This window comes from Monodon monoceros, unplaced genomic scaffold, assembly GCF_005190385.1.
Source record: "Monodon monoceros isolate NGI ecotype Baffin Bay Population unplaced genomic scaffold, NGI_Narwhal_1 Super_Scaffold_11, whole genome shotgun sequence".
Taxonomy (NCBI): Eukaryota; Metazoa; Chordata; class Mammalia; order Artiodactyla; family Monodontidae; genus Monodon; species Monodon monoceros.
In genome coordinates, this window is record NW_021703767.1 from 97,563,589 (window position 1) to 97,707,767 (window position 144,179).

Sequence of the window (144,179 nt, forward strand, 5' to 3'; positions counted from 1 at the left end):
CCCTGAATGATGATGTTCATTGGCCTAGTTGCAAATGAAAAGGCTCAAATTCTAGTGCCTTTGGTTAATACCTATTAATCTTTCAAGACTCAGCTCCAATACTATGTCTGTAATAATGTCTTTCCTGATTCCCAACCCAACCTCTTTGTTCCTCTGTGCTCTATTATACACAGTATATATATATAGATAGATAGATATAGATATAGATATAGATATATGGTTCTATCATAGCACCTATAAATCTCATGCACTTTATTTGTCTCTTCCATTTGGCTCCCAGGGGATATGATTTATGTGCCTTTGTATCCCCAGCCCACTTGGCATATAGTCTAGAACGTGACAGACCCTCAAAAAATCTTTATTGAATTCTTAAGAATTTATTTATTCTTAAATACATATTTAACCGCCATGTAACTTATTTTCAACAATTATAAAAGGAAGAGATTGAACTGCATTGTCTCTAAATCTTTATCCCTTTGAGATCTAAAAATCCTGATTGTTTTCCTCCCTATATCACACAAAAAGTATATATATGATCCCAGAAATAATGCTTGAGGCTTGTGTTTCCCAAACTTTACATGCTACTTACCTGGGGATCTTCTTAAAATGCAAATTAAAATTTGGTAGGTCTGGGGTGAGGTTGAGATGCTGCATTTTTCATAAGCTCCCAGGTGATGTCAGTGCATCTGGTGAGTGGCACAATTTTAGGAGATGGAGACTGATCGTAGCCCTTACTGGTGTGTTCACATCATACATTAGAAGGCAGATAAAGTTCTCCTCAGTACCAGACTCCCTGGGTTCAGATCCTGGCCCTGAGACTTCTGTGAGACAAGGAATCATCTTAGCATATTTGCACCTCAACTTCCTCATCTCTAACACAGGGACAATGATAGTTTTTGTGAAAATAATGACATGATTCATGCAATCCTTATAACGGTGCTTCACGTATAGTAAACACAACACATGTGAACTCTACACTTTCACTTCTTTTCAGTCTGCTTGTTTCAGCAGTGATCAGTTCTATAGGCTCAGGAGCCCTGATATTTTTTAATCTTGAAAACAGTAGAGAGAAAATATTTTCCCTTCCTTACATTGAGAAAGTAAATACATCCACACACCCAGAAAGGATCAGAAGAGAGAAGAAAATTTAACTTGTCATTCTCCAGTAACATCATTCTCTGTCTTTTTACTCCATCGCTGCCCAGTTGCAGCATTGAAAACCTTGTGACATTTTACCATTTCAGAAAAGATAAAATGCAGGGATTAAGATCCATGATAAAAAGAAATTTTGGCCAGAATATATGAACTGACAGTCAGTACAGCATAAATATCAGCACACACGCGCGCGTGCGCACACACACACACACACACACTTTTTTTTTTTTTGCGGTACGCGGGCCTCTCACTGTTGTGGCCTCTCCCGTTGCAGAGCACAGGCTCCGGACGCACAGGCTCAGCGGCCATGGCTCACAGGCCTAGCCGCTCTGCGGCATGTGGGATCTTCCCGGACCGGGGCACGAACCCGTGTCCCCTGCATCGGCAGGTGGACTCTCAACCACCGTACCACCAGGGAAGCCCACAAAGACACTTTTAATAGCAAGAGGCAAGGCTCATTTCCTGACACTAAGGTATAATTTAATAGCAAGCATAGGGCTCAGTTTCAGAGATGGAGGAAAGAAGAATCAGAGAGAGAAAAGTAAAGGACAACAAAAACAGAAAATCTGACATTATTAGTAGCCCTCTGTCACCTTAAAAGGGAGAAAGAGAAAAGGAAGAAAGAGGTTCAGAGCAATCATTATTGAGTCCTTACTATGTGCCAAGTGCTTCAGTATATGAGTTTTAAAAAACCAGTAACACTCTCTGTGGAAGATGTTAGGAACCTCATTTTAGAGATGAGGGACTTGGTGTAGGAGGGTTACACCTGCCAGACCTAGATTTGGCAGAGCTGAGATTTGAAACTGCTGCTGGTGGATACTCTACGACTCTAGTTAGTCCCATCTCCTGAAACAAACTTTGAAAGAATCTCCAGATCTGGGCTTTCTCAAGTTTAAATCAAGTTTAAGGTCACATAATAAATCACAAGCTAGGACAAAATGAAGTAGGAATGAATATATAAAACAGCTGAAATTATGCCAAAGATACATTCCACCTTTTAATAGCTTTCACCAAGAGTAAATACTGGGACCCAAAAAAGTTAGTCAAACTTGTTACCTACCAGTCGGGTCAGCTTAGTTTACATTTCCCCTGGATTCCAGCCAGGTGCAGAATGGTATGCACTGTCCCTTCTTTTGCTTTAAGGTATATTTGGAGAAGAACGTCTGCCCTGCTGAGTGGTCCAAAGTACAAGACTCACCAGTAACTTGTATTCTGCCCCTGGCTTCTTCTTGTATTGAAGCAGAGGCTGTTTGGTTGCCGGCACTGCTTTGATTGGTGTAAATTCCATGGGGCCTCTGAGCCCTTGTTAAGTGAAGGAGGTTAACTCAGTGGCATTAAGAGAAATGCCAGGTTAATTCAGGGTCTTGAAAGGTGGCTGATTTACACCCAGAGTTTAGTTAACCTAAAGTTCAGCCTATTTACTTATTTCTAAGCAAAACAGAATAGAGAGCCTGCCCTATTGGTTTGATCTCTATCTCACTATGAGTCAAGGTCCTTTTTATATCCTGATTTATATACATTCACTGATTATATTACCTGCTTTTAATGCTGAACCTAACATGTTGCTTTTGGTTTTCACTACATTGAAAAAAAAAAAAAACTTAGCCCTAGTTAAGACTTTCAGAGAGTCTATTTTTCATGCTTAGAAAAGTCCAATTATTTCTTATTCAATTATAAGCTCCTGGATTAGAAGAAAGTCACTAATACTGATACTGTTAGGGGGATCTAATAACTTGAACAATATTTCATCACTTGGGGTTCTCCTAAATAGCAAACTATTCAAGTCTTTTCACTTTAACTTTTTTTTCCCACAGAATATCTGAATAAAAGGAAAATAAGTTAGTCATATTCTATAATAATTAGTATGTCAGGAATTTCAACAGGCTGTAAAGAAGTACTTGAAATGGAAAATGACTGCAAATTCCAGGGTTTCTTTTTTTAACATATCCTAGGAATAAGGTATTCTAATATAGAGAGGATTATTGTCTATATTATATAGAGAGTAAATATTGTCAAAGAATTACAATTTTCTAGATACTGAAGTACCTTGGAAAATATAAATAATTTAATCTTTCTTTGATAAGTCAGAGGGTATTTAAAAATCTTACACATTTTTGGGGTCACAATAATAAATACCAATTATCACATTCTAACCTATTACTGCCAAAACACAAATGTCATTATTAAGAGAAATGCCAGGTTAATAGAGTGGCCAATAAACCATATTTTACTGTAACACACAATATTTTTTTTTTAACACACAATATTTTGGAAGATGTGTCCACTCTTTGTATTTTCATTTAAACTGTATTATTAAGAAATAACTATTTTAGTGGTCATGAACCTCCACACTTTAGAACTAATCAAATGCAATTGCATATGATTTCTTGCCTCCTGCATGTTGTCATTACAAAAGGGGGATTTGGGGACTTTCCTGGCGGTCCTGTGGTTAAGATTCCATGCTTCCACTTCAGGGGGCATGGTTCGATCCCTGGTCAGGGAACTAAGATCCCACATGCTGTGTAGTGCAGCCAAAACAAAAACAGCAGGGTAGGGGGATGATTTGGCATGACAAATATATTCCTTATTCCTTACTAAAACCCATGTGACATGAAGAGCCAAACCAGTTAAGAGCCACGTTTCAAATACACAAATGCAAATCTTAGAGATTCAACGATTTCTCATAAATCAATTCTCAACCTAAGGAGAGGAAACTTCCCATTCAACTTATAATTTGTAAGAAATCAACCAATTTTTCTATAGAAACTGGAAACAAACAGGTATACTTTTAAAATTATTCTAAGTCATTATGACTCCTGAGAGAAATGTGCTTTTGCAATATTACAAAAAGAACCTCAACTTTCTCATTTGGAGGATTTGGAGGATTTATCTGGTAACTAATATTGATATATTGACTATAAAGTGCAGCTATTTTGTAAATGGACTGCATTAATGCAACCGGTAGCATTCATTGAATGCATTAAACATCCACCAAACTTTAAAACAGAAATATTGACTGGAACATGCTCATCCATTATTTTCACAATAAAAACATAGTCTTAACATTTCAGTCATAGAGATATTTCTAAAATGTTAAATGCCTTTGTAATAAAAAAATAATTGGGTGGGGGCTTCCCTGGTGGCGCAGTGGTTGAGAGTCCGCCTGCCGATGCAGAGGACACGGGTTCGTGCCCCGGTCCGGGAAGATCCCACATGCCGCGGAGCGGCTGGGTCCGTGAGCCATGGCCGCTGAGCCTGCGCGTCCGGAGCCTGTGCTCCGCAACAGGAGAGGCCACGACAGTGAGAGGCCCGCATACCGCAACAAAAATAAATAAATAATAATTGGGTGGGAAGCTGTTTTGAGGGTGGAGAATAATAAAAACATTCTGCACATCAAATGGATCAAAGGGAAAAACTCTTGAAAACCACAGCCTCTTAATTATGGAACAATGATAACAAAAACCAGAATTGCTACATAATCATGGAAGAACTTCATGAAACCAGTTATCCGGGAAGTAGTTCTATAACTGTGCTCTCAGCAAGGTCTTCACAATTTATACAAATGTACTGGTTATGGTTCCACATCCCCATTGTCATCTACACTACTTATTTCTATCTTAGCTTCCTGAAGCCAATCTTCAAAATATATATATTTAAAAGTATGTTTATAATTTCAAACATCATCTTCTAAGGATATAATAATATTTATATAACCAACTTAAAAAGATGTATTAGTTAACCAAAAGTTAAAAATAAAGCATATTAATATTACAATTTTTTCCCTATTCTTAGTTTTATTTTTGAATAAGCAATTCATTCACATAGTATAAGATTTAGAAGTTAATAATATTTTACAAACTTCTATATATTGTTGAGAGACATGACTATGCCCCAAGCAAGTCCTAAAAATAGTAACTTTCCACTAATATCATGTCTTGCTTTTCTTCCACATCCTGTTATAATATTTTATCCCTCTAGTTTTAATTCTGTATCTTCAGTATTTTGAGGCACTGCTTTAGCCAATATGCAGAATTTCATTATGACATGCTTTATAAACTGTGTAGCATTTAAATTTATATTTACAGACTTTATGCCACCTCTAGGAACTAAAATGGCTGTCAAAATAAATTGCTTCTCCATCTCATTTGTGGCTAGAGGCCAACAGAATAGATAATACAGCTCTACCACATTTGCTGATTTGTTTGGTATTTGGTGTACGATAGCTTGAAAAGTTAATTACTTTTCATGAGTAGATGACTAAACTCTAGATTGTCAGCTCCTATGTTATGGGAATACTTGCATAGGAGAACAAGTATTCAGTACTGGGGCACAAAAGATTTGATAGAAAAAAGCATCATGTACAGAGGTTATTATAATACATTGTTACTAGGGTTAAAATAGAAATGCGAGCCCAATGCTGGGTCAGCTCCACAGTGCTCTATTCCTCTCATATATCTCAGACCTGCTTCTATTACATTGCACCCAAGGAGGAAGGTAAGATACTACCCAAATAATTGAGAAATTATTAATAATTATAAATATGCTAAGTAAAGTAGAAGTGTATTTGGGAGTTCATAACTGAGAAAAACTCACCTGGTATGCCAGTGAAATTTAAAACAAGACCTGAAGGGAATGTAGGACAAAAGGAAATAGGGGAGAGAGGAATGTTCTAGGCAAAAAAAAAAAACAGCCTGTGCAAAGGCCCTCAGGCAGGAAGAAAGGGCCCTGAGAAGCTACCTAGGAGCCTACGGCCTAGCATGTCCTCAGCACAATACACAGGGCTTCATTTAGAACCTAAAGAAGTGAAATGCAATGAAAACGTACCATGTGCCTATCAGGGAATTTGACCACAGAGTCCGGGGCTGAGGTTTGACTAAACCTCTGGGTCTGGTCTTAATGAGTTTCGGTGGCAGTGGGGGGTTATACTCTCTTCAATCCCATAAACTTTGGGAGATGTGACAGAGCTAAAATCTTCTGCATTCTTTCCCTAAAAATAGGGTTTTATGAGCGGACATCTGAGGGAGAGTGAGGTCAGTCCCACTTGCTTCATGTTTGAGAAGTCAGAGGTGCTAAAACATCATGTTTAATGATGCAATCATTGATGATCAATTCCTTGATTAACTGTCTTGATATTAAGATTAAAACAAACTGAAGGAGAGCTGCCTTCCAAATAGGAACAGAAAGCCTAAGAATAGAATGAAAGACAAATAAAGCAGCTATTCAAAGTCCTAAGTTGTCCAAACTTCCAATTAATTAAATGTGACAGAAAAAGTCATGGCAATGCTGCTACAGTTATTTATTTTTAATTTGTGTCTCCTACACTCCCAAAATCAATGGAAAAATCTCTAACGGCTGCACTGGTGTGATTACAGCAGAAAGCAGTTTCTAATTTTGAGTTCCTGCTTCCTATTATTCAGACATGCTTTGGAATTTTTCTCCACAACTTCAATCTTGGTTGCTGCCCTGTTACTTAGCCAACATTGCATGATTTTAATTGAGTATGGCTGTATCTAAGAGGGAAAGGGCACCAACTTTGAAAAGCAAACATACCAGCATGGCTCAAGATTGCTAGCTGTTCTGCTGGCTGATATAAAATTTCTACAGATGTTGGAAACTGAATCACTATGGAATCAAAGTCCCCATTAAAATGCTCTATTTATCATGCTGAATCAATAGGATGCAATAAGTTAATACTGGTTTCCCAATGCAATGAATCATGAAATATTTTGAGGTTATATATTTAATTTCTTGTTCAGTTGAATTGTGAGTTTATCCAATGACTACATAAGCACTCAATTAGCCTACTATTCTGCGTCCAGAATTCCTGGGACACTCTCCAACACATTTTTCTCTCCCATCAAAATAGTTTATTACTAGAAGGTTATATAACCTAACAGCTTAAGTGATTATTGAAACAAATTTCTTCTTTATGGAATTTAAAATATAAAAATATTTAAATTTAAAAAACCTTTTCTTTTCTATAAATAGGTCAGCACCAGTCACAGCTCCAGTACTGTTAACAATAACAACAGTGACAAACAAACCTATATTGCACGGGATTCAAGACCTTGCTACTGAAAAGCCCTTCTCTCATTCTTCTTTGCCAATGGGATCCCATTTTGGGGGGCTTGCCCAAAAATTTGTTAAAAGAACAAAAAGGGAAAGAGAGGGGTGGGGGAGGAAGGAGGGAGATGGAGGAAGAGCAAGAAAGAAGGAAGGAAGGAAGGAAGGAAGGAAGGAAGGAAGGGAGGGAGGGAGGGAGGGAGGGAGGAAGGGAGGGAGAGAGGGAGGAAGGTAGGAGAGAGAGAAGGAAAACAGACTTTTCCTTCCTGCCTGGCGCCCAGAAGTGGATGCTGGCTATGAAGCAGGCATCCTGCAACATTGAGAGGAAAACTCTTATTACAGAAGACTGAAACAAGATGATCTGTGTCTTTGATGATTCTTTTTGAGCAGCTGTACATCAGTTCTGGACTGCCTCCTCCCAAATTTCTTATTATCTGAGAAAAAAGTAACCCTTTTATGGTCAGGGAAGAGTGGCCAGGATTTGTGACATAGCTAAAAGAAATCCTCACTGGTAAAATACCACTCTACGTGTCCAGTGTGGTTGGGTTACACAAGTCCAGTAAGCATCATTTATTTGTATCCTACACCAGGGGTCCCCAACCCCCAGGCCACAGACCGGTGCCGGGTCCGTGGCCTGTTAGGAACCAGGCCGCACAGCAGGAGGTGAGTGGCAGGTGAGTGAGCAAAGCTTCATCTGTATTTACAGCCACTCCCCTTCGCTCGCATTACTGCCTGAGCTTAGCCTCCTGTCAGATCAGTGGCGGCATCACATTCTCACAGGAGCACGAACCCTACTGTGAACTGAGCATGTGAGGAATCTAGGTTGTGTGCTTCTCATGGGAATCTAATGCCTGATGATCTGAGGTAGAGATGAGGCGGCGATGCTAGCGCTGGGGAGCAGCTGCAAATACAGATCATCATTAGCAAAGAGGTTTGACTGCACAGAGACCATAATAAATCAATTGCTTGCAGACTCATATCAAAACCCTATCAGTGAGTGGCAAGTGAAAACAAGCTCAGGGCTCCCATTGATTCTGCATTATGGTGAGTTGTATAATTATTTCATTACATATTACAATGTAATAATAATAGAAATAAAGTGCACAATAAATGTCATGTGCTTGAATCATCCAGAAACCATCCCCCTCACCCCCAGGTCCATGGAAAAACTGTTTTCCACGAAACCGGTCCCTGGTGCCAAAACGGTTGGGGACCGCTGTCCTATACAACCGCATGGCCCTATAGCTGTCAGATGCTAAGCACGTGCTGAGGATTCAAAACTAGTGAAATATGGATTCTGCCTTTCAGAAGCTTACAACCTACTGAGACAAATTTGTAAACAGATAGTTACAAAATAATGTTACCTGTGAAGTCAGGGTCTCATAAAGGTGTTCCCTGGGACAGCACTCAAGTTAAAGAATGGTCTGTCATTATATCAGCTTGGGAAATGTACATCTTCCCAATGTACTCTGGCATATTAAAGCCTCTGAGGAGTACTGTAAATAGCCTGTAAAGCCATTTAACTTTCTTTGACCTACTGTTTCTTAAAACTATTTAATAATAAGACCCTTTTTCCCCCCTAAGCAGTACCTCCTATTATCCCACAGACTAGTTTAAAAAACACACTTGAGGAAATGTTGTACTAAGTGATTTAATAAAGTTATAACCTTAGTCCTATGGCAAGTGTTACTTGTGGAAATAATTCAACCATATTTAAATTATTCACATATTAGTCCCTTTTTAAAAAATCATCTGTTGTGGTTTGAATTGTGTTCTCCCGAAAGACATGCTGACATCCTAACCCCTGGTACCTGTGTATGTGATCTAACTGGGAAATAGGGTCTGTGGAGATGTAATTAAGATACAAGTTAAGATGAGGTCATACTGGATTAGAGTGGGCTCTAAATCCAACCACTGGTGTCCTTATAAGAAGAACAAAGGATACCAGACGCATAGAATAGAAAGCCGTGTAAAGACAAAGGTAGAAATTGGAGAGATACAGCTGCAAACCAAGGAACGCCAAGGATTGCTGTCAACCACCAGAAGCCAGGAGACAGCCCTAGAACAGATCCTCCCTCTGAGCTCCCAAGAAAGACCCAAGCCGTCTGACACCTTGATTTGTACTTACGGCCTCCAGAACTGTGAGAAACTAAATTTCTATTGTTATAAGCCACCTAGTTTGTGGTACTTTGTTTCCTCAGCGCTAGGAAACTAACATACAATCATACTTCCTATTTGGCTTCTATCAATTCTATTTGTTTGATAAATTTGTCTTTGTATTTTCTCCACAGTCTAGCAGCTGGATTGGGAAAAAGGAAGGGCTTGAAGTCCAAAAGAGTTTGAGCCCTGACTCAACCTATTTTGAACTCTGAATTTAGGCAAGTCACTCAGATGTTCCGATTCTCGGTTTTCTCAACTATGAAATAGGGATAGAAACTTTCATTCATTCATCAAGTCATCCATTCCTTTGGCAAGTACTGATTCAACAGATACTGTCTGCTAAGCACTGTGTAAAGCACACAGATAGATATTAAATAGGCAATTACTAAATTCTGCAAAGGTAAATCAGGTGCTAAGGGAGGGCATAATTTGACCACATAAGCTAACCTTGAGGTGGTTATGAGGATTCGATGAGAAGTATGTGAATGTGCTTTATAATCTGTACTTTAAATATAAACAAAGGTATTATTATAAGTATATAATAATATAAGTAGGATCAGATGGATTAAAGAGAATGGGTATCTCTGTTCCCTCTGGTCAAACTGGTAAATATTAAGTAAAAAAAAAATGTGTTGGTGGGATTTTAGAGGACTGGCAGGAGAAACTGTTGGAGATCATAAGAGGGAATCAAAATATATGAGAGATTTGTGAATTTATTCATCACTCATTCAGCAAAACAGACCTGGTCATGCTCCTCATGGAGTTTAGCCAAAGCCCACCAATCATGTATTGCAATTAAGTGAGATGGTTGATAATTGATCCTTTTTTCTTCCAAAAGGAGATAAAATGGATGTTCATGTTGACTCATTAAGTGGTATACATATAGGAAATAATATCAGTATATCAATAACAGGAAGGTAAAGTAGCTATTGGTGTTACATTGGGAAAATGTGTAATAGAACAGAACAGAATAAATTGTCTTATATCAAACATCTCTGAAGTCAGGCAGCTAAATATTTGAAAGTTCAAGCCACTGGTACCTGCATGATGATGGTGCAAAAATCTCCTCAGTAAACATGGCAGGGGTCGTCGTCTGATTTCTTTTGGAATCAGCCAGGCACTGGAAAGACTCCCCCCTTGGCATCCAGAACACGTGACTCTCCCACTCTCATAAAGTAAGTAGCCAAGAGTTTTCCATGCAAGCACAAGTACTGTCCTATTAAAACTTTATGAAGTGACATACAGTCGTCTTTCAGAAACCAGTCATGCAGCTACTCTATATGAAAATTCCCAACACAAAGGTTCATCCTCTAAATAAAGATGATACTGGAGTACAGAAAGAGTCACAGAGCCGGGGCTCTGCATACATACACTGACCACCTCAATCCACTGGCCCAACTCTCGGACTTCCCAGCTCACGGGTCAATAATTTATCTTTCACTTTTTCCCCGCAAAGTTAACAAAAGAACACACGAACAAATACTAAAACAATGATAATATGTGTTGGTGTAAATAAATACACAAAAGTTTATATTCCTACCTATTTCAAAAAAGGCTTTGGAGCTGTTTTTCTTTAATAGTTTTGATAATAAAATACTTAATTCTGCTATCACAGGACTTATATTAAGTCCTATAATATATTATAGGTTTTATTAAGAATATTAAGTTTTTAATATCACATATAAAAGTTTTAATATTATAACTAACATTTTTTCATGTTAGTTCATGGTATAAATTTCATTTTAAAAAACTCGTATTGGATCTCTTTCGTCTATTCAAGATTCAAAGAAGAGTAACCATAGCTCCAAGCCTTGCCAGCAATAATTCAAAATAAACTACCTAATCAGCAAGAAGAGATTTGTTTCATGGACTCTGAGGGAATTCTAGTTAACAAGGCTCATACGCCTAATGGGCATCAAAAAATTGTGAGGAAAATATAGCAGCATGAATAGCATTTTAGTTATAATTATATCTACCTTAAAATATCTCAATTATATTTATTAATTACCCTAAGATCATCCATACTTCTGAAGCTTTTCTGCTATCATATATTCTGGCCTCTAGATCCTTTTCTTTAACACTTCCATGGCACTTCTCATAGGGTTGACTGGTCCAGCTGAAATTGAAGTGTGTGGTTTGAATATGGGAAAGATATGATTGCACAACAAGAGACAATTTGAGAGCCTGAACATTCTATTCAGAGGTGGCAAGTGTGTGTAAGAGAATATGGACATTTAGAGAAATCGCAAGGAATCACAACAGGATCTAGAAGGATCTAGAGACATATGTATATACATATACACACACATATATACATTCAGCTAAGAGGCAAAATATGATATCTAATTACTGTTTCAAACCTCTAACTTCAGTTATAAAATGTTAGTGTTGAAAAGGTATAAGAGGTGATCTATATACCTCATTTTTCTCAGTTTACAGTCGTCTTAGTCATTTCAGGCTGCTATAACAAACTACCATAAACTGGTCGCTTAAACAACAAACATTTCTCATAGTCCTGGAGACTGGGAAGTCCAAGATCAAGGCACCTACAGATCCAGTTCTGGTGAGAGCCCACATCGCGTTTGCAAAAGGCTGCCTTCTCACTGTCCTTGCAGGGCAGAGAGAGAAGGCTCTGTTGTCTCTTCCTCTTCTTACAAGGGCACCAACACTATCAGATTAGGACCTCACCCTGATGACCTTAATGAGCCTCCTCACAGTCCCTATCTCCAAATACAGTCACGAGGGGGGTTATGGGCACAACTTATGAATTTGAGGGGATACACACATTCAGTCCATAGCAACAGGTGTGTAACCAAGAGCAGGAAAGGTGAAATTGCTTGTTCAAGGTCACAGAGTACGCATTTGGTTGGAGGTGGGCAAGCGAAAACCTGAATAGCCCATGGTTAGGACAGGAGCCTAGACGTCACTGAGCTTGGAGAAGAGGGACTGACCTGGAAAGATTATGCTCCTGGAGAAAATCCTCCCCTTCTCTTTCCTTTTCTCCCTTCCATGGTCTACATGCTCCTCTAAAACTACATCACCAGCCACTTAGTTTCACTCCACATTGTACTTACTGACAGTGCAAGGGTTCATATTTGTTTTTTTTTTTTTTACTGGAAACTATCACATCAACTAACAGTAAATCTCAGCAATTTTTTACTCATCTGTGTATGTCCAACAATTATGAAGACACGCTCTTTTATTTATTTGATTGCGTGATGAGAATCTAAAGGTTTTTCATTTGCTTTTTTTTCCTCCTGTGCATTAAAATTGTGCACTCTTCAAAGAAGAAACATAACTGAGAATGTATATGAACAAACTAAAGTTTGATTTAAACACTACCATTAGTTTTCTTCTATCGACTACTCATAGCTGTTTTTTTTTTTAAAGTAAGTAATTTTTGAACTCAGTATCATCAATATAATAAAATAAAGGCACAGGGCTGGCGTGTTTTGTGGCCCTTCAGCCTGGAAGGTGTCTTGTCTTCTTACTTTTTCTCCTGAGGCTCAGTCTTTGAAGAGAACAAAGTAGTTCTGGAGTTTCTCTTCCTTCCCCAGAGTCATTATCTGAAGAGCAAAGAAAATAAAGCAGAATGTTGCTTCACCAAGGCACTCCTCAATCTTTCATGCTTGTTTCATCTTGTGATAGTGGTGGCGTTGCTCCACTCCAGGCTACGGGGAAAATAGGCTCTTACATTAAGTGCTTAAGCAAAGAGTAATTTATTAATACTAACACAGATGAGTACATAGGCGCTAAAAGAAATAAACAAAAGGAAGAAGCCCTTTAGGCATGCTTGCAACAGTAAAGCACTATTCCCTCAAGGGCCACCCTAAGAAACAGTATTTTCTATCAGGCCCTTGTCTCTAAAATTTCACACCTTCTACTGCTTTTTCTCAGTGCCCCAGTTTATTCCTAGGTGAACTAGGCAGTCTCTGGTCAGTCACAACAGAAGATTAGAATTAGAAGTATGTAAAATAGGTTATTTACTGCCTCACCTCAAAATGACATAATTGCTCCCTGAAGATTACCAAATTTAAAACTGGTTTAGTTTTTCAGCTTGCAATACAAATTCAATATAGAAATGCCTATCTGGTGATTTGTATCTCATCAATCACCAAGGAGAGAAAATTAGCCCAGCTATTTTTTTCTCAGATGTTGGACAACTATAATTTCCACACAAAATTTTCTATTTCAACACATTTTAAGTGGAAATCTTTCTAAAATGCGTAAGAAGTTTTCACAACTCTACCAATAGAGTAAATACAACGTAATTTAAGTTGTTAATAATCTCAGGATTATCCAAGTGGGTCCTAGTCTTCCAGATTAAGACACTGCTTTGTCAAAGAGCAACATGGCCTCTCTTAAGTGAACTGCAGCAAGCCAGGCAGCTGCTAGGTAGAAAGGACTCCTATGAGTCTAGGCCAGTGGTTATCAGATACTTGGCACCAGGACCTTCAACTGACATGACTATTCTCAGAAGTTCTGGGAAAGATTCCTATTTAACTCCTCCAGAGCAAAGACTTGGCATGAGACCACAGCTACCCCAGAGTTACAGATGGGGCTGTCTCGTGATTCTGTGGGAAATTTGCTTCTTTACTTGGCACGTGCTGCACAGTATGTCATTTTCTGCCCACAGTTTGGTGAAAAGAGAACTCCTCGAAGCTCCTCTTTAAGCATGTACATGCAATGCAAAAGCTAGGCTTCTGAGTGCCAAGTATAACTGAATAAAGGACAAAGGAATAAGATCGTCTATTCTCTAAAAATACCTTGCATAATACAACCCAAAGAATGCACTCTACCTTCAAGGCTATGGCTAGTTCAAATAAACGTAGTCATCACTACCCTTGAATTAAATGGATAATAAAAGGTTATAAACATGTTGTAAAATAATTCAAACTCAGTCATAGCAATGATTTTTCTATGTTTTGGGCAAAGGGTTAATCTCTGAAGAATACCAATAGTATAAATGGTTAAAATATCTATAAGAAAGATACTAATTCAAACCCCTTCGCCTACTTGGATATAGTTTGCTAGAAGTAAGTTTTGTTGACAGATGTTGATAGAGATACTTAAGAAAACATTATGAACAAAAAGATGTATAAATGTTATAGTTCAAGTATAATTCATACACTTCCTTTCCCAAGTTTCTCCATTATACACTAGCTTCAATTTTTTTTTAATAGTAGGTGTATTTTACAATACTTTGATCCTCTTCAATATTCTGGCATGACTCCCTTTTTCCTAATGAAGCCCATATTTTAGCATTCTTAAGTTTATATATTACAAATGTAAGAGTCAGGTCTCTCAGTTGCAAAATAACAGAAACCCTCCTAATTCAAAGTGGCTTAGTTCCTAAATGGGGAATTTATTGACTCATATAAACGGCCAATCCAGGGATGCAGCAGACCTCAAATATAAAAGGATTTATGGGCTCAAAGAATTTCATTACAGTTCTCTCTCTCCATCTCTCTACTCTTTCTATATTTTTTTGTCTTCATTATTTAAGGAGATATTTTCCCCTTGGCAGTCAAAAAAGGCACCAGCAGCCTCAGGTCACAAACTCCAGGAAAGAAAACCATTGGCTCTTCTTGGGTTTCATAAAGTCATACCAGATACAGAAATAAAAGCATAGTTTCCTAATGGAACTCAAAGACAAAAGAAGCATGCTGGACAGTAAAATAAAAAACCCTACGAAATTACACTGCAAATTACAAATTAACTTTTTAAGAATCTTACAGACAAACATAAGGGTTAGCTTCATCATTTTTAAATTTTAGTGAAAATATCAAATCAACAAGCAAATATTATATGACTGTGTATTATGCTCAAGGGATATAAATGTTATAAAAGCCAAAGTTTCAACGACTGAATAATCATAGTCTAGTTGGTGGTTGACAAAATTTGATGCATGACAAATGAATGAATGGAAGATGGGATTTTAACCAAGTGCTAAATATTACAGCACATATTATAACCTTAATATTAATTCAGGAAAGAAAGGATGATTGTGGAGTAGAACAATCATTGAAGGTTTATAGAGATGGTGAAAACTATTTTATTTCATGAAAGATGGATTGTCATTGTTGGAAGAGGGTGGGAAAGAGTGAGGGTTGAAGGGAAAAGAATGAAATGGCTCCGAGGTGGGCATTCTATATGTAGAGACCTGATGGTAGACAACAGCCCACTCATAATGGAGAATTCATGTTGAGGATAAGGTAAGATGGTTACAGAGAAGTTAGCTGACGGAAGATTTTAAATACTGGGTTTGAATTTGAACTAGTTATAATTTCTCGATATGTAGGTTTGCAGAAGAATAGAGAGGGAAATCCAGCTGCAGGTCATGATATAATTGGAGTTCAGAGGTTGGAATAATATTTCTGCTCTGAGACAGGGGCCGTCGCTTCCATTTATGCAGGTTGTAATCTGTACAACGCTAGTGGGCACCAACCACGTTGCAGTGTGAACGGTGCTTCTGAAAGTTGGGAAATACACTACCCTTATAAAAATATACGGTCCATCTAGATGACTTCAAGAAACAAAACATATCAATTTGAAGGGGGTAGAAGATAGGTAGGTACTAGGTAGAAGTTAGAGAGAAGGTTGAAGAGAAAAGTGGAGACCAGATTATGGAGTGCCTTGAATTCCAGGCTAAGAAATACAGACTTTATTCTGCGTTTAATGGGAAATACATACAAGGGAAATTGGGGAGCGATTGCAGGATTTTGACTAGAATAGTGAAGTAGCAATCAGTGTTTGAGGAAAATTAAATTTAGGCTACAGGTCCAGGATTGATTCAAGGGGGCAGAAATTAGCAAAATAGAGAACTATGAAAAGATCATTAGAGCAGCGCAGGAAAAAACTGGACCATAAGATAGAAAGCAAAGGAGATCTTTGGGAGGTACTTTAAAAAGAAAAAAAGATAAAAAGAAAGAAAGGCAAGAAAGTGGAATTTTGTGAACCGCTTACAAAAGAAACATATGTCCTGGGACATATTATTATTATTTAGGTAGAGAATAAAGAACAGAAATTACGTTTCTTTCAAATCGCTCCCAGTGACTTTACTGTTGGCAGTTATATAATTCTTTAGAGTTTACACAGTAATTTCAAATATATTATTCCATTTGGATAAAGATATTTTTTGAAATCATGAAACTAAGCACTGTCCTAAGCTTATATATAAAGGTAACATCTAAACTACAGAAATTTTTATCCATCACCTATGATAGAATGCAATTTAATATTGCAATGACAAACTTCCATGTGTTTATTTGGACCAGAAAAGAATGGGCAGTAATACCAGCATGTCTGAAACCAAACTTTCTATGTACTCTGGATCTTATTTCTTTCTGATCTCATTCTTCTTCAGGGACCTTGTTCCCTGTCTTTCCTCTTCCCATCCCTGATCTTCCCTTCAGCATTTTAGAAAAATATTCTTTAACCTATTTCCATTCTGAGTCATCTCTTCACTTTCCATCAATCTACACTGCTGACAGCGTAAGTGTATGTTTCATGTCTCTACCTCCTCTGCATTGGCAATTCTCAATCCATCCCACCTCTGTAAGGTTTTCTCCCTGGAGATAACACAAATCTCCTATTTGCTATTTTTGTTGGACGTTTTTCAGTATTTACCATATTTGACCTCTTGGCAGTGGATGATAGTTTTCCTCTTCTTCATTCTTGAAACTCCTGCCTTGGGTTCCTGGTCTCATTCTGTAATCTTGCCTCTGTGACTTTGACTTTCTCCTGTCCTTTCATATTTATAATCCTCCAGGGTTCCATCCTTCACCCTCTACCCTTTCTTTTTATACACACTTTCTCTGGGGAATTTCATCCTCTCCTTCTAAAGCTTATATACTGACCACTGTCAATTCTGTATCTCCAATCCAAATCCAAAGCAGTATATTTACAATTGGATGCCCCATATATGCTCCACAAAACATGTCCAGCACTAAACTTCTCACCGGTACCTCAAGTCTGTCCTTCTTTCCATACTCTCTTCAGAAATTATGGACCCACTGTTCACACAAGGATCTAAGGTAGAACACAGAGAACTGTCTTTGATTCCTTTCTTCTTCATCCTCCATGTGATGGTTAATTATATGTGTTAACAAAATTGGACCACAGGGTGCACAGATTTTGATTAAATATTATTTCTGGGTGTGTCTGTGAGGGTGTTTCTGGATGACGTTAAAATTTAAATTGGTAGTCTGAATAAAGCAGATTGAGCAAAACTACTTTCTATGGGGCTGCATGTTTGCCATCCTTCCTGAAATTATATTGATTTTTCATAGGAATTCTTCCTAATGACACTCTTGCACACAAATCCTTTTTTCAAGGTCCCTTTCTGAGGATTCCAAGTTAGAACAACAAGTTTTAATGGCTGGTTAATATTTTTATATACCATTTATACCAGAATTTAACTATTTCCCAATAGTTCAGTGTTTAGAGTGTTTCTATTTTTCTCTACAATAACTAGCTTTGTAATGATTATCTTTGTATGCAAAAATGTTCTCATGTGTTCTAGATTGCTTTCCATGGCTATATTCCTAGAAGGGAAATTACTAAATCAAAAGGCGTGAAGCCATATTTTACAGTGCTTGATCGATCTGTATTGCTGTCAAAAATATTTTTACCACAATACGCCAATCTTAATGTAAACATTTTTAAAAACTTATTTTATTAGTTATGAGATTATTAGCATTGTTTTCATTTCTTTGATTGCTGAGATTAAATATTTTCTTACATATTTACTGGTTGTTTACCTTCTGTTTATAAACTTTGCAATTTTAAATTATCCTAGTGTTTTTTAACAATATTCATATAATTATATAACTTAAAGTTGTTAAATCTATGTCATTTATGCAATCTATTTAATCTATGCAAATATTCTGTTTGCTTTTAAGTTTTTAAAAATTGTTTAAAATACAACAGTTTTGATTTTTGAGTAATCCAATCTATTTGTTTTCCTTTGTGATTTCTTCTAATGCTTCCCTACTCAGAAAGTTGTCCTGCAATTAAAATCAGATAAATTTTGTCTTACATTTTTTTCTCGAAATTTTTCTCTCTTTCCTATGTCTCTCTTTAACATTTATCTTGTGCATCCCTCTGTTATTTACTTTGACACATGGCAGAGATCGAAAATAGATTCCATCTTGTGTGCCAAGTTTATTCACTCACTCAATAAAAATATATTCAATGTTTACTATGTACCAGGCACAGTGTTAGGCATCATTGTTAGAGGCAAATGTTGAGAGGGATACTGAAGTCACATTTGAAGTCACTCAGTGGGAGAGTGCACTTAACTGATTGCCAACGGGAGAGAGAAGAGGGAGGGGAAATGTGTGGCCCCATAGCCTAGTGCCAGGGATTTTGCCCTCTTTTTGCATGTTGTGCTATCAACTCACTCCTTGTAGAGAAACAGATCTTATGATCAGGGGATATGCTCAATAATGTTAAAAACTGCAAATGAGTCAAAAGCATAATTATCCTGAAAAGAATAAATAGGTTTTCAGGAGTAAGTAAAAATATCTGCTCTCCCCCACTCCACTGCTTCATTTAATCACTCAAAAGTAGTAAGATATAACAAATTACCTTTTCTATAAGTATTTTAACATGGTTATAATCATATTGTTTGTACAATTTTATATTCTACCTTTTCCATTTAACATTATAAAATATTTGCATATGCCATAAGCTTCTAAGTAAACATAATATCTGATAGTGATACCTAACAGGTTTCAATGGACAAATTACTCTTTTCAAAGCAGAGTTAGTTTCTTTTCTTAAATAAGTAGACATTTTTACAGGTTCTCTACTTGAGATATTATCAGAAAACCATGCCCATTTTTTCAGGTGTACACATTTAATCCAAGTGGATTAATATAAGCACACACTACCTTACGTCCTCAAGCAAGTTTCTTTTTCTATTAGCCAGGCAGTGTTTTCAATTTTCTTCTTTTTGGTAACTCTGAAGACCATTCATTCCATAATTTATTGAGCCTCTAAAATGCAAAATGATCTATAATAGGGCACTGCCTTAAGAAATCATGTTCCATATATTCTAATATATTTAAATGTAGCCCTTTACATTCTTAACCTACTCCTCTCTACTAGCTCCTTTCTAAAATTTTTAAGTGTATGGTAATCCAAAAACAAAACCCCAAACTCCAAAACCAAACTTCTTCTCAACCTAGTTTCTTCCTCAAACTCCACCCAATCTATCTTCCTTCTCAGCCAAACATAACCAAAGCAGAGTCCACTCTTACTACTTCTCTCCCCTTAATTATCTATCACCCATTTATTCCCCAAGTACTGCAATCTTCCACCTCACCCCTAATCAGTTAACTTTACTTGACCTCTCTGTAACTCAATCAGAAAGACTCCCCTCTCTCTTCAAAGTACTCTCTTCCCAACACCTTTGCTTTCACTGTTACTTATCTCACATAACCTTGTTCTTAATCACCAATTCCTCCTTTTATCTCACTAGCCTTTGAATGTACAGTAGAAGCCCTTAACTCCAGGTAACTAATTCACAGGATTAGAGGAGGCTCTTCCCCTCTCTGTAAATGGGTTCCTTCCCCACCACACTTCAGGGCTGAAGGCTCCTGGCACAAAAAAGTGAACCTCCAATCCATCTGTGTATACTTACTGACCTATATGCTCAGTCAGTAGAGACAAATAGTTTATTCTAAAAACTGTTTATGCAATTACACTTGCTGTTTTTATTATGTAATTTAATCAAATGGTATATAAACTAATGAGATATGAGAGTAAAAAAAGAGTTGTTTCTATGAAAATTAATGAGTGGTTTAGAAAAGCTTCATAATGGTTGGTAGCTTAAAGAAAAATTGCAGTCAAATTAGGTGAAAAACAAGGCCAAGAAAAATATTTTTCAACTCTAGACATATTTTACATTGAGTGACCTTACCATGCACATGTCTTTAAGTTCTCTCACCACTCAACAAAGCTAAACCTGGAATCTGAATGATGCTCTATGGCTTAACAGACGAAGGTGAGCTCCAACCAACAATAGATCCACATACAAAGCAAAAACCTTGACCCTGCATCAAGAGAGAATTAAAGGAAAGTAGATTTATGTGTTTTAAGATGTTTATGCATCACTTATTTTTCCCAGCTGTAACTGACTCTACTGATTAACCTGTCCCAGTTGCCTTGTCTAAGAGGCGTTCGTTAGAAATATCTTGATTACATCATGAGGCCTCTTCTTTCCTTGCTTTGCTGTCTCCTTGAGAAATTTAATTTCCAACCAGAGCTTCAGCTGAGCCTTTAAACAAATAACCACCACATCTGCAAGCTCTTCACAGAAGGGTCCAAGATTCATTCATCATCACCTTCTGCTGCCCTCACTGCATTGTGTCTTGCACACAGTAACTACTTCAAAACTTACTGAGATTTAAAGCATAATGAAAATGTTAGTCCATAAGTTACAACCCAAGAATTAGAAATCTGGTTGAATTTGGTGTATTACAAGAAAACTCCTCTATTTTGAAGTCATAATTTACCCCCTCTCAACAATTAAAGGAAAGAAACTCAATCGATAATTATAATCGGAAAACTATCAGTTTTAATTGGGTAGCTGAAGCTAATTTTAAAAATCAACTATAGTTTTCCAGCAATGTACAAACAAATTTGGTAGACAATGACAAGTACCACTACAGCTTTCAATTTTATCTAAATGAAGGCTAAAGTTTTGCTAATCTCTTGAATCCTGTGGGTTTATTCTCTCTGAAGCAATTTCCTCTAAGCTAGATAGGACAGATATGATTATCTCTTCCATTTGACAAATGAGAGAATTAATGGTTCCTGACTTACCCTTGACCTTATAGATAGTTTGTGACTTAAATGGGATTTGTACCCAGGCATTAGCCATCTTGAGTCACCTTTAATTTTTCCTAAGCTCCTTCATAATTGGGCAGGAGAATCAGGAAGTAAATAGTGAAAAGCCAAACTCTTCTATCCACAATTATCACTCCTCTTTTTACCAGGTTGTCTAGGATTATGCCTTTAGAGTTCAGTCCTTTAACACATTTTCCCACAAAATTCTTGGGAGGAATAATAAGTTAATAATTCATTCTTTAACATCTTTCTATTAATTAATATATCCAATTTGCTGTCCTTTGATTAAGTAATTACCTGAGGAAAAGGAAAGGAAAGTAATGGGCATTTTGAGAAAGAATTTGTTACTTTTTTTTGCATTTTTAAAAATTGAGGTTTCTTGTCCCATTTCTTTTCAAACCCTCATCCTGATCTCCTGTTGAAGATGGCGCCATCTTTGGCTTCCAGGCATCATTCTCCATCTAAGATCGACAATGTGCTTACTAAAAAGAAAACTAATGTTAATTGAAACTGTTTTTTGTTTCATTTTTTTTCTTGCTATTTACATTTTGCCTATACCTGTTTGTGACTATCGTTCTGTCCCTAGTCCATGAATGTTTTTCTCATGCTTTCAACAGGGAACTCTCATCATCATAATACAATTCCTAGTCACATATCGCCTTTTTTCTGGCATTCCTTTAATCCAACACTTCCCCATCTCATAAGCCTAAATTTACTTATCACTTGTGCTAGAATAACAAATACATCACACAAGCCAAAACTTAATTAGCATATTTTCTGAAATTATGTGATGTTGAATGAAAAATTCTGCTAACGCACATAAAAATTAGTATAACTATTCAGACTACGAAGTTGTTTATACACTTTGTCTCAGAAATAGCATTCCTGGGAATTTATCCTTAAGAAGTATAATTAGCAGATGTGAAAACAAGCAAAAAACCAAATACAGCATTTATAAAATATTCACTGTTAATTATTTTTAAAAAAAGCTATCCAAATGTCCAAATATAGGAGACCAGCTAAGTACATGTTACATCATTGAATAGGATAGATAGGTAGACATTTAAAAGTATAATGATTAAGACTATATAGGAAACCAAAATATTATAAATGGGGTGGTAATTAAAAAGCATTATTATAAAACAATATGCTGTTTTATAATTTTAATTAAATAAAATATAACTATGCAGATCAGAAATAGATGGTAACATGCAAAAGTGGAAATAGTTGCTGTGCTAAATGAAGGAGTTGTTAGTGAAAATTTTTTTCAGAAATTATTATTGTCGCTACTTTGTTTTCTGTTTGCTTGACTTTTAGCTTTATTGATATTTTATATTAATAAACAATGTTAATTTCATGTAAAAATTTGAGGTTTAATTGACATATAATATTATATTAGGTTCACGTGTACAACATAATGATGTTATATTTATACATACTGTGAAATGATCACTGCAATAAGTCTAATTATCATCCATCACCATACAAAGTTACAAACTTTTTTTTCTTCGTTTGATGAGAACGTTTAAGATTTATTCCCTTTGTGATTTTCAAATAAATAATACAATATTGACTACAGTCATCATACTGTACATTATATCCCCATGACTTATTTATTTTATAACTGCAAGTTTGTACCTCTTTATCCTGTTTACTCATTTGCCCCACCTGCCACCCACTTCTGCTCTGGCAGCTACCAATCTGTTCTCTGTATTATGAGTTTAGGTTTTTTTTTCTGTTTTGTTTGTTCATTTGTTTTATTTCTTAGAGTCCATGTGTAAGTGAAATCACGTGGTATTTGTCTTTCTCTGTCTGGTTTATTTCACTTAGCCTAATACCCTCAAGGTCCATCAATGTTGTCACAAATGGCAAGTTTTCATTCTTTGTTAGGGCTTAGTAGTATTCCATTGCATATGATACCACATCTTCTTTATCCATTCATCTATCAATGCACACTTAGATTATTTCCATATCTTGGCTATTATAAATAATACTGCAATTATAGTGGGGTTACAGAGATATTTTGAGTTAATGTTTTTATTTCCTTTGGACAAATACCCATGAGTAGAATTGCTGGATCATATGGTAATTCTATTTTTAACTTTTTGAGGAACCTCCAAACTGTTTTCCATAGTGGCTGCACCAATTTATATTCAGCCAACAGTACACAAGCGTCCCTTTTCTCCACATCCTCACCAATACTTGTTATTTCTTGTCTTTTTGATAAAGCCATTGTAACAGGTGTAGGATGGTATCTTATTGTGATTTTGATGTGCATTTCCCTGATGATTAGTGATGTTCAGCATCTTTTCATGTGCCTGTTGCCCATCTGTATGTCTTCTTTGGAAAAGTGTCTGTTCTGGTCCTCTGCCCATTTTTTAATTGGATTTTCTTCAGCTCTTGATTTGTATGAGTTCCTTATATATTTTCAATATTAACCTCTTATCATATATATGATTGGCAAATACTTTCTCCCATTCCATAGGTTGCCTTTTTCTTTTGTTGATGGTGTCCTTTACTGGGCAGAAACTTTTTAGTTTGATGTAGTTCCACTTGTTTATTTTTGCTTGTGTTGCCTTTGCTTTTGGAGTCATACCCAAAAAATCACCACCAAGACCAATGTCACTTATGTTTTCTTCTAGAAGGTTTATGGTTTCAGGTCTTACATTCGAATCTTTAATCCATTTTGACCTAATTCCTGTATATGGTGTAAGATAGTGATCTAGTTTCATACTTTTGTGTGTTGCTGTCCAATTTTCCCAACACCATTACTTAAGAAACTGTTTTTCCCCATTGTGTATCCTTAGTCCTTTGTCACAAATTAATTTATCATATATGCATGGGTTTATGTCTGAGGTCTCTATTCTGTTCCATTGATCTATGTATCTGTTTATATGCCAATACCATACTGCTTTGATTACTATAGATTTGAAATAGTTTGAAATCAGGGAGCATGGTGCCTCCAGCTTTGTTCTTGTTTCTCAAGATTGCTTTGGCTATCTCGGATCTTTTGTAGTCCATACAAATTTTACAATTGCTCTATTTCTGTAAGAAGTGCCATGGGGGCTTCCCTGGTGGCGCAGTGGTTGAGAGTCTGCCTGCCAATGCAGGGGACACGGGTTCGTGCCCTGGTCCGGGAAGATCCCACATGCCGCAGAGCAGATGGGCCTGTGAGCCATGGCCGCTGAGCCTGCGAGTCCAGAGCCTGTGCTCCGCAACAGGAGAGGCCACAACAGTGAGAGGCCCGTGTACCGCAAAAAAAAAAAAAAAAAAAAAAAAAGTGCCATGGAATTTTGATAGAGATTGCAATGAATCTGTAGATAGCTTTGGGTAATACGGACATTTTAACAATGCTAAATGTTAACATCGTTAACATTTTTATCTTTTATCTTTATTTTTATCTATTCTTATCTTTTTGGTTAACTTTATTTGTAGGTATTCAGTGCAATCGTAAATGGTACTATTTTCTTAATTTCTCTTTCTGATAACTCATTTTACAGTATAGAAATGCAACCAATATTTGTATACTGATTTTGTTCTCTATAACTTAGCTGGATTTGCTTATTAGTTCTCACAGTTTTTTTGGTAGAGTCTTCAGGGTTTTCTACATATAAAATCATGTCATCCACAAATAGTGACAGTTTTACCTCTTCCTTTCCAGTATGGATGCCTTTTATTTCCTTTTCTAACCTAATTGCTGTGACTAGGACTTCCAATATTATGTTGAATAAAAGTGGCAAGAGTGGGCACACTTCTCTTGTTCTGGATTTTAGAGCTGAAAGCTTTTCACCTTTCAGTATGATGTTAGCTGTGGGCTTGCCATGTGTATGTTTAGGAACGTTCCCTCTATACCTACTTTATTGAGACTGATTTTTTTAACCATAAATGGGTTTTGAATTTTGTCAAATGCTTTTTCTGCATCTATTGAGATGATCATACGATTTTTATCCTCCATTTTGTATCATGTTGATTGATTTGCAGATGTTGAATCATCCTTGCATCCCTGGAATAAATCCCACTTGATCATGATGTATGATCCTTTTTATGTATTGTTGAATTCAGTTTGCTAGTATTTTGTTGAAGATGTTTACATCTATGTTCATCAGGCATATTGGCCTATAATTTTCTTCCTTTGTGGTGTCCTTGTCCATTTTAGATATCAGAGTAATGCTGGCCTTGTAAAATGAGTTTGGAAACATTCCCTCCTATTCAATTTTTTCAAAGAATTTGAGAAGGATAGGTATTAAATCTTTTTTGAATGTTTGGTAGAATTCATCAGTGAAACTGCCTAGTCCTGGACTTTGTTTTTTGAAAGGTTTTTGATTACTGTTTCATTCTCCTTACTAGTAGTCAATTTATTCAGATCTTCTATTTCTTCATGATTCAGTCTTAGAAGATTGTATGTTTCTAGGAATTTATCCATTTCTTCTAGGTTGTCCATTTTAATGGCATATAGTTGCTTGTAGTAGTTTCTTATGATCCTTTGTTTATTGTGGTATCATTTGTAATTTCTCCTCTTTCATTTCTGATTTTATTTATTTTGGCTCTATTTTTTTTCTTAGTGAGTCTAGCTAAAGGTTTGTCAATTTTCTTTATCTTTTCGAAGAACCAGCTTTTAGTTTTACTGATTTTTTTAAATTGTCTTTTTAGTTTCCGTTTAATTTATTTCTGCTCTAATCTTTATTATTTCCTTCCTTCTACTAACTTTGGGCTTCATTTGTTTTTCTTTTTCTAGTTCCTTTAGGTATAAAGTTGTTCATTTATTTGAGATTTTTGTTAGCTGAGGTAGGTCTGTATCACTATGAACTTCCCTCTTAGAACTGCTTTTGCTGCATTACATAGATTTTAGTATGTTGTATTTCCATATTCATTTGTCTTAAGGTATTTTTTAAAATTTCTCCTTTGATTTCTTCATTGACCTATTGGTTGTCCAGTAGCATGTTGTTTAATCTCCACATATTTGTGATTTTTTGCAGTTTTCTCCTTGTAATTGGTTTCTGCTTTCATATTATTATGGTTGGAAAAAATGCTTGAAATGATCTTCTTAAATCTATTGAGACTTGTTTTGTGGCCTAAAATATAATCTATCCTAAAGAGTGTTCCATGTACATTTGAGAAGAATATGCACTTTGCTGCTTTTGGATGAAATGTTCTCTATACATCTATTAAATTCATCTGGTCTAATGTGTCATTTAAGGCAAATGTTTCCTTATAGATTTTCAGCCTGGATGATCTATCCATCGATATAAGGGGGTATTAAAGTCCTCTATTCTTATTGTATTGCTGTCAATTTTGCCCTTTAGGTTTGTTAATATTTACTTTATATATTTAGGCGCTCTGATTTTATGTGCATAAATATTTACATACGTTATATCTTCTTATTCAATTGACCACTTTATCATTATGCAATGCCCATCTTTGTCTTTCAGTACAGCCTTTCTTTTAAACTCTATTTTGTCTGATGTAATTATAGCTACCCCAGCTTTCTTTTAGTTTCCATTTGCATAAAACATCTTTTTCCATCTGTTAACTTTGAGTCTGTGTGTCCTTACATCTGAAATGAGTCTCTTGTAGGCAGCAGTTAGATGGATCTTTTTTTGTTTTTTAATAATTCAGCCACTTTGTGCTTTGATTGGAGCATTTGGTCCATTTATATTTAAAGTAATTATTGATAGTTATGTACTTATTGCCATTTTGTTAATTGTTTTCTATTTTGAAGTTCCTCTCTGTTTTGTTCTTCTTCTTTTGCTCTATTCCTTTGTGGTTGGATGACTTTCTTTAGTGTTATGCTAAGATTCCTTTCTAATTTTTTTTTGTGTATAGGTTTTTTACTTTGAGGCTCACATATGACAGCCTGTGCTTGTGTGTGTGTGTGTATATACTGATATATATATATATATATATATATATATATATCAGTCTTTCATAAGTTGATAGCAAGTTTGAACATATTCTAAAACTCCACATTTTTACTCTTCCAACACATTTTGTTTTTGATGTCACATTTCACTGTATATCCCTTAACTAATTATTGTAGTTATTGTTATAACTTTTCTCTTTTACACTTCATACTAGCTTTATATGATTAATCTACTATCTTTACTATATATTTACCTTTACCAGTGAGAGTTTTACTTTCACATGTTTTCTTGTTATGAATTAGTGCCCTTTCTTTTCAGCTTAAAGAAGCCCCTTTAAAATTTCTTGTAAGGTCAGTTTAGTGATTATTAACTCCTTTAGCTTTGCTTGTCTGAAAAACTCTGTCTCTCCTTCAATTCTGGATGATAAATTTGCTGCGCAAGGTATTCTGCTTGGAAGTTTTTTTATTTCAGCACTTTGAATATATCATGCTACTCTCTTCTGGCCTGCAAAGTTTCTGCTGAAAAATCTGCTGATAGTCTTATGGGGGTTTCCTTGGATGTAATAAGTATTTTTATCTTTATCATTAACTTACGATATCTTAATTATAATGTGTCTTGGTGTGGATTTCTTTGGTTTCATCTTATTTGGAACTCTCTGTGATTCCTAGACCAGCATACCTGTTTCCTTCCCCAGGTTAAGGAAGTTTTCAACCATTATTTTTTTCAAATAAGTTTTCTGCCCCCTTTCTCTCTCTCTCTTCTCCTTCTCCAACCCCTATAATGCAAATGTTATTCCACTTGATGTTGTCCCATAGGTCCATTAGGCTATCTTCAATTTTTAAATTTCTTTCTTTTTTGGGGAGGGTGCTGCTCCGTTTAAGTTAGTTCCACTGCCCTGTCTTCCAGGTTGCTGTTTCTGTTCTTTGCTTCATCTAGTCAGCTGTTGAAGCCCTCTAGTGTATTTTTTCAGTTCGGTTGTTGTTTTCTTCAGTTTTGTGACTTCTGTTTGGTACTTCCTTACATTTTCTGTCTCTTTGTTGAAGTTCTCACTGTTGTTGTTCTCATCCATTCTTCCCTCCAGTTTGGTGAGCATTTTTATGACCAGTACTTTGAACTCTTTATCAGGTAGATTACTTATCTCCATTTCAGTCCTTTTTCTGAGGTTTTATCTTATTCTTTCTTTTGGAAGATATTCCTCTGTTTCCTCATTTACTTGACCCTGTGTTGGTTTTTATGTATTAGGTGCAACAACTACTTTTCCCAGTCTTAAGGATTGGCCTTGTATAGGAGATGAACCTTTCTAGCTCAACCTTGTCCTAGCTCTTGGCTTTCTCTCAAACATTTTGATTGTCTGAGCAGCCTAATTTATTCTTGATGTCCCATTTGGTGAGCATGTGTGAAAAGGAGAAATCTCAATCAGCCTGTTGGAAGCCATACACTCAGGCAGCATTTTTTAAAGTATGCCAACATACACAGTCTTATGAATGGCACCTCATTCGTAAGCCCTGCTGGCCTCCAGACCAGGTGATCTGGAAGTGTCCCATGGGTTACAGTTGCAAAAATTGGGGCTCTAGATGAGTGTATAAGTTCCTTTCTGGGACGTACTAGTGAGCTGTAGTGAGGCCAAGGGAGAACGCAAAGATGGCTCCTCCAGCCTCATTCCTGAGAGCTCCTCTGTAGCCTCTAGATGTGTGGCAAACATGAAGCCTGACCCACAAGCTGACGCTCTGGGACAAGTAAATAGGCCTTTTTCACAGGCAGACTTGGGGTGTGTTTCAGTCTGATGTCTGTGCAGTGCCCTGGGACTGGTAGCCTGCCAAGAACTGTCTCTCCAATTGTTTCAGTCCTGTGGGGCCCAGAAATGCAAGCTCCAGCTACCAGAGCCAGGCAATCAAGGATCGTTTCCTGTGTGAATCACATTTGCCTACAGCTTTAGCAAGGCAGCAGGGGAGTGCAGGGTCAAGGCATGCCCACCAGCTTTATCGAGGCAGTGAGAGAGCACAGGGTTGGGGAGCACCCACTGTTTTTTGCAAGGGAATGGGAGAGCACAGGCAAGGGGCACACCCTCAGGCTTTAGTGGGGAAGCTGGAGAGGGCAGTGATTGCACATGCCTGTGGTGCTAGCAAGGGAGAGGGAGAGTGCAAAAAGAGAGAGCTGGGGGTCAGGCCCCTGACCCTAATGCTTTAAGATTAGCAAATGAACCTCCTTCACATTCAGCCTACAAGCTTTTCAAGTTGCTGCTTTTGCGCTGGGTCCCTGGGAACGTTAGTTTGCACACGAGCCCTTTAAGAGGGGAATCTCAGTTCCCTACAGCCCTTTGGGTCTCCTGGATGTAAGCCCCATTTGTTTTCACAGCCAGACGTTTGGGGGGCTCTTCTCTCTGGTGCAGGTCCCAGGGGTTAGGGTGCCTGATGTGGTGCATGAGCACTTCATTTCTCAGGGAAAAGCTCCATATTTGTGAGATCCCTACAGATTGGGGCTCTCTGTGCAGGGGGTGAGGTTTCTGGTGAGAATGTATCTCTCCCTCTCCTACCTGTCTCGATGTGGCTCTTTTATCCTTTGTTGTGGAAGAGCTGTTCAGCTAGTTTTCAGGTCTTTTTCAGAGGGACTTGTTCCATATGTGTGTGCATGGGAGGAGGTGAATTCAAGATCTTCTACACAGCCATCTTGAACTTTCTCTCAAGACTGTGGAAGGATTATTTTAGATTAGTACACTTTGTCTTCAAGAAGGAAAGTCCAATGTATTATATGTACATGGGTGGGTGGTGAGGAGTGAAGGGCACAGTCAAAGGCAAGGATTCTGGGAAACTAAAGGCAATCATTAGGATGTTGGATGCCAGGAGTTGGAGTTGAACTAGAGAAGGAGCAGAATAACACAAGACAAATGTTTCTATTTCACAATTTTAATTTAAGCTGAACTTAATCCTGAGGTAACTCAATTCTTCTTATTTGAAAATTTGCTCTACTTTATTTCTAAGTAAAAACATTGATAGTCTCTTTGTTTTGACTCAAAATGTTCCTGGAAACTAGAGCATTAAGAATGTTTATGAAGCAGGTTATGATTTCCTTTAGGAACAGTTCTGAAACTGAATATAGAATATCTGACCCAGGACTCAGCATTAGATACATCATAAATATGACCAGCCATGTCTCATGACGATTAAGAAATTACTATAAATACCTACATATAACATATAAAATTAAAATACCAATTCTAGAAAATGGTCATGGATAAACCAAACACCTCTTTAATACAAAGGACTCCAACAAACTATACGTTTAGAGGGGAACATTTAAAGATGTATGTTTCATTGGCCACTGATCTTTTCTGTGGTCCATCTGCTTATCTGAAGTGTCTGAGTTACTGAAGGCAGTGAGCTAGTGAAAAGCTGCCTGAACCAGGCAGCAGTAGATTTGGGAAGTTCGCTTCACTTCTGAGTCTCACTTACAGTCCCTTTCCATTCATTCTAACATTCTATGGAACTAAACTATTTTCTAAAATTAATATGTTAGCTATAATAAACATTAAGCAACAAATTCAAAATAATTTCGTGTGCCATCTTAGAATTTGGAAGACTTTAGGGTATGCTGGATGGTCCTGCTTTAGAAGGTTAAAGAAGTTTGAAATGATAATTTCTGTTTCTTTAGCTACACATTGGTGACAAGTAGAACCTTCTAAATCATTTTCCTCCATTATCAGAGTGTGTTCACAAAGTATTTACCAGGGGTGCTGATGGTGTGGTTTCTGTTATTGAAAAGCATTTTACTTTTCATCTAATCATCTACTTTCCCTTTTACTCTCCTCTAACTCCTTAAATAGTTCAAAGTTACCCACGTGGCAGCTTAGAGACAGACCAAAGCAAGGCACCAAGACACATTGAGTGAGGTTTCAATTGCTTTGTTAAGCGTTTAGCCACAGGCTTACCTTGTTAATCTGCTAACAATTACCACCAGGTCATTAGCAAAATCTTGTAAAAAGGGAGTTATAAAAACATCTCTCACAGAATCCTCAAAAAGACAGAATACCTTGAATGTAGCTTCCTTTACCCCTCAAAACAGGCAGGTATAGGTGGCATGCAGGAAGCCTGTGTGCTAATTAGGTGATAGCCAAAAGGCAGAGATAAAGAGTGAAGTTTCCTATAGAGAAAAAAAGATAGTTGATTTCAGCAATTTTCACATGAAAAGGTTAAAACTCATTTATTAATACCGAAACGCCATTTAAAATTTTATTTACTTATTTTTAATTGAGTATAATTGACATACAGCATCATATTAGTTTCAGAGGTACAATATAATGATTTTATATATGCATTTATTTGAAATGAGCACTACAATGTCTAGTTAACATCCATCACCACACCTAGTTATATATTTTTAAAATATTATTTAAAATTCATCATCTTAAGTGTTGATTTCTCTTGCAAATTAAAAAATATTGAATTCAATTTGTAAAGAGATTTAAATGAAAAATTTGCTCTAGGATCCTGAACATTGTTAATTTAAAGTCATCTATTTTTATAAATTAGCTGTATCTCTTGACTATAATTTTCTTGCCTTCCCCTATTTGGAAAATGAACAAATTTTGTTAGAATGACAAATTCACTAAAACTGGAGAGAATACTAAGGTTCCCAAATGTTGCTTTAGCCCTTCTCAAATGTAAGATCTTGAATCTGTTTAATTTCTTCCTGTCTTAGGAATAAAACATTAAACTGGTGAAATTCCTCAAGATTTACAATTTTTAAATTTTACATACTATATTGTTAAATATATGGTATATAGAAATATAATTATATAATACTATTTTTTAAATGCTAGAAACAAAAGTAAGATAGAACTTACAACAGAGCTAGCAAGACCAGAATGAATAGCTCATCTATTACAAGCTCTGCCCAAAGGCAATGTTATGTAAATTCAATTTATAGATGTTGAATAGCTTCCCCAATGTTGGCCTTTGAAAAGCTCTACACTGATATTTTCAAGAAACTAGCAGCACACTCCAACCTGAAAAAGTAATACTATGAAGACGCTGCCATTAGTGATTTTATGTACTTCTACATACCCTTCTTGAATTTGAAATAATGGATAAGTTCAGGTAATAATTTTTGTTCTCTTTCAAATTTTATGACTTCAGTATTGAGTTGTGTTTTATGACCTACATTTATTATATTCTGTAGAGTCAGCCAGCAGCTTTAGGCAAAGAATACCTTCAGAGTCTGAAATCAGACTTTGGGAAGAAATCAGAGGTTTAAAATGAGTAATCATGTATTTTGGAAGCATAGGAATTTTCCAAAGATTTTGAAAAACAACCAAATACCGCATACTGTGTAATATATGAGCAATAATTTCCCAGTACTCTAGACAGCTTCTTTTTCTTTTGTGGCTAGGATAATTATTTATTCATGTACGGGCAAGGATTGTTGCTATAAAACTTAATTTCTTCCAGAGCAGTTTTGGTAGTTTTTTTTGGAGGAAGAGTTTGTTTAGCAAATTGTACACTGACAACGGTGAGGAATTTTTAGTCACGAGGAATTCTGACAAGGTCACAGGAATTATCCAGTCTCAGTTTCCAGTCTTGAGTCACATTGAAAGAGTGAAATTTAAACAGTGGTAAATTCAATAACAAGTAACGTTACATAATATTTACATGACAGGACAAAATCTAAAACTTCAGACCTTTTTCTCTTTAAATTAGGTTCTCACGCTAATAGACCAGATATAATTTGTTTATATAACTTGCTTAAAAAGAATGAGGACCTGGCTTCTATAGGAGAAAGAGATCGAAAGAGGAAGATTCTGACCTGGGTTATAATCCTGTTGCGCTCCTAGCTTTCTAGAAGGTCTTAGAGCTATCACAGTACTTTGATAAGCTTTGCTTTCTTTATTTACCAGTATGTGAGCCAAATATTTAACCTGGCTGTGATGAGATAGTAAATGAAAGCATTTAAAAAATATAATGTAAGTTATTTATTAGGGAAAAGCACATGCCAGGCACACTTAGTTTTCATGGTAATATAAACGTCATAGGCTGACTAGGTTGTAAATTTGGTTACTTTTATGGCTTTTAACACTAAAAAATTTCTGCACCAGGGGCTGTCTTTAAGTTGTATTTGTGGCTAAACAGATCTACCCTCATTTTGAGTACTCACTGGCCATTATTAATAGTGATAACTAAAATCTGGTTGAAGTATCTTTAAAAGTATGCAGTATGTGATAAATTCCATGACATGACTGAGGCATTTGAGAAATATTTACTTTTTTAGAATTTAGGTCAAGAGCAGAAACAAAATTATAATTTATGCATAACCTCAATTTTTTTCCCTCAAGTACATAGAAAGAACAAATGTACTATGGATTTTCTTTGAAGAGGTTTGTAGTTATTATGTTTGTTTTACTTGTTTTTACATAGGGAACCTTTGTTGGCCTTTAAAATGTAACTTAGCAGTGTAACTGATGTATTTTTGCCAACAATAAAACAAATACATATGACAAAATAAATGCATACTCATTTCAGCCCGTAAGATCTGTTTTAAAATTATTTTATTTGCAGACAGGGGAAACATATGAGATCATTTCTTTCCCCTCTGCCAAAGACAAGCTGATTTCCCCAACCCACGTGTACAGTTGAGCAGTAAGTCTAGCATGCTAGCGCGCTCGACTCTCCGGACTTGTGTCTTGCCACCTATGGGGACACACGCATCCGTGATAGTGCACTGGTTGGGGCAAGACTAAGTAGGCAAGGCATCTCCGGTTCACAAGAAAATTGTGCTGACCGTGTAGCTATCCCGTGTGCCTGCCGCATCTGCCCACTGGACAGGGAAAGAAAGGGTGCTTGGTGTAGTGTACACAGCTGTTCCTATCCACTCTCTCCGACGTTATACACTGTACTCCTCTCCCCACGTGCGTTCCAAGGGCAGGATCACAAACACACACACACACACCCGTATCTCTCCCAGCCGTCACCCGGGACGCGTCGCCCGCTCACTCCGACCTCCCCGCCGCTGGCTCCGCGGCGTCTCCCAGCCACCAGCACCCCACATGGGCGTAACCCCGCGCCAGGCGTCCGCGCGGCCCACGGAGGCCCTAGCCGGCCCCCGCGTTCGAGGGAAGGCGCGGCCCCGGGGTCGGACGGACAAAGCGGGCGTCCAATCGAGCCCGGCACTGCCTCCCCGAAGGGAGGGAGGGGCGGCTCTGACGGGCCCAATGAGCGGGGAGCCCGAGTGGGACTTCCTCCCGGAATCCCGTTGGCCAGAATAGCTGGGCCGTGGGTGACACGTAAGTTAAGTGGGAGGCGGCGGCGGCCGAGGCGCCGCAGCCCCGTCAGTGACACCGGCCCGCTGTCCCCCAAACCCGGCCGGGGCAGCCGGCCCCCACCCAACTACTCACCCCCGCGGGCCGCGCGCTGAGGCGCCGCCTGGAGCCCGGCTCCCTTTGTTGGGCGCGCACCCCCTCCTTTTGGTGGCAACAAAGTCGCGCAGTGAGAGCTGCCGCGAGGGGGCGGGGAGCGGCAGGGGCGGGACTCCGAGAGCCGCCGGGGGCAGCCGGGCCAAAAAGTGGGGAGGAGGGAACAAGGCAGGCGGCATCTGCGGACCGGCGCGAGGACAGCCCGCTCAGAAGTATGCGGAGGGCCCCCTCCCGGGCCCAGGCACTCAAGAAGAGTCAGCCTCGCCAAAGTTTGGCGGCGGTGGCTGCCCCGGCGGCATCGATGGCTGCACGCCCCGCGGCGCGCGGAGGCTGAGCGGGCGCCACTTACCCTCCGGCCCAGCTTTTGTGTCTCGCGTCTCCTCCTCATGCTGCGTCCGGCCACCTCCTGCGGCGGCCGCTGCTGAGGCGCCCGCTCGGGCCGAGGGGAGGAAGGGACGGCGGCGGCGAGGACGGCCGCGGCGCGGGGTCCCGACGGGACTATGGGAAACGGGATGTGCTCCCGAAAGCAGAAGCGGATCTTCCAGACGCTGCTGCTGCTGACCGTGGTGTTCGGCTTTCTCTATGGCGCGATGCTCTACTACGAGCTGCAGACACAGCTGCGGAAAGCCGAAGCGGTGGCACTCAAGTACCAGCAGCACCAGGAGTCCCTTTCCGCCCAGTTACAAGGTACGGTTAACGGGACGCGCGCGGCCGGTGGCCAACTTTGCCCCGCGCCTCCCGCCCCGACTGGAAAAGTGGTTTTGATGAGCTGTTGGCACCGCGGGCACCACCTCTGACCTTCAGGGACATCAGAGGCAAACCCCGCCGGACCCCGGAGTGTCAGAGATGACACATCCGCATCCTCCCGCTTCCTCCGGTGGTTACATTTGAAATTGGCAGCGCCAGCCCAGGTTCCGCTGGGCGATGGATGGGCGGGTACACACTGAGTCTTTTACCCCAGCCCTTGTCAAAGGCCCGGCTGCAACCCGGGCAGACAAACCAGGATCCCTGCCTCCGCTCCTGCCAGCCGATCCGGAGGGGCATGGTTTCCTGGTTTCTAGGCATTTGCTTTCCAGTTGACGTTGTCAGTAGCCTAAGAAATGGGGAGTTCGGCCGAGATTTCTCAAACTTCTGTTTCTTCAAGGCAAATTAAGCCATGACCTGGTGGTTCAAACTAATGGCCCAGTCGAATGGAGCCTAGACCTGCTAGTTGCTTATCTCTGTTTACTCAGTAGTGTGACTTTAGAGATGTTGGATGTGTTGGAAAAGTCCATGCTACTGTTCACCATACTGCAGGTATGTTTTTGGAAAAAGAAAAAAAAAAAACTTTATTAAACTGAGTAACTTTCAGTTTGTCCCGGAGAGGTGCAAGAGGAGAAACCTGGTTTTTCACTTTGCCAGACACACAGCAAACACAACGTGAGCAATACCTGCAGAAAGAGGGAAAGCTCCTATCCTTCTATTTTAGAATCCCATTTAACGTAAATTTCAGGAACATAAACGATGCATGACTGCAAAGTAAGCACCATGTGGCCTTGTTAAGAGCAGAGTCATCCTTTACATATTTTTTGAAAGCTTTTTCTTATACTTGTGGTTAGTTTTCAACACTTATGCAGTCCTCTCCCCACCAAAAAAAGTAATAATAGTAAAGGGCTCTGAGTAGTGAAATGTTGACAGTCCTTGCTGATCATGCAAATATAGCTTATTTCATATTTCTAGGAAGATACAAGCTGCATGGATAGTTTCTGTCATTGTATATTTATACAAATATAAAACAGATACCTTTTCGTTGCTTTAGCTATTTTGAATGTTTTCTGATTCTTGGTCTTACTTGCTTTTCCCAACTTAGAAACAAAGGAAGTATTTTTAGCTTACTGAAGCTGTATAGCCACAGGCAATGAAAATAGGTGAGCTGGGCTTTGTTCAAAAGGAAAATCTGTTTTGATTCAGTCTTACTCTAAAAATGTTTTTCTTTAAAACTTGTTGAAATTTACCCATGAGTTAATGTTGGTATGCAAAATATGGATATTTATTTATTTACTTGTTTACTTAGAAGACACTAGCGGCAGTTAGACCAAGGGAAAAACTTGCCATCCAGTAGTACAATGGCAGGACTGGATTTTCACACACGTGACTGGAAGGGTGTATATGGTGGATTATGCAAGGTTGGTGCCTTGTTCTCTTAGTTCAGGAGACTCATGAGAGCAGGTGCTGTCACATTCACCAATACATCCTCAGCACTGCACAGTGCCTGACACTCAGGAGGGGGTCAATGTATATATTTATTCAGTCAACAAACAAATTTTAACTGTGATGAGAAAACTAGTTCCAATCACTTTTGTCTGCTTTCTCAGACTTCACTTCCTAGTCTGCTTTTTGAAAAAAACCAAGTAACAACAATGAAATATTTTGCCCAAGTAGCACATTTGCCTGAACTCCTAGTGCTGGAACTCATTGACTGAGGAGGCCCTGATTTCTGAGTCATGGCCTTTATTTGCAGTATTCCATTTAGAAAATCCATCTCAGTTTTTTTCCCCCTTTTATTTGCCTTCTTTTGGTGTTGGTAGTGGGGGAGAGGGGTGGTAAGTGGTAATACAAGACCATTAAAATACACAACATTTGCTTTGCTGCAGGAGATGAAAAAAAAATGTTGTAGCTAGTTTGAACAAGTGGCCTTACAGTCCATTTCTTAATTTAGTGTTTTGCCATTTGCTCTTGAATTGTGGTGCTGCACAGTTGCAATATGATTATGTGTGAAGAATGATTTCCCAAGCAGGCTACAGTTTCTTCTTCTTCTTTTTTTTTTTTTTTTTTTACAATTCTTATTTTTTCACAATTCTGTTCTGTAGCATTTATTTTGGATTTCACATCTGCAGGCCATTTAATGAAGATTTTCTGATGGTACGCAGCTTTTGCTTCCCTTTTCCAATGACAAATGACATTTTATTCAGCGGTGCTGTGTACACATATAGATTTGTTTTTAGGACATTAAACTCTCCATTCTTAAGACTTGTTTCGTTATGTGAGATCTCTTGACCTGGCTTGGATTAAAATCAGAGCTAATTATGAGTGGCCTTCTTTTTTTTAAAAATGCCTCTTGAAAAACGTTAAGTAATTTGGCCATGTAATCTGAAGGTATACATTTGTTAAATGAATGTATTTAGGTCATCTTCAGTTTAATAATGGGTTGTCACCAGACATTATTCTGAAAGTAGGTTATGTCTAACTCCAAGTGTATTTTGGAGTAGAACAGTTCTATAAATAGGAAATGGCAGGGGTTACATGGGGAAAGTTCCAGACTTTGGCAATGCTTCGTCCACTAAAAACAAATGTCTGTGTCTGCCAGCCTGTCTATCTTCCATCCATAGTGTTCCTTAATTATATTGAGGAGTGGGGCAGAGGTTACCTCTGGTGGCAGAAGCAGTAGTAACAACCTTTGACCAGCGCAGTGTTTAGTTAACTTAAAATTTTTTTTTAAAAACTGCTTTTGGGACTGCCCTGGCAATCCAGTGGTTAAGTCTTGGAGCTTCCACTGCAGGGGGCGCGGGTTAGATCCCTGGTCAGGAAACTAAGATCCCATGTTCCTCGCCAAGCAGCCAAAAACAAAACAAAACAAAACAAAAAAAGCAAAAATGCTTTTGGGGCCATGCTCCATTTTCTGTGTCTATAAACAGTGGTTCTCAGCTTTGACTGCCCATTAGAATTACCTGGGGGCAACTCCCAGTCCAATTAAGTCGCAATCTGTGGGGTGGAACCCACCTGGCAATCTCCCCAGGTGAATGCAATGTGCAGCTGAGGTCGAGAACCACAGCTCTGTAATCTTAAGACTGAGCTGATTCGCACATTTACTTCACTGGCTTGGCTGCAAAGACATTTGAGGCTTTTTTCTTTTACCCCAAGCATGTGATTCAAATTCTAGCCCTGCAACTTTTTGCGTGATCTTGGGCCTCATTTTTCTTATTTATATAATGGAGATTAGAGTGACCTATTTTATAAAATATTGTGAAGATAAAATAATTAATACCTGTGAAGCTCCTAGCACATACCTAGCACATAGTAGGTACTGCTCATTCAACATTAGCTGTTGTTATCATAGCAGTCCCTGTTTGAGATATTTGATCATTTTCTCTTCCCAGGGTTGCCATGGGTAAAATTTTGAAATTGGCAGAATTTGTTTTTATAATTAGCTCCTTTTTTGTTGTACCTAAATGAACATCAAAGAAAATAGGCAGACTGGAATAAATCCAAGTACTTTACTCTGGATAAGGGACCCTCCCTGACAATTTAAATTTAGAATTCAAGTCTGGTTACTAATTAACTCTCTTTATATCATGTCAGATTAGGAGAGGGTGTGATTGCCAGAGGTAGGCAGTAACCTTGTGCAATAAGATCTGGGAGAGGGATGTAACCATTTAAATTTTGGGGGGCGCAAACAATCCCTCATTCTTTTTTTTTTAACACCTTTATTGGGGTATAATTGCTTTACAATGGTGTGTTAGTTTCTGCTTTATAATAAAGTGAATCAGTTATACATATACATATGTTCCCATATCTCTTCCCTCTTGCGTCTCCCTCCCTCCCACAGTCCCTCATTCTTAAAACATTGTATTACATTATTGCAGTGCTCTTGGTCTTCCCAGTGATGACCAGAAACCATCAAGAAAAGGTTCATAGGGCTTCCCTGGTGGTGCAGTGGCTGAGAGTCCGCCTGCCGATGCAGGGGACACGGGTTCGTGCCCCAGTCCGGGAAGATCCCATGTGCCACGGAGCGGCTGGGCCCGTGAGCCATGGCCGCTGAGCCTGCGCGTCCGGAGCCTGTGCTCTGCAATGGGAGAGGCCACAACAGTGAGAGGCCTGCGTACTGCAAAAAAAAAAAAAGAAAAAGAAAAAAAGAAAAGGTTCATATGATGTCTTCTATGCTCCTATTCCAGATAAGTGTATTACAGTTATTTAAAACAAACACGTTTGGTGCTTCTAAGGGTGACATGGTTATTCAAGTTAGTTGTCCTTTGCATTATGTTCCCTTGAGACATAGAATGGCCCATTTGCCTGAGCATGAAAACATATTATATCTGGTTTCTTCTTTGTTTTCAACCTACCCTGAATTTGCTTTTAAAAAAAAAAAAAAGTTCTCCTTCAGCTCAGGACCAGGCTTTTAAAAAATTCTTTCATCTCCAGTGCTAAGTGCTTGGCATATACTGTAGTAGGTGATCAATAAATATATAGGTCTATACCTATATATTCATTGGCTCTCTGCCAATGAATGTGCTTCTATATGGTGAGCAGTGAAATGTAGTGGATGTGGGCTGAGGAGTCAGAGCTCTTGGATTTGATGTCTTGCTATATATATATATATTTTTTTTACCAGCTGGGTGATCTTGGGTTACTTAACATCTCTGTGATTTGCTTTCATCATATGTAATAATCAGGATAATGGTGTTTATAATAGTTTGTCATAGGATCAATAGTGTTAGCGGGTGTACAGTGCTTAGAAGGGTGATACTTGCATTTTGGAATACTGGGGAACTTCATGTACAACAGAGTGGTTCACAGACCTCAGTAATTTAGCCCCACGGGTATAGGCAATGCGTAGTAGGGATACTCGTTTTCAAGTGCAAAGTTAGCACACACAAACATCAATTAGATACTGTCTATTAAATAGACATTTTCACTGAAGTACATACATCGTGCAGTTAAAAGGTGAAATTTATCAAGCTGTTTTTGTTTAGTTCTATTTAAAAAATGGAACAGACATAAAAACTCTTTATGTAAAACCCTGCCTTAAGATTTATTTTCTGAATAAAAGATAAAAGCTTCTAGATAACTTTTGAAAATATGACTCAGTTAAACATTCTGTTAAATATATGTGACATGCACGAATATGTGTGACTCCACACACTGTACCTGCCTTAGTCGTCCCTGTAAATTGGAACTTGCCAATATTGGTTCACCAGGGAAGAGAATTGCTCAGTATCTGTGAGCCTTTTGTTTAAGTCTGAGGTAGAAGACCCAGGCATGTTATACAGTTCACTACATCCAAGTAGATTGGAAAACTTACCTTGACCTTTTAAAATTCCCTCCTGCCTTAGCAAGAGCTGGGACAGGAGACCAGGTTTTAGAGACTTAAGGAATGAGTGAATTGGAGTTTGAGAATGACGACTGAAGCCGGGAGGACCAAAATGCAAATGATTTGAGAGAAACTAGAAGAAGTGAGAGAGAGAGAAGGGGACTAACATCAGTTTATGACATTTCAAAGCATTGGGGATGATTCTTGCCCACATCTGCGTGTCCTAAAAAGAAAGAAACAGGGACTAGCGAAGGGGGAGTGGGTTTGGCATCAGATACTGTTAGAATGCAACTCTGGTGTTTACCAATGGAGTGACCTTGAGCAGGCAGGTAACCCCTCTGAACTTCGCTTTCTTCCTAGTTCGCTGGGGATATTTTGCACACTTGCATGCACTAGAAATAATACATCTAATGTGACTAGCACAAATCCCAGAGCGCATCACTATGACATTTACTAGGTAACCAGGACTGCTGTTGCAAGATTAATACTGGGCTACTTTTTATTTTGCCCACCGTGTATTACATCTAGTAGGTAATAGAGTCATTACCTGTGGTCTAATTGTGACTCTTTTCAGAGCCATATGCCCACCTTGGCTGAAACTTTTACTTGATTAAAGACACTCTCACTCTGTCTTTTCTACTATATTGACCCTCTTTTGGTAAGAAAGGACTTGAGAACACTTTGCATGGTAGCAGCTAAGAGTTGCTGTTTTTCATTTTGACAAATAAGTGTTCTTATTTTATCACTGAGGACAAAATGTTTTTGCTACTTTTGCCAGTCAGTGGTTTATGGGTTTTGTAGCTTTGTTTGGAAGTGAAATATGTATAACTTTACTGTAAAATAAAAATGGCCAACTGTATTTTTTCTTTCGAGCCACTCTTATTTGAAACAAATTTATTTTGATAGAAATTTGAAAATTTCCTTGAAAGAATTAAATTATGTTAAATACATACCATTTATTGAGTGTCTGCCACATTCAGGTGCTGGGCTTAAGCACTTACATGCATTTTCTCACTTAACCCTGACTGAGCACTTTGGTGTGAAGGAGTAGCCTGCGGCTCAGAGGGGTAAATTAAGTTGCCAGTGTCAAGGTCGAATCTAATGAATCTGCACTTGGAACCCCAATGTGATTTCCTAGCCTGTGTTCTTTCCACAGTACTCCATTGCCCTCAAAATTATTTTAGTGTCTCTGTGACAGTATTAAAGGTTTTGAGAAAGTGGGTTAGGTGGGTCATGTGAGGATTCAAGATAAAATTTAGAATCAGAAGTAACAGGTGTGATTATTTGATGCAGCATTTCCAGAGTGTAGGACATTTGGTGCTGTTGAAAAAGGTGATTTTAGTTGATACTGGAGTTGATTTTAGGTGATCTGCAGATGCTGCATAAAATAACATCAAATCACATGAGAAACTTCTGCCCTTTTGAATTCCCTTTCAGTGTTTTCTTGGCAAGTCAAGGAGAAACTCTCAGTTTGATACTAGAGCCTCTCTCCTAGATATAGTTGCTCATTTGTTTTCAGAGAGCTGACTTCAGGCAGCCAACAGCCTGACAGCTAGACTTTAATAATTGTTTTGTTGTTTTATTGTATTTAAATTTTACGGTTACTACCCATTAATGGCACGTTAAGTCAGATTTTTCATTTACAAAGTAGTAGTGTAAAGTTTCCTTTTTAGAAGTTTATGTTAGGGTAGAAAGTGAACATTTGGCCACCCATTGTACCTATGCAGGTTTTGCATGTATAAAATAAGAACTCATGTTATGAGTACCTGCATGTCTGACGTTCAAGAACGCATCACTTGGTGATACAGACACTGAATTTTACAGTTAAGAAAACAATCCTGAAGAGGATGAATCACTTAGCATATGTCTCAAGCTAAGCCCAGAGCCTACATACGCTGATTTCCAGAACAGCGGAGCACTCCTCACTGCGCTCAGCTGCGTCTGCAGACTGGCAGCACCCTCCTCTTGGTCTGAGCAGCATGGGTGTTGCTATTTTTAAACAATGCTATGTATTTCTGAATGGCACACTTGTGTTCTTTGTTTTTATTGGCCTGTGGGTGCTTTTCCAGAGGACATGCCAGACCTTGCCCCACGCTAATAAGGCTCACTAAATAGGCTCATAGCCTGGAGGGACATGGGCATGAAATAAATTGCTCGTTATAATAGTATGACATTTAAAAAAATATTGCTTTAGCTATTTTTCACATATAAAATGTCACAATATGATACGTAGTGAATAGAAAAGTGAAAGATGTGCTGTCATTCTGAAGGATGAGGCATTTTAGAACATTTGAATGACACCATGTCCTTTCCTTTGAGAGTAAGTGAACTTAAGAAAAATATATAATCATTTTAGGAGAGTCAAACATTCTATTTCCCATTTCACCTCTCATTTAAAGCCCTTCTTTAAGTGGAATTTTTGTAAAAAAAAAAAAAAAAGCTACAAATCAAGGTATGTAAGAGAACTTTGACGTTGCTTGTATGCTCTAGACAATAGCTATGATACTATAAAATAAGTATTCTAAATGTAAATTAATATTGGGCAGCTGATAAATTGCTTGATTAGTTTGGTTAGTGTAGAACAGTTTATCAAGTTGTACGTTAGTGAGATTTAATATTGTAACTCTATGCTTCCTACTGCAATAATCTCTCAACCTATTAACAAACATTTAGAGATAATTTTTAAAAGGACTTTATATCCTTTTTAAAGGTTTGATTCTGTAAAACACGTTAAATAGTACTGATGTCAAACATCACTTTTATTAGAAGATGAAAAATATATCCTCTTTACTAGATAGGTGAGTATCAGCTCAAAATCCAGAAGTCATCTAAGTTTTATCCGGGTGTGGGTATGGCTCCTTGGATATAGTTCCTCAGGTACAACTTCTCAAGTATAGTTCCTCTTCATGGTAGATCTGTGAAACTAAACCTCAACATATAAGCAACCTACAACAGTGGGGCCGGCATACGATACCTACATATTCTTATTCAAAATAGCAGAAAGTGCAAGGTGTGTAGGAGTTGCTGGTCCATGAAAATTCTGAAATCCAGTTAGACAAATGTTCCTCAACTAGGTCCAGGCCTGGGAATAATTCTCCATGGTTCTTGATTCTACCCTATGGACTACTGAGTCATCCTTCCTTTTTTCATGAAAGGTAGCATGTGTTGGCAGCTGAGTTTTCTGTCTGCTTCCTGCCTGTAGAATTTTGGGGATCTATGGCCTTTTTTCATTTAGGACCATCTCCATTCCTTCCAGTCCAAACTGGCAGTGTATCTGCTGGTAAAATCCTCTCAAAATTTTTGTGGGTCTCCTGTGAAACTTGTTGAGGTTTACTCTGTTAGACAAAAAACCACACCCATCTTGGAGATGATTCCTTCTCTACCTTGAGTTTCTGCAGAGGCAAGGGAGAGACAATGCCCTTTAACTTACCAAAGGCCTGTTGAGAGTATCTGTGACACCCTTAAAGTTGTAGGAGATCCTGTGGTCTGATTGAATAGTACTCTGAGGTGCCGCGTTTCCCAGGGCTTACCAAAAGATTTCAGAAGCTGCACCGTTGATCTCATTTTAGACCATGTTTTCTCAGACAGTTCCCTAGAAATGATCTTTACTTGGAAACTGTTTCTTAACTTTAGCGTTGTTTGCTGTCTAGAGAGACTGAGGATTTTCAAAACCTTCAGGTCCTGCCTCCTTTTTTGTTTGGTAGTCCCTCCCCCGATTTATATTCTCATAGTTTGCTATAAACAGCAAGAAGGAACCAGGTAGCATCTTCAGTACTTTGCTGGGAAAGCTCCTTAACTAAATCACCCAGTTCATTTGGCACTTTGTAAACGTCTCATATAAATGCATGGGTCTGCAGGTCACGTAACTACACATAAGTGTCGTATTGTTAAACCTTTTGCCACTGTGCAATTTCTAGTTTCCAATAAGATTTTCCTCACCTTCATTCATGCCCTTAATAGAAATCTCTTCAAAGTCCAAAATTCTGTGAACAATGTGTCCAAGGCACTTTACGCTGTCACTGGCACTCTTCTTAGGCCCACTACATGGTTCCAAAGCCTCTACCACCTTTTAGGTTTTTGTCATGGCAGCACCCCACTTCTAAAATCTGGATTAGTTATCCTGTTGCATAGCAAATTACCCCCAAACTGAATCGGCTTAGAATGACAAATATTATCTCACAGTTTTTGCTGGAAAGGAATCGACTTAGCTGGGTGATTCTCTGAAGATCTCTGTCTCACGATGTTGCAGTCAAACTGCTGATCAGGGTTGTAGTCATCTCAAAATTTGACCGGGACTGAAGGATCTGCTTCAGAATTCACTGATGTGGTTATTGGCAGGCCTCAGAAGATCCACTTCCAATCTCACTCATCCAGGCCTTTCTGAAGGCCCATGATTCCAACCTGGAACTTAAAACATAATAGCTGGCATCCCTCAGGGCAAGAGATCCAAGAGAAAGCTAGAGAGAGAGTGTGTATGAACCCAAGATGAAAGTGAAAGTATTTTAATAACCTAATCTTGAAGGTGATAACTCATCACTTTCTGCCATATTCTGTTCATTAGAATCTAATCACCAAGTCCAGCCTGTGCTCAAGGGCAAGAATAACAGAAAGTAAGGATCACCTGGGGCCATCTTAGTAGCTGCCTCCCACAAGGTGAGAACGACATTGTCATTGTTGGCATTCTTCGAGCACTTGCTATGTGCCAGGCACCGTTCTAAATTATATTCTTGGAATAGCCAACATAATACTTTGGTAAAAATGTTCTACTATATATTAAAATGTGATTTACCATTTAATTTGACATATATTAGTGAGAAGTGGCATTTGAAGTCATGGAACTACAGAGGGAAATTATCTGCTGTTTAAACCATCTGACCTGGAAGAATTAAAATTAGAAGAGATTTCCAGGTATCTCTCTGAAGTATAAACCTAACTAGGAGGCTGTTAGGGGAAATCCCAAAGTGGAAGCCATCCTGTCCTTGGGGAGTTTCAAAATCCATCGACAACTTGTGAAAATTTCCTACTCCTACAAATGACTGTATTTCTTTGGCAAGTAGATAGGAATGCAGTGCAGTGTGTTTGTTCATATAGTATTTTCATTTGCTTCTGAACGTTCCTTCTGACTTCATATAGCCTGCAGTCCTTGGTGAAGACCTCATTATTTGACAATCAGAAGATACAATTTTTAATGGAGTTCAACTGGTCTTAGATAAATTTCTTTGATTTAAAGAAAGAGCATTCATTGCATGACTAGTAATTTCAACTTGTTCATTCATCCCTATTTTGAAAGTCAGGTTTTAAATATTGCAATACATGAGTTATTCTTTTGTGAGGTCGATAAAATAAAAAATAGAGCATATGAGCAATTAGGAAAAAGTCATTAAATGTTTTATGAACAATTGTAATTTCAAATTCACAGTATGGCCTCACTCTTCCAAACATACTTTAATAATTAGAGATACATGAGATGAATATTTCTGTTTTCCATTTGACTTCCATTGTACTTTCCTAAACATATTTCTGTAAGAGATTAGATCGGGAAGTGGGTAGAGAATATTTTGTCAAAATGTTTGAGGCTATACTTGATTCACAAATCAGGGAGAGTTCTGTTCTTGTCAGTGAGAAGTTGCTGTTGAATTTCTAGGAAATCAGTGATTCTCTTCCTGCTCTCCTGCTATCTATGTGGGTGCCAGATTGCTGCCGTGATCCTCTCTGTTAGGCTAGGTTGCTGGGGACTTCTCTTGGTGATACTCTCAGTGATTGTAAGTCCCTTGGGACATGTGGTCTCTGTTATCTGTCCCAAAAACCAAAATGGGAAAATTCCCTACGTGTTCTACAGTATAGTTCTAACATGTGCAGTGTGGTTCTTAGGGACACTTAACAGGCTGCATATTGTCTTTGTCTCGTTTACCTATTGCTCCCTGGGTTGGTCAGGGTTCATATGGATTAAGCTAGCAGATGCTCTTTTCTGTTGAAACTGCCCAAGGAAGCAGTAGCTTCTAACCCAGTTAGCTAGAATGATGGTATTTGTGAACACATGTGAGACCCCTTTTTTAGCCCCCGAGAAGTGTTCATCTGAGGGTCCCACGGTAGCAATACTTTGAGCAGAGACCGAGCCTTTAAAGAAAGACTGCTTTGTTTTTATTTCAGGCCTCCAGCTTTTCTCAAAACTGCCTCCTACCTGGCAACAGCTCAGTCTAAGACCATGTCGTGTGTCTTGTTTGTGACCCTCTCTTTCCTGAGGGTGGCATTTTCAATTTGGGATCTGTGGGGTCTATGAATTTTCTGAAAATTTAGGTCAATTTTGTATAAGTGCCTTTTCCCAAGACAGACGCTATAGCTTTTATCAGATCCTCAAAGCATCAGTGACCTGAAAAAGGTTAAGAACCCCTGCTTTTGGGCAAATTCCCCCTTCTGAGGTTTTTTTAAGTCCATCTTGGAATTTGACCTCCCCTGGTTCCACACCATGAACCCTCTAGAAAGTGGCCAGGTTTGTAATGGAGTCATCAGTGCTGACTGCTATTCCTCTAAAGCCCAAACCCACTCCACCTCCCTCAAATGTAAGAATCCTGATTAGAGATTTAAATGACATCTAATAAATTGCATTCCTAGAATCCACTAGTAATTGCTTAGTAAATAATAAATAAAAATGCCTTGCTATCACATGAGACATTTATGCTTTTCAAATTGCTTTGTATTCATGATATCATTTGGTCCTGAAAACCTGTGATGTTGAGTAAGGCAATATGCAATATTCTTACCATTTTGAATTTGGGGAAACAGAAGTCACACAGCAAGACAGTGACACACTTGGGATTAATGCTCAAATTGCTTGAATCCTAACTCAGGACTCTTACTAATTCTCAGTTTCCAAGGCTCCCTCACCCTGGAACTAAAAGGAGGTTTTGACAGCACCTATTCCAAAACAGAGTTTTTTACTTTGCCTCCTCAGAGTTAAGAATATTCCCAGATGGTGACGCAGCTGGACTTGAGAACTGGCCTCCTTGGGGTCCACTGCCATCCCCCACCACTTCCCATCTCCGTGTCCTCAGAAGGTGCTGCTGGCTGCTCACGCTACCACTTGCTGCTTCACCTCTGCAGCTTTCTACTGTCACCAGCATGTTCACCGTGTCCCTCTCTGCGTCTCATGCCCTGAAGGATGGAGGCAGGCTCCACTGGATTGGATCCCAGGGTAATAAGAGTGATAGTCAGTGTGGTGAACTTGGCTTCACTGCCCTTTCCACCTCTCTCCGGCACATTGTCCTTGATCCAAAATTAGGGGCTTGGGCTGTCCCTAACCTTCAGATGATTCTTTCTCAGACACCTCTGCAACCTGGGGTGTAGACATGGCACGGGCCCACACCGGCATCCTGCTAACTTTCACCACAGGCTCTGTAGCTTCACCTTGACTTCACAGGGGGGCTTTGAAGCTCACCACTCAACTGATTCTCCAGCTGTGTTTTTTAGTTTCCAGATGTAGAAGCCAAATCACTCCTAAATAAATCACAGATTGGAAAAACAGGAAAGAAGCTTTGTAGAACCCAGGTTGCAAAGAGCAGCATATGGATATGTTTTGGTTTGGCCCACACAGTGCTCGGAAAAATTTCACGGTAGTTGTCTACATGGAAAAAGAAAGATATTTTATGTGAGCATCCGGATTTCCAACTTTGTCTGAAAAGTCATAGGATCCCTCGACACTGCGCTGCATTCCTGCGTGGCTTCTGTTTTGAGTGGGGCATGTGGGCTTCGGTTAGCAGACATTTCCGCTGGGAATTCTTCCTCTCGAATACCTCCTTTAGTTTATCAATGAGGAAAGCGAACCTCAGAGAGGTCGAATGACTTGACAACTGTGCTGTCCAGTGTGGTAGCCACTGGTCCTGTGTGGCAGAAGCACTTAAAGTGCAGTTAGTGTGTGACTGAGGAATGGAATTTCATTTTTTTTTTTTTTTTCTTTTTGCGGTACGCGGGCCTGTCACTGTTGTGGCCTCTCCCGTTGCGGAGCACAGGCCTCCGGATGCGCAGGTTCAGCGGCCATGGCTCACGGGCCCAACCGCTCCGCGGCATGTGGGATCCTCCCGGACCGGGGCACGAACCCGCGTCCCCGCATCGGCAGGCGGACTCTCAACCACTGCGCCACCAGGGAAGCCCTGGAATTTCATATTTTAACTAATTTAAACTTAAAATTTTTAGCCAAAGCATTGTGAAATATTTTTCTGTTAAGCATAGCTTTATTGCCGTGGTGGCACTGCATTTCGATGAAGTCTTGGGTCGCATTAGATCTTATTGGTGTATTGCAGTGCACATATACTTCCTGCCTTTTAAAATGTGGCTGCTAGAAATCTAACAATTACAAGCGTGGTTCATGGTGTATTTCTGTTGGACAGTGTTGACCTGACAGAGCTCACACAGCTTGTTGGTGGAAAGTCTAGAATTTGTCAGCAGATATCCACGGTTCTAACCATTCTTTTTCTCTATTACTACACTCTTGCCCAACTTTCCTTCTAATTCTCAAAACCTTTTCATTATACCAGACAATCTCATAAACTCCTAAAGGAGTTTTTTTTTCCTTATTTTTGCATGGCACATGATACAGAAATGATTTTATGTAAATGAAAATTTAGCTTTGTGTATTATCAATGATCATATAATAAAGGTAATTTTAAAGATAATATAATATTCATGATATATAAAGACTAAAATTATTTTTCTTATTTTAAGTGACACTGAGCATTTAGTTGTCTCTGAATTATTTGTCTAAGAAAACAATTTTCAACACATTCAGAATAACAGTGTATTTGATTTTCGACACAGATGTATATTAAAATGTAGTCTAAAATTAGTTACATATTGTAGCTCTAAAACTAGACAAAATTACATTTAGACTTAATATATTGAGTTCCTATATTTGACATGAGAAGAAAGAAATCAGACACTTCACAAATAAAACACCGGGCATGTGAATAGCCCAATCAAGCCTAACGTTTACTTTCTTTTTTTACATTTTAGTTATTATGAATTGTGACATACATACATAAAAGTGTACAAATGATAAGCAAGGCAGTTTGATGAATTTTCACAAACACCTTTGTATGATCAGCAACCTGATCAAAACACATAACAATACCAGCACCCCGGAAGTTTCCTTGAGTTCCTTTCAGTCACTAACTGTCCCCCACCCGCTAAGGATAATTGCTGTGAATTGATTTTGCCTGTTTTTTTACTTTACATAAATGAAATCAAACAATATATAATCTTGTTTCTGACTTTTTCTCTTTTTTTAAAATATTTATTTATTTTATTTATTTATTTGGTTGTGCCGGGTCTTAGTTGCGGTAGGCGGGCTCCTTAGTTGTGGCTCGTGGGCTCCTTAGTTGCAGCATGTGGGCTCCTTAGTTGTGGCATGCATACTCTTAGTTGCGGCATGCATGTGGGATCTAGTTCCCTGACCAAGGATCGAACCTGGGCCCCCTGCATTGGGAGCGTGCAGTCTTAACCACTGCACCACCAGGGAGGTCCCCTGACTTCTTTTTCTTAACATTGTTTGTGAGATTCATCCAAGCTATTACATGTAGTTATAGATCGTTCACTTCTTTTAGTGTGCCATCTTATATGTCTATCACAATTTATCCATTCTACTATTGATAAGCATTTGAGTGATAGATCTGCTGCTATGAATGCTCTAGTTCCTTTTGACTTGTTTTTTTTTTTAAGGGCTAGCGACTTCTTGATGTGCTTGATGACTATTTTGAGTAAGATAATGCAACTTAAGGACTATTTTGAGTGCATTTGCAAAATTGTTATTTTATTATTTCCCTTCTACTAGTGAGTGCTAATTCAGTATCCTTATGCATCCTGTCTGTATGCACTGGACTATTATCAGTACAAATGTAAAAATATGAGCAAAAATAAAAACAACTAAAACCTAACATTCAAAATGCAAGTATTGGTGTCATTGCTCCGCCAAGGATAAGGATAAGCTGCCCAAGGGTCCGTCCAGATGTGAGCTGACTTGTCTGTTCTCTATTTACCATCATTCGTGCTCTTTTGATACATTCTTTTCCCATTTGTGTTGTGTAAAAGGGTCATTTTTAAAGTAATTATTTTATTTAAAAAGTGGAAATTACAATAGGCCTGATTACCGCCTTTTGCTAACTTACTGAAACAGGTTCACAATCCCCCTGATTTGGGAACACTGCCTCTCACTGGAAGGGTCCAGAGGATAACTGAGCATCTGGGAGCAATGTTACAGAGTTAACTCAAGTATCTGGTGGGTGGTTGAACTAGCCTTAAGAATCTTGTTTTTATATTCTGTGATGCTAGCTTTAGTGCACAATAATGAAAATAAGAATTATTTGTAGTGACCCATGCTCAGCAAATTATTAATATACAGTTTTCACACTGTATATTAGTTTTGCCTTATTATATATAAATGGCTAAAAAGGCAATAACGTTCTTGGAAGTGATTCATGAAAATTTCATTGCTTTTATAACTTGTCTTAATTGAATTGTGTTAGGCTACAGTTTGTCTTCATACAAATTATGACAGAAAAAAATCAATAAAATATTTGTGTAAACAAAAATCTACCCTACTTTTTTTTTTTTTTTTTTTACCCTACTTTTTAAAAGAATAGATTTCTAAATCACTTAGCATAAAAAGGAAAGACATCCTCCTAGCCACAGAATTAACAGATGATTCCTATCTTGTGATTCAGGCAGACCCTAAAAGTATTAGTATTCAAAATTAACAAAACTGTACTTACTAAACTCTTCTTTAACTGAAGATTTTTACTAATTTATACTGGTTCCTCCTCCTAACACTACTTAGTTCACAGCTGTGAAGTTTTGAAGGGAAGCTATTCAGGAACTGCTCAAAAAACCAGATGAGCGGTTCTGGAGTATTTCAGATAGTTAGGGAGATGGGTTACTTTCAGTCCACTTAGAGTACTGCTTGGTAAATTGTAGACACATCTGAGGTTACAAAATTATAACTTGAGTTTGTTAAAATATAGTTTATTTGGCATATTGTAATTTATTTCTGAAAATTAGACTTCATAGAATGTCTTTCCATGACAACTTTTTCTTTAAAAATTCCTTTATTAAAAAGATTTCTGATTCTGTTTTCTGGAATAGAAGATAGTCAAAGAAAATTACTATTATTAGGATAGGTAATCCAAGGAGGTGTGGTTTGATGCAACTAATGTTACATGAGTAGCCATATAAAGATACTGAGCATTGATATATTTTTGTTTTGTAACAATTTCAAAATCTCAGTTCCTTAAAAGAACAAGCATATTCATGGTCACAGGTCTGTAGTTTGTTTGTGATTTGACCATTGTGGACTGGGCTTGCCTGGGACTGATTTGTCTGGATCTAGGCGTAGACAAGCTTGGAACTGGCTCACTGTCATTTCTATTATCCCATTGACCAGATAAGACACGTGGTCAATGCCAACATTGATGGATTGGGGCGTGGAAGAACACTCTGCGCACAGCTAGGCACTACTGCCTGTGTGGCAGGGTGTGAGTATATAATTACAGTAGTGAGGGGTGAAAAATTAGGAGTGATGACCCTATGTACCATAGTCAATTTAAAAATTGGTACAGTGTGAGATAAAAGAAGAAAGCTTCCTTCATTTGAAGAATTATTTTACAGTGATTTGATGTAGACTTTTAAAAAGGTTAACATAATTTTAGTCATATTGGAGTTTTCTTGGCAAAAGGAATGAGTTCATAATGAAAAGGCATGTAGCATAAGTTATAAACAGAAGGCAACGAGTATATATTTTCTTTTAATCAGCAAACTTTTTCTGAAGCACCTGCTGTCCACAGGCTTTCTTGGAGGATATAATAAGTTTACAGGGGCTGCCATTAAGAGATAGAATGTAATTGAAGTATCCTTTAAAGCTGAAGGCTTTTCTATCAGATTTTTATGACTGCTCTTTCAGTGACATAGAATAAGTAGAACTTCTCCACTGAAGTATTTCAACATTTAATATGCTGATTTTAGCAGCAAAAGCAGATGTGATCAAATACAGGATTTAATTTAATACATTGATTTATGTGGGTTGAGAAAAAACTAGAACAATATAGAACATGGACCCATGGATAGGCTTGGACATTTAAATTTTTTTGTAGACTTCTCATGAATATGCAAGTAATGCTTGGCTTTTAAAAAATATCCATTATATATTCACTGGGATTCTTTTCTTTAAAAAAATTAAATGAAAAAATTATTCCAGGGCTTCCCTGGTGGCGCAGTGGTTAAGAATCCACCTGCCAGTGCAGGGGACACAGGTTCGAGCCCTGCTCCAGAAAGATCCCACATGCCGTGGAGCAACTAAGCCCATGCGCCACAACTGCTGAACCTGCACTCTAGAGCCCACGAGCCACAAATACTGAGCCCACGCACTGCAACTACTGAAGCCCGTGTGCCTAGAGCCCGGGCTCCGCAACAAGAGAAGCCAGCGCAATGAAGAGTAACCCCCTGCTCGCCACAACTAGAGAAAGCCCGCGTGCAGCAACGAAGACCCAAGGCACCAAAAATAAATAAATTTAAAAAATTATGCCATTAGTATTTACTTGAAGGTTCTAGTGCCTACTATAGCAGCTATATATTTTTATACCCAAGGTCTTGGGGAAAAAATATGGAAAATTTAGAGAGATGGGTGCCCTGTCTTTTTGTCAGTATTTCTGTCTTTTTAAAGATTTATCTAATTTTAAGCATTTCTTTAAAACACCCTTATTTTTCAAGTTGCATATTTATTAATTCCTCCATTTAATGTGAGATGTATATATATGTAGTATATATGTGTGTGTATGACTAGTAAGTTAAGAATTGGTCTTCTGTAGTAAGATAATCCTAATAATAATTTGTTTATATTTTTACTTTTTAAAGCTTGATTCTTCATGTCTCGGCTTGAGAATATCAGAACTTTTTTTTTTACCAAAAAAGGGAAGCCGAAGGCTGGTCCCCAGGTACAAAAATATGGCCTTGATTTGGAAATAAATATTTCCTGTGAGTCGTCCTGACATGCTTTTTGTGCATACAATGGAAGAAGCAGTAAGAAAGGCAGGTTTTTTCGACAAATTACTTCTGTACTTTTTGTGAACAGTGCCTGCTCAGAAAATTTTCAGAGTAGGAACATGTAGATTCTTGTTAAGCCCCAGTAAGTAAAACTCTAATACTCTATGAAACCAGTGAATAATTGGCCAGTTACCATGTATTTGTTCTTTAACTTAAAGAAATACTTCCTGTCTTTAACTTTGTCCCTTTGGAAATATGTTGATGTGGAAAGAAAATCTGACTTTATTTTTGGTTTTCCTTATCTCTGTTTTATTACTTAATTTTTTTTTAAACTCTACTAGTTGATTGCTTAAATACTTTTTTAAACACTCTGGTTGGCACCAGTTGGACCAGATGCCAAAGAGAACATTTCTACTGACTGCTTAATTATTTTGTAAAGGGAAGAGACTTACCAGGCCCCACAGCATTTTAACTGCAAGAAATTACAATTTTTAACCATCACACCAAGAATTATGTCTTGAATTTTGAGTTGTGTCTCATTCAATCATATCTAATTTCCCCTCTTTCTAGGTCTGTTCTGGTGTTATCCAGGTGACTCAAAAACCTATTGGCATGGTGTAGACTACATGGATGCTTTTTATATAGTTGTGTTGACTCCACTTTGAAAATACATTTCCTGAATCTTACCAATCTTTGATATTTCTATTTCTAACATCCTAGTCTGATTGCCTGTCATCTCTTGACTGGGCTAGTTGCAGTAAGCTTCTGCTTGGTTTTCTTGCTTCCACCCTTACCTCCCACATAGTAGCTCAGTAGTCTATAAAGATTATTCATTGTAAAATATAGGGTAGGTAATGTTATTTCCTATCTCTCTTTAAGGAAAATTTCACTTTTCTCTTACCACTTGGTTGTGCTTCACCAACAAGTTTCCAACCACATGGGCCTTTTAGCTGTTGCAGTGACACCCCAAGCTCACAGCCTTCTCAGAGTCTTTAAACCTGCTATTCTCTCTACCTGGAATCTTCTTCCCTAAGATCTCTTCATCATTGACTGACTCCCTTTTATTCAGGCCTCAGCTCAGATGCCAACTCCTACAAAGGCCGCAGTGTTAGCTGTCTATTGCTGTGTAACAAATTACCCCCGAACTTAGCACTTTCAAGTAACAAACATATGTAACCATTAACTGTTTGCGTAGTTTCCTGAGGGTCATGAATCTAGGAGCAGCTTGGCTGGACAGTTCTGGCTCAGGATCTCTCATGAGGCTGTACTCAAGCTGTTGGCTGGGCTACAGTTGACTCAGGATGGGCTGGGGGAGGATCCACTTCCAAACTCATTCACGTTGTTGCTGGCGGGCTTCAGTTTCTTACTGTTGGTCAGATACCTCTGTTTTCCACTACAGAACGCCCCTCCATAGATTGCCTGAGTGTCCTCATGACGTGGCATCCCCCGCAGAGTGAGGGATCTAACAGAGGAAGAGCCCAACACAGAAGCCAGGCTTTTATAATTGAATCCACTTGCACTGGATGCTATCAGTCACGCAGACCAACCCTGGTACAGTGTAGGAGGGGAGTGCACAAGAGTATGAGTACCAGGCGGTGTGGGGATCATAGGGAACCATGTGGAAGGCTGGCTACTACAGCAGCCCATGGGAATTTCACTGGTTACTTTTGAGAAGCCTACATCTTTCATATTTTTTACCTCTGAACAATCTTTAGAAGTCATAGCTGCGTCTCTTCCTTGATATAAGGGAATAAGTTGAAAAATGATGATAGTTCATTCACCTAAGTACTCTCTGTCCCATTATCCTACATATTTATCTTATTTGCAGTGATGACTATCTGAAATCCCATATTGTATCTCCTTGTGAATTGTATCTTGTCTGTCTTCCTCTATGAGAGTATGAGACCTTGAATTCAGAAAACGGGTATTTCATGTCCACTATTTTAATCCTCGGGCTTAGAACAATGCCTGAAATGTAGTAGATCATTTTGTGATAAATGAACACATAGGTTACCTTTTCAACCATTTCTTATGGAAATTGTTTCTCCAGGCATCCCTGTATTCTAAAATTGAGTGTACTGAACATAAATTTCATTAGTTTAAGTAATATTTGCTGAGTTTACCTTATGTAGAAGGCATTGTGCTAGATACTCTGAAGTTACAAATGAAATAAGCTTACCCCCAAATGGTCTTTACCCCCAAGGAGTCCTTTAAGTAAGGAAGGGTATGTGCCATATGAGAACAAGTGAAATAACAAATAAAGTAAAGAATGAGTAAAATAAAGAAGAGGGAGAAAATTGCAGTGCGAGAGGCAGGGTGAGAATTGGAGGAGGCTTCACAATAGAAGGCCCTCTTGATGTCTTAAGGTCAGTATGTTATTTTGTCCTGTAATATTGTGTTTCTTTTAGCATTCTCAGAATGTAAGAAGGAAAGAAACCATATTTCCTGAACAACTAAAAAGTCAGGAAGCCTGGTCTACAAGAGTATTATAGATATGGTAAATTGTTTAGTTATGTATTTTTAAAGATCACCTTGCTGAAATAACTAAAAATAAAGGAAATCATGTTTCATAATGTGTGGTTGTCATCATATATAGAGCAGTTGCCCATACTTTAAATAGCCTTCAATCAGTGTATCTTTGCAATTCGTTCTCCGAGTAACAATTGTATTCTTGTATTGTATAGTATTCTTCACTGTTATCAGCTTCTTATGGTAGTCATTCTGTCTCCCTCGCCTTAAAAGTTGCTTCATCTAGGGCTTTCCTGGTGGCGCAGTGGTTGAGAGTCCACCTGCAGATGCAGGGGACACGGGTTCGTGCCCTTGTCTGGGAAGATCCCACATGCCGCAGAGCGGCTGGGCCCGTGAGCCATGGCCGCTGAGCCTGCGTGTCCGGAGCCTGTGCTCCGCAACGGGAGAGGCCACAACAGTGAGGCCCGCGTACCGCAAAAAAAAAAAAAAAAAAAAAAATGTTGCTTCATCTAATTTTGCTGTGGACTTGAAAGCCCAGTAACCACACTTGATAGAATTATGTATAATAAGAATAAATGAGACTATGAAAGAGTTTTCAAGTAATTTTTAAGGGAGGTTTTCTTTTTAGTTTAGCTCTTTGTGGCTCATTTTTTCATCTTTCTGGTACTCACCTGTGTTTTAACAACTCTTAATAAACAAGATGCTGTTTTACTTACGTTTGCTGTTGAACTTTTTGTCTCTGTTCAATATATCACAGTTGGCTTTGAAGTCAGAATGACTCATAAGTCTGTCAAATTTTAGTTTTACGTCCTTAAACTAATTGTTGTATCTTTCTGAGCCTGATTTTTAAAAAGTTGTATCTTACAGTGTCGCTGTAAAGAGTAAATATGTTAAAGGCCTAGAACGTTACTGGCATGGATTTTCTTCCGTCCTCTCTTCCTTCCCCAGTCATCCCCACCAGATTGAATGGGCTTCACACTCTACCACCTGGTGCCTGGCAACAAATGCCTTGGTAAGCAGCATCCATATGCATGCCACTTTGACAAGGATGTCCTAGCTTATACCCAGTGGTCTAGAGCTAGACTCGGAGGACCAGTCCTGCAGACAGCTTTCTTTCCTAAGATTGTCAGCACAACTTGGGGAGCAATCCAAGATTGAGTTTCATGGCAGACTGGTACCAGTACCTTGGCCCTATGGAAAATTCACAGTCCAAGATTGACTGTAAAATTAAACACACTCTCTTGGTATCCTTTAGAGATTTGATACCCTGAAGCAGGTATTAGCTGCTACACGGTATTTCACTCCCTGCCTGGGGTTTACAGCAGTGGAATTCAGAGGCAGCTCAGCCCTTGAGAAGTATAAGGCCGTGGGGCTTTCATGGGGGGATGTATCAGTCCCTGTACATACTCAGAGTTAACAAAACATTCAGAGCAAGGAATTTTTTAATTAAGTTCTACAACATCCGTGTAATTACTTACATTTTTCCACTCCCTCACATATTTTCTCAGTTTATCCACCCTTGTGACTCATTCAGTAGCAAAATCAGTGACATCAGCATTCTCTTCTAGTCATCAAGCAAAATGGGTCATCTCCCTGGCCTGCTGGATTGTCTGGTGTGCCCCAGAGAATCTCATTTCAGTTTAGGCCTCTTCCTGCTGCTCTATTTCCTTGTTTCCTCTTGGGTGGTTTCCACTGACCGTCAGGAACTTCTCACCATGACCAGTTTCTTCACTCCAGGTTGCTCCCTTCTGAATGTTGCATTTCTTGCATTTATTCATCGTTCATGCCTTGAGAGTCCTGCCAAGATTCTGCCCTTTTCTTGCTTTAAATTCAGCTGAAATTCACTGAGTACCTATTTTGTACCATACATAGAAACAGGCCCTAATACTTACATTCTGGAATAGAAGAGTGAGGTTCAGAAAGGTTTTGTGTTCGGAATGACAAAGGTGGTATATGAGAGAAGGAATTTGAATGAAAATCTGCCCACTCTAAATTCAGTTTTCTTTCCAATTTAGCACAACTCCCGTTTTCTCTAGGTGTGCCAGGGCACTGAGAAACTCTGATGATGTGAGCTGGAAGGCTTCATTAGGTCATGCTTAAGTGTGTGCCGCTGGCCATCATCCCTCTGCTGACGCAGGAGGCTGCTGTAAGCATGTGTGGCAGATGTGCCCTGGGCACCAATATCTGGGTCCACCTTGAGTCTGTAATGCCAGCTCCTGGCCTGTAGGATGAAGAGAAAGCTGCTGTTTTCAGTGTTGATTTTTTTTTTTTTTTTTAAGAACTGGTCTTAAAAGTAGATTTAACAATTTAGTGTAAAAAAACCTCCACTCACTAAGAGGAGCGAATTTATTAAATGTAAAGAAGTCGGGGAACTCCCTGACCTCAGTTTTTTCAGAGTATGGTTTTAATCTTTAATCAGAAAGGTGTTATATTAAATAGATAAGCTTTCCCTTTCAGGTTATAAAGCCATGTGCCTCTGTCTAGGCAGGCCACAGAAACTGTTTTCTTTTTTAAAATTACTTCTTTAATAACCCTAATGAAAATGAAGGTTGTTTCCGTGAGTTGAAAATTAGGCCATTATTGATTAATTTTATCATTGGAAGAGAATATTAAAAATAATTCATTTTGAGTTTTATAATGTGTTTTTAGAGGTCCTTTGAATCTGTATTTGATGAGGCAGACAATTACGTCAGAGACTTTAATGAAGCTACAGTGTGAACACCCAACTCAAGAAGATGAGGAAACTATGCACTTTCCCAAAATTTGGAATGAGTGTAGACCAGGGTTCAAATCTGGACTCCATAATTAAATACTTGGATGATCTTTGACAGGTTACCTAGCCACTCAGCCTGTTTCATTGCCTGTTTGAACAAAGATTATACTTGCTCTCTGAAGTTATGAGTCTAATGAAAACATCTATTCTGTGCCTGGTACACGGTAGATGTTTTGAAAAAGGTAGTCAACTCCACCCCACTTTAATTAGTTGATAAATTACGACTTCTAGAAAAACAAATTAAAATACTCGCCTTACTGGTGGTGAGTTAGTAACTTCATCTTTCTATACAAAGGCTTCATAGTTGAAAACTAGCTATATTACATCAAAGTTTTCATATAACACCAACTTAGAGCTTTATGTCCTATTTTTATTTTCTAATGACACCCTTTTAAGATCTCCATTAGGGAAAGTAAGTTTAGCATATTAAAAGACATGATGCTTTTAACAGGCATTTTTATTTCTCTCATGAAGCATATTTTGGAACGATCTTTGAAAGGCTGCTGCTTCAATCGTTAATTCATTTTACTCAGAGACTGTGAACATCAAAGCAATAAAATTCAGTTAAGTGGAAGAGTCAGGAAATAGAATATTCTGGTGAATTCAGTTGTCAGTGTTAAATAAAAAACATATTACCTTCTCCACCCATGTGTTTTCTGGTCTCTGTATTTAAATCATTCTATTGAATTTGAGGTTGTATTGAAAACTCTGTACCAAGTTATTTTTCTGGTAAAAGAGAAATCAATTAAAGAAAATACTTTTTGTTTCATGTTATATTATTGAAAAGCAGTTCAAACTGTATTAGTTGCTTTACTTCATTGTTAAGAATGGCCATCGTTAAAAACAATAGTTCTCCTCTAGGGATGAAAATGTAGATCAGATATGAAGATTCAACTAGATGTATATTGTCCCTTGGCCATGGCAATGAACTTATCAATAGATTTTGATCTTTCCCTTTCTTTTAGAACATGAATACAATAAAAAAATTCCACTTAAGTTATGGTAAAATGAGCATTAACATAATTAATTACTATGATATAAACTTAAGAGTAGTTTATGTTTGTGTAGAAATTTGAAAAGTGCAGAAAAAATTTTGAGACAAAGTCACTCATAATTATTAACAACCAGCACAGTCTCTAAAGTTTTAGTGTTTAGTCTTTATTTATAGAATCAAAGACAAATGGATGTGCAGTTTTCTTTGACTAGTTTAAGCTTTTTAAAATCTGTTTAACTTGATGTTTTGCTTTATCTAGTCATATTTCCACTTTAAGTTTTAGAAAAATTTACAAATGGATGAAAAGAACAGAAGTGAAACTTCCCTTCGTGGCTTAAAAAATCTGTCCTTAATCAATATTGCATTGGGGAAACAGAAAAAAAAATAACAGATTATTTTTAAACGGTATTCTGCAAGAAGTTGATATGTAAAATAGTAAATCAGGTACCTGCTTTCAGAATTCGGGAAAAAAGTTTCTCTGAAAAAGAGAACCATTCAGAAGCCAAATTTTAAGAGGTTTTTTCCCACTTATTTTCTGACTTGGAGTATTGAAAGAAAAGTTTTAATCACAGTAATTTTTTGTTGGCTTGCTTTCAGGTCTTTCCATCACAATAAGGAATGTAAGCCTAACAGAAAAACGCAGCCATGAATTATCAATATTTTCTTTATCTTACATGGGTTAATTTCTGATAATTGACTTGGTAAGGAAAATCTTGTGAAAATTCTTTCAGTTCTATAATACAGTATTATCAGATACATATTTTCATCAGATATATATCATACATAGTGATACTTTATAAACTCATTTAAATTCAGAGTGAGAAATTAAGCTCATAATAACATCTTTTATTTCTTAGTTATGAAGTTAAGGAATTAAAAAGTTATTTTTGTATATTCCTAGTGAAACACCAGGCCAGAAAATATTAATGTGCTCTTGTTAGATTATCTATGTTCTTTTCAAATTCATGAACTGTGAAAGACAAAATGATGGAAATACTCCCCTTTTGCACCTCAGATAAATATCATGTATATTTGGCATGTTGATAATATCATGTAGAATTGTCCTTTCTGCCTTACAGGAATCGGTAAGGGCCTTTTTTTCCCCCTCAAATGCCTGTGTTGTTTTCTCTCATGCTTTTAGTATGGGGATGATTTACTGAGTTCTGACAGTACATTGGCAACAATGTTTAGATCAGAGGGTTTTTTTGTTTTGGGGGGGTTTTTTGGTTTTTTATACCATGTGCTTTGTGTGTGTGTGTGTGTGTGTGTGTGTGTGTGTGTGTGTTTGATAGCCTCAGAAGAAAAACTTTAATAACTGTTTAGTGCTATTTTTTTGTTTGCCTACATATACTGCTAAATGTATTTATGCCTAATGTGTATTTCTAGGTTTATTGTTTTGGATCAAGAGCTACAATTCCTAATTCATAAATTTGTGGTGTTGAAGGGATAGACTACTTGGGTACTGTAGTTTTTATTTCGGCATTGAGCAAGTAACAAAATAGCACAAAATTATCTTCATTAAAAGTAGAACTCAAAAGTGGGTCCTTTAAAATGTTAAAAAATTTACCTAGTGAGTTCCCAAGATTCTAAAGCAAAGATGAAAGAACCAAGCATGAATATTAACTAAAAATTGTCCCAGTTCTCCTATGATAATTCATATTCAGCAGTAATTACAAAAAAACCACAACATTTCTTTTATCTATATACTTAAATTCATACAGCTTTATGGTGGGGTGATGGGCATGTTGTATCAATGATTTAAAGGTGAATTTACAGATAATAATTTCTTTCTCACAATCTCTTGAATGACAATCAAAAAATTACCGTAATAAATGGATTCCTTTTCTTATGAAGTATCTCCCCAGAAATTCAGAATAATGGAACAAGAGTACACTAAATCACTAAAAAGTTTAATGCTTCTTAAGTAAATGTCTTTTCAGTACTGAGCTAATGGCTAAAGAAAGGTCACTGGATCGTCTAATGAATAGATAGGAGTAATTTCTAATTAGCACCTGTTCCGCCACAAATTACATGTGAATTGGGTGTAAAAAAGCTCTTTGTATATAAATTGTAAAGGACTATAAAAGCATAGTTTTGCTACCAAGAGTGGTTTTTTTTAAAGGACACTTTTTTCTCCTGCATATATTAACACTCATCTGCAAATGTATTTAACCTCTTAGTGACAGGTTTATCTACAAGGTGATAAAGAATAGAACCGAGATCTTTAGTGGAATAACTGTTTGCTCTTCCAGAGAAATTCTGATTTACACTTTGTCAATGGGGAAATAGCATAGCATCAGAGGTGAAGTGTTTAGTATGCTAATGAATCTTGTTTTAAGTTATGGTTATAATTAGTTTTATTCTATATTACTTGAAAATCAAAATGTAGTATAATAATAAATGTCAGCTACTCTTGTCCAAATTACTATAAATATTGAATTGTCGGAATCTGGAACCAGTGAGGTTATTCTGTGCCTGCACTTCCTGTTTTCACCCACCTCCCAATTACTTGCAGCTGTCAAAATAGTTTTAATCATTTTCAGATACTTTGCAGAAGAAAAGGGACTTAAGCCCTTCAGCCAAAAAAGATGTTGCCCCTCCTCTTGTGGTCTTCTTTTATAACCCCGCTGGGTCCCCCTAGTCTAGTCAGGCCAGCATTCTTTCTGAGCATCACTGTTATGCTGTAAGATCTTAAACGTTTATCCAGGTCATTCCACAGTTCTGATTCTGTGTCCTTGCTTGTTAAACCACATCAGAGAGTCAGAGAATCTTAGAGCTGGAGGAAGCCTCAGAAATCAGTTGCTAAGCCCCTTTATTTTACCAGTGATGAAATGTATGACATTAAATAAATACCTTTCAGATTAAAAATTAAACCCAAATCTCTGGACTTCTAGCCTTTGGCCTGTTCCACCAGGAAATGTTGCCTGCAGATAAGTGCAAGTAGACACATGCAAAAATCTGCCTATTCCAAAGAATACCTGATATTTGCATTCTCCCACCTCTGTGTCCAGGCTGTTCACCACATATGCTTGGTTATGCCCTAGTATGGGAAAGAGCAAATTGAAACATGAATCAGGCAGGGAAAAAAAGGAGCAAGCATGCTTCTTAGACCTGTTTGCAATGGGAATAGCAGTTGTAATTGTATGCACTTTACTGCTTTTATTAGTCATTCAGTATCAAAGTTCATTCAGTATCAAAGAAGGATAATGTGTCTGTATCTTTTAGAGTTGTACCTATAGAAAAGGAGAGCCCTACCATAGAACACCTTAAGTATGACACAGGGTCTTAGTTTATATATAATGGTTTTCAACTTATTGAAAATCATAGGTGACAGATAAATCTGAAATAGTATTCGTCAAAAACTTTTTCCTAAAAAATCAGAGCCTTTCCCAGCATTCTGCTAAATTGAATCTTAATCAAATGTATTTATATTTTTTAAAGATTTTTTTTTGGTATGGACCATTTTTAAAGTCTTTATTGAATTTTGTTACAATATTGATTCTGTTTTATGTTTTGGTTTTTTGGCCATGAGACATGTGGGATCTTAGCTCCCCGACCAGGGATCAGATCCACGCCCCCTGCATTGGAAGGTGAAGTCATAATCACTGGACGGCCAGGGAAGTCCCTAAGTTTATTTTACTGAGAATATACAAATCCACTTTGAAATGATTAGTGTATCGCTGATGCCACCTACTCTTCTCCTTTGCTTTAAATATGCATATTTAGAATTTTAGCATTGGAAGGACCTTGATGACTCAGATGTCCAACTACCTCATTTTATTGCTGAGGAAACAGAATTTGAAAGGTGAAGTTTCTTAAATGTGAGCACAGAACTGGTTAGTGTCTGGTAGCATGGAGCTCAGGAATCTTGGCTCAGGCCACTGTTATTTCCCCTAAATTACTTGAAAAATTCTCATTAAATTGTCTCTTGGCTCCATCTGTTTCTGTCTGTTTCTCTGTCAGTCTGTCTCTTTTTTCCTTCTCTCTCTTTTTTTCTTCTTCCAGGCTAATCCATCTCAGTTCTTTGTAAGTCATTTTCAGAGGATTTAATGTGAATACTAACTATGGAATGGGTTGAAAAGAAAAACTGGAAGTTTAACTCTAATTAGAATGCTGGTATCATCAAAGATTTTTTTCTTTCTTTTAGCATCCAGTTATATATGCACCTTTCTACAGATCTGGACTGTCTGTTGATTTTACTCTGCTTTCAAAGATCCCCATGTGCTTTGTCAATTTAAACAATATAGATATTAGATATATTGTCTCTACCTTTCATAGAAAACCTTTAGAGGTTGCCAGTGGATTCCTATGCTTATATTGGTATAAGTCAGCTGTATCAAATTTAAAGTTTCTTAAAGCTGGACTCTTAGGAATCCATCTTGATATGTAACCAATTACAAGTTTTATATGTAAATTTTGTGAAATAATTGGTATGAAGAGTACATTGTTAACGTCATGTGCTGATTATCTTGGTTCAGTCATTTAATAAACCATCAGCAGAGGTATCCACTTTGTACCAGACCCAAGGCTAGGTGACAATCTGCACAGATTTGACTCTCTCATAAGTAATTCCACAAAGTCGTAGGAGTGACAAATCTGTATGTAAAGTATTATAATAAGACCACGGATAGGGATTTGCTTAGGCCCCCATGGAAGAATAGACGTGGGGCATCCATACTGCCTGGAGAAGCCTCTGGAGAGCACAGTGAAGGTGGACGCTGATCTCACATGTCGGGTTTCACATCGTGGGTGACTGTGTTTACGTGATGGAGGCCGGTACAATCGCAGTACCTCAAGGGCTACTCACCAGAATTTCACAAAACCCTCTGTGTCCTCCTCATGTCACATCATCATCAGAAGTCTCCTGCTGTCACCCTAAAATCCACACGTCCTGATACGTAATATACCCTTTCTTTTTTTTGTTTTTGTTTTTTTGTGGTACGCGGGCCTCTCACTGTTGTGGCCTCTCCAGTTGCGGAGCACAGGCTCCGGACGCGCAGGCTCAGCGGCCATGGCTCATGGGCCCAGCCGCCCCGCGGCATGTGGGATCCTCCCGGACCGGGGCACGAACCCGTGTCCCCTGCATTGGCAGGCGGACTCTCAACCACTGCGCCACCAGGGAAGTCCTACCCTTTCTTAAAGGATGAAGGAAAGATAATATTTTTATTTGACCTTGGAGGGTCTCAATCAGTGAGCTCAGCCTTCTATTCTTAAGGTCTTTGACGGGCTGTGCAGTGAGTGGAGATTAAAATATGACCATTGCCCCGAATCAGGCAGTGCCCAGGATTTCAATGCAGGAGACATTCTTATTTAGAGTCACATATGATCTTAACAAACTGAAAATATTCATTGTTCTGTAGCAAATATAAGGAAAGAAAAGAAATCATACCTAATTATACTCCTCTCTCAAAGGAGAGCTTAAAATGTCCAAAAATGGAAAGAGAATGCAGGATATCACTAAGAATTTTAATCAAACTGATGAAGCAGGTTTTAGACATCTGGTGTTGACTTTGTCCCCACAGTATCTTATCTTCTTAAGTTCCCTCAGTGGTAACTGGTATAGGTAGTTAAGCAGTTTAGTTGTGGGACAAAAAAAAATGTCAGGAAGCGTACGACGTGGCTGTGGAGGGTAGGCTGGGGTTTACCTCAAAGGGGTCCTTGTGTTGGGTCTTCTTAGACTTGTAAGTGATAATGAAATAGACCTTCCCAGCAGTGACCTTCTAGCTACTAGCAACTTGAGTGTTTCTTAGATTACTCTTCCTACTTCCCTGCACTATCTTGGTATCTCTCTCAAGCATTAAACGTGTCCAACGTGGGATGCAGGGTGCATGATGCCCTGCCCCCACCCACAGAGCTCCCACAGTCCTCCTTGGTCCTGGACCCTCCTTTCACGCAGTAGCATAAGCCGGAAATCTTTGCACCATCCTTGGATCCACTTTCGTAACGTACTTTGAGTCAGTCACTGAGGCATTTTGCATTTATTGCTTAAATACATTTTGCTTCTCTTCCTTCCCCTTCCTCCGTCAATGATTACGGCATATACTTGAATATTATAAAGCTAGATTCCCTTCCCCCTGCAAAAGTACTCCTCAGAAAAGAGGGGGTCTTGTACTGGAGTGAGCATAAAGCCTCTGCTATTTCTGGGAGCTCTCCCAATTGCTTCATTTTAAACCGCAGAGCGCTGTGTGAAGGAGACACATTGGCCCAAAATGGCCTCGTTTAAGGCGACTAGATATTTATGAAGGGCACCTGACAAAAATCTTCTTTTTTGGTTTTAAAGGATGTGGCAGCATTTAAGATAGTGTGGGTATTTATTCCCAGGAATGTGATCTCACAATGGTAAATGCAAAATATCTTTATAAATAAGCCTTTTCACTACCCTCCCCCCCCACTGCAAAAATAAAAGAAAACAAAAACACCCCCAGTACGTTCAGGAGTTAAGGCTACCGAAAGCATGAATCTGCACCTCCAAGGCAAATGGAGATGTCAGCTATCCTAATTTTTACCAAATATATGTGACTTAGGACATTTCCAGTGACCGCATCAGACAGAGATTCCACTAATGCTGTATTCCAGTGAAGATGGGTATGCTTCAGAAAACTGTCAGAGGACTAAGATGCTGACCTGAGGTGATGCAGACGCAGATGTCACACATGCCTGTGAAGAGTTTGAATCAAATTGGGGAGACGCGGATGGAGGGAAAAAGTGACCTATCTAAATGTTTTATATTTCACTATTAATGTCACTTATGTAACTGAAAATAACAAAGACCATGATCTTATGTAAACACTTGTACATTCAGAAAAGTACATGAATCTTAAGTATGGAGCTCAGTGAATTCTCACAAAGCAGACAGTGTGGAATCAGACCAGGAATCAGACAGTTACCAGCACCCAAAAATGCGCCCTCCTGCGCTCTTCGAGGAACTGCCTGTCCACCTCCCACTGCCAATAGGCACGGTGTGAACAGGTGCTTCCTCCTCTCGCCACGGAATACTTTCGCTTATTTTTGAATTTTCTGTAAGTAGACTCATTCAGTAAGCGCCACTTTGCTGTCTGGCTTCTTGTCTCAACATTATGTTTGTGAAACTCACATGTGGCTTCATTTGGTTTCTCCACGTTGCTGAGTGGTATTTCATTTTATGAACAACCACACCTTATCCATTCTCCGGGGATAGATGTTTGTGTTGTTTACAGCTGGGGAGGGTCGTGAAGAGTCTCATTCTTCCGAGTCTCCTCTGTGACTTCTGGTGACCGCATGCCAGCATTTGCTTGGGTACCTATGTGGGAGTGGGATTATAGACCACACAGGATACCCCTCATCAGCTCCGACGGGTGCTGGCAAACAGGTTTCTGAAGTGGTTGTACCAAGCTCCACGCCCATCAACAAGGTAGGAGGGCGCCTTTCTCCATATTCTTGCCAGCTCGGTACTTTCTGTCTTTTTTATTTTAGTCATTTTGATGGGAGAATAGTGGTATTACGTTATGATTTTAACTTGATTTTCCTGATGACTTAACCCAGCTGACCACTTTTTCAAATATCTAACCACCATTAGGATATCCTTAAGTGTCTGTTCATATTCTTTTTCACTCCCCACTCATTTTCACTTCTCTAAAATTTTGTATATTCCAGTTGGAAAAGAAATCAACTTTTTTTTTTAATTGGATTACCTTATTGGCAAAACTGGAGATCATCTTATATTGGGGCAATATGGAAGTCATTGAGGTGATCTCTTAACTGATCCATCACCCTCTGCTCTCTCTCAGATGCTTTACTCCGTCTTCCGTACTACCCATAAAGTTATTTTCTGTACGCAGATCTGATCAAGTCAGTTGTAGCCCTATCCCACTCATTCTCTCCCCTCCCTGATTACCTACCTTCCTGTCGACGCTGTGCTAAACAGAGTGTTTGCAGAACCTCCCTTTGAAAGGTCATGGGGAAGAGGAGTTGGGCGGGTTCGAGGCACACTTGCTAAATATTCAGATTATCAAGGCTCTTCCCTGGAAATTCTGATTCAGTAGCTTCCAGTGGGGTCAGGAATCTGTGTGATGAACAAGCACTCCAGGTTTCTCTTATTTTCAGGGAAGTTTGAGGAATACTACAAACAGGTTGATTTTGTTTTTGCCTCAGTGCTCTTACATGTTCTCTGTCCACTGTCTGGGTTATTCTCCTCCATTGGAAGGAAACATCCACACAAATGTTGCCTCTGGGAATCCAGATTGACTCCTGCAGGCTGAGTAAATCACTCTGTAGTCAATGAAGTCTTACCCCCGGTCTTCCTCATAAACCTAGTCCACGGTGGCCTTCCCCATCTCAGCTGATTGCATGCACTGGTTTTACCTTCAGTTTAAATTCAGAATCGGCTGCAGCTTGCACACGGTCCTATTCTCCCATTACGCTCGGGCCTGCGTGACTGCACATGCCTGCTACTAGCTAGCTTTCCCGCTTGCATCTTGCACCCATGTGGTCAGAGTGATCATTATTTTAAAATCTAAGGTAACATCACATGTTCCTGCTCAAAACGCTCCAGTGGGTCCGCATTTCTCTCAGAGTAAAAGCCAAGTCTTCATGAGGTCCTACAAGACCCATCGCCATCTGCCCCCTTCCCCACCTTTACCCTTTGACCTTCTAGGCTCACTCTGCCTCAGTTATTCTGGCCTCCCTGCTTTTCTTAGAACATCCGAGGTATGGTTGCACTGTAGGGCTTTTGCACTTCCTGTTCTATCTATCTGGAACACTTGACCTGAGGCGTCTGTAGTACTAACTCCTTCACCACGTTTTTCAAGTGTTGGCTCAAACGTCTCCTTCTCAGTGAATCCTGTCTTGCCCACCCTGTTTAAAAGTGAAACCTGATCCATCCTTCCCACAGCTCCAATCTCTTATACTCCGTTCTTTTCTCCCCGTGGCATTCACTGACTTCTGGTGTACTCTTACTTATGTTTATCATTTACATCTTTCTGCAGAATATGAGTTCCCCAAAGACAATATTTTCTACTGTTGTGCTCACAATATATTCTCAAATATCAGAACAATGCCTGGCATATAATAAATGCTCAGTGAATATTTGTTTGATTTGTAGAATGTAATATTCAGGGTGCAATAGAGAAGAGGCCTTACATAGTATCTCTTTATAAGCCAGGTTTTTTATGAAGCCACTTCCAAGATACGTTGCATACCTTCACATTTTGAAGTGAAAACTTGACACTGGCAGTTTGGATGAAGATGGGGTTGCTTGTGTACTGCTTCATTGGTTTGAAGGAGAAGCCAGTTGCAGCCCAGCTCATGCTCCCTGAGTTGTGTGTATTCTCTGAGATACAGGTTTATACAACAGGGTTGACACTTGAGTCCTGGATTTTAGGTTTTTCTCTAAAAAATGCCAGCAAAGATGCTGGCATTACTTGAAGTGTCCATAGAAGCAGGTTTCCATGAAGAAATCAGGTAACTTAAGAAATGTCTTTTACGTTTGGATCAAGCACATCGATTTTGAAAAGTTTATGCATAAATTCTTAGTCCCATTATAGAACCAATGTGCTTTTGCCTATTTTAGCCCATCTGAAGAGCATTCTTGTATACCCTTGCATCAGTTTTGGGTGACCAGAAACCTAATCCTCTCTCTCATGCATTATTTCTTGAAATGCTGTGATGCAGTCCAGCTGAAATCTGATTGCTAGATAAGCATATTACTCTAGAGGGTCTATGCATATACAACTGATTTTAGAATAACTTTTACTTCTCTTACTGTGAATTCCTAAGTTTCTAATATATATGCATATGTACTTATTCATGCCTTTGAGAATGTAACTTTTACTTTGTTGAGTCCCGTATTTTCATGGGACAGGAGGATAATTTTTCTCTTAGCTTACCAAGAGATTATATGTAAAAATCTGCTGGCTCAGCAGGCCGTTCTGTCATCCTGGCTTACCTAACCTTTGGTGATCTCTCATTGTCTTCTTACTGTTTTAACTGTCTTAGCCTCCTCTCGCAACCCAGATTTGTTGACTAGAAGCTTTTTATAAGAGTAATGCCTGTACTTTAGTGTCTCCCAAGGGGCCTGGAATACTGCTGGTGCTATGATAGCTCTGAGCAGCTAAGAGCAGAATTATTTCATGAGGAGTGAATAGATTTCCTCTAATAATAAGAATGATTATTAGTAGCTCACCACTTGAAAGAATGCCAAGAAGACTTGTGTGAAGACATATATCTTAAGTCAGCTAATATAATACTTGTTTGAAAAAGCCAAATCTCAATTAGATAGTGTCATGAGGGAAAGCCTTCGTATAGTTTTATCCAAAATAAGAAAGGCAGTTAGGCACCAATTCAAATCATGCTTAAAATTCCATTTAAATGACTTCATAAACTGTATGCATTAGCAAACTTAAAAATAGACACTTTATGAACTATTACAGGAACTTTAGTGTGCAGTAAAAAAATAAATACAGCAGGGGCTTCCCTGGTGGCGCAGTGGTTGCGAGTCCGCCTGCCGATGCAGGGGACACGGGTTCGTGCCCCGGTCCGGGAAGATCCCACATGCCGCGGAGCGGCTGGGCCCGTGAGCCATGGCCGCTGAGCCTGCGCGTCCGGAGCCTGTGCTCCGCAACGGGAGAGGCCACAACAGTGAGAGGCCCGCGTACCACCAAAAAAAAAAAAAAAAAAAAATACAGCAATTGCCGTGAAGTAGAAAAATACCTAATCAGACTGTCCTTTTTTTCCCCTCAGCATTCTGAAAACTTCTATATTTCAGGGCTGTGATTTAACTAATGCTAATCTTATGAGCCTATACATCAACAGATAAATTTATATTTAATCTCTATTCTGTTATCTGTCTATTCTCTGGGATATGTGAGTACTAATGAGCCAACAAATATGGAAATTCAGTTAAAAATGCTGGGACTTAAAGGATGACAGGCAAATGAGGAAGAGAATGAAATATCTTCTGAATGCATTCATTTATTTCTGAAGTATTATTGAATACCACTAGATATTAGGAGCTGGGGGATTGGAACTGAAGTGGTAGTGAGGGCTGGGAATATAGAAGAGAAGGAAAGAGGAGCTAGCCAATCCCAGCCTTCATGGCACACAAAGTTCATTCATTCATTCATTATCTGTTGAATGCCTGTAACTCACTGTAATAGGGATACAACACTGAAATAAATCAAACGAGAAATTCTTGCCCTGACTGAGCTTATATTCTAGTGAGATAGAAAGGCAATAAATAAGGCCCCCAAAAGTAAAATAAATTAGTAGAAAGAGTTAAGGACTAAGGAGAAAAATGAAGTGGGGAGGGAGCCTGGAAGTGTTGAGGGTGGGAAGCAGGTGGCAGTCTTAGGTTGTCCAGGAAAGGATCTGATGAGAAGGTATCTTTCTAGTAAAGACCTGAGGGAAGTGAGGGAGCTAGTCGCACAGATGCCTGGAGGAGGAGCAGCGGGGCTGCCAGGAAGAGGCAGTGTGAGGTGCTGAAGTGAGAGCTCGCCTCGCATGTTCGGGGAATGCTGAGGAGGCCGCTGTGGCTGGAGCAGGATGGACGATGGGGTGAAGCCTCGTGAGGGCTGTGGGTTTCGCTCAAGGCGTGACGGGAAGCCATTGGGAGGTTTTGCCCCCAGGCCTGCGATGTGACCAAGGTAACTAACCATAATTCAAATTCAGCCATCAATGGTCAAGCAGACAGGAAAGGTTGAATTGTACTGGAAGTTGTAAAACCGGAAGGGGGTGAGAAGCCAAAGCTGGACTTAATGGTTTAGGAGTTACCTGTGAGAAAAACGCTCCATGAGTCAGGAGGATGGGGCCGACTTTGTGGAAAGAGTGGGGTGGAGACACCAAAGTAGAGCCTTAGGGGTGCCTTTGCCCACTCACGGGGGCTGCAGGGGGATCCGGTGTGATCCTCAAAATGGTAATAGGTGTCCCCCTTCTTTTGTCTTTTTACTTGTTTTATATGGGTTGTTTTCTAAGAAGATCTTTGGTATTCTTTCTCAGACTTCTTATGAGGTGAAATGATGAAAGAAGGAAGGAAAGATAATTGGAAAACTGTATCTATGATGTTGTCTTCATGTTAATTACCAGCTCATTGTGCAGCGGAGGAGGTGGGTGGGCAAGTGGCTGGCCTCCAGCCCACTTCTGGCCAGTTAGAACCACAGTTGAGAACTGTTCGTAAAGACATAATAAATATCTACGATTTTAGGCCTAAAAAACCAAAATAAAGCAAAACCTCAAGAGTATTATCTTCTGAGAACTATAGTGATTTCAATTTATTTTCCTTTTTTGTCATCGCTCTTGCTATCCTACTTAAGTATCTTCAGCCACAATTATCAAAACACTAATTTGTTCATTTTAATTTTTATCACCTGTAAAATGATAAAGGTACTCGCAAATCAATGTTTTCACAAGTTGAATTGTGTGCCTTTCATACCAAGACTCGGTTGTGTGTTTTTTTTTTAAAGATAAAACCCTGTGTTGTCGTCGGGACTGAAAGCAAAATTTCACAGGCTGTTGCTTCTGCCAAAGAAACCTTGCCCTCTCTTGGCTTAAGGTGTTAAAACACTTAGCAGTGTTTTCTGTCTAATTTTATTTATTTTTATTTTTTATTTTTTGCGGTACGCGGGCCTCTCACTGTTGTGGCCTCTCCCGTTGCGGAGCACAGGCTCCGGATGCACAGGCTCAGCGGCCATGGCTCACGGGCCCAGCCGCTCTGTGGCAAGTGGGATCTTCCCGGACCGAGGCACGAACCCGTGTCCCCTGCATCGGCAGGCGGACTCTCAACCACTGCGCCACCAGGGAAGCCCTTCTGTCTAATTTTAAACTGTTGTTTTCTAATTCTGAATTGGAGCAGCTTGTCATAGATGAAATGTCATAGATATATATTTTACCCCTAAGTGGATGCATGCACCTAATTTCTCTGTGCCTTTTGGATGGAAGTCAGAGTTAAAGTGGAAAATTGCTGTCGGAAGCTGGCATATTTTTAAACTCTTGAGTGAGTTAAGGGGGGAATAAAAACTCTTTCCACCCTTGACTGCATGGAAAATATTAAACTCCTTGTCAGTAAGCAGGGGAGATGATGAGTATTGTGGATTTTCATCCTTCTCTCACGAGTTCTTATGATTCACATCCTATCCCTGTTGTAGTGTTGGTCTGCATTAACGATCTTGAATGCCGAGATTGAACCATTATTTTTATACTTATTTTTTCTTGAACCTGATGGGTGCTTTGAGAATATTAATTATATACCTTTTTTGTTGCAAAGGTTCTAGCAGTTTGGCTTCATCTTGACTGATGCCCTTGACTTCAGAGTATAAATAGAAAAAGAGATAGGTGACAGGGATTGATTAGCAATCCTCCTTCTAAGCAAAACAGTAAACCTATCTAGATAAATCACCAGCCCCAAAGCCTGGAGAATGCATGCTAAAGAATTAAGGGTAGCGTGCGTGTGTGTGTATGTGTGTGTGTGTGTGTGTGTGTGTGTTTAACTGATAGGGAAATTTTCTAGAAGAGCCACAAGAACACAAAGATTCTATCTGGTCCATTTTGCTGTTCTTCAATTTTTATTAGAAAATAGGCTTATAGGTTTTACTAAGCTATTAGAATGATTATTCGCAACCCTCCCCCCTTTTTAAGGGAATTTTTTTTTTTTTTAAGTAACAGGAAACTGAGATCAGTATTTCATTGCTGTTTCAAGTCTCTCTCTCAATATATATGTGTATTACTTTGTTATTATTAGACTTTAATTGTAGGGTTGAAAGAGCTCAGGGAATCACCTGATTCATCCTCTGGCACTTTGAAGCCATCACAGATAGCTGAAAAAATATTTTAGTATTTTTCTGGCATTTACTCTGTGCCCTGCCGTGTTTGAAGCACTTCACATCAATTAACTCATTTAGCCCTGACATCCACCCAAAGGGATGGGCACTGTTTTTATTCCCATGTACCATATAAAGAAACTGAAGCACAAAGAAGTTTGGCAACTCTACCCATAAGGAATGGATCTGGGACTTGAACCCAGACACCAGAGTCTGTGCTCTCGACCTTTACGTACCGCCTGCCTCTTTCCTTCTCCCATTCCTTCTAGAGTTTCTAATTCTAAGGGTTAATTTTTACTCTCACTTTCCTTTACCTAACGTGGTTTCCTCAGCCTATAGTTTAAGGTTCCTTTTCGGTTTGGGTTTTTTTTTTTTTTCCTTTTTCTGAGCACTTCTCCAGCTTTCCGTCAGTCACTGCGGCTCCATTCTCTCACCTTCCTCCTCAGTGATGTACTCAACCCTCAAACCATTTCTGAATTCTTAGGTTATATGTCAGGACTAGAAGCTGGTGGCTGTCATAATGACCAGTTCTGAGTAAGATAATATTAATAGTACAGTTACCTCACGGTTCCTCACATATAGCCTCTATTCCTGTTTACCACATCTTTTTTCTGCTGCATTTGCAAAAGCACGTTATTCATGCCTTAGGTCATGCTATGAGTGATGCCATTTTATGGATTCGTGAATAGTCTCAGATTTCCCAAGACCTTTGGATGTGGACTGTAATCCATAAACATCCTCTCCTCTTTGTGGACCTCGTATAGCATCTCTTTAGGTGATCTAGGAAAGTTTCTAACTGTGTGTCCTAGGATCTTCTAGCTCTTGAGACACGCTGCTCTTAAGATGTCGAATGTCTAAATCCCCATTATACATACAACTGTCAAAGACAGTTTGGTCGATGGGGACTTTGGACCAGCCGGTGGCACGTTATCCTCCTGGCTGAATCGCAGAGAAGAGAGTAAAGCGCGGAGCACCGTCTCCCCTGCCCCCCACACAGAGCGCTCCTCACCCCATTCCCCACACCCCCTCTCCGCTAGGTGGAATCTAGTGGACCCTCTGCCCTTATTGAGGATGAAATCCTGCAGATGAGTTTTCTGCTGCCTAAACCAAAGGTAAGCGTTCCGCGGTCAGTCACTGCTGCTCCATTCTCTCGTGATGTGCCACGTGATGTTGAGTGACTGCTGCCATATTTTACTAAGTCAGGAAGAATTTCACAGGATTATAAGTTGCAACTACAACGTTTAGCGCCATCCTTACCCTTCCATGATAATAGTTGACATCTAGAGTCTGAGGTGGCGGGGGATGGTGGGAAGCAGTCCCCCACTTACGTTTTCTTGGATGTGCTGCTGCTGGGTTTTGTTGTTGTTGTTATCTTGGGTGTTGCTAGGCTGGATTGTCTCCCCATAAGGGTCCTAACCTCCCTTCAGGAGCCCCCTAGACTCAGGACCCCTGCTGCCACTTTTGACTCCATTAGAGCAAGATCTTGACTACTTTGCCTGTTGACCCTTCTTTGAAAGTGATGTACATGCTTGCTGAAATTGTCCAGTTAGTGCACCCAGATTCCCTATTACCCGGCATGTTTATGTTCCTGTGACCTTCTTCCTAGACCGTGGGAACTTTGGCCAGTGGATTGGAGATGAGGGAGTGTTTTTCCTTCCAGCTGGGGAGCTTAGGTGTTCCCATGGCATCCTGTTCTTGCCTGTGTATATCATGATCACACTGTAATTTATCTATTCCCCTGCGAGCCTCCACTACCTGGCGGAAATTCTCAGACTATGGGCAGGCAGTTCTGGGTCTGGCTTGGTGAGGCTCCCCAGCTCTAGTCTTTGTTTTCCCTCCCTCGTTCCAAATGTCATTCAAGATGGCAGTGTTAGTACCAATCCAAGGAACCTCTTGGTTTTAATAGGCTTTCAGGAATTGGCCGAGAGACTTATCTACTGTACACCTATATGGCTGAAAAAAGTCTAATTTCTCAACAATGGACTTAGAACCAAGCTTTCTGGAGCACAGCTGCCTTTAGTCCAGTTCCAACACCTCTGTGTCTTTGTCCTGTGATGTCTTCCAGCAGTGCCCTTCTCCTGTGGGGCTCCCATCTACCAAACTGTTCTTCACTCCCAAAGCCAGCCAAGAGATTGTCACCTCTGAGAATCTCCCCTCACTCCTCTCCCATCCAGAGCTCACCCCTCTCTTTCACTGGGCTTTTAGTATGCCAAATGCATTTAGCTCTAATTATTTAAAATTACCTAATCTATCTCCTGTGTTGGACTAGAGCTTCTTGAGGCCAAGGCCCATGTCTATTCATTTTGCATTTCTGCTCATAATATGGTGCCAGGTACATCGCAGCAGCTCAATAACTGGGGAGTTGGATTAGATCCCTTTGTAATAATAGCACTGGGGGAAGGGGAGGGATCATCTGGTGAATAGAATAGGAACCCAAGTGGAGAAAGGGAATGGAGCAGCTCATTATTTCGATGACTAATGGGAGGCTGAATTGAGGGGAAAGATGAGTTTGGGGCAGGCATGCCATCAGGGGATGACACCATACCAGTTTGGCTGGTGGCAGGCCTTCTAGGAGTTCTGGACTGAGATGCTAGCAGAGGTGTGAGGAGAGCTAGGGGCTGTGGGATTCGTAGATGGAGCCCTGGGAATGGCATGTTTCTATGGGACACCAAGATGAGAGATGCAGTGTTGGGAGAAGGGGAAGGACCCTGGAGATGATGGGCGTGTTGGAAGGAGGACAGAGATAGCTGGTAACTGGCAGGGGTGGCAGTGGGGAAGGGGCGGGGGGAGGGACGGGGCAGGGGGTCCAGCGGCAACAAGCAGATGTCAGGGAGGGGAGTTGCTGCGACCATGGCAGCTCTAGGCGGCCGGCAGTGTCGGGCAGCTGTATGCACTGGACGGACAGTCAGTGACTGGTGATTGAATTGTATCTTAGGTAGTCATGGGGAGCTAGGGCTGGTAAAAGAACCAAGTGACAGGCTTGGCTGAGCTTGCAGGGAATGAGATCATTTGTGACCGTAATGCTGAACAAACAGGATTAAAGGGCGCGTCAGAAACGTAACTTTGTTCTCTCCTCCTCTCCCCTATTCCAACCACTCCGCGGAGCTGGGTTTTCTGTCCCTGCATGAAATCTAAGACAGACTTCACTACTTTACAGCTTCTCTCAGATCAAAGAAAGAAAAAAATCTTTCAGTAACTTTTATCCATAAACACAGTCTTGGTTTAGTAAGGATCGTGTCTGGTCTAGTCCAGTGTAGTACTACACATTTTTTTCATTTAAAGGTAAAGCTTTTCCCACTCTTGCAGCTCCCATTTGCTGTAGATGTGAAGCCTGTAGTGTGGGAGAGAGTCCCGATGGGCTTCTGCCTATTTTCCCCCTAACACATCTGCTCTCTCTCCTGCACTCCACAGGCAACTCCAGCTACTTCAGAGTAGATGGGGGAGGTGGGGTTGGTAAAGTGCAGGAAGGTCCTACAGCAGGACATCAGTTTGCCTTGGGTTTCCTGCCATGGCAGATGTAAACCTGACTTGTTCCTTTGTGGGCACTTGTGTAGGCTCTTTAGTGGGGAGAGTCTCTCCCTCCTTCATCTCTGTGGCTATCTTACCTAAGTTTTTCCTGACATGGCGGAATCCACCCCTTCTTTCAGCAAGCCTTAGTATACTGCTGAGGTTTCCTCACCCACCCACGCATCTTTCACTGAGGCTCACGCAGCTCGTGTTGACTTGGCAGTACTTATGGGATATCTGGGTGGAAATCCTCTCCTAGCACCTGAGGGAGAGGTGGGAGCTGGACACACAGATGTGAGGGTAAGTGCCGTGTAGATGTTGGCTGAAGTCGTGAGCGTGGACACGCTTGTCCGGGAAGAGACCTGGAGCCTCACACAGACTCATGTTGCAGAAGCATGAGGACAAGAAGGTGGAAGCCTCTTCCAGAGTGTTGGTTTTACAGAGGGGCAGACTGCATAGGAGTCAGCCCAGAATTATGCCTATTATTGTGTCCATCTTTTACCAAGAATGTGGAACTTAAAATGCATACATTTTAATTTTAATTGTGAAAGGACTCTAAACTGTCTTCTTCCTGTTTTGAAAATTGATGTTAATTTTACCTTAGAATTTCTAATTCTTTGAAGATAAGTTTTAACTTTTTTTTTTCCAGTTGTGTATGAACACAGATCAAGATTAGAGAAATCCTTGCAAAAGGAAAGACTTGAACATAAGAAAGCAAAGGAAGGTAAATAAATAATGTAATTCGTGTTCTGTGTTTTTATCATACTCTTCTTTGAAGCATCACGTATTTTACTATTTTTTTTGCTAAGAAATTTTTCAGATCACCCAAAGTCAGTTTTATTTGGTGGATGGAGAAGGAGATACCAAGCAATATGCTATACATTGTGCGACAAAATAATTCCTGTTCAAGACTAGATTTAGAATCTTTCATTCAGTTGGTGCCACTTTGAGGTCCTTCATATATTGGTTATATGTATTGCTTCGGAAATAACACACAGCTTTTCTTTGAATATTATCAATGCATACGTTACTAACACCTGACTTCCGTCCACAGGCATCCAGGAAAAGTAACAGCATGCGTTGTCCAGAATATGACAAACGTTATATAAACATATACATATACATGTACATTTAGAACGTAATGAATTGATCTTATTGTACAATGTCTTTTAGGTTATACACCTGTTTTCATCTTGTGGTAAAGGCTTTATTGGCACAACTGATTGGTTTGGTTTGAAAAATCAACATTTAGCACAGGTATTAGGCAATGCTGTTGATTTTTATCAGAGTTTTTCTATAAAGCATGGAGCTTATACAGGTTGTGGTTTGAAATTACCTGCATTCTTTTTTTTTTTTTTTACATCTTTATTGGAGTATAATTGCTTTACAATGGTGTGTTGGTTTCTGCTTTATAACAAAGTGAATCAGTTATGCATATACATATGTTCCCATATCTCTTCCCGCTTGCGTCTCCCTCCCTCCCACCCTCCCTATCCCACCCCTCCAGGCGGTCACAAAGCACCGAGCTGATCTCCCTGTGCTATGCGGCTGCTTCCCACTAGCTATCTACCTTACGTTTGGTAGTGTATAGATGTCCATGCCTCTCTCTCGCTTTGTCACAGCTCACCCTTCCCTCTCCCCATATCCTCAAGTCCATTCTCTAGTAGGTCTGTGTCTTTATTCCTGTCTTACCCCTACGTTCTTCATGACATTTTTTTTTCTTAAATTCCATATATATGTGTTAGCATACGGTATTTGTCTTTCTCTTTCTGACTTACTTCACTCTGTATGACAGACTCTAGGCCTATCCACCTCATTACAAATATGTGCCACATCTTCTTTATCCATTCATCCGATGATGGACACTTAGGTTGTTTCCATCTCTGGGCTATTGTAAATAGAGCTGCAATGAACATTCTGGTACATGACTCTTTTTGAAGTATGGTTTTCTCAGGGTATATGCCCAGTAGTGGGATTGCTGGGTTGTATGGTAGTTCTATTTGTAGTTTTTTAAGGAACCTCCATACTGCTCTCCATAGTGGCTGTACCAATTCACATTCCCACCAGCAGTGCAAGAGGGTTCCCTTTTCTCCACACCCTCTCCAGCATTTATTGTTTCTAGATTTTTTGATGATGGCCATTCTGACTGGTGTGAGATGATATCTCATTGTAGTTTTGATTTGCATTTCTCTAATGATTAATGATGAGCATTCTTTCATGTGTCTGTTGGCAGTCTGTATATCTTCTTTGGAGAAATATGGTCACCTTATCTTTGATAAAGGAGGCAGGAATGTACAGTGGAGAAAGGACAGCCTCTTCAATAAGTGGTGCTGGGAAAACTGGACAGGTACATGTAAAAGTATAAGATTAGAACACTCCCTAACACCATACACAAAAATAAACTCAAAATGGATTAAAGACCTAAATGTAAGGCCAGAAACTATCAAACTCTTAGAGGAAAACATAGGCAGAACACTCTATGACATAAATCACAGCAAGATCCTTTTTGACCCACCTCCTAGAGAAATGGAAATAAAAACAAAAATAAACGGGACCTAATGAAACTTCAAAGCTTTTGCACAGCAAAGGAAACCATAAGCAAGACGAAAAGACAACCCTCAGAGTGGGAGAAAATATTTGCAAATGAAGCAACTGACAAAGGATTAATCTCCAAAATTTATAAGCAGCTCATGCAGCTCAATAACAAAAAAACAAACAACCCAATCCAAAAATGGGCAGAAGACCTAAATAGACATTTCTCCTGCATTCTATTTTTATTTATTCATCTTTTTGGTAAATCTTGAGATTGAAGTGAGATGTTCCGCCTGATTACCTTGGTGTGAGGTAGAAGGAGGGAGAACAGAGGAGGGCAGTGTGGGCTAGGATGTTTTACTGAGATGTTTCAGATCATTAAAATGCTTTGATAGGATTTGGATTTCCCTTGTCTTCAAAAGCAGAGTGATTTTATAGAGCCATCTAGTGGATAATAAAGCCTTAAGAGCATGAAAGATGGTTTCCACGGCTTGATTTCCTTTTCAGGTCCTGAATGATTTTCGTGTGCCATCTAGTGGCTGGCAATAAAACATCTCTGTCCTTAGGTGCACTTCATGTTTTTTTTCTCCTTAATTTCAAGGACAGTTCATCACCAAGTACACATTCTAAATGCACTTTTAATCAGTTGGTTATAGTGTGTATTTTGTTGATACAAGATTCACAACTTAAAGGTAAAGAGGAAAATTATATAACAGTTTTTTTCAACTCTTTCTAAAGCATTAAAAGACAAAGTATATAAGTCACCAAGTAGATTGTCTTAAACCTGAAACATTTTTTAGGTCTGAGTAAAGTATGCCTATGTTCTTTTAGATGTCTAAAAATGCCACAGTGAATTAACTTATACTCTATTTTCTCCATTTTGTATTTTCTAGATTTTCTGGTTTATAAATTAGAAGCACAAGAAACACTAAATAAGGGAAGGGTGAGTTTTTTTTTTTTTCTCCCTTAATTTTTTATTTCACGAAACTTGCAAGAGGGGGAAATATGGAAATATCGCAAAACCTTTTACTCTGTTGATCATTAGGATTGAAGGGCTGAAATACATTTCCCTCCTCCCCTCCCTCCCTTCCTCTCTCCTTTCCTTCCTTCCTTGCCAAGAGATTCTCAGAGGAAGACCTAAAAACTGCTCTTTTAAAACCTACCTTCCTTTATCACATTACTGTGATAGTGATAAATTGGAAATAGCCTTAATAATGTTCAACCATAAACATAATCTCTTCATAAAGAGATTATTTTTATTCACTTATTTATTCATTTGTAGTCTCTCTTTTCTATAGAATGTGATATTTATTTTAATTTGCCTTTGCAGGAAGTCACTGTCACTTGCATAGACATTGCTGTTTAATGTCTGACACGGTACCTGGCCTAGAGTTCCCATGTTCAAAAACATCTGTGGAACGAATGAATACATAAATGATACTGGCAGTTTAAAAAGGTTTTAAGTCCAAATTAACTGGAGAAAAACAAGTTTTTCTCTTACTCTAAGAAAAATATGTAAGCATTGGTTGAATAAAGCATTGGTGTTTTGGGGTATTAAAACTGAGAAGAGTCTGTTCCTTGAATAGCTAGGAGGCTGTCGGCTTTCAACTCTTACCTGCTTTTAAAAGCCCTAGCCAGAACTGTGTGTATTGTGTTGTGCATTTTGTAATGTAATTTATTACAAATTAAAATGGTAAAGTGATAAAATAAAATGATAAAGCAAAAATGCAGTTCATTTTAGAAGCTGCAAGAATATGAAAGAAAGAAAGAATTGAGGCTGTGCTTGTACCGGTGACGGGTAAAGCAAGGAGTGGGGCACATAAGATAGAACAACACAGCAGCCTGGGGAGAGAAAACCTTCAGGTGGTTTGTGGTTTGCACCCTCACTAGTTATGGTTGTCCAGGACTGGACTTGTGTGAGGTCCAAATGTGAAGATGCTCCACTGGCACACAGAGACACACTCCTGGAGCGCGTGCTTCAGCCATAGGTGTAGGCTCAAGTTTTGGTCCTGGCTCTGCTACTAAAGGAAATGTTTGTCCTGGCCTGTTCCTTAGCCTTTCTGTTTCTCACTCTGTGAGTTGGATTCTAGTTGGGGTAAAGTCACGTATGTAGAATTTCTTACCCGCTGAAGTTCGAGGCAGGAAAGTGCCTTTTCTCTCCCTTCCCGGAAGCCACGCGAAGCTTGTGAGGCCTGGTTTATCTCCTTTTCCCCTTGGAGCACCGGGCACAATATATCAGCCATGTGTGGTGCTGCATCTCAGGACAAGTTCCCCTGTGCCTCTGGCCTCAGTTTTTCTTCTCAATATGAGAGTGGAAGTAAATCACCTCCAAGGGCCCTGTCAAGCTGCTGTTTCATAATTCCATGTCCTGATTTTTCATTATTAAAGTCTAGCAAACTTAGAGGAATGTGAAAACTTCATTTCTGCTATTAAGTAAAGAGATGGCCTCAGAATTGTCCTGTTTCGAGCTTAGAGTTCATTTTCACTTAACACAAGTGAAATGAGTGAAATCCTTCCATGAAGACCCTTAAGCTCTGGTTAGCAAAAGAGCCAAATTTGTTATTTTTGCGTTAACTGTTTGCTTTTCAATTTACAGCAAGATTCTAATAGCAGGTACAGCGCGTTGAATGTCCAACATCAGATGTTAAAGGTGAGTAATTTCAAGTTGTTCTTCGTGAGTGAATCAAAGGATTAACTAAGTAACTTAAGTGATCAAGGAAAGTTTACAGAAAGTTGATTTGTGTTGTGTTATGGTATATTAAAGCCATTTCTGGCTGAAAGCGATATATAATTGTAATGCTCCATCGTGTTTATCACCTGATTACAAAGAACATATTTAGCTCATTACACATTTTTTATAAATGAGGCTCTCTGGTCACCTAATTTTTAATTTTGTTCTCTATCCTTTAAGGATTTTTGTTTGTTTGTTCTTTGTTTTGTTTTGCGGTACGTGGGTCTCTCACTGTTGTGGCCTCTCCCGTTGCGGAGCACAGGCTCCGGACGCGCAGGCTCAGCGGCCATGGCTCACGGGCCCAGCCGCTCCGCGGCATGTGGGATCTTCCCGGACCGGGGCACGAACCCGTGTCCCCTGCATCGGCAGGCGGACTCTCAACCGCTGCGCCACCAGGGAAGCCCCTTTGTTTGTTTTTTTAAATCTAATTTCTCAGAGTGGTTTTTCTTAGATATTTTCTTTTATCTTAGTTGCACTGGAGGCAGTAGAAGTATTAAAATGCTGCCTTCCTGTTACTAATGTGTAATAAGTGTTCTGCCTACCACAGGAGCACAATTTTTGTTTAAAGATTCTCCTTCCATGGTACTTGGATAAAACTCATTATTGTGTCAGGAAAATTGAAAAAAAAAAAAAGAGAGAGAGAGATGCATTATTTCTGTTCAGGCCAGAAGAGATGAACAGCAGACAGTATGCCACCCTGCACAGCAGGGAAAAAATACCATGCCACTGTCTCCAGCCCCTACCCCCCAGCTTTTTGTTTGGTGTTGTGTTTTCTCCTATATCAGTAGGGCATATCTTTTTATTGAAACCAGCATCTTTCCTATTATCAAGAAAGCAATACATGAATTAAAGCAGACCACCCTTTCACATTAAGCATCTGGAGACTGTAGAATTTATCTAGATTGTGATTACAGTATTATAATCAGGAGTAGTATAAGTGAGAATCGTTCTATAAACAATCGATTTATTACTTCTCCCAAACGGAAAAAAGTCTTTTTTTCCCCCCCTTCTTTAAACTGGGTTACCAGGAAGGCTGAAAATCAAAGAAAGGAAATAAAAAATGTTGCTGGGAAAACATCAGATTGAAAGAGGCAGTCTAGAGTGTCCACGGAGGGGTAATTTTTTCATTGGCTTTACCCTGTTTCCACAGTAACTTGAGTCCCTGGGCATTTCCCCACATCCCTTCCTTTTCCATCTCTCATGCAAACTTCCAACTTCTTGTTTTTCCCGTTAATGTTAAAAATTCAGGAGAAAATTATTTTTGGCCATGATCCCAAACTATTCATTTGGAATGGAAGGGAAATGGAAGGGAGCTGCACAAATTCAAAGCAGTCTGAGGAAAACGAAGGCTACTTCTTCATTTGTGCTGACTTTCTGGCAAGAGAAAGACTACGCTATCGAGAGACAGATTCTGATATAATTTAGAGAATGTACATCCCTGCTAAAGTTTTCATCTTTGCAGAGTCAACATGAGGAGCTAAAGAAACAGCACAGCGACTTGGAAGAGGAACACCGCAGGCAAGGAGAAGACTTCAGTAGGACATTTAATGACCACAAGCAGCGATACCTGCAGCTGCAGCAAGAGAAAGAACAAGAGCTTTCTAAGCTAAAAGGTATTTGGAAACCTAATTAGTCACTGTGCATGGAAATGAATACTCATATTAACGTTTGAATAGAACAATAGACTTTTGTTTTATTTTGTTTGTTACTTGCTGATTGATTACCTTACATATGGTCCTTTACCAGTTACTTCTTACTTCTTTACAAAGTTTCACACTTATCTCTTTGGGTTTGTTTAGGGAAACAGAATAGAATACTTAGTGTTTCTCAACGGGGCACATTGGCCATGTTGGGCAAGACAGTTCTCTTTTTAAGTGTGTTGTGAGACATTTAGCATCTCTGACCCCATCCACAAAATGCCATCAGTGCTCCCCAGTTACAGTGATGCATTTCCAAATGTCCACAGGGGCATAAAGACTCCCTGTTGATCGCTAATAGTAGCTTCAAAAAGCTCAGGCTCTGGAGTCAGACTGCCCTCGTGAATCTTGGCCTCTTCAATGACTAGTTTATATATGACCACAGGCAAGTTGTGTAGCGTAAACCATCCTCATCTGTAAAAGCGAGCTATTCGTAAAAAGTATCAACCTTGTAGAGTTGGTATGAGGATTACATCGTGCAGAGCACCTAGAACAGTTACTGGTACGTGGTAGACCTTCAGTCTATATTAACCACCACCAGCATCAGCATCAGGTATTTTCATAGTAATGTGGAACAAAATATATCACTTCTGAGTACATGTGAGTTCTGGAAAAGGGCTATAGCATATTCTACAATCACCTATCCAGGTACTAAATAAGTCTGAAGTGTGAGATTTGGTTTAAAAACGTACATGGTGCTTGCAAAAACACGGGTGAAATCCTGGCGCTTTGCAAAAACACGGGTGAAATCCTGGTGCTTGCTAAAACACGGGTGAAATCCTGGTGCTTGCAGAAAAATGGGTGAAATCCTGGTGCTTTGCAAAAACACGGGTGAAATCCTGGTGCTTTGCAAAAACATGGGTGAAGAACAATTTCCTGGTTTTATATAAAATGTCATCATAGAAGGAAACCGTGTGAAGGGTCCTTTGGACTTTTCTGTACTTTTTTTTTGCAATGTTTTGTCTCGAAGTGTTCCAAAATAATAGGCTAATAACAGTATTCCAAAATAATAGGAATACTTTGTAAGTATTCCAACAAGGCACCTGGGAGTTAAATAGCCACTGAGGCAGTTTACAAAGGGTTGAGGTGGTCTTGATGGAGCCAGATGTCAGCGGATGATACCCAAGAGATGTAGACATGTAGGGGCCTTGGCTTGTTGGTGGTGAGCCGGGTGGTGAGGAGTCAGTAAGATAACAAAATAGAGAAAGGAAGAGACTAAACACTGAAAGCCCTTACAAAGGTGGTAAAAGGAAGAGAGAACCAGAAGACTCCAGTGCACAGACAGCACTTGCCACCCTGGGGATGCTACACCTTTGTGTGGTGAAGGAGGACATTTGACTTGTAGGATCCACTGTTGAGCATTTTCAAACCTGAGCCAAGCTGAGGGGATATATTTAATTATATTGATATGAAGGAGATCTAAAATTTTCTAGGTGTCTGACCTTGGAATGCTTTACATAATTTAGTTCATTCAATTTTAGTAATAACCCTAAATGGCATATTATCTTGTGTCTACTCTATAGTTACTCCTTTCTTTGAAACCAAGTCCATGTATAGTAAAATGTTAACAAGAAATCAGAACCATGGAAAATACTTGTCTGTGAGTTCTGCATATACTCAGATAGTTCAAGCCTGATGGCCTGGTCTGAGCTTCCTGGAACCCAGAACAAAAGTAGAAATACAGCAAGTGATAGGGCTTTTGTCATCAGAAGAGAGAATCTACCAAATACCTTGGTGGGTGAGGGAGCGATAGAGAGAGACAGAGATGGAGACAGAGGGCGAGAGAGAGAGAGAGAACGGTATTTTTGATGTCAGTTAATTTTTGGAAGAAGTTTATCAGAGAGACTTAAAACAACTTAATGTGACAGTGCCTTTGATGACACTTTGATAAGTGATTTTCACATCAGCGCTTTTGTTTGATTATGGTCCCTGATAGTAAATTAAAGATAGATGCATCGTGATAGACGCGGGTCTGTAGCAGCAAGCCTATGACGTGTGTAGTCCGAGTAGTCTTTGGCAGGTTACTATGACACGAGGAGGGAGTTTAGAATTTAGAATATGGATAGCTGTGAGCTGGTAGCATATAAACTTAGATGATTATTCTTCCCATTATTGTTATAATAATAGCTGACACTTAACAAATGTTTTCCATGTGCCAGTACTGGGGGAAATTCTTTGTACAGGTATCTTATTTAAGTCTCACAACAACCTGCAAGGTAGGCATTATATTTAGTCTAATTTAACAAGTGAAGAAATTGAGGCCTGCTAAAGTTAGGTAACTTGCTCAGGGTCACACAGCAAAGGCACAGGAGACACTGTCATTAAGGTTATAAACTGAATTCCTTTAAAAGTCAGCCAAGTTCGGGTATTTCAGGTGCATGTGTGCCTGTGTGTAGACTGAGGGCCCATCCAGCCGATGACACACTTGTGGTCCTCTTCGATTGCCACAGTGTCCTGTTTTGTTTTTTTTTGCGGTACGCAGGCCTCTCACTGTTGTGGCGTCTCCCGTTGCGGAGCACAGGCTCCGGACACGCAGGCTCAGCGGCCATGGCTCACGGGCCCAGCCGCTTCGCGGCATGTGGGATCTTCCCGGACCGGGGCACGAACCCGCGTCCCCTGCATCGGCGGGTGGACTCTCAACCACTGCGCCACCAGGGAAGCCCCCACAGTGTCCTGTTTTGACCTTTGAGAAAATCCGGTATGACATGTAGGTGGACAACCCAACCACTGGCCACATTTCCCACCTTGTTCTTGATCTCTCCCCAAACCCAATCACGAAGCCAGTGCCCGGGGATCAAGCAGGGACTCTAGTGGAGTGAAAGTGGACAGAAAGTATGAGGCGGGATGGTGACTGAAACTTTCCTTCTGTGCTGAGGGCCACCCTGGAGACATAAAGTTCTGCCTGCAGCGAGTGGCTGCCACTTTGGGGACGGTTTGCCCAACGCAGTGCAGGTCCACACCTGCTGCTGTCCCAGCATAATTCTTAACAGCACCCCTTTCACTCTCAACAGTATCTCCCGTTGGAGATGAGTCATTATGGTCACGCAGCCACCATTTAACTTCTGCTGAGTGCTGTCACATGAGAACTGGCCTAATGTTGCCAGAATCTTATTAGACCCAGATTCTTGGTTTTTAAATGGTGACAGCTCTTCAGATGTGGAAGACACTACGTGTAGGCCAACACTGCAGGGGCCGAAAAAAATGTTTGTGTGTTGTATTTAGCCCAAGCGCTGCCAGTTCATACCATCCAGATACTGAAAATGTGGGAAAATTACCAAGAGGTGGTTCCCCGAACAGTGGAGCTTGTGGTTCAGGAGTTTTTAAGACTTCGCTCTGATTGCTACAGTCTCACATGGTAGCCCTGGAAAGAACTGTCCTATAGCTATTGGAGGAAGAATTTGGATCCGTCAAGAACTCAATGGTGGGAGAAAGAAAATATATTTAGAAGTTTTGAGCAGATGGGGTGTCTCTCTGTCTCTTATTTATTTCTTGGGTTGCTTTTGTAACTGAAATACCTTTTGGGGACTGTGGAAATTATTCATGCTATGAGAAATGTGGTTTTGCTTTTTGATAGCCCTGTTTTTAATTTGTGAAGAGATCAAAATCTTAGATGACCCCTACCCATTACATTTCATTCCTAAGGGTTTGCTTATTAACAGAAACATTTCATTTTTTAGCACAGGACTAATTAAAAATCCTTAACTTCTACGACGTGTAGCTTGTTTAAATGTATTTAAACCACTGAACCAGATTGTATTGGGTTGTCCAGCTGAATCCATGCCGCATCCCAAAATGGTATAGGTTTTGTTGATTTGGAATATGGTACTGTCAAAGTTCAGAACAATCCTAGAAAAAGTTATGTGAGGCTTTAGATGTGAAAATAATAGAATCAAGAGCCAAAAAGGCCCAGGGCTTCACGCATGATTTCCCTTTTTCTAAAATAGAATCCGTGTACAATTTGAGAGAAGAGAACAGACAGCTGAGGAGAGCGCATCAGGACATGCACACACAGCTGCAAGATGTCAAGGTAAACAAAATACCCAGCATTTGACTGTTTAGTGTTTGCCTGCTTTACTTTGTAGAGTGACCTTAAAAGTCGTTCCCTGTTTGACATGCTTTACAATGCACACTGTTATTTCGGGCTTTGCATAAACCGGACCAGGCCCAATACTTCTACCACTTCTGTATCATAAGCTAAACGATGATCTGGAAATCCCAGCATTTCCATTAGTACTGAAATGATTCTTTTGCTAGATGGTTCAATCTTAATAAGCTTTTTTTTTTTTTGGCAATATAGAAATACCTTTAATATCTTAAGTAAAAATAAGTACATGAAGTAGAATGCAGGCTACTATGGTAGCTATATACAATTATGTAGAGAAGACCGAAAGGAAACATATAAAATCGTTTGTAACTTATTTAAGGATAGTGGGATTATATATTTCCCCATCTATTTTTCAAATATTCTGCACTATTGTTATAATTTTTAATAATAAAAATGTTAATTCAAATATTATTAATAATATTTTTCACTTATTTCCAGTATGGCTGTAATGTTGCAGGTTTGTTAGATTAATAAGCTTTTTATTTACAAAGGTTTATTAATAACGAGAGGTATTTTTCTTTGTGTGTTGATTTCACTGTAAGTGATTGTGATATTTGGGCAGCACATTTTAGATTGTGGAATACATTAATCATAGTCTTCCCTCTACAAAGATTTCGGAACTTAACAAATACTGCAAAAACAAACCAGCAAGCAAGCAGCATCTGGGTGCTCATGCCACTGTCTGCCCAAGAGGAGTTTGTCCTAGAATGTTAAAACTCAACCTGTAAAATTCTTTTCTGTGTAGCAACAGCATAAGAATTTACTCTCCGAGCATGAACAACTTGTAGTGACTTTGGAAGACCACAAGAGTGCACTAGCTGCTGCACAGGTTAGAAGGGTAGCGGCCTCTCTGGGTTCTTTTTAAGTCTGCTTAACATTTCTGAATTCCTCTTGCGTGTAGTCTCTTAAAGGCCAGGCTTCACTGAGTTCCTTAGGACAGAGCTTTCCTGATGCTGAAGATCGTGCATGCTTTCAAAACTCAATCAAGAGAATATTAAATAAACCTTTGTTTTTTGGTGTTTTTTTGCACTGGCAGTGTGGTGCATATTACTTTTTCTACCCTCCTCCAGCCCCTGCATGCAGTAGTCTAATACTTGTTTCAGTCACAGAAATTATCCCACATATGTGGTCTTTTGCCACCGTGTGACCTGTATTGACGCTTGCTATATGATCTGTAGGATTTTATGATGCTAGCTACCTAAATAAATTATTGTCAAGCTCTATATTTTATTCCTCCCTCCCTTGCTCCCAGCTTTACAGCCTGCACACACTGCTTTGGGGACTAGGCTTATGTGTTGTTTGGTCAAATTACAGGAAATAAGAAGAGCTCTCAAGTCAATAGAGAAGGAAAACGAGAGTCGTAAGCTTCATTTGTTCAAAGCCTAGAACAGTCCTCGGCACAAGGCAGGCCCCGAGGAGACACTTACTGAATGAACAAGTGAACAAATACAAGTGTTGGAGAGCTTATTAAAGTAATATCACATTGAGTGTTATACAGCTTTCTAGTCGAAGCAAAGAAATAAGAATGGCTTCTTAATCACCGGTCTTCACTTTTCTTCTCTTGGAAGAATTGAAAGAAAAGGGCAAAGGAAAACCAACTCTCTTTGCTTACCAGGAGACCATGTATTATCTTTTGTCTTTATAAAATTATTAATAGAATCATATGCTGGGCCCTGATTCATCTCAGAGGCTGTAGCATCTGTGTCTCTGGGACCCTTTTTCAAGGCAGTCATTGATTATCTCCCTACAAAACTGTAGCTGTGTGGTAATTTTTTTCCATGGGTATAAATTAAATTGACTTTAGAGGATATTATTACATTCAAAACCTTCTTTATAAAATTTTTACCAAGTATTATTATTTTCTGTGAGGCTGCTTTTCATACTGAAAAATGTGACAAACCAATTTGAATACTCTATGTACTATAATAGCCATAAATATTAGACTAAGCAACAATTTGAAAATTCAGAAAAATATAAGTAAAATAATTCATTTAATGACCAAAGCCAGATTCTGTCGTAAGCATCCTGGGAGTATTGCCGACAAGGTTTTGCAACAGAAAAAATATTTTTATTTAACTTACATATAATTTTCTATTTCTTTCAATAGCTTTTTGGTTCTTTTGGGTGGGGCCTCCAAGTTTCTCCTGCTCTTTTACCCCTGTATTAAAACTTTCCCCAGATCTGCCCAGAAAACAACTGCTATTTCAGGCACCTACGTCTCTCATGTAAATCATCTTATGAGATTCTGTCTTGACAACCTGATTTTTTGCGGTACGCGGGCCTCTCACTGTTGTGGCCTCTCCCTTTGCGGAGCACTGGCTCCGGACGCGCAGGCTCAGCGGCCATGGCTCACGGGCCCAGCCGCTCCGCGGCATGCAGGACCTTCCCGGACTGGGGCACGAACCCGTGTCCCCTGCATCGGCAGGCGGACTCTTAACCACTGCGCCACCAGGGAAGCCCGACAACCTGATTTTTAAATGGAATAATTAAGAGCGGGAGAAAGCAGGAACAGAGTAGAATTTGAGAGTTTACAATTTATCAGGGATTATCATAATAACTTTATGTACAGAATTTTATTTACTATTCACAACCTACTGAGTTATATAATACTGTATCCTTTTTATATCTAAATAAAGTAAGGTCAAAAAGGAGTACTGTAGCTGGCCCCAAATCATTGCCCAGAACCAAGCTGGAAGCTTATGGACATCAAAGTCACACTTAACTCTTCAGCTGGAATTTGTGGAGACTCCCTGTATCACAGTTACCTGGGCCTTGCTCCAGACCTACTGAATCATCATTTCTAGGGTGGGGGGTCCAGGAGCCTGCATTTTTAACATGATCCTTCCATAATTTAACATGATTCTTAATGCACGCTAGTATTTGAGAACCACAGCATTACTGCCTTCAAAGGTTATGTATCTAGGAGGAGGAGAAAGAAAAAAAGACTAGAATATTTATCTTATTAAAAGTATCATTGTGTGGATGTCATCTTTTTTTCTTTGACCTCCAAAGTTGGTTTGCAAATGTTTTGGTAGATTTCTGGGCTAAGGGCCATTGTTAGCCGTTTGGCACGCCGTTGTTCAAATGATAAAGAAGCACTCCCCTGAGACAGATTTAGCAAGCAGACTTCTGCACCTCTGTGTGAATTAGAAAAAGGCAGAAAGGGGGTGGGAGAGCACTGTACAGGTGCACAGCTGTGGCCGCAGGAGCATGACTCACCAGCCTCGACGCCCCGTCTGCTGTGCACACTGAGGGCGGCGGCCCTGGCCAGCAGGCTCTTTCTTTCAGAAGAGATTTCTGGGTTCTTTGTGTTCATGGAAGTGTGTGTTTACACACACAGCATTTCTGTTTTAGGGTTACGGTGTTGGTGCATATGATGAGCTAAGTATAGTCTCTTGGTTTTCCTACTTAAAGTGTTTGATTTTTTCCGTCTTTCTAGCTTCTTGTATTAAAAATATCACACACACACACACACACACACACACACACACACCCTATCACATATACACACGGGTACACACATATGAGTATATGAGTATATTCTAGACCTATGCCTTCGTTAGTGCCTTTGTTGCTCTAGAAGAAAAGGACATTCAGAATTGAAGAATAAAAATCCAGCCTCATTTCATGCCTATGCTATTGCTTTCCAAAACTGCAGAGCACAATACAGGAAGCGCTCTGGAGAGGAAGGGACCCTTTGTGAGCACGTATTGACTGGAAGAAGAGGGTGGCCTGAGTGATTTTACATATATATTCAGTTACTTATTTGAAGCCTATGGTTCTTTTCTGCTGAAAAGTGTTACTCAGACCATATTGGTAAAAGATAATCTGCACTTATATTTACATAATTGTGCAATTTTAAAATAGAGTTTAATGTCATAAAACTGATTGCATAGCTGTCTTACTCTTAATAATGATATTTAGACTAGAAATTTATACATAAAAATCCTGACTTAGTTTAATGTAGCATGGGAAACTAACATCTGTCTTAGATACTTTTTCTCTGTTCCCTTTAACTCTGATTTGCATGTGCTTATAAATGGTTGAGCATGTCCAAGTAAGTATAGATAATGCATGGAAACAGTCTGCGTATTTTTTCTTTCTTGCATTTAGGTATAATATTTTTGTCTAGTCTTCCAGTGAACCGTCTATGAATGATATCCTTTTCCCTCCTCAAATTGTGCAATTTGCATCCAATTGTGCAATTTGTATGCAGACTCAAGTTGCAGAATATAAACAACTGAAAGATACTCTGAATAGGATTCCAAGCTTTCGAAAACCAGAACAAACAGAGCAGCAAAATCTTACCCAGGTGGCACATTCTCCACAAGGTGACAGCGCAACAAGGGACAAGTTACCCGGAGAGCCTCGGGAGGTAAGAGGCATGAACTGGTCATCTGTGGTCAGGTCGCTTTCCCTGTCAAGCTGTCCTCAGGTGAACTGCTCTAAATATTGCCAGCTCTAACTGCAGAACACCGGTTCTCACATTTTAGCATATATCAGAGTCCCTAGCAGGGCTGTTAAAACAGGAATAACTGGGCCCCAGCCCACAGTTTACAGTTCAGTGAATTTGGGGTGAGGCCTGAGGATTTGCATTTCTAGCTGATTTCGGTGGTCTGGGGACGCACACTTTGAGAACTGCTGTTCTGTTTCCTGGAAAAGACTGAACTAGTTTTGTCTTTCTTCATGTGGGTATATTTGTTTGAAAGGAGCTGTCATGTCTGAATATTTTAGGGGGTTTTTTGGGGGGGTTTGGGGATAGAGTGAGAAGGTTAAATGATCATGAGGATATTATATGACAATCAGCCCACTTAAGTATTAAAGCCGATAATATATTTGAACTTGATGCTGTACTTGGTCCATACAAAATATGTCAAAGTTTGTATTATATAGCCTTCATAAAACTACAAGAGTATAAGTGCTAGTCACAGAATCCATTTTTTGTATTCCTGTTCTTCATAAAATTAAGCCTTGTTGCTTAAGAATATCTCCCAAGTGAAACATCAAAAGTGGTGTCGCCCATATGATTAATTCTTACAGAGTTGTTTATGCAATCACACCTGTAATAAAAATGGCAAGTATGATTATCTTTCCCCCGACAAAGTCGTTTTAAACAGTGAATGTTTGAGAAGACTTTCCCCAACTCACCTTCTTATCACCTTATGGGAATAATTAAGTTGAAGTGAGTGGACTTCGTTTGAATCTTCAGTCTGAGCAAAGCATTCCTTCACAGGTTCTGTATCCTCCTGGATGCTTGTTCTTTGTCTGGGTCTTATGTTGCTCCTGACTTAAGAAAACACAACCAGAGCCCTGGTGTGGAAATTGGTTCTATTCTCTATCTAAGTTTAACTACCAGTTTACTGGATTAATCTTTTAAAGACTCAGACTTTTTAGTTCTTCCATCTGGGAGGTGGAGATAATAGTCATCTGCTCTAACCTTTCTCACGGGGATGTTGTGGAGATAAGTGACAGGTGTTGGAAAGCACTTAGGGCCCTTCAGAGAAATATTTCCTGTAAAGCCAGGGCAGTATCAATTCAAACTTGTCAGGTATGCAAGGTCTTGGTAAAATGTACACCTCCAAAAGCCATCCTCAGATGTCTGAGAAAGGACTTTTTCCCTTGGCTTATTTGTTTATGTATACAATCCAGTTTCTAAGTTATGTTTCTGCTAATTTAAGAACAGGGCTTCACATTTATTTCAATTATGGGACAGCAACCTGACCAAAGAAAGTATCCTTTCTGCTAAAGAAGGTTGGTGGGAGGGAGGACAGTGACACATTTTCCTATTGATATTATACCATCTCCCTTTTGCCTCTCTTTTCTAAGTAATGAAGACCGTATAGAAATCTCTGAAACTTGCAGAGAAAATTGATTTAAATCAACCACTTTTAGAAGAGGAGTCCTCTGTGAAAAGACACATCTTTTTTTTCCTTCAGAGTTTTCTGTGTTAATAAAGTACTCACAAAAGACTTCCTCTGGTTTACAAAGAAATACCACTTTAATACGTCAGAAATGTTTAATTGTACCTGATTTAATGGGCACTATTATAGCCAACATATGGGTGTCCATTAGTAATGGCATTCTTTTTTTTATGTTTGCTAACAGAAAACAAAGCTAGCTCATCCTCTATTTGATCTTATCCTCTTCTTTTCGTATAATTATTGAAAACAAAATTTACCTTGAAGAAAATTACGTATTTGATCACTTGAAGTATGAGGGTTTTTCCCTTTTTATTCTAAGGGAGAACAGGAGTTAGATTGCTTTTGAGGGTAGGGTCTACTGAGATGTGGTCACTTATAGGCTTTACTTTTAGGTTATTTACGGTACTCTTTCCACGATGAAATTTTGCTTACGTTGTCTCTATTTTGTAGGTGAGATCACACAGTGAGAAGAGTTAAGTGACTCCACTGCAGCCATACTTTTCAGTCAGGACTGTGTTTCTAGACTCCAGGATTTTGCTTATGTTGTAACCCCGTAGACATGGTAATAAAGAGATTCTATCACTGCTTTTGAAATAGAAGAGTGTCATTTCCAGTGATGTGCTTGGCCTAGGTGTCCCGAAATAGCGAAGTGTGGCAGAACCATGAAGCAGTCCCTGGAAGAACGGAGGAAACAGAACCTTACCCTCCCACCCAGAAGGAGGCAGGATTCCAGGCGCCCGCAGAACTGACCCAGCGAGAAGCGGGCCGCGGGGAGCCCGAGGGGCGGCCGGCAGAGGAGGAGCACAGGAGGGCCCTGGAGGAAGAGGCGATGGAGCAGGTTGGGCAGGCCGAGCACCTCGCGGAGGAGCACGACCCATCGCCGGAGGAGCAGCGGCATCGGGAGTGGGCGGAACGGCGTGAGCGGAAGGAAGCCAGGCTCCTGGAAGGGCAGGCTCGCGCTGGGGTACGAGGTCATCCAGCCAGTTGCCTGGGATAAGGGGTGCGCCTTTGTGTCTATGGGCAGTTGACCCTTGAGCAGGGCAGGTTTGAACCTCACGGGCCCACTCATACCAGGATTTTTTCAGTAGTAAACACTACAAGATCCGCGGTTAGTAGAACCTGCACGTGGGGAACTGCCCAGAGGAGCCCCTATAGGGAGGGAGGCTATGGAGGAACCCAATATACAGGGGCCCGACTGAAAGCTGTAAGAAGATTCTCCACTGCACGGAGGGTCAGCGCCCCAGCCTCCCACGCTGTTCAAGGGTCAGCTGGGTTAAGGAAAAAGCCCTCGTGTATAACAGTCTATAAAGTAAAATTGGGATGATCTTGCTAAATGTTACATGTACCTATTTAAATGTTCTATTGTGATGTTAGTAGCATAGCTACCTTATCCCAGAAAGACGGTTGGGGAAAAGAGAAGGTCCTATGCATGTGTGTATGTATTGTCTTTGTCAAGAGTGCACAGTGAGAGAGACTCAGTCACACCCCTTTAACAGAGTAGAAGAGTAGATGGGCACCTCATCCCGCACCTTCCAGTCTGTGCTCGAGCCCCGTGGGCATCTTGAGGCCGAGAAGTGACGCATTTTCTGTGATCAAGGGTACTTTTCTCCCTGTTCACTTACTTACTGTCAAATCCTATGTTGGCTTTTGCACGCTCACCTTCAGGGTGGTTAGCAAGTCATCAGAAAGCTGACTTAAGGACATGCCACTAGGTGAGTGAGTGTGTTTACCAGTCTCTGCTCAGGCTCCACCACTGAGCACTCCCCTCTCACATAAGTAAGGCTCATAAAAACATCCATTATTTTCATAAATGAGACTTTAAAAGAACTGAAAGCAACCCTGAGTGCAGCCAGGTGTACCTTCCTTACACAGCCTCGAAGGTGATACCTGACGGTAGGCTACCTGGCCCTTACGTGGACGCTGGTCACCTTTTATTTATAGTTCTGAAGCTTTGTTTGGCCTCAAACTTTCCAAGACTTCAAGCCGCTAGAGGCTTTGGCTGGGCAGGTGTGAAGGCCCCCCTGTGGGTGCACTCTTAAATTGTTGCAAAGGTGGCATGAAGAAGCCTCTCTCCCAGTCTTGGGTCCTTCATAGCTTTCCTCAAAGGTAATTCCCCACTAGGTTTAATTTCCCTCAACCATGCACACTCTTTCCTTTGGTGAGAACTGTGTGGACTCGTATTAGTTGGGAGAGAGGGGCGGAGGAGGGAGTGGTAGACGGCTTAATGGAAGCAGAGTTTAAGAATTCCTGTATCAGGTTTTCCTTTAATCAGAAAGTTCTCTCTTCTCATCCATTTTTGGTTTCTTTGAAGAAAAACGGTTCTCTGCTTTTCCACCCTAATCTGAAATTTGACTCGTCTTGGCTCCGCTTAGCCTGAGATTAGTATATGCACTGCGAGAGTTAATTAGCTTCCCTCGGTCTTTAGGCTTCATGGGAAAGCCTTAGCCTCAGCCTCAGCTCACAAATCGCCCCATTTAGTCTGAGGTTATTACGTGCCCACGTATACCAGAGCCTTCTGAGCATAAATTTAATTAGGGTTGAAACATTTCTTCTGTTGCGTCCTCCTCCATTTGAGAGGGAGCACATTAAAAATCTGCCTTAATGCCAACAAAAGGAGAAGACCAGTTGCTGAAAGAAGCCAAGGGTGATTCAGAGCGTTGGGAGACAGGAGTGGAGTCCAGCCGCGGGGTGGCTTTGGACCATTATGACAGTTGACCTGACAGATAGGTGTCCACAAACCAGCCCTGCCTTCTGCGCGTGTCACGCAAAAGGGACGAAGGGAGGACCAGGGGACCCGACAGTTCTTGCTCTGCAGCGACTCTCTGTTCCCCAGGTGTATCCCTCGGGCAAGCCGGCCGCCAAATTCCAGTCGCCGTATGAGGAGCAGCAGAGGCTGGCAGTGCGGCGGGTGGAGGAGGCCCAGCGGCCGAAGGAGCGCCCCGAGGCCCCGCCCCAGCAGAGGCTGCAGCGGCCCTTGCTGCACCAGCACCAGCCGCAGCTCCTCGCCAGGGAGACGGCCCAGCAGAGGCAGGCTGGGCTCGCCGAGGGCCGGCCGCGGCGCCCGGAGCAGACACGGTAGCCTCCTGATGGGCCTAGGCAGCCCGCCTCTGGCGTTCACGAGCAGGATAGAGATGGCTTCCTGTATTTGTCACCCATGAACTTGAGGGGCTCCTGTTGCTCATGTAGCTGAGGCAGAACCACTACCTGAAAACTACATTCCAAACATTGAATTTTCAGAATAATCAACATTTTTTTTCCCTGCTTAAAAATGACAGTGTAGGGCTTCCCTGGTGGCGCAGTTGGATGAGAGTCCGCCTGCCGATGCAGGGGACACGGGTTCGTGCCCCGGTCCGGGAAGATCCCACATGCCGCGGAGCGGCTGGGCCCGTGAGCCATGGCCGCTGAGCCTGCGCGTCCGGAGCCTGTGCTCCGCAACGGGAGAGGCCACAACAGTGAGAGGCCCGCGTACCACCAAAAAAAAAAAAAAAAAAAAAAAAAAATGACAGTGTATGTCTCAAAATAACCTATCAGGTTTTGTGCTAACTTCATTTTATTTTATCATTTGAAAGGTATTTTATCTTTTATAAGGCATGTTTTGAAAGTATCTGGAATCTTTATTAAACCTAATTGGATAAGTTTAAGAAATATTTTTATGGCTTTTCAAAAAGTGTCGAAAAATTCATTGATAACTCTCTTTAAAGATAAATGACTTATGTCAAACTGTGCTACTTAATTTGTGTCCCTGAGGTGATGATTGTTTCCCTTGCAGGCAGCAAGCTCGTTATGATGCTGTAGATGATGATGTTGTTCAGGGAGCAGAGGACCAGGGCATCCAGGAAGAGGAAGGAGGTGGTGAGCTTCTTAGATGATGAATGTTTTAATAAAACTGCTTGGTAATATATAATATCAACTCAGAGTTATATGTGTATCTGCATACATGTTTCTCCCGCTCTCTGAAAGTAGAGCGTTCCTGTGAGACCTTTTGTAAACTAAAATGGTGTAAAGCAAAGAAGCAATTACCATAGGACACATCTTGCTAAGGGATACACAGAGTAAATCGAGGTAAAGCACAGGTGCTCGCAGGCACAGTTCAGAGCTCTGGGGGCTGATGCTGAGCCGCTGAGTGTAGGTCCTGGGGAAGGAGCTGGACGGACAATGCCACTCTCCCTGCTCTGCTCTGGGTGTGTACTGTCTCCACGAGACTCCCTCTCTCTCTCGCTGCAGAACCAACACTAGTCGCTATTTTTGCTTTTCACCTTTTTCCATAAAATTGGAAATCCTCTTCCGAATTCTTTCGGTTACCCAAAACAGGTACTAACGTAGGTCTTTCGGAAAAGTGAGGTGACGTAAAACGAACTTTCAAAAAGTGGAGGAGACCTGCACGTACTACCATCTGTCTTTTGTTGTTGTTGGTATGCTTTTCTTAATCCTCCCAAACAGTTCACATTGGTAGCCTAAATCACGCAAGATAATCCGTTTGTTCTCTGACATTTTAGAGAGGAAATGGTAGTTTAAGCGTTTTGTATGCTAAGTACTTACTTCTAACACATTGTCATAGGACTGTTATACTTTGGGAAACTTCTACATTTTCTTCTTACCTTGGAGGTGTTTAGATTATTGCCTTGAAAGTTTTTCAAATTAAGTCAATAGTAGCTTTCATTTGCAGGGCGCATCTGTGTGTCATTTATCAAATACCACTTACTGTGATGATAGGACTAGACAGTAACCGTTTCCCTGGCAACACTAACACTTAGCTCTGTATCCTTTCCTAAAGAATCTAAAGGAAGGTGATTACCCAAACTCCCTCTACAGCCTGTTCTGATATTTTATAGCCCTTATAGACAAGACATTGTTTTCCTTATGTCCCCCCATACAGCACTTTAAGCTTTTTTGTTCCATTATCAGTAAGACTAGAGAACCATTTGTTCTCTCTTTTATTTAATGGATCCCTTGGTGCGCTTGAAACCTGATGGAAAGTCACCTGCACCTTTATTTTCTACAGGCTGAATACTCTCCCTATACTTAACCTTTCCTCTTGCATCTTACCGAAAGAAGTTATTTGTTCCTCTCTTTGTGTGCTCTTATCTATCAATACATTCTCTTAATTGAAATAATTTTGTTCAAAACGAAGCAAGTAAACGTGTGTGTGAGTATAAGCATGCAGTGCTTGTGGCATCATCATTACCGCCAATTCAGAGAACACAGGACGACGGGCTGAATTTGTTTTTTTAGCTCCACAAATGGGGTTGTTATTTCTTTCATTTCCTGAAATAGCATCAGTTTCTTCTTTCAGTGCCTTGCCATTTTCTCTGACATTACCAAAAATTAGTTGATAATTTTAGCGATGTCCAATTGACTGGGCTTTATCTTATCAAGAAAGTTTTGATTGTTGTTTTTGGCATAATGGGGGGGAAAATGCCGCTTTTGTTGTAAACATTTGTTTTGGGAGAGTTAGAATGGTGTCACTTACCCACACTGTCTCTGTAGACACAAGGCCTTTCCACACTATCTCTGTAGACACAAGGCCTGGGGAAAGGGCATAACTTTTCCAGAAAAGCTGAAACATACACCTTATGTCGAGCTAACCTAGCAGGAGGAGAGAGCGGGTGAAGTGGTCTGCAGGAAAGCCCGCTGGTGACTTTGCTTTGCTTTCAAAGGGAGAATCCTGTCTGGTTTGTTTGGACTGATATTAGTTCCTTTGATTTGCTAGCCTATGAGAGAGACAACCAGCACCAAGACGAGGCAGAAGAAGACCCAGAGAATGGACATGAGCTTCAAGAACAAGGGCCCCACGAAGCTGACCCAGAATCCGAGGCAGATGTAAGTGTCCTCTCTTCCGGTCGTGACACTTGGGAACTCACAAGGCAGAAAGGAAACCTGAAGGTTTACCTGACACCGTGACTCTGGCTCCAGATATGTCTGTTATTTCATCAGCACAGAAGGAAGGTGGCTTACACAATTATATGATATGAGCAGTGTTGTTAACTGTAAACCATGGGGTGTGTGTGTGATGAGAATGGGTTAAAGGTTGCTCTGGGAAAACATCCAAGGAGTTTCCCTCTGGGGACTTTCAGATTAGTCAAATTAAAATAGAAAAGCAAAAAAGAGGCATTGAAATATGTAGTAGTTCTGAAAGATGAAAAAAAAAAAAAAAAAAAGCAAGTGTGGGAGTTGGAGAGAGAACCAGAGAAAGGATATTAACCACTATGAAGCATGTTGAGCAGTCTGCTAGGGTGTGAATGTGTGTCATGTGACTCTCTGTAATCTCCCAGCAGTCCAGTGACTATTTTAATAAATACACAGATAGGATTGTGAGGTTTGAGAAATGAAAGAAAAAAATTTCCCAGACACCATGATGCTATAGAAAAATTAGAATATTAGCAGTTAGAGATATAGTAACCAGAAACGTTCTTTTTGTTTACTCAAAAAGGACCAAGACTCCCAATTCAGTTGGGTGGCCTTGGCCTTGCCTGCAAATGAGTGTGTCCTTATGCTTATGTGTAGGTGATTTTCACAGTGTAAAATCCTAGCGCTCCTGTCATCTTTTGCTAGGAAATCCACCACCATGTTAATAAAATTCAGTCTGTGCTATCCTATGGGCCCTGCCTGTCCATATTCTTCCTTGATAAACATTGAGAAGGTCTTCCTGACAGATGCTTGAAGTCACCCTGATGGAAACAGCTTTTGCACATAACTTGCACTGAGAGGTGGCAGAACACATTTACCCACCAGCCCCTGAATTGGCATTTCTCAGAGTATGCTCCAGGGAACCCTAGCCCTGAAATATTTTCAGGAAAGAGCAAGAGCTATAGATAGCAGGAGAGTGTGAGAGAGCCAGAGAATGTGAAAGAGCAAGAGAGTGTCCATGAGAGAGCAAGAAAGCGAGTGTGCAAATGCCTGAGAGCGTCCTGAGAGCGGTGGAGGGGACAGAGGAAGGGTGGGTATTCCAGTCACTGACTTTGGGAAACGCTGTGTGTTTTGATTGCTTACCTGACTGCATAATTCTTTACTCTCCTTTCATCAGTTGACTTGCTCTAGATAACACGCTGGGAAACGCTGGCCTTTCTACCATGCCTTCTCTTAATTAGAAATTATTAGCCTGCTTGTCCCTCTCTTTGTCTCATACTTTATCCATTTATTTTTAAAGTAAAAACATTTTTGTCCAGCTTTACTGAGATTTAATTGATTATCTAACTATTTTTTGAACGTAACAACCGTGCCTATTAAACGTTTTTACTACTTGGTTAGAGTTGGAACTAATGTGTATATTTTCACGTACTTTTGCAAAAGACATGTACTTTTTTTCTGAAGAAAATGTGTTACATTTTTCCTATATTTCCACACAGTTTATTGATAACGTACAAAAAGTGATCCATATAACAAGATTGTGGAGTAATTGGAGTTTAGTGTGAAGGTTATGATTTGTCACATTCCCAAGAAAAGTGTCATTTTGCTCTTGAGCAAAGTACATAGCAAGGGATGTGCAGATACTACAGCTGAGACTGCAGCGAGCTCTTGTACATGGTCAAGGCTCTGAGGTGAACTGAAGTAGAATTTTGTGGTCTGGAGACTAAATCTCACTCTGAGGCTTCACCGTCTCTGGGAAGCATTTGCTGCTTCAGTGAAGTGCCCTATTGATGACCCTGGTGTGATCAGGGAAGCTCTTGCAAGCATCTCCATTTCTGCCCGGCTCAGGCTCTAAGATCTGAATCTTTATGAGGGCATGTGTTATTTTGAAAGGTGCTTTGGGAGCATAAGTGGGACATCCAGATAATTCTAAAGTTGATAATGTGAAGGGCATTCACTGAACACAATAACAGAATCACTACTTGAGAGGTGGGGTGGGGAGGGGGAGGTATTTTTCAAAATATATTGCCGGAGGCTGGGTTAGCCCAGTCCCTTTTCTCCTGTCTCTTGCCAGTGCAGCCTCTCTCAGCTTCACGGTAGTGTTCATTATAAAGAAATGTGGAGGCTTCCCTGGTGGCGCAGTGGTTGAGAGGCCGCCTGCCGATGCAGGGGACACGGGTTCGTGCCCCGGTCCGGGAGGATCCCACGTGCCGCAGAGTGGCTGGGCCCGTGAGCCATGGCCAGTGAGCCTGCGCGTCCGGAGCCTGTGCTCCGAAACAGGAGAGGCCACAACAGTGAGAGGCCCGCGTACCGAAAAAAGTAAAAATAAAAAAATAAATAAATGTGATCCACACTAGAACGTGATCGTCTACTTGTGAATTAGCCTCCTCTTGTCTCCTCGTGGGCCCTCTTCTTGGGTCCTTTCTGGTGTGGGCTTCCTCTCTCCTCAGCTGCTTTTCACTCACTTACATGTAACAGCTGGTTTTGCAAAGGATAACTCGTCTGTCAAAAAAATCAACATACCAGTGAAAGAAGTTACTATTTGCCTATCTAAATCTCTCATTTTAATTATTTCTCCTACTTGGTCCTTTGGCTTTCATTAACTGTTTTTCTTGTCATCTAGTTATGTTCATGTTACTTGTGATAATTAGAGTTTTGAGAACTATTTTGGAATCGCTTGCAGGAAAGAAATGCCATTTGAACTTAATTCTGACGCATCAGTCTCTGACACATAAAGCAGAGGCTTTATCTTTTGACAGTGGGACGAATACTTGTGAGTCTTGGCAAGGATAGATCTGAACAATCTGGTGAAGGACAATTTCATTTTCTGCCAGTGTCTGGCCTTTCAAATGAAATTAAACTTGATCCTGGAATTTGAAGTGGTGGTTGCTTTTCATTAAAATTTTACAGAGGGCAGCTGTAGAGGATGTAAACCCAGCAGACGACCCTAATAATCAAGGGGAGGATGAATTTGAGGAAGCCGGGCAAGTGAGGGAAGAAAACTTGCCAGATGAAAATGAAGAGCAGAAACAAAGTCACCAAAAGCAAGGGAATGCAGAAATGGAGGAGCATTTGGTGGTAAGCGGATGCCACGAAGGAGGGTGGTTTTAACTCGGGTATTTTAACAATGCCTGGTTTTACGCAAAAGGGTAGCCATAACCTCATGGACAGGAGGTTCACCTCTTTGGGTTTTTGGGGGGGGTCATCATGTGAAATGCCCACCCTCAGAGAGAGCGGGTGATGGGCATCCTGGGCTTTGTGTTGAGAATGGTTAGTCATCATTTCCTGGCCCCTGATGCATTGAAAGTGTAATGTTCATGGTGGCCTGCCTGTTCTTCGTCCCAGAGGACTGGACAACCCATCTCCAGTGTTCGGTAACCTGAGCCTCCCCTTTCGTTTCAACAGATGGCAGGAAATCCAGACCAGCAGGAGGACAATGTGGATGACCAGTACCAGGAAGAGGGGGAAGAGGAGGTAGGAAGGGGGAGGGCAGGAGGCCAGACTGTTTGGGGCCTCACGCTCGCCTGCAACAAACCTCGGCCGCGCAGGCTTCTGTAGAAAGGTTCAGAGAGCCGTAGGCTGGGTAAGGAAGGGTGGTTTCAAGGGGAAACGGACCAAGGCCGTGGAGATATTTGGTTAGAAGATAACAAAAATGGGGTGATAAAATCCTCCTCTCTGGTTTTTCCCTAGAAATTTTGAGTTGAGAAGACACTTGGCCTTCCAGAAATGGCAGACTTAGGTTCATGTGTTGTTTGTAAGAATATTTTCTCCTGTCTCTTTCCCTCACAAGAAAGAAGAGCAAAGCTCTGCACACTGAGGGTCTGGATAACCCCAGAGACTTTCCCTGTAGACATGGCCACAGTGCCTGTGTCACAGGGGCACCCCCAGACACTTAAAAAATTTTATAGCCTCTCCTTTTAGCCTCTGCCCTTCTAAGAATTTAGCATCTTAATCAAGTTTAACAAAGAAGAAAAGGAAAAATATGTAAGGAGCTCTGTTGAGTAAGATGCACTTGGGTGGAATTTCTTAACATTTCATTTTAGTTTGCTTCTTATTGTAAACCTCTGGCATATCGTTGTTAATTAGGTTTATAGAGCATCTACCTTGGTGCCACAATCATGTAATTGACTGATGAACACTGTTGGTTGTAGCTGGTTAGTCACGGCGGGGTACTGTATGGACCGCTGAAGCTCAGTTCTCGGGAATATGATACGGATGAGGCCAAGGCCCCATGTTCAGTCTCTCTCTGGACCAGCAAATGGACCAGCAGATTAAAGCCCTGGTTCAGAGGCACCTCTCAGCCAGGCCTCTTGCAGATGTGTGGCTCTGACCCTAAGGGGAACGGCAGGAGCGGACAGACAAGTGGCAGCCTGAACTAACTCCCCCAACCCCTGAGAGCCTGCTCAGAAGGCACGAGCTGCTACACTCACGGGCATGGTTCCCTTGACTAGGTCTGCCGCCTCGTTTAGATTGCATTTATCAGCTTTTCAGAGCTGATGCTGAAATTTGTGTTTATACCAGGAAAACAGAAAAGAACCTCATTCTTTGCAGTCATTGGCAACATACACCTCTAGTCACGTGCAGTCTACCTGGCTTGATCTTCGTATTCTCTCTCCTTTTTCTCATCCTGCTGTTCATCCTAATGAAGCCCCTGAGCTGTGTTATCAGAAGAGAGCGTTAGAGAACCCAGCAGCCTTGAATATTAAGACGTTTGGCAAGAGAAAGATATTCATCTGGACCTCTCTTGTAACAGGATGTCTAGACTAATATTACTTTGTTTCATTATGTCAGATGCCAGGAATCTTTGGGAGATTAAAAGAGAAGAGATTCACCTTGGCTCCTTTTTAAAAATTCAGAAGGGTAAACATAAAATTTTAATCAGTATTTACTGATTTTTATTTTTAACTTCTATATTCTATCAGGTAAGGTGGAGAGAGAAATCCTGGGATCCAAGAGGGATCAAAGATGGAAAGAAAACAAAGGCAGAGAGGCGGGAGGGAAGGAGGATGATGACCAGGCAGAGCCTGGTGCCCGACGCCGGGCAGCTGCTCCCCAGGCCGCTGTCCCTCCTCCCTCAGGGGGCCTGACTGACTGGAGCCCTTACCCCTCCCTGCGCCTGACCCCTAGTTTCCTGCCCAGAGCTCCTAGCTGTGGCACCCCGTCCCCACTTCCTAACCCTCACACAGAGGCTCCAGGTCACCACGCCCTCTCATTTAGGGTGGTTGCCACGTGAGCTCTCAGCAGAAGACCAGCGTGCCTCTCTTCTTCCCTGGGTACCTTTCCCCTCTGCCCGCTAAGCGCCCCTTGCTCAGGCTGTGTTATATTTTTCTGGTAGTTCCTGTGGTGATTAGTTACTGGATTTTCCCACCTCTTTCCATTGTTCTCAGCTCTTCCCTTGAGGAGGGAGAAGCACTTTCATATATCAGGCAAGGACTAGTAACAGAGACAAAGTTCTCAGCAGACTGCAGCAAAAGAAGAAAAACAAAGAGGGATGCAATACGTGAGAACACATAGCGTGTTGTTTACAAGTGCTGTGTGTGTGAGCACTGAAAACCATAAAACGCTGTGTGATTTGCATCATTCTTATCTTCCTTAAGCCTCAGAGTCTTCCACTGCCCCAGCTGACCCCTGGGATGTAAGGCCCATTGCTGCTGTTGGGTCCCCTCCCTTCCAGCCCACAGTCAGCCTGACTTCTGTCACATTTGCTCCTAGGGAGGAGCTGCATCTTGCCAGGGTTATACCTGTTCAGAGGTACAGCCCATCAGACTGATTGAACTATGAGAGTAGAGGACCCAAAACAAGTGTGCATTCTCCCTGCCTTCTCTTATCTGAGTGCAACAGTGTTATCCTTCTGAGACATAAAGACGGATGGCTATTAACATACATTCATTGTTTACTGTTTGGGATCCTTAGAGTCAAAGACATTCATATGGTGAGCCCATCCTCATGCTGCTTACTTACAGATTTTTTATATCCTTATGAGCAAACGAGACAAACTGTGACATTGCCAAAAAATAGTATGTGTGCTTTAAAATTATTTATTTCTTCGAAGATTTTTAATCACAGTTTCAATTTCAGTGCTTGTGATTGGTCTGTTCATATTTTCTATTTCTTCCTGATTCAGTCTTGGCAGGTTGTGCATTCTAAGAATTTGTCCATTTCTTCCAGATTGTCCATTTTATTGGTGTAGAGTTGCTTGTAGTAATCTCTCATGATCTTTTGTGTTTCTTCAGTGTCAGTGGTTACTTCTCCTTTTTCATTTCTAATTCTATTGATTTGAGTCTTCTTCCTTTTTTTCTTGATGAGTCTGGCTAATGGTTTATCAGTTTTGTTTATCTTCTCAAAGAACCAGCTTTTAGTTTTATTGAACTTTGCTATCATTTCCTTCATTTCTTTTTCATTTATTTCTGATCTGATCTTTATGATTTCTTTCCTTCTGCTAACTTTGGGGGTTTTTTTGTTCTTCTTTCTCTAATTGCTTTAGGTGCAAGGTTAGGTTGTTTATTCGAGATGTTTCCTGTTTCTTAAGGTAGGATTGTATTGCTATAAACTTTCCTCTTAGAACTGCTTTTGCTGCATCCCATAGGTTTTGGGTCGTCGTGTCCCCATTGTCATTTGTTTCTAGGTATTTTTTGATTTCCTCTTTGATTTCTTCAGTGATCACTTCGTTATTAAGTAGTGTATTGTTTAGCCTCCATGTGTTTGTATTTTTTACAGATCTTTTCCTGTAATTGATATCTAGTCTCATAACGTTGTGGTCAGAAAAGATACTTGATTCAATTTCAGTTTTCTTAAATTTACCAAGGCTTGATTTGTGACCCAAGATATGATCTATCCTGGAGAATGTTCCATGAGCACTTGAGAAAAATGTATATTCTGTTGTTTTTGGATGGAATGTCCTATAAATATCAGAATGCGTTACTGTCGATTTCCCCTTTTATGGCTGTTAGTATTTGCCTTATGTATTGAGGTGCTCCTATGTTGGGTGCATAAATATTTACAATTGTTATATCTTCTTCTTGGATCGATCCCTTGATCATTATGTAGTGTCCTTCTTTGTCTCTTGTAATAGTCTTTATTTTAAAGTCTATTTTGTCTGATACGAGAATTGCTACTCCAGCTTTCTTTTGGTTTCCATTTGCATGGAATATCTTTTTCCATCCCCTCACTTTCAGTCTGTATGTGTCTCTAGGTCTGAAGTGGGTCTCTTGTAGACAGCATATATATGGGTCTTGGTTTTGTATCCATTCAGCCAATCTGTGTCTCCTGGTGGGAGCATTTAATCCATTTACATTTAAGGTAATTATCGATATGTATGTTCCTATTCCCATTTTCTTAATTGTTTTCAGTTTGTTATTGTAGGTCTTTTCCTTCTCTTGTGTTTCTTGCCTAGAGAAGATCCTTTAGCATTTGTTGTAAAGCTGGTTTGGTGGTGCTGAACTCTCTCAGCTTTTGCTTGTCTGCAAAGGTTTTAATTTCTCCATCAAATCTGAATGAGATCCTTGCTGGGTAGAGTAATCTTGGTTGCAGGTTTTTCTCCTTCACCACTTTAAATATGTCCTGCCAGTCCCTTCTGGCTTGCAGAGTTTCTGCTGAAAGATCAGCTGTTAACCTTATGGGGATTCCCTTGTGTGCTATTTGTTGTTTTTCCCTTGCTGCTTTTAATATGTTTTCTTTATATTTAATTTTTGACAGTTTGATTAATATGTGTCTTGGCGTGTTTCTCCTTGGATTTATCCCGTATGGGACTCTCTGTGCTTCCTGGACTTGATTAACTATTTCCTTTCCCATATTAGGGAAGTTTTCAACTATAATCTCTTCAAATATTTCCTCAGTCCCTTTCTTTTCCTCTTCTTCTTCTGGAACCCCTATAATTCGAATGTTGGTGTGTTTAATGTTGTCCCAGAGGTCTCTGAGACTGTCCTCAGTTCTTTTCATTCTTTTTTCTTTATTCTGCTCTGCAGTAGTTATTTCCACTATTTTATCTTCCAGGTCACTTATCCGTTCTTCTGCCTCAGTTATTCTGCTATTGATCCCTTCTAGCATATTTTAAATTTCGTCTATTGTGTTGTTCATCGTTGCTTGTTTCATCTTTAGTTCTTCTAGGTCCTTGTTAAATGTTTCTTGCATCTTCTCTATTCTATTTCCAAGATTTTGGATCATCATTACTATCATTATTCTGAATTTTTTCAGGTAGACTGCCTATTTCCTCTTTATTTGTTAGGTCTTGTGGGTTTTTATCTTGCTCCTTCATCTGCTATGTGTTTTTCTGTCTTCTCATTTTGCTTATCTTACTGTGTTTGGGGTCTCCTTTTTGCAGGCTGCAGGTTCGTAGTTCCCGTCGTTTTTGGTGTCTGTCCCCAGTGGCTAAAGTTGGTTTAGTGGGTTGTGTAGGCTTCCTGGTGGAGGGGACTAGTGCCTGTGTTCTGGTGGAAGAGGCTGGATCTTGTCCTTTCTGGTGGGCAGGTCCACGTCTGGTGGTGTGTTTTGGGGTGTCTGTGGACTTATATTGATTTTAGGCAGACTCTCTGCTAATGGGTGGTGTTGTGTTCCTGTCTTGCTAGTTGTTTGGCATAGGGTGTCCAGCACTGTAGCTTGCTGGTCGTTGAGTGAAGCTGGGTGCTGGTGTTGAGATGGAGATCTCTGGGAGATTTTTGCTGTTTGATATTCCATGGAGCTGGGAGGTCTCTTGTGGACCAGTGTCCTGAAGTTGGCTCTCCCACCTCAGAGGCAGAGCACCGACTCCTGGCTGCAGCACCAGGAGCCTTTCATCCACACAGCCAGGTACGTGGGGAGTTTCTTGCCTTTTGGGAGGTCTGAGGTCTTCTACCAGCGTTCAGTAGGTGTTCTGTAGGAGTTGTTCCCCGTGTAGATGTATTTCTGATGTATCTGTGGTGATCTCCACGTCTTACTCTTCCGCCATCTTCCCCCTCTCCCCACCATCTTCCCCCTCTCCCAAAATTATTTAAATGTTTAAAAATATATAGAGACTAAATGACCACTTTGCAAAACCCGAGTGCTCAGTTTCTCCCGTCTAACTGAAAACAGATTGATCTGAACACTCACGCAAGAGCAGGTACAGGGTTACCTGGCTCCCTTTAGTGGTATGTCAGCCTGTGAATCACCACATCAAGAAGCTGTCCAGATCGCAGAAACTCTCCTATTAAATATTCGCTGGTAAGCAGGAGTGTTCACCACCATAGTGGACATTGCTGGAAGGCCCTTCCTTTGTCACATCCCATACACTTCTTTGGATTCCAGGATTCTTGACTACTTAAGGTGCAGCCTTCTGGTTCCTGGCTCATCCCGTAACACCTTTGATGCATCAGAGAAAGGTGCGAATACATACGGGGACTGGGTAGCTAGCCAAAGCCCATTTCAGATTCAGAAGATCTGTTTTATCTTGTTTAGTTTTCGCTATTTATTAAACTTTGCCACATCACATAGAGACCATTGCTAAAATGCCTAAAACATTAGATTTCAGTAGTGAGTAATGAGGAGCGGTGTAGGAATATATTTAACAAAATGTTTGCGTCGGCTTTAGCACGATAGTAAAGAGGGTCAAGTGTGGAAGACATAATTGGCGTGTCTACATTGTAAAAGAGTCACATTTGGCTTCTGGTTATTAGTGTAAGCATATTTTAAAATGAGAAACTCCATATCACTTTGTCCCATTTCAGCAGTGCCTTTAAGATGGATTTGAATTACTTTTGCCCCAAACATGAAGCATATATTACTAGAATAGAAAAGGTACATTTATAAATTTGAAAAACTACAAAATTTTCTTTTGTGCAATCCCTAAATTAAAAAGTAATTTAAATCAGTGGTTCCCACCTCAGATTATATTGACAACTGGTCAACAACCTAAATTTCCTACAATAGATCCCAAGAGAAGAGAAGACAGAACTCATAAACAGGTGTTTATCTCCCTAGCCAGAGACATTCATTGTCACTCAAGTGAATGGCTCTCAGGCTTTGCTGTGGCTAAGAATCACCTTGGAAAGTGTGTAAAAAGTACAGATTCCTGGATTAGACCTTACCCTTGGAGATTTTGATCCTATCTGTGTGGGCTGTAGGAGTTGGAGTTTTTCACAAGCCCCCCCAGCTGATACTGATGTTTCAGGAGCACACTGTTTAGAGAAGCACGCCTACGACAGGTCAGGTCTGTAGCTAGACTTTGGGAAGTCTGAACCTCCTGAAACTTCCATGCAAAATTATGTATACCTATGCCCATTTACTAAAGATTTCCTAACCAAAGTGTTAAAAGGGTCCATGACTCCCCCTACCCGTCCCCCACCCCCCACACACACGGAGAGAAAATTAAAAATCACTGCTTTTTATCTAACCCTCTCTTTGACAGATAAGACATTTGAGCTTCAGAGAGGTTACGTAAGTTTTCAGAGGTCACACAACTTGTTACTGTTAGAACCATGATTAGACCCTACCCAGGTCTGCTTTTAAAAGCTACCATGATTAAATATACTAAGCACAGTAACTAAAGAGCTGATATGGGCAAGTTTTTCTTTATAGAAGTTAGTCAATACAGAAGGAATGATGGAATTAGAAAGTCACCCGTTTTGTGACTCCTAATTAAAACAGTTGATTTAAGAGCAGTCATCAATGGATATCACCAGATAGATGGAGGTCAGGGGATTTTACCATGGAGGGATCAGGCTGTTAGCTATCTGAGCTCACTGGCCAACCTTAGCTTCACTAAAAGTGGGACAAGCATTATATGCCTCCTGATGTGATGAAAACATGAAATCTACAGCATCACCTCTGAAAAGTCCTTGTTTTGCAAATTGAATCTGAATTAATTCAAGCCTTTAAGCTAACTTCCTTTTATAAGAAATGTGGAGGCTAAAAATATGAGTTAAGTGATACCTTAAAGAAGCAAATAAATCCAGAATGGTGGGTCATTTTACTGGACAACAATTCAAGATAGCATTAAGGGAAAAAGAGGGGAGCGGAAATGGTGTTAGATGTGGCCTTTGTTTGGATCATGATTAGAACAAACCAACTATAAATAGACATATTTAAGACAATCAGGAAAATGTAAGTAGACACTAGATGATACCATGGAATTATTTATCAGACGTGATAATGGCATTATGGTTATATAAGAAAAGTCCAGTGTGTTTAGAAATACATTCCGAGATGAGTAGGGGTGAAATTACATGCTATCTAGAATTTTAAGAATAATTCATCAGAAAATAAAAGTGATAGGTGATGCAAGTGTGGCAACACTGCGGTAACCTTTGAGCCTTGGTGATGGCTGTACGGAGTTTATTGAATTATTGTCTTTATTTGTGTGTGCCTGAAAATCTTCACAGTAAAAACAAGTGACCTTATAGTTCATACAACCTGGCGAGTTGAGGAGCGAAGGTTTTAACACAGGTCTGTCTGACCCCACGGTCTGCATTAGGGGGTTGGCAGACTACAGGCCTGGGCCTATTTTACAAGTGAAGGCTTATTGGAACACAAGCCATGCCTTCTGGTGTACATGTTGTCTAAGGCTGCTGCTGCACTAGAGTTGGGTAGTTGCTAGAGACCTTATGGCCAAGAAAGTCTGGATATTTACTCTCCGGCCCTTTGCAGCAAAAGTTTGCCAACACTGGTCCTTTTCACCATACCACAGTTTCAAGGCAGTTCCCTCCCAACCCCAACTAAAGCATGTTTAGTGTTCACTAGTATATTTTCATTATTAAGGCTGTAGAAGACACGTCTGTTCACGGAAATTGACTGGGGACACTTCAGCAGTTTTCAATTAGTGAGACCTTAATATAGTCTGAAATAAGTGCTTCACTGTTTTCGTTACAATGTCTTGGGAAATGCTGTGATGAGATTCCATGACTAAGGGCAGAAGAGATGTCATTGGCCACTGACAGAAACTGCAGTTAAGACAGAGTTGTCTTCTTTATAGCTCGCTCTACCAGGACACATGAATACAAAGTATACTCTATACCTGTCCCCACAATGTATTTATTTGGTGCCAGCGTGGTGTAGGGGCTGAAAGTCCAGCCAACAATTGACTGGTTAGAAGGGGTTCGTGAAGGCTGGGCTCTGTTAGGGCATCTTTGAAGGGTCATCTTTGTAAGCTCCTAACAGGCCAGGGTCCCTCCAAAGTGAGTCTGGTGGGTTGCAGTTCATCCTGCTGAACCTGGGCTGGACACCTTGAGGCAGCCCTTAATTAGTCGTTCCTTAATTATAACACCTGCATACTTTCCTCCCCTTGCCCATTTCTGGGATATTTATCACACATACATCCCGCCCCCCAAAATTAGGTAATTTTGTGTGTTATTCAAGAAGACTTACTTTTATGCCGCTCTCCTCAGAGAGATCAGGGTTCTTTCTGGTACCTGGACACTGCATTATGCTTAATTGGCAGTCAGCGATTTTTTGAAATGTATTCAAATGACTTAAACCTTTTGGCATATGTATAGTTTTCAGAATTGTTAAGTTAGAAAATATTTTACCCTCTATTTGTGTGGAATGTGGTCATTAAATAGAGATTATTTCGCAAAAATATTTGGATGCTTTCTTTGATTTCCATTTTGAAAAAAAACGATCGGAGTCAATGACACATAATAGTAGTAGCATACACGAAGAAAACTACTTAAAACAGAAATGTGTTAGAACACTAAAGAGATGTAGGGATTTGAGGTAGCTTAATAACTATTTTATGAAGAAATTGAAATGACTGTATTCTGTGTTCTAGATATTTTAGCCAGAGAAGTTTATTCTTAATTATAGAAACGTATATACACAGGTTTTCCTCAGTTTTCTACTACATTATATATAGGTAGTGGTGCCTGATTTCTGTGCCTTTACAGAGTAGCTATATTTTGCATTGATTCATTGATTCATTCATTGACTCATTTCATTCAACAGTATTTATTAAGCAATTGCAGTGTGCCAAGTACACGTCTAGGCATTGAAGGCAGTTAGTTGAGTAAGACAGTTGGTTCCTGTCTTCACAAGAACTGACATTCTGTCAGAGCCTTCAGACTTCCAACAGTTCTCCCATTTAATTTTATAAGGTGAATTTCTTCAGGTGTTATACTTGGAGTGTTAAACAAATCAGAAACACAAAGGTCCTAGATTCTGAATCACATTGATTTTTTTGTAGTAGGTGTATTATACATTTCTTCATGGCTAATAGACCAGTCAAATCTCTGACTTTCTTTTCAGATTTATTTTTAGTTTGATTTTGTCTCTGCTGCTTTGAATGAACTTTTGGGAAATCAAAACATGTTGTTGCAAGTGTTGAAATGATCAAGGTGTCACCTGATGTCTCTGGTTTGTTTTAGGTTCAGGAAGATTTGACTGAGGAGAAAAAAAGGGAATTGGAGCATAATGCTGAAGAGACCTATGGTGAAAATGATGAAAATGTACGCGTAGGATCTACCTATTTCTATTGCGCTTGTGTGCCTGTGCGCGCAAGTATGGGAGATACGTATGTATAGTTGGAAAGATACCAGTGGGTACATCTAAGGTGCCGTAGAGTTTAACAGGCCAACCTAGAACTAGGAAAATCTGTGACAACCTGAAGATTAGAAAAGACTGTAGCACTCTCGCCTGTTGGAACATTTTTCTTCACTTGTTTTCTTTCTCCAAAAATGAGTAACTTCATACTGGTTTTTTGGGGTGTTTTTTATAGAGGGAATTATTTATACCACTAACTCTGTGCCCTCTCTCTTAGTCTTCCTTTTTTTTCTTTTTAACTTCAAGGCCGATGAGAAAAACAATGATGGAGAAGAGCAAGAAGTTCGAGATGACAACCACCCCAAAGGCCGAGAGGAGCACTACGAGGAAGAAGAGGAGGAGGAGGAGGACGGAGCCGCTGCTGCTGAGAAATCTCGGCAAAGAGCTGAAATGTAGCCATGTCCGATTTCACAGACAGAGCTCAGCCGACGGATTCTTTTCAAGCTGCTCAAAAATAAATCTGCCTACTGAACTCTAGGATATTTAACTACAAAAATTAAGAATTTAGACTTCTTTTTTAACTTTTGTATTAGAAATGCTCATACATTTATATGAATATATTTTGTTAACCTAGGTTAGAGCTTCTTTTTATATTCAAGCAAAACACAAACGAGAAGAAAGACAATAAAGCAGACCTTAGGCTCTGAATCTCATTTTTCATAGATTATGTGATGTTGGAGAAGACATTGCTTTTGTATATGTTTCAACTTGTTCCTTCTCTGTCTTCTATGTTCCAAGCATTCTGTTGTTCGCCTTTGATGAAATGCAGGATAGAGAATACTGAAAAATGCTGTACAGACATTAAGGAGAATGGCCAGTTTACTAATTGCTGTCTTTCCGAGGTTCTTATGCATAGTTCTGATAGAATTTTCACCAGTCTGTGTATCTCTAGCATAAGATTCATGGACAGAGTGACATACAGTTAGAAAGACGTTTTTGTTATAAAGACATTTTTTTCAGGCTTTTCAGATCAGTTAGAAAAAATGTTTGGCTTAAAATCACAGCTCTTCCTCTTGAGAGGAATTAAATTTAAATGTGAGATAGAACTAAAACTCACTTGACAGTATTCTGGACTTAGACATTTCAGGATTCGAACAAGGTATGCCACATCAGCGTATTAACCTTTTTGAAGGACTGACACCTTGTTTAATAACGAATTTAGTGTGTATGGGTGGCATTTTCCATGTAAGCACCCCTTTTTTTTCTGTAGTCACCCAGTGATAGCTTTGTTTTAGTATCTAATTCTCCACAGTAATATATATTTCCCCTGTGAGCTCTGTGCCTCTGTATGTAATCACTGATGACAAGCATGAATATGAAGACATATCAAATTGTACAACTGAATAGGGTATTTTTCAAAAACGATATGGTAAAATATACATGGTGGTATGGTTGACCCTCATGACTTTTCTCTGTGCTGGGAATGGGTCTACTTTATGCCCATGGATAGACTTTTAATGATTATGAATTATACAAGTCCCTTAAAATAAAAATATTAAAAATCAAAAATTTCCCATGGGATAGAGACATATTGCAGTCTCCAGTATAAAGATTTTTAACTAAATAGAATTAGGTTATATCATTCTTCTGTGTGTGGTTTTATAATAGTACTTTCAAATCAATAAAAACAGATTTCAATTTCTACCATTATCGTATGAATGTAATTTTATTTTTTAATAACCACACTCATGTATGGTTTTGATTATCCCACTTGAGTGATTATGTATGTATGCATAGGAATGTTTTGTTCAAATGTATTTTGGGTTTTCGGTAATCATGAATCAAATCTTACCTTTATGTATAAAAACCCTTTATGTAATGTAAAATGTATAATATTGTACATAATATTCAGAATACAATTATTTTGGTAAATTAGTTTGTATTTTTAATGTCCCAATTGCAGTATTTAATTATTTGAAACTTGGTAATAGTCAATAAAGCTATAAAAAGCAAGTGATAAATCTTTGAAAGTATGTGATTTTTTATTAGTTTCTGATCCTGTAACATTATTCAGTTCTTTTTCATAAAAGGAAAAAATTTTAAGGGGAACCAATGTATATTAATGAATTATAAAATGCCTTTCCCAATCTTTCTCGACTTGGATTGGCACATGAGTTTCCCCCCCCCCCCTTTTCTAAAGGAAGAGCTAAGAATTTTTATTTTATTTGAGCTAGTTCTGGAGGAAGAAAAATGAGAAATGTAAGAGAGTGTCATGTGCAAACACACAAAATAAACAAAAAAACTACTGAATCCTCCCTGGGAAAGCAAACAGAACAATTGCAAACCATTCTACTCTGTATGGCACCAAGTTATAGGGCTGTTTAACCCAATGTGTGGAAGAGAACTAATCACTCAGAACTGATCTACATTAATGAGATGAGCAGAAATAAAATGTCACTTGTATTTACCTTGCCAATTAATCTGTGACTTTTGGTGCAACCCGTATGTCAAAGGATTTGGTACCAGTGACATAATCAGAAGGGGAAAAAAAGTACTTTTTTTAAGGCCAAGTACAGTGGAGCACAAAAATGCTGTATTAGTACAGATGTAATGACTGGATATGTATGAGTGACTGAGTAAGATCTAGGAGTAAGAGTATAATCTGAGCCACGTGGAGGTCACAGTGACTCACTGTTATAAAGGAAAATGATGGGCACTTACTGAATGCCTTCATAGTGTGAGAAATGTAAAAAAAAGGACCCACTTTATCCCCTCAGTGCTCCTTTAAGTTTGATGGAATTCCTTCCTTATCTTACAACCAAAGAATTTTGATTTCCTGAAGCTTTGAGTTCTTTGTTTTGTTTTTAATTCTCATTACCTTGTGGTACATTGTCGTATGGCATGTTGCACAGCATAAAAAAAAAAAAAAAGGTCAATTTCTACTCTTGAATTATCTTCTTTTGGCTTCCCTTCTACTATCTATTCTTAGTTTTCTTCTAACCATCCTGGCTACTCTTTCCCAACTTTTTTTTTTTTTTTTTTTCAGGTATCCCTTCTTCTGCCTGCCCCTAAAATATCTGTTTTTCAGCTTTTGTCCTTGAGCCTTTTCTCTATCTAGCCTACTTCTCTGTCATGTCTTGGACATGTCTCCCAATCCATCTCCTCAACCTAAGCTTTCTATGACCCGTCCTACCTTAAATTTATAATTTTCAAAGTTCAATTTGCCTTCTTTCCTTCCTGAAACTTACTTCTCTTTCTAGGTTCTGAATCTCAATTCACTTAAGTTTCCCAAAACAGGAGCAAAGTTTGTCCTTTATTCTGTCTTCTCTCCCTATTGATGCTACCAAAATATCTTTACATTTGCCCATTTTTTTCATCCCTAACTGTCCTGGCTCAGGTCCTTGTTATCTATTACCTGGACTATTATAATAGTCCCCTAACTTGTCTCCTCATTTACCCTCTCCTATCCCTAAAATCTGTGCTAGTGTGATATTTCTAAAGATAACACTAACACTACCCCCCATTATAAAATTATTTAATAAATCCCTATTGCACGTAGGAAAAGTTCCAAACTCCTTAATATGACTACATAGTTCTTCATAACCCATCTTACTTCTTCAGCCTTATAATTTGTACTCTAATTCTGAATCATAATAAATATGACTCATCTTTGTCAAGCACCATTGTCTTAGTAACCGGCCTTGACTCCTGTCTTTGGGTGGGAAGTTGATTTTGACCAGAGCCAATAATATTACCCCATATCCTGGGACAAAGTGCTTGATCCAAGATGGGCACGTGACCCAAGACACACCAATTCAATTCCTTCCCTGGGATTTTGGTTGGAGGGCAATTCTCCATGGTGTTTCTACACATCCTGTGACAGCTTTTATCCTGGACTATCTTTTCAAGGATATTTGCCTATCAAACAGCCAGACGTTAGAGATAGTAACTCCCTGTGGGTCAGAGGACATTTTTGTTCCCTGGCTAGAATAATAAAGATAATGTCTCCCTGCAGGGTGAAATTTGAGCAGGTTTGCTAGCAGTCCCTCTCTAAGATCGAAAGTTTCTTAAGATCAGAGATCCTTAGGGGTGACACAAGCCCACTGTGGGTGCAACATCTACCTGGGATGCTCCACATTGTCCCCATGATGCTAGGGGACCAAGGGGGACTGATGTGAACAGTAAGCTCACACGTTGCCCCGCTGTGCCATGAGAATTACCTGTCTTTGAGCCAGCAGTCTAGAGTCTTCTACCAGCATCCATGTAACTATGACAGGCTAACTTGTTAGCTTGTAAGGTAAACCTCAGACCCTGCACAATTACTGACATCTTTGCAGCCTGGAGCAAATGGAAAATAGCACCTCTCCTTCCTTTTCGATAGCAAAGCTACCGTTTGTAAATTCACATCACTTGGTATCTATTTTCTCAGTTGTGTGGAGAAAATAATCTACAGAAGTAGAGAATAAACCTCACCTGCAAAGACAAGCAAAAGGCAGGGGCAGAGATGAAGAGAACTGTGTCATTTTTTTAGTCTTTATATCTTGCCATCCCTGATGCCAGCCAAGTAGACCCACAGGTTGATTAATGAGCCAGTAAATTCTACTTTTTCAGCTGAGCCAGTTGGAAATGCATTTCTGCCACTCACCACCTGAAGATTCCTGACTAATACTTGACTAACGTTCAGTTCCTTTAAATCACCATGCTCTCCTCTATTATGATAAATTTGCTACCCCCAAACACTGTTCAATCACTGTTCACTCTCCTCTCCTTTCCCTGGCTCATTGCTTTAGGTCTCACCTTAATACCAGTTCTGGGAAGTGTCTACTTCTCACCCCCACCCCTGTCTAGGCTGAATATCTTTTCTATGTCCCCTTATAGCATCCTGTGTTTCATATCACAGTACCTCCCACAATACATGGAAATAGCCTATCAATGTGTCTATACTCTCCTTGACATACATGTTCTGTGAGGGTGGAGAACTTGCTTCTCTTGTTCATTGTTGATATCCCAAGCATTTCAATAAACATTTACTAAATGAAATCTTATAATCCTCATCTATGAAATGAGAGTATTATTTAACGATCATACAACACGTAAGTCACAGAGCTAGGATTTCTTCCCAGGCGAATCTGATTCCAATGTTAATTCTAAATATAGCCAGGGTTGTATGGATCATTACCCATTGTCACATTCTGATTTTCATATATTAAGAAGATGTGTTTTAAATTTGGCAAAAACAAATGTTACAGAAGTAAAAAAAAACAACAACAAACAAAAACGATTGAACTCTCAGCCATAGAGTCTTGAGGAAGAACCAAGAAATTGGAATTATTTGCCCTGAGAAAGATATGGTCAAAGGAAAACGTAACATTGTATGTCTATCTTCTATGAAGCATCAAGTGTAGCATGAAGAATAAAGAATTTCTTGAGAAACAAGTGAATGGAGTTGTGAAACCTAGTGAGGTTTTCAAATCAAAATATATTAAATAATTATGATTTACAAGAGCCATGCCTAAGCCAATGAAGAGATGGAATATCCTCTTAGAATTTCCTTGGGTCTTGTCACTAACTATTACGGCAGGGCCAGTTGGTACTATGGAGTAGGCTGTGTCCATCCATTGCTTGTCGTTTTGTCTTCACACCATTTCCTCTTCTGTTCTTCATCTGCAGAAAGGCTTAACCCTGTAACCACTGGAGTGGGCCCCAAACCAATCATTGTACCTCATCTTCTGGGATTTCTATACTGAGGTTAGATAAGAGAAATGATCTCTTGGCTGCTCTAGTGATGACAGGAATCATGTATTTGGAGCTTCCAGGAGTCACACTCCTTATGACATGGAGAAAACTCAGTTGCAGCAGAAAAACTGAAGCCAACAGAGAAAGAGGAACAGGATTGGGGTGTAGGGGGGAGCGCAGGAAAGGTGGGAAAGGGAGAGAGACAGAATCATAAAGAAAGAGAAGAATGGTGTTCAAATTCCCAGGTTCTGACTCCCTTTAATTTTATTTGCCAATAAATGTCTCTCCCTCTTTTTCATGAAACTAGTTTAAGGTTCTTTTCTATCAATTACATACTAAAGAGTACTGACTTACTTCCAGATTACATTTTTACTTATGGGATGAGAGGAAATACTCTCATTAACTTTTAGTCATATTGCCCTAAATGTAGCAAGTTTTAATAAATAATGGCATGCTTTTTGCCAGTCTACTGATCATCATTTTTTCTCTTAGATCTGTCTCTAAGCCCAGAGAATCTATCATAAAAGCTTTGGGATTATTGTAATGAAGTTAATAATGCTCATATATCCCCATCTTGAGTCTATAAGATTGGCAAACTTTTTCTGTAAAGGGCCAAATAGTAAATCTTTTGGTGTTGTGGGCCATAGAACCTCTTTTGCAACTACTCAGCTTTGCTGCTGTACTGTGAAAACAGCCAGGGTAAATGTGTAAAGGAATGAGCATGGCTGTGTTCCAATAAAACTTTATTTACATAAAGAGCAGGCCAGATTCAGCCTATAGACTGTAGATATCTAGTCTAGATGATCCAAATGCTTGCTGTAAAAACAATTATTTCAATAGAAAACAGAGCATTTTGAGATCTTCTGGTATCAAGGCTTTCTAGTTCTTTCCTATAATCCCTTCTATTTTAAGTTGGCAAGCACTCAACATTATCCTAGCTGCTGCATTTGTACACTATTTTAAGTGATTGGAAATGAAGTACTTTTGTCCTTTACCATCTTGGCTGACCTTGTTCTCACCATTCTCACTATTCCCTTGTTCTCACTAATGGAGCTTGAAATTAAACGTCATTTCTGTTTATCTGTTAACAACATGCATAGCATTCCCCATAAAGTACATGTCTCTTAAAGAACTGATTCACTGTAAAACCGGGGTTTGAGCAAGATGAGATGACTTCTTTTGGTCTGGTGTGTTCTTTCTCCTTCTTAAGACTTAAGGTATGGGAACCAATTGCCGTGGCTGCCCATTAATACATTAACATCATGAAATTTGTGATCTCAACTCCGAGAGTTTTTTGCATTCTGTAAGTGTCTGATTACTGTTAAGTAATTCGACTTTTTTTTCATAAAGGCAATGTAAACACATTTTATATTCCCTTAGCCCTATCCAATTATCTTCTGTGGTGGTTTTAAGATTTGTCCACAAGATCTGACAGTTTTCCTTCAAAAGGTGGAGTCTAGTTTCCCTTCCCTTGAGCGTGGGCTAGACTTAGTTACTGGCTTCTAGCAAATAAAATTAAAGGGGGTTGATGGTGTGTGACTCAGAAATTTGGTCAAAAAAGACAACGCAGCTTCCTCTGTGCCGTCTCTTAGAAGCCAGCTACCATGTCATGAGGGTATTCAGACAGCCTTATGTTGAGACCTACACCCACGTGGCAAGAAATTGAGGACTCTTGGCAACAGCCACATGAGTGAGTTTAGAGTGGACCCTCCAGCCCCTGTCAAGCCTTCAGATTACAACTTGATTGTAACCTCATTAGAAACCCTGAGCCAGAACTACCCAGGTAAGTCATTCCTAGATGCCTGGCTCACACAAACTACAAAATAATAAATGTTTATCATTTTAGATTTTGGAGTAAATGGTTACACAATAGTAGACAACTAATACATCTTCTAAGGGTATTTATGGCTCCAAGCAGAGAGGCCAGTGGTGAAGGCAATGTGCAGCTACATGGTATAAATAAGCATCCAGCCAGTTGCTCAGCTGGAAGCCAGGCCCAGATGTGCAGGTGAGGGAAGACAGAGTTCAACTTAATGAGTTGAATAAATTTAAGCCAATTTATTTGTTCAAAATTATTAGATTATTTTTGCCAGATATCAGTGGCCTCTAATACAGTGGTTCTCAGCCTTAGCTACATACCTGAGGAATTTCAAAAGTATCAATAGTGATACCTGGATCCCACTCCCAGAGACTCTGAAATAATTGTAGTAGGCTGTAGTCTGGGTATCAGGATTTAAAATTTCCCCAGGCATTTCTAAGGTACAGCTAAGACTGAGAACTACTGCTTTAAAAGTTAGAAGTTGGAAAGCGTAATGTTTTCCCCCAACGTCTCTCTATCGGATGGTAAATTACAAAGAAATCAAGTCTCAGACCAAATTTGCAAAGCAAACATTTAGAGGTAAGCAGAGACAGATATCAAGCTTCTCTGAAGTCTCAGTGAAATCACAGATACCTATCCTTTTAGGCACTCTAGACAGCCATGAGGCATAAAGGATTTGCTCATGCACATCCTATAATACTCTAGGGACAGAATTCAGCTAAACGTCTGGTCAGATCCTGCACCTGACAATCTTCCTTGACGAGGCCCATGGTCTTCTGCAATGGGTGATGGGCTCACCAGGTGCCCAGTCCTCTCTGTGGGGGGTGGGGGGAGGTGCCTGGGCAAGACTTCTTCCAGGTCACTCACATATTTTGAGCACCATTCATTTCTACAATGAAAAAAAAAATTCTTTAATATCCATGATCCCAACTAAACACATACTGCAGATTTGAGCTGAAGTGAGTGGAAGATCTTGTGATAGCAGCCTCGGGAGTGTGGGCTGATGAGGGCACCAGCTTCTCAGCCCTGGAAGCACATTAGAGCCACCGAAGAAACTTTTAAATAAAGACCCCAATACCAACCCCACTCTAATTTAATCAGAAACTCTGAGGGCAGAGCCTAGGCATTGGTATTTTTTAAAAACCTCTCAACAAATCAAGATTGGCACTGGACCCTGAAGGGGTCGTAATACACACAAGGGAGTTTTTTGGGTGAAGAAACTCTTCTATGTTCTGATTGTGAGAGTTGTATACAAATCTGTACGTGTATTAACACTCATAGAACTATACAACAACAACAAAGGAAAAGGTCAATCTTATTGTATGATAATTTTAAAAATAAAATATTATACCTATTAATTCTTTATAAAAGTCTCAGAGGCTAATGTACAGCTAGGGTTGGAAGTCACTGGCTTAGATTCTTTCAAGGGCGGATCTACCATCTCTGAGACGAGCATTCACAGTTTAGCGTACCACCAGCATTAACTTCTTAAGTTAACAAACCTCCCCTCACCGTACATATGCACATGTCCACATATATAAACTCACCACATTGTCTATGCAGAAGTATTTTAAAGTAAAGTATAAATACTGTAATAGTGAGGTAGAGCTGTCTTTTGCAGATTCACACTGGGGAATTTCAGAATATTACAGTGTGGAATTACATGAGTTAATAGTTCTATTAATCTCTGCACTTGGAGAAAAAAACTCATAATGCAATTGCTTTGCCTCAAAACAATGTTTCTCAAACCCATAAACTGGGGTCTTTATAGAATAACAAAGAATCCCCAAAAGAGAGTAGTTTGGCAGTTTAATTAGTTTCATTTCTGAGTAGGATCACAGGAAGAAATAGAGACAGTCTCTATCACAAAACACTGTGCATGAATATGTGTGTTTATATTACATAAATGAAACAAAAGTTTCAAGAAACAACTCATGCCTCTCTTACTTTATTCCATGGCAGTGTTGGTCATGACTCAGTATCTTGCTATCATGATGCACTAATGGTGAGAAAATCACAGTTAAAACACTGGGAGAATATAACCAGGTGCCTATGCTTCTTCCTGCCACCAGGCAAGGAGACAGATAAGAATTTGGCCACTGGCTGCACCATTCTCTAGCTTTCTGAAGTTAGACAAATTTCTAGATCTTTGTGTGCCTCCATCTGCCCACTCACAAAATGGGAATAATAACAGAAAACTTCATGCTGTGGTTGCGATCACTGAATCCTCATCTGACAAACTCAACTCTTAAGTTTCTCTCCCTCTACATTTAAGACTCACTGAAAAAGAGACAGGACATGGACACCCTGAACTATTTCTGAGTTTGGAGGCCAGAAGGCTAAACCTGAATTTATCGTCTTTTTCCTTTGATGAACGATGAAAGTCTTATCAGAGCTTTCAATATGTGAAATATCCAAAGGTCTAAAAACCAGCATGAATTCTTTAATCTCCAATGATTTGAGACACTCTGGTTGGCACTCTGCTTGGAGGAAGAAGAATAAATTAAGCAGTTGTTCTGGCCAAAGAGAACTGAGCAGTGATCTAAGTTGATCTGTACCATCCACATCCTTACGTTAAAATAACCAGGAATATCTCACTTCTATGACTTTGCCTTACGGAAAACCAACAGTATATAAGGGAAAATGAGACGATTATCCTAGCTAAAGAAAAAGGCGTGCAAACAGTCTCAGTGGAAGGGCATGGCCACACAAACAGTTCTGGTTGAATTCCTCACCATTCATTCACCCCCAAGGCGTCCCAGGGCATCTGGGGACCTAACCGACTAAGCAGAGTTTATTCACATATTCACCAGGGCACTTCCTAAAGCTTTATAGACATGGGAAAATATGCTATATGTATAGAAATATAAATCATGCAAAATACAAGTGAATGCTAAGAAATAAATCACAAGGCAGGCAACACAACTACTTCGTTCAGCCTCTCACTTCTGTTATTTTGGGCAAGGGCTGGGGGGTCGGTAGATGGCGGTTGTCTCACCGGCAGCCAGTCCTGCTCTTAATTCACACCTTGGGCAGAAGGTCTAATTCACTAGCATGTGCTGTTCAGCCTAATGTCTGTTCAGGCCAAGGCCAGAAACTTCTCCAAGTCTTGGAGGAAAACAGTGACCCCGATGCAAATTTCGCGGCTAAGTTAGCGTAGGTCAATACATTTAAATCTCTAAACTGGCATTTAGATTGCAAAAACTATCAAAAAGATTGCTAATCCTGAGAGAAAAGCAGGTGTTGGTTCACAATTCTGGGAATCCCCCCACCCCACCCCGGGGTGAAATCTGAAACTGGCCCCTGTACACAGAGGGCGGGGAGAGACTGCCACTCCAGATCGGTAAGTGGCAGCTTTAATGAGCAAGGAAACTTACATTGGAGGCTTGTCTCTGGCGGCCGCAAAATGAGCAATCTCGGCAACGGACAGCCAGAATCTTAAAAGTTTATACAGGGCTTCCCTGATGGTGCAGTGATTGAGAGTCCGCCTGCCGATGCAGGGGACACGGGTTTGTGCCCCGGTCCGGGAAAATCCCACATGCCGCGGAGCGGCTAGGCCCGTGAGCCATGGCCGCTGAGCATGCGCGTCCGGAGCCTGTGCTCCGCAACGGGAGAGGCCGCAACAGTGAGAGGCCTGCGTACCGCCAAAAAAAAAAAAAGTTTATACAGAGGCTTTAACTGGGTTCAGTCACGTTTTCAGTCCGGATGGTCTCAACACCACATTGCTTTCTCAAAGCTGCGTCCTGGAAAACAGTTCCTTGTGTGGGAAACCTGGGCAGAAGGTACTTTCCAAGGGCGGGGAGTGGGTGAGGAGCCGCCGACTTCCGGGTCCAGCTTCCGGGTCAAACAGCGATCACATCCTCCCCACGACCTCCTTCAAAAGCTGGAGCAATAGGTTCTTTGAAGTGAGACAAAATTACTAAGGGAGCTAAAGAGCACAAACCATGCTTAATAAGAATGAAAGTGAATTGGGAGGAAAATTAGCTATGACGTACATTTAGAAAGGGAAGAAACGTCAGTGTTGAACCTGAAAACGATAATTTTCAAATTACGCCTGGGGCCACGCACGCGGGGACTGCAAAATGAAATCTTGGCTTCTCACTTTGAAAATGCACTGGAGTTTGACATGAACGTACACATTTGACTTTTGCATTCTGCCGGTTGGTTACACCACAGGACAGCCCGGGTCAGGGACATCTGTGTCTGAAAGCACTGGAAACCTTCACCAGGTCTCTCGGAGTCTTTCTGGTCCAACATCTCACAGCGTTTCTATAACTTCAATGAACTATATACCAGGTAATCCTCACTTGTTCTTTTTCCTTTTCCTCCTTGGTTTTCTTCTTTTTTTTTTGCTAACTAGCGTACTAAGATTTGAAATGTCCTTAACTGAACAGGAGGACTTGAAGGCTTCAAGTCCTCAATGAGGAATGAGTGGTTTAGTACAGGGTTCTGTCGGGATGAAGTTGGTTATCCACCTCCAAAATCTCAGGTAACTAAATGTGTGTCACTGAATCCTGGTGGTTTGGGGTTGGAATGCTGCTACGTGAACAGCCAGAGAATGCTGGCTGCCTTGAGGCTGGAGAAGGAGGAAGGAGGGAGCAGATCGAATTGCCTAAAGCCTGCTCGCCTTGTTTGCCTTTAGCTGTGAGTAAAGTAAAAAAAAAACAATTAAAAGTTTTTTAAAAATGTGCATTAAAGTTCAAAGATTCTGACCCTTTGCAAAGTCTAGGAGTAGTACTTTTATCCCAGAGGATTGCAGACCTTGATTTCTTAAATGGATTACTTAGTAATTTTGTCCTGCACCCCTACTTTGGTGTGGGTTTTAACAACCCCTGGGAGCCTCTTCTATTCTGCCTCTTCATAGTATCTTGGCTTCCATTGTCTCAGAGCTGTAGGAAGGCACATGGGCAAGGTCAAAGCTAATGGAATGGAGACCATGATTCCGTTTCCTTTCCTCAGCTTTTTATACTTTCCTCTGCTTTTTACTCCTTGGGCTCCACGTCTATAAATATTCCTGATTTTGAGGACAGACATCTGAATTAATAAAAACCTGTGCATATGCACATAGCACAGCAGGGACATATGTGGGCTTTAATCCTTTGGCATTTCCCTGTTTTCAGCTCTTGAACTGACCTTTGCTTCCTGTTCAGAGGCAAGCTTGGCTGAGGCCCCTTTCCTTGCCATCCCACCACCTATTCTTCTTACCTCGTAGCCTGGTAAAGGCAAGATTCTGTGAGCCAGGATTCAGTGTGAAGGACCAGCTGACCACTGGCCAACATCCCATGGTTTCTTGACCTTTGTATTATTTTTAAAAATTTGATACCATAAGGGTAACAAATAAGACAAAATTTGCATTAAGCCAGGAACCGGCTTCTGGAAGGAATCTTAATGTTATACTTCTTTGTATTTAGATAGCTTAGAAAAACAAACATCCTATGGCTGGAGATCAGTACTAATTTTTATATAATGTCTATGTTCTAGAGAGTTTCCTCATTTAATATAGAGCTCTCGATAGCCATTTAAGATGGCCATAGACATTAGTAAATATATTCCAGAAAAACTTCACAGTATAGCATTAATTTTGTTTATATCTGAGAGCCTGATAAAAGCATACAATCTGTTTTAATGAAGAGGTAACTCAACAAGCTCATCCATATATAGAATTGATGAATTAAGAGGGACTACAACATTTACTTTTGTATATTCCCCAGCCCACAATTTTTTTGAACATATATCACTATTTTGCCTTTTTAAAAACAGTATCGTTGTGAATTACGAGTCTGTAAATGGTAATTGTTTGGTTCTACTTATTTTGAGGTTTATTAAAATGATTGTACATCCTAGTTTTTTGACATGCTTTTTTGGTTCAATGTTATACACCTGACATTCATCCATATTGAGGTATATAATTGTTCTTCATTCAGTTTTGTTGATGTATAGCCTGCTTTTAAAATTTATTCATTCATGGCTTTGTCCAGGTATTTTGGAATAAAGGAATAGAAGGGGGAAAAAAGGAAATTCAGATTTTTGAGAAGAAATTTTTAGAGAGCAAAACTTTTGCACATAGGGGCGTCACCAGCCCACAATTTGAGATCATTCAATTATAATACTACCTCTTTAATACTTCCTTTACCTTACATATGAAAAATTAATGAGCTGTAATTTATATTTTGATGGAGTAAAGAACTAGTTGTCACCTGCATCTCACACTCTTCTCTCATCACTTTCTCTGTGTTATTTCCCCAGGGATACAGTGCCTGTATGTCTTTAAATCTATAGGTGATGCCAACAGCAAGTAAGCTTTTCTAGTGATTCATACATGCTTAAGTCCCAAATGAAAAATTTGAAAAAAATTTCAGCTGTAAATATTACTTTTATACCAATTGAAAAATCATGTATTTCTCCCTGTTGCTTGGCAATGGCACTCAGCCTCTTAAGTGGTAGCTCTTAGAGAGCCAAGAAATTGCTAAAATAAGAAAAATAATTAGTAGTTCTAGGTTTCAACTAACATTGTCATTATATTAAAGTATATTTAAGTTGTATTTTCAGAATTTAAATGCACTTGCCAAGTAGTATCAGAAGCAAAATCTAAATATGAATAATTTTTCTTTGTCCTTATTTCAAGCTGAAAATATTCCTAGGACTTGTGCAAGTAAATAGAACAAATGGTTAAAGTGTTTTGTATAATTACAAATGGCTTCATGTAGTCAGAACTGACTTGAGCAATTTTTTTGTCAACTTAGTTTAAAATAATTGCCCAAAATTCATTATTTAATAATTTAACATTTAATTACATTACATTACATTACATTGTAGGTGCATCATTACAGAATCTACCTCTGTCATTACATGGTGTTTTCTTTGTATTGTCTCTGTCTCTGTGTAGGCACACCACCTTCTTATAAGGACAAATCTAACCTAGTATGACTTCATCTTAACTATTTACATCTGCAAAGACTATTTCCAAATAAGGTCATATTCTGAGGGTCTGGGTAAATACGAATTTTGGAGGGACACGATTCAATTATTCAACCCAATATCTCAACAATTGCAAAGAAAAAATTAACAGTTCAAAAAAGTGGCTCAGGGCTTCCCTGGTGGCGCAGTGGTTGAGAGTCCGCCTGCCGATGCAGGGAACATGGGTTCGTGCCCCAGTCCGGGAAGATCCCACATGCCACGGAGCGGCTGGGCCCATGAGCCATGGCCGCTGAGCCTGCGCGTCCGGAGCCTGTGCTCCGCAACGGAAAAGTGGCTCAGAATATATTTTTGGTACTCATGTACTTGAAGTGGCAGTTAAGTAATTTTTGAGGGGAAGTGCGTTTCTTAGTTTTTATTGAATTTTATCAGACTAGAGAATGAGGAAGTAATAATACTTTACTGTTTTTAGGAAATATTGGCATAGTCTCCATACACTTTATTAGAAAGAGCCAACAAATATTTATTGAACTTTTACTATGCTCAAAGCACAACTTTATGGAATATCAGTCTTTCATTTATCTGAGACATGATTACTATTGATTAAAATATTTATCATATCTCTTCTTGATTGCTTGCAGTACATAAAGAAGGACATGAGGTATTGGCAAAAGGAAAACAGAAAAGATATAGTGCTTTTCTTGAAAAGCTTTTAAATAAAGATATACTATATTATAAAGAGAGAGGGGCAGTTTGGTAAGTTGGGGCATTACAGGCAGCTACTGACTAGCCAGGTGAGTCAACTTCTCTGCATCTCAGTTTCCTCATCTGTCAATGAAGACAGTAATACTTGTACCTGCCTCCCAAGACTTTTAGGAGGATTAAATGAGTAGATGCACGAAGAGTGTTGAGAACCATGCCTGGAAACAGGAAGCTTGGTATAAGTGTTAGCTATTGTTACAAGAAAAACTAGTACATGTAAATATTTAATAATAATGCAGGAGCTTCCCTGGTGGCGCAGTGGTTGAGAGTCCGCCTGCCGATGCAGGGGACACGGGTTCGTGCTTCAGTCCGGGAAGATCCCACATGCCGCGGAGCGCCTGGGCCCGTGAGCCATGGCCGCTGAGCCTGCGTGTCCGGAGCCTGGCTCCGCAACGGGAGAGGCCACAACAGTGAGAGGCCCGCGTACCACAAAAAAAAAAAAAATAATAATAATACTGCGGGACAATATTGGAAAGCCTTTTGGGCCCCAAATATTTTCCAGAAAATGGTTTCCAGAGAACACTGGATAACTTGGTAGTAATAAACAAATTATTTGTGAAGGTAATTGCTTTTCTTATTGATGGGAATCATATGTCTATTTCAATGTAATGAGTGGTTTTTGCTTGAATACTATAATAATTTATTCTGGAGTTGAGTTTCCTGTTAAAAGTTAATCAGAAAAATCAGTAAATGGAAAAACTTTTGAAGAATTTGAATTGTATTGTTTTTTTTTTCTTTTTTGTATCATGTGGGTTTATTTCCCTGTGTGAGGTCTTCTGACAATGGTCACGATAAAAGTCTGGACTTTCTGCTTTTTACCCCACTTAAAAAAAAAAAAAAAACCACTGAACTAGGAAATAAGACAAAATAGGACAGTCACCTTGAGCATACCCTGGTCATGGGTTCTTGTCTCTAAAGAGGAATCTTCTACTGCCATCGATTTCTCAGACCAACTATACTTCCTTGAACACCTACTGCCACAGACAAAAACATACCGAACCAGAGCAGTTGAATTACCCTGATTTTAATGTTTTCTTCCCCAAATCCAGCCAAGACTAGTAGGGGAACTAAAATGAAGGCTGAGTGACCATAAATCTTGCATGAGTGCAACTCCACCACTGGCTGTTGGGCAGTGCATTTTGTTTTGCATTGACCAGCAATATTTAAGGAGGAAGTAAATCGAGGTGGTTAAGGCATGCAATACCTGCTGCTATAGCTGCCATCCACTCTGTATATTTGTTAAGATGCCGCTGAGCTGGGAAACCTGCGATAAGCCAGGTTCTACCAGTCGCTGGAGGATGGTGGGCCAGATAATTCCCGAGCTACAGTTTCACAATGTCTGCAACCAGAAAAAGGCTGCATACTGCATCCTTCTCCTATGTGCTTAAATGTGTCTTCATTTTCTTCTACCACATCTACTTCCTGCAGGTGCTTTTTAGAACTGCTATGAAGAAAAGAACAGGACTAAAGTGTCCAATATTGTCCCAGGCAAACATGAATGTATGGTCACCCAACTTATTATGTGTCATATTAGATCCTTTAGGGTGATAATAAATATTTGCTTAGGAAGGAGATAGTGTATAGCACTTGCAAAAAATGTTTGGAACACATTGAGGGTCTAGGTGGACCACTGTTTGTGAAACGTTTTATGAAACAAAACATGTTTGTGAAATGGATTTAAATGTTTTCTTAGAAACAATGGATTCTGCATCCCCATCCTCATTCAGATTTAAAAAGAAACTACATAAAAACCAAAGGCGGGAATTATCACTTCTATATCAATTTAAATGCCTATGGATGATGTTCAGTTCTTTAATGAGGACCTTAATTGTGTAATACAAATCTTTGGGATTAAAGGTTTCTAAGGGTGACTGATATCCCATTAACGTTTTAATAATGTTACAATACCTCAGGAGGAAATTAGGTCTGTCCCTAAAGATCATTAGAACAGTCTGCCTATTTTGCTTACATTTTCGTCATGGTGACTTTTGATTCTAAGGGTCTTTTATGGTTGTTTCAGGAAAATGGTTTATTGTAAGTCCCATTCATTTATGGGTATAAGATCATTTAAGTGCAGATTTCCCTGTTGCTGGAAGTACCCCTCGTATAATTCTAGCAAGTGTTCCCAATTTTATAAGATGATAATGAGAGTTTAATGGCTCTCTACCCCCTGGAGGAAAAACGGTTTCTAGCACATTAGAGATATAAGGACTTTGCTTACTCGGGAAAGATAAAAACCAAAATTGACCCCATTCTCAGACTTTAATCCTCCAGTGGTTAATTGGATATTATTCTTAGCATGTTTCAGCCTGTTTTCAATGCTTTCTTATCACATCTGCTGTAAACTGCTTGATGATTTTAGAGATATTAAATTATGGAAAATATACGCATCTTCAAATAAATAAAACTTATTATCTGCCTTTCCAAACTAGAATAGACCCAAAAGGAAGGTAGAGAGGAAATAAACCCTATGAAGGTTCAGGGTGTTGTCCTCATCAGTGTAGGTTATAGGACCCCAGTGGCCTGGGGCATGTTGCGATATCCTCTCAGAAATAAAGAACAAGTGGTTATATGTTGCACCTCTCCCCATTTAGAAGGATTCGTGATGCTTGGTAAGCCACTTCAGCTTCTGGAGGCAGTATATTCCGAGGTTGGAAAATGATTCTAACTCACTTACCAAGTGACAGAAAAGGCTGCGAGCACTGATTGAAACGTGGCCTGGGAAAGGTTTCTGCTGCAGACCCAGGCTGTGGTACAGGAGGTCTGCTGCTGGAGCTACACCACCCAGAGCCTCTTTGGTATAAGAGGGACCATCTGTGGGAAAAGATAGTTAGGGTTCGGGAATCTTCTCTAAGGAAAAACTACTTAGAAATAAAAAAAGAATGAGTAGGAAGAGGAAGAGCAACAGAAGAGGATCCTATACTTAGATGTTTCTCACCATATATATATATATATATATATATATATATATATTGTTTTAAATTTTTCTAAGTGTCCGCGCATGTGACTCCTCACCATGGCTTTGCCAAAGCTATCCTTTTACAGACTAAAATTTGAAATATCAATCTAGTATGGACACATGACAACATTTCCAGAGAGGTGAGCTGCTTGGCCCCCAGACATCAATAGTACGTAAATTCAAATATGGTTGAGAGTAAGAAAGACGACTTATAGTAGTTTTATTAAGTAGCTTTTCATAGGATATCTAACAAAAGTAAATTAATCTATTGTTTCTCACAATACTAGTTTTTAAAAACATTTTTTAAATGTATTTATTTATTTTTGGCTGCGTTGGGTCTTCGTTGCTGCATGCGGGCTTTCTCTAGTTGTGGTGAGCGGGGGCTACTCTTCGTTGCGGTGCGCGGGCTTCTCATTGCGATGGCTTCTCTTGTTGCGGAGCATGGGCTCTAGGCTCATGGGCTTCAGCAGTTGCAGGACACGGGCTCAGTAGTTGTGGCTCACAGGCTTAGTTGCTCCACGGCATGTGGGATCTTCCCAGACCGAGGCTCGAACCCGTGTCCCCTGCATTGGCAGGCGGATTCTTAACCACTGTGCCACCAGGGAAGTCCAACAATACTAGTTTTATTATAAAAAATTAAATACAGCTTAAATGCCAAGGATAGGAGAATGGTTAAGCAAATTTCTGCACCTTCAGACTTCGGGGTACTATGTAGTAATTAACAATAGTGTTTAGAAAAAATGCTCATGTTAAAATAAATATATATATTCTTACTAAATATAATCTATATATATCTATATACATATGTCATACTATGTATACAATAGGTGCATAATAAATTATTAACATCATCATCATCAACATATTCATGATAGCAACAAAAAACAAAAATATTAATCATTTATTCATTCTACAGATAGTTTATTGATAACATAATGCCTAGGCACTAATTGTCAATATAGTATCCATGACAGTGGAATTTTTCTCCTTTGTTTCCATATTCTCAAAGCTGAGAATAGTGCCTGGCACATTTTTAGGAGCTCAGTAAGTATTTATTAAGTGATTTCATTCAATCTTTATGACAGTATATGAGATAGTTTTTAATTGTCCATAAGTTTCTTTAAAATACTTTATCCTAGACAGTGGACTGTAAGTGAGTATATTGGTTTTTACTTCTAATCCAAAGACATTTGGTCAACAATTCAATATTCAGATCGGAAATACACAATCCAGAGGTGATTGGTAATATTTGAAAGACGTTAACCAGGAATCTCTACTGCAGGGCTATCTATACCAGGTTTCAGATATCACTATGTGATTTTTTTATTAGAGAGTTCATTAGTTAACATAAGGAATATTAGTGGTTATTTCTCATGGGTGAAATGAATGGTGTTCCAACTATGTTGATCCGTTAGAAATACTTTATATTCACCTGTAAATTTGCGTGAACGATGTATTAAACCTGGAAAGCCCAGCAGCCTAACATCTCCGGAGTAGTGTTTTAGATGTCATCATCTGTTCCCACTAGAAGGATAGTCGATCCTCATCTTAGAATAGTGTTAACATCTTTGCCTTGGAGTGTAACTTCCAAGAAAACTGCTGGGAGGTTACCTAAAGAGACAGAGAACTGGTATTCCTGGTCGTCATGAAATATCCGTAAGTTTGACAGAAATCAGTCTGAGCTTTGCTCTCATTGCTACAGATCTTTTGACAGCCAGAATGTTGGCGAGGAGTTCTAATTATGGTAGATTACCAATATTCACCAAAAAGAACCTGAAAATTGTGAGGACATATACTCAGGTCAGATCACAATAGACAAATGTCAGTATTATCCCCATTTTATAGATGAGAAACTGAGGCTTAGAGAATTAAGTGATTTGTCAAGGTGACAAAAATAAGTCAGAGGCAGAACTTATTGAGATGGGATTTTAAATATCATTCTAATGTCCTTCTCCTTGTACTTAAAACTACTAAAAAAAAAAAAAAAGATACCAAATTGTATTATTCTAACCATGGGGGACAAATAACACCAAACCAAAAATTATTCATTAAAAAAACCAACAGGAATTATACCAAAAATATTACTAATAGTGGTTTTATGGGCAATTATTTTTCTTTCTACTTTTCTGTATTATACGAAATTTCTGCAGCTAGCATTTTTCATTTATAAAGAGGGAAAAACCCAAACTTTATTTTTCTTTAAAAAAATGTCTGGCTAAAGCAAACTGTTCTATTGATGTTCCTCAAAATAAGACATGTAGAGATAAAAATACATTCATAGGCCAAATAAAATTCTTCTTGTGTCATAGTCCTAAAATATACTTATGCTGTTGACAGAATTTTTGAAACTCACACAGAATCCCAGCCAATGTATTATTTTTTCTGTTGTTAGAGTATTTTTAAATTTTCTAAAATTCATTTTGTAAAAACAGAATATTGGTTTTATTGACTAAAATATAGTGTTACTCATTATTTCAAAACCACATCGGAAGACAGTGTTGAAAAGGAGTAGAAATAAATCAAACCTCTACATTCTACTTTAAATTTCCTTTTGCATAGTTTATGTGAATATAATAATAAAATGCATTGCAAATCTTCCTAAGGACACCCTGGATGAAAGAGAGGGTTATATTTATGTTTTCTGTTGTTGTTAATAATGTGAGAGCTCTGCTATGTTTCACTTAAATGCTGTTTGGAATTTCCAAGCTGATGAATTGGAACATTATAAATATGTGTGTTATTGACATGACAGGTAAATAACACCAGTATAGTGACAATCATTTTCCAAAACTGTTTTCAGTAGAGCAGTTGCACACTAAGTTTTGTATTAAGTAACTTTGCAATGTGTGAGATATTTTAAATGTAGGCTTTTGGTTATGCTAAGAAAAAAAAATGTAAGCCAATACGATAGTAGGATTTTGTTTGTAAAGTAAGGGGTGGATGGAAAGACCACCTCTCTTCTTCTAATGCTTCTTTCTCCACTTATATATGTGTATAATTATTTATGTTTACATGTGTGTGCTTGAACCACAGTTTTGTATTATTTTGATTTATTTCAATAAGCATACTGTCTAATGTTTGAGACATGTTCTGATCTTGGTAACAAACAACAACAACAAAAATATTATAATACGAGTTGCTAGAAATGCTAGACAATGTCGTTTGGACTATTTCTATTTCTTCAATACAAAAGTAAATCAATACACTGATTATGTCATTCACCTAATATATTAACAGCTGTATAAGACCTGTTTTTTTGTGGTGGTGGTGGTTGTTATAAAATATGGAAGAACTCATTTGAAACAAAGAAATGAATGAAATTGCCTTTAGCACTGCCAGGGAAGACTAGCCTCAGTGAGGGTTCATCTGACGTATGAGAGCATACCTCTGGCCAAGATGGGTCACTCAAGTCTCTACCATTGCTTAGATTCCAAAGATTTTAAAGTTGCCTGTTCTAGAATATGAGAATACAAGCCTGGGGAAATAATAAGCTAGTCTTTGGCCTGTTAGAGTAAAAAATGTCTACTGGACTCCCTGGGATGCTAAATACCTTCTCACCATTTCACTGTACTGCTCCCTTGGAAGCCCTTCCATATGAAGCAAACATTATACTATGAACTTAGTCATAGAGCACTTGCGGTCCTTTAAAATTCTGCTTAATTCCTGGCCAACCTAAAAAAAGAAGAAGTTTTATGCCATAAATGAAAGTTACACTAATTTTTTGCTTAAATAACTATGGAAGAAAGGCACTTTATCTTTTAGATATAAATTTATCTGATTAGTTCTTTGAACTAACAGTACCAATGGACTTGTTTTCTGTTTTATTAAAGTTGGAAGAATTTTCAAATTATAACTAATTTGTATCTTGAGTTCTCTTTTAGTAGAACTAATAACTATTTTTCAATGTTTTATACATTTCTTTAGCTTGTTTTTAAGATGGCTTTTGTGTGTGTATTGCATTATTTGTTTTGAAAGATTAATCTCCAGTTCCCCAAACGTGTCTTAGACTGTATTGTGTCATAATTAGTTTTTGCATATTTCTTTCCAAGTAGATTGTTAAATTCCCCGAGGGGAGAGATGATTTCTAAATTTTTTAATCTTTATAATACCACTAATAGAGTCCTGTACCTAGCTGGACTTCAACAAATACTTGCTAAATTTAATTGAATTTACAGATTTAAAAAGAAAGAGAGAGAGATTGAGAGGGAGGAGAGGAAGGAGGGAAGAAGGAAGGGAGGGAGGGAGGGAGAGAGATTGAGAGAGAGGGTTTGAGAGGGAGGGGGAGAGAGAAAAGTTGGAGAGAGGCAGAGGACAACCAAGATATTAACAGGGGGAAAATGCCCTTTTAGAAAAGGTCAGAGGAAGTGGGATTATTTTGCTTGTTAAGGAAATAACCTCGTTATAGGTTTCACACGTAAAAAATTAAGATGGGCTTCCAGAGTAGCAGGGAAAATGACCTCAGATAATGAAAAATTGTTTTGACCAGAAAAAGGGTTAGAATGGTAGCCCAAAATAAATGAAATGGCAGTGATCTCTATGCTTTTGACCTCCATTAGTGTTTAGAGAGAAAATTAAACCAGATGCAAGAAAGATTGCTTCCAGTATGGGGAGAGGAGAGAACAGGGAGGATTCACAGAGGAGACAATTAAAAGGGTCTAGAAGAATCCTACAGACTTGGGCCCTCAAAGAAGAAAGGGAGGCAGAAGGCCTGAAGCAGAAGGTTCAGCATGAGCAGAGGCCTAGGACTGTGGTGGTGGAGCGGTATTGAGTAGGGTACAGCTGATACACAGGTGTATCAGGGTTTGAACCCAGTGCCAAATGTTAATTCTCTTCTGTAACTTCAAACTTTCCTCTTAAATGCTCAGAACTCATTTTCCCTGAGTCTCATAGTGTCAGGGTATGAAGTTAATGGAGATGGTTTTTGTATAGAATTTCTAAACTTAGAGAACGGATGGAGTGGGAAAGTCAGGTGGCAAAACTTCTGGAGTTGTCAGTGTTTGTAGAGACCTTCTGGTTCTCCTCGCCCCTTTCAAAACTGTGCCCATTAAAGCTAAGAGAGGTTAGACAACATGGAAAAAACAAACAGCTGGTTGGTGCAAGACCCCCATTGGTCTGCTGTGCGCTCCACGGACCTTTCTTTAGGGAGGGCACATTGGTGTCATGGGAAGGGCCCGGATTGTAGAAGGCTGACAGGGCTGGGTTCAAACCCTGTCTCCATTACTCATTACTACATGCGAACTAGGAAATTTCACTGAAAGATGGAGATAAACTTACTTGCTTCATGGATTTGGTTGTGATGAAACACTGTATCATAGTGGTTAAGGATGTGATAAATTTCTGTGCCTTGATACCTGCTATGGACTGAATGTTTATGCCCTGCCCCCCCCCCACCACCATGTAAGGACACAATGAAAAGACCTCCATCTGTGAACCAAGAAGCAGGCTCTCGCTAGACACCAAATTTGACTCCACCTTGATCTTGGACTTCCCAGCCTCTAGAACTCAAAGACATAAATATTGGTTGTTTACGCTACCCAGTCTATGGTTTTGTTACAGAAGCCAGAACTGACTAAGACAATGCCATCATATCTAATGGGAGGATAACAGTACCCACCCATAGAACTGGTGTAAGCATTAAATTGGTTAATTCCTCAAAACATCATTAATCCATGGAAAAAATTTTAGGACAGTGCCTGATACAGAGTTAGTGCTCCGTAGGTATTAGTTATCATAACCATCATCATTATTGGAGCAGGATCTAGGGTTTGAATCCTCCTTCCATCACTTCTTATTTTGGGGACCTTGGTGAACATCTCTGTGCTTCAGTTTCCTCATCTGGAAAAAGTTAATAACAGTACTTGCTTAATACCGTTATGGTAATGATTAAACAAACAAATATAGCAAAAGGTCTAGAGCCTGCTTGGTACATGCTAAACACTCTATAAAACTGAGAGCTGCTATTAATTGTCTGAAAACCACCAAAAGATTGCCTTGTGGCTGTCATTTAATATGTAAGTGATATAATTTGTGGAATCTACAAAAACTGTAGAATGACAGGTTTAGAAAGAGTTTTAATGTAAATATTGAGATGAACTAAGGAGAAACACTTAACACACAAAGATCTGAGTAAAGAGTGATGCAAATCCCAACTATTCACCATATGAAAAGAGATGGCATTTTTAAAAACATTAAACTGGTACCGGTAAGTGCTTATTCTGAGGAATTAATAATTGCTTCTCTTTGCCCTGAGGCTCTTCTCTCATTAAAACCGAAGCAATCGTAGCTTCAGGGGAAGGTAGATACTCCAAAATAATTGCTCAACTTGAAGCAATTTTTAAATAAAATTATATAATATTTATACACACATTTTTTTAGAAAAAAAGCTTTATTTAAAAAACTAAACAAATGTTTTTGAATATAAAAAATGTATTTATAGGTTTTACAGTCACATGGTTCAAAAGTCAAGAAGTATAAAAGAATATCTAGTGAAAATTTTTCCTCCCTCTTCTGAACATTATTCCCCCACTTCCTCTCTGCACAGTCAATCAGTGTTATTGGTTTTGGTGTAACCCTCTAGATATATCATGGAGATTTTACACATCAGTACATGAAAAGCCACATCATTACTTTTCATACTTTCATTATATTCCATTCATGATTTACCATAATTTTTATTTAACCAGTGTCATATTGATAGTCATTTAGGTGGTTTCCAAATTTTCACTGTTACAAGCAATCCCATAATGAATAATTTCATTAAAAACTCATGTATCTGTAGTATAAATTCCTAAAGGGAGAATTGCCATTCAAGGCCATGTGTTTTTAAAATTTGGTAAATATTGCTAAATTATCTTCCACAGAGGTGGTACTAATTGATATGCCAACTGGAAATGTACAGGAAATCTTCAAACTAGACTTTTTTTTTTTAACATCATTATTGGAGTATAATTGCTTTTCAATGTTGTGTTAGTTTCTGCTGTATAACAAAGTGAATCAGCTATATGCAAACATATATCCGCATATCTCCTCCCTCTTGCGTCTCCCTCCCACCCTCCTTATCCCACCCCTCTAGGTGGTCACAAAGCACGGAGCTGATCTCCCTGTGCTATGCAGCTGCTTCCCACTAGGTATTTTACATTTGGTAGTGTATAAATGTCAGTGTTACTCTCTCACTTCATCCCAGCTTACTCTTCCCCCTCCCCGTGTCCTCAAGTCCATTCTCTATGTCTACGTCTTTATTCCTGTCCTGCCCCTAGGTTCATCAGAACAGTTTTTCTTCTTAGATTCCATATATATGTGTTAGCATACGGTATTTGTTTTTCTCTTTCTGACTTACCTCACTCTGTATGACAGACTCTAGGTCCATCCACCTCACTACAAATAACTCAATTTCCTTTCTTTTTACAGCTGAGTAATATTCCATTGTTTATATGTGCCACATCTTCTTTATCCATTCATCTGTTGATGGACACTTAAGTTGGTTCCATGTCCTGGCTATTGTAAGTAAAGCTGCAATGAACATTGTGGTACATGACTCTTTTGGAATTACGGTTTTCTCAGGGTATATGCCCAGTAGTGGGATTGCTGGGTCGTATGGTAGTTCTATTTTTAGTTTTTTAAGGAACTTCCATACTGTTCTCCATAGTGGCAGTATTAATTTACATTCCCACCAACAGTGCAAGAGGGTTCCCTTTTCTCTACATCCTCTCCAGCATTTATGGTTTGTAGATTTTTTGATGATGGCCATTCTGACTGTTGTGAGGTTATACCTCATTGTGGTTTTGATTTGTGTTTCTCCAATAATTAGTGATGTTGAACATCCTTTCATGTGTTTGTTGGCATCTGTATATCTTCTTTCCTGAAATGTCTGTTTAGGTCTTCTGCCCATTTTTGGATTGGGTTGTTTGTTTTTTTGATATTGAGCTACATGAGCTGCTTGTGTATTTTGGAGATTGATCCTTTGTCAGTTGCTTCGTTTGCAAATATTTTCTCCCATTCTGAGGGTTGACTTTTCATCTTGTTTATGGTTTCCTTTGCTGTGCAAAATCTTTTAAGTTTCATGAGGTTCCATTTGTTTATTTTTGTTTTTATTTCCCTTTCTCTAGGTGGTGGGTCAGAAAGGATCTTGCTGTGATTTATGTCATAGAGTGTTCTGCCTCTGTTTTCCTCTAAGAGTTTGATAGTGTCTGGCCTTACATTTAGGTCTTTAATCCATTTTGAGTTTATTTTTGTGGATGGTGTTAGGGAGTGTTCTAATTTCATTCTTTTACATGTAGCTGTCCAGTTTTCTCAGCACCACTTATTGAAGAGGCAGTCTTTTCTCCATTGTATACTCTTACCCCTTTTATCAAAGATAAGGTGACCATATGTGCATGGGTTTATCTCTGGGCTTTCTATCCTGTTCCATTGATCTATATTTCTGTTTTTGTGCCAGTACCATACTGTCTTGATTACTGTAGCTTTGTAGTGTAGTCTGAAGTCCAGGAACCTGATTCCTCCAGCTCCGTTTTTCTTTCTCAAGGTTGCTTTGGCTATTCGGGGTCTTTTGTGTTTCCATACAAATTGTGAAATTTTTTGTTGTAGTTCTGTGAAAAATGCCATTGGTAGTTTCATAGGGATTGCATTGAATCTGTAGATTGCTTGGGGTAGTACAGTCGTTTTCACAATGTTGATTCTTCCCATCCAAGAACATGGTATATCTCTCCATCTGATTGTGTCATCTCTAATTTTTTCATCAGTTTCTTATAGTTTTCTGCATACAGGTCTTTTGTCTCCTTAGCTAGGTTTATTCCTAGGTATTTTATTCTTTTGTTGCAATGGTAAATGGGAGTGTTTCCTTAATTTCTCTTTCAGGTTTTTCATCGTTAGTGTATAGGAATGCAAGAGATTTCTGTCCATTAATTTTGTATCTGGCTACTCTACCAAATTCATTGGTTAGTTCTAATAGTTTTCTGGTAGCATCTTTAGGATTCTCTATGTATAGTATTATGTCATCTGCAAACAGTGACAGTTTTGCTTCTTCTTTTCCAATTTGATTTACTTTTGTTTCTTTTTCTTCTCTGATTGCTGTGGCTAAAACTTCCAAAACTATGTTGAATAATAGTGGTGAGATTGGGCAACCTTGTTTTGTTCCTGATCTTAGAGGAAATGGTTTCAGTTTTTCATCAGTAAGCACAATATTGGCTGTGGGTTTGTCATATATGGCCTTTATTATGTTGAGGTAAGTTCCCTCTATGCCTACTTCCTGGAGAGATTTTTTTTTATCTTAAATGGGTGTTTAATTTTGTCAAAAGCTTTTTCTGCATCTATTGAGATGATCATATGGTTTTTATCCTTCAATCTGCTAATATGGTGTATCACATTGATTGATTTGTGTATAATGAAGAATCCTTGCATTCCTGGGATAAACCCCACTTGATCATGTTGTATGATCCTTTTAATGTACTGTTGGATTCTGTTTGCTAGTATTTTGTTCAGGATTTTTGCTTCTATATTCATCGGTGATATTGGCCCATAGTTTTCTTTCTTTGTGACATCTTTGTCTGGTTTTGGTATCAGAGTGATGGTGGCCTTGTAGAATGAGTTTGGGAGTGTTCCTCCCTCTGCTATATTTTGGAAGAGTTTGAGAAGGATAGGTGTTAGCTGTTCTCTAAATGTTTGATAGAATTTGCCTGTGAAGCCATCTGGTCCTGGGCTTTTGTCTGTTGGAAGATTTTTAATCACAGTCTCAATTTCAGTGCTTGTGATTGGTCTGTTTATATTTTCTATTTCTTCCTGGTTCAGTCTTGGAAGATTGTGCTTTTCTAAGAATTTGTCCATTTCTTCCAGGTTGTCCATTTTATTGGCATAGAGTTGCTTGTAGTAGTCTCTTATGATGCTTTGTATTTCTGCGGTGTCAGTTGTTACTTCTCCTTTTTCATTTCTAATTCTGTTGATTTGAGTCTTCTCCCTTTTTTTCTTGATGAGTCTGCTAATGGTTTATCAGTTTTGTTTATCTTCTCAAAGAACCAGCTTTTCATTTTATTGATCTTTACTATTGTTTCCTTCATTTCTTTTTCATTTATTTCTGATCTGATCTTTATGATTTCTTTCCTTCTGAAAACTTTGGGTTTTTTTTTTGTTCTTCTTTCTCTAATTGCTTTAGTGTAAGGTTAGGTTGTTTATTTGGGATTTTTCTTGTTTCTTGAGGTAGGATTGTATTGCTATAAACTTCCCTCTTAGAACTGCTTTTGCTGCATCCCATAGGTTCTGGGTCATTGTGTTTTCATTGTCATTTGTTTCTTGGTAATTTTTGATTTCCTCTTTGATTTCTTCAGTGATCTCTTGGTTATTTAGTAGCATACTGTTTAGGCTCCATGTGTTTGTATTTTTTACAGTTTTTTTTCCTGTAATTGATATCTAGTCTCATAGCATTGTGGTCAGAAAAGATACTTGATTCAATTTCAGTTTTCTTAAATTTACCAGGACTTGATTTGTGACCCAAGATATGGTCTATCCTGGAGAATGTTCCATGAGCACTTGAGAAGAAAGTGTATTCTGTTGTGTTTGGATGGAATGTCCTATAAATATCACTTGAGTCCATCTTGTTTAATGTGCCATTTAAAACTTGTATTTCCTTATTTATTTTCATTTTGGATGGTCTGTCCATTGCTGAAATGGGGTGTTAAAAGTCCCCTACTATTATTGTGTTACTATCGATTTCCCCTTTTATGGCCGTTAGTATTTGTCTTATGTATTGAGGTGCTCCTATGTTGGGTGCATAAAGATTTACAATTGTTGTATCTTCTTCTTGGATTGATCCCTTGATCATTATGTAGTTTCCTTCTTTGTCTCTTGTAGTAGTCTTTATTTTAAAGTCTAATTTATCTGATATGAGAATTACTACTCCAGCTTTCTTTTGATTTCCATTTGCATGGAATATCTTTTTTCCATCCACTCACTTTCATTCTATATGTGTCCCTAGGTCTGAAGTGGGTCTCTTGTACACAGCATATGTATGGGCCTTGTTTTTGTATCTATTCAGCCATTCTGTGTCTTTTGGTTGGAGCGTTAATCCATTTACATTTAAGGTAATTATCGATATGTATGTTCCTATTCCCATTTTCTTAATTGTTTTGGGTTTGTTATTGTAGGTGTTTTCCTTCTCTTATGTTTTCTGCCTAGAGACTTTCCTTTAGCATTTGTTGTAAATCTAGTTTGGTGGTGCTGAATTCTCTTAACTTTTGCTTATCTGTAAGGTTTTAATTTCTCCATTGAATCGGAATTAGATCCTTGCTGGGTAGAGTAATCTTTGTTGTAGGTTTTCCCCTTTCATCACTTTAAATATGTCTTGCCACTCCCTTCTGTCTTGCAGAGTTTCTGCTGAGAGATCAGCTGTTAACCTTATGGGGATTCCCTTGTATGTTATTTGTTGTTTTCCTCTTGCTGCTTTTAATATTTTTTCTTTGTATTTAATTTTTGATAGTTTGATTAATATGTGTCTTGGCGTGTTTCTCCTTGGATTTATCCTGTATGGGACTCTCTGTGCTTCCTGGACTTGATTGCCTATTTCATTTCCCATGTTAGGGAACTTTTCGACCATAATATCTTCAAATATTTTCTCAGACCCTTTCTTTTCCTCTTCTTCTTCTGGAACCCTTATATTTTGAATGTTGGTGTGTTTAATGTTGGCCCAGAGGTCTCTGAGACTGTCCCCAATTCTTTTCATTCCTTTTTCTTTATTGTGCTCCCTGGCAGTTATTTCCACCATTTTGTCTTGCAGCTCACTCATCCATTCTTCTGCATCAGTTATTCTGCTATTGATTCCTTCTAGAGTATTTTTAATTTCGGTAATTGTGTTGTTCATCACTGTTTATTTGCTCTTTAATTCTTCTAGATCCTTGTTAAATGTTTCTTGTATTTTCTCCATTCTGTTTCTGAGATTCTGGATCATCTTTACTATCATTACTCTGAATTCTTTTTCAGGAAGGTTGCCTATTTTGTCTTCAGTTATTTGGTCTTGTAGGTTTTTACCTTGCTCCTTCGTCTATAACACATTTTTTTGTAGTTTCTTTCTTTCTTTTTTTTTTTGATGGCTGGTTCTGTATTCCAGTCTTACTGGTTGTTTGGCCTGGGATGTCCAGCACTGGAGTTTGAAGGCAGTTGGATAGAGCCGAACCTTGGTGCTAAGACGAGAACCTCTGGGAGGCCTCACTCCTATTAATATTCCCTGTGGTCTGAGGTTCTCTGTTAGTCCAGTGGTTTGGACTCAGAGCTCCCACCACAGGAGTTTGGTCCTGACCTCTGGCCTGGGAACCAAGATCCCACAAGCTTCATGGCATGGTTAAAAAAAAAAAAAAAGAAAGAAGGAAAGAAGAAAAGGAGCAGTACAATATCAAAGAATTAAAAAATAAAATTAGAAAGATAAAAAATAGATTAGGAAAAATAAAACTACAATTGAAACAACTACAACAAGGTAAAATAAAACCACAACAGAAAAAGAAAAAAAAAGGAAAAGGGGGGAAACAAGACAAAGGGAGAGAACAATAACAAAGTATAAAGAATAAAATAAAATTAGAGAAATGAAAGATTTCTTAGAAAAAATAAAGCTATAAAAGAATCAACAGCAATGAAT

At 39.5% G+C, this 144,179-nt stretch overlaps 1 protein-coding gene across 4 annotated transcripts; it reads left to right on the forward strand.

The window, feature by feature from the left end:
• Window positions 1-34,696: 34,696 nt before the first annotated feature.
• GOLIM4 (golgi integral membrane protein 4) lies at window positions 34,697-115,494 on the forward strand. 4 transcript variants are annotated; one of them, XM_029214419.1, is made up of 16 exons: window positions 34,697-35,184; window positions 77,767-77,841; window positions 80,543-80,592; window positions 82,246-82,299; window positions 83,843-83,993; window positions 88,022-88,104; window positions 88,928-89,011; window positions 92,399-92,557; window positions 94,735-95,067; window positions 96,937-97,178; window positions 97,873-97,952; window positions 99,814-99,923; window positions 102,861-103,028; window positions 103,356-103,424; window positions 113,261-113,341; window positions 113,682-115,494. In XM_029214419.1, exons 1-16 carry the CDS (start codon window positions 34,998-35,000, stop codon window positions 113,829-113,831), a joined length of 2,076 nt encoding a protein of 691 aa, XP_029070252.1. In that variant the 5' UTR covers window positions 34,697-34,997; the 3' UTR covers window positions 113,832-115,494. The 4 variants fall into 4 exon arrangements, with proteins under 4 accessions (XP_029070252.1, XP_029070254.1, XP_029070251.1 ...); XM_029214418.1 differs by having other exon boundaries at window positions 34,704-35,184; window positions 97,873-97,955; window positions 113,682-115,354; XM_029214421.1 differs by lacking the exon at window positions 88,928-89,011 and having other exon boundaries at window positions 34,698-35,184; window positions 113,682-115,354.
• The last annotated feature ends 28,685 nt before the right edge of the window (window positions 115,495-144,179 follow it).

What these genes read in the sequence shown, in the direction of transcription:
- GOLIM4 (XM_029214418.1), top strand. Translation starts at nt 34,998, where the DNA reads ATGGGAAACGGGATGTGCTCCCGAAAGCAGAAGCGGATCTTCCAGACG. An exon ending in CCTTTCCGCCCAGTTACAAG is followed by an intron (nt 35,185 to 77,766) that starts GTACGGTTAACG and finishes TTTTTTTTCCAG; the next exon opens with TTGTGTATGAACACAGATCA. An exon ending in AAGGGCAGGCTCGCGCTGGG is followed by an intron (nt 95,068 to 96,936) that starts GTACGAGGTCAT and finishes TCTGTTCCCCAG; the next exon opens with GTGTATCCCTCGGGCAAGCC.